Here is a 144179-nt window from a genome sequence, read left to right as displayed (position 1 = left end):
TCAGAGAGCAGCGTGAGTTAGGAGGGCAGCGGGAGGTCGGAGGACAGCGAGAGGTCCAGGAGCGGCACAGCGTGGGCCAACAGCAAGTTCGTGAGGCCGCCATTGTGTCCTATGAAACCCAGGAAGAGAGGCGCTGTTGGAAACATAGAAACATAGAAAATAGGAGCAGTAGTATGCCATTCGGCCCTTCGAGCCTGCACCGCCATTCAATATTAATATGTCCTTACTATACAGTATAAATGCACATGAGGCCCATACTTGAGAGAAGGTCACTCTGTGACCAGTAACCTTTATTCGCCAGCATTCAAGTGATGAAGGTGGGTGGAGCTTCCCCTTTTATACCTGAAAGTCCAGGTTAGGAGTGTCTCCCACAAGTTCACCGCCTAGTAGTCAATGTTCTCACGGTGTACAACTTAGGTCAGTTTATACATGGGTTACAATGACAGTTGAATACATGACATCACCTCCCCCCCAAAGTCTTATTGGGATCACAGGTTAAGTCTCTCTGGTGGTTTACGCTCCCTTGTAGAGCGCCTGAGTTGGGGCTCCGGTTGTTGGGCACTGGCCTGAGTGTCTGCTGTTTGCGGTGCCTCAGGCCTGTCCAGACTGCCCACGGTGACTGGGCTCTCCTCCGCTTGGTTCCAGTGTTCGGTCACCAGTGGAGGAGTGAACTCTACATCGTGTTCTTCGTCTGCTTCTTCAATGGGGTTGCTGAACCTCCTTTTTGTTTGATCCACGTGTTTGCGGCAGATTTATCCATTGGTAAGTTTAACTACCAGAATCCTATTCCCCTCTTTGGCAATCACAGTCCCTGCGAGCCATTTAGGCCCTGCAGCGTAGTTGAGGACAAAGACAGGGTCATTGACATCAATATATCGCGCCCTTGCATTCCGGTTATGGTCCTCACATTGTGACTGGTGCCTGCTCTCAACAATTTCTTTCATAGTAGGGTGTATAAGGGATAAGCTGGTTTTAAGCGTCCTTTTCATTAGCAGCTCTGCGGGTGGAACCCCTGTGAGCGAGTGTGGTCAGGATCTGTAGGCCAACAGGAAGCGTGATAAACGGCTTTGAAGGGAACCCCCTTGCATTCTGAGCATCCCCTGTTTGATTATCTGTACTGCTCGTTCCACCTGACCGTTTGAGGCCGGCTTGAACGGCGCCGTTCTGACATGGTTGATTCCATTGCCTGCCATGAAGTCCTGGAATTCAATGCTTGTAAAGCACGGGCCATTGTCACTGACCAAGACGTCCAATAGACCATGGGCGGCGAACATTTCCAGTAGACTTTCTACCGTGGCAGAGGATGTGCCTGAATTGAGAATGTTAAACTCGATCCATTTGGAGTAGGCGTCTACTACAACCAAAAACACTTATCCCATGAAAGGACCTGCGTAGTCCACATGGATGCGTGACCATGGCTTGGCGGGCCAGGACCAGTGGCTTAGAGGGGCTTCCCTGGGCGCATTGTCCAGCTGGGCACACGTGTTGCACCTGCGAACACAAAGTTCCAGGTCTGCATCTATCCCTAGCCACCAAATGTGTGACCTGGCAATTGCCTTCATCATGACAATGCCCGGGTACTCATTGTGGAGTTCTCTGATGAACATCTCGCTGCCCATCTGGGGCATGACTACTCAGTTTCCCCATAGTAGGCAATCGGCCTGAATCGAGAGTTCATCCTTGCGCCTGTGAAATGGTTTGAATTCCTCAGGGCATGCCCCTTACATGGCTGCCCAGTCCCCATTCAGGACACATTTCTTGACTAAAGACAGTAGCAGATCTCTATTTGTTCAGACTTTGATCTGACGGGCTATCACGGGTGAGCCTTCGCTTTCGAAAGCTTCAACAGCCATGACCATCTCAACAGCATGCTCGGTTGCCCTCTCGGTGGTGGCTCGCGGGAGCCTGCTGAGTGCATCGGCGTAGTTTTCAGTGCCTGGTCTGTGCCAAATTGTGTAGTCATAGGCGGCTAACGTGAGTGCCCACCTCTGTATGCGGGCCAATGCATTTGCATTTATGGCCTTGTTGTCGGCCAAAAGGGACGTTAGGGGTTTGTGATCTGTCTCCAGCTCCAATTTCCTGCCAAACAGGTACTGGTGCATTTTTTTTACTGCATATACATATGCTAGTGCTTCCTTTTCTCCCATCCCGTAGCCCCTTTCTGCCTGGGACAGACTTCTGGAGGCATAAGCTACTGGCTGTAACTGACCCTTGGCATTAATATGCTGCAACACACACCCGACCCATAGGACGATGCATCGCACGTTAAAACAAGTTTCTTACATGGGTCATATAGCGTTAACAGATTGTTGGGGCATAACAAATTTCGTGCTCTATCAAAAGCCCTTTCCTGGCTGTCCCCCCAGACTGATTCGCGACCTTTGCATAGGAGCACATGTAGCAGCTCTAACAGCATGCTCAATTTGGGAAGAAAGTTACCAAAATAGTTCAGGAGCCCCAGGAATGAACGCAGCTCTGTCATGTTGCGGGGTCTGGGTGCTCTCTGGATTGCTTCCGTTTTGGGTGCAGTAGATCTGATCCCATCTGCTGCTACCCTCATCCCCAGGAATTCTACCTCTGGAGCTAGGAAGTCGCACTTCGCCTTTTTTAGTCGCAGCCCTACCCGGTCCAGTCTGCGTCGCACCTCCTCCAGGTTGTGGAGGTGTTCTTCAGTATCGCATCCCGTGATGAGGATTTCATCTTGAAAAACTACCGCCCTTGGAATCGATTTGAGGAGGCTTTCCATATTTCGTTGAAAGATCGCGGCGGCCAAGCGAATCCCAAACGGACATCTGTTGTACTCAAACAATCCCTTGTGTGTCATGATGGTGGTCAGCTTCTTCGACTCACTCGCCAGCTCCTGGGTCATGTAAGCTGAGGTCAGGTCCAATTTTGGAAAAAGTTTGCCACCTGATAGCGTCGCAAAGAGGTCCTCCGCTCTCGGTAGCGGGTACTGATCTTGGAATGACACCCGATTGATGGTGGCCTTGTAATCACCACATATCCTGACCGACCCATCCGCCTTGAGCAACGGCACAATCGGGCTCGCCCAGTCACTGAATTCGACTGGCGAGATAATGCATTACCTCAGCAGGCGGTCCAATTCGCCTTCTATCTTTTCCCGCATCACGTACGGCACCGCTCTGGCCTTGTGGTACACTGGCCTGGCGTCCGGGTTTATGTGAATCGCTACCTTGGTCCCCATGAAAGTGCCAATGCCGGGTTGAAATAATGAGTCAAATTTGTCCTGGACCTGTGAGCATGATACTCGCTCCACAGAAGAAGTTGCATTGACATCGCCCCATTTCCAGTTCATGACAGCAAGCCAACTCCTCCCCAGGGACAATCCCCCGGGATAATCCAGATGGCAATCTGTTCTCCGAATCTTTGTGGGTCACGACTACCGTGGCGCTGCCTAGCACCGGAATGATCTACTTTGTATATGTCCGTAGTTGTGCGTCAATCGGCAATAATTTTGGCCTCCTGGCCTTGGACGCCCACCACTTGTTGAACTGTTTGATACTCATCAGGGACTGGCTGGCCCCCGTGTCTAGCTCCATTGATACTGGGATGCCATTGAGGAGCACTTTCATCATTATCGGTGGCGTCCTGCTGTATGAACTGTATATGTGCTCCACATCTACTCGCGAACTTCAGCTTCCAGTGATTTCCCCCAGTGTTCATTTGGCCTCGTAGAGCTTACATCGGGCCCGTCCTCCTCGTACGTCAACCTGGCTGCAGGCTTCCTGCACATACGCGCCAAGTGACCGCTTACGTTGCAATTTCTGTAGGTATATTGCTGATACCTGCAAGCTCTGGCTGGGTGTTTGCCTCCACACCTCCAACATGAGCCATTGTTGGAAACAAAAGCTCCATTACCAGTCCATCGTCTCTGACTGTCTCTGTATCTGCTCTTAAGCGCATCATTGACAGTTGTTAATGGCCCCATTACTGGCCGCATTGTCGCTTGCGATGGCATGAATCGCCGTTCAGCTTGCCATTGTCTCTGTTGAATTCCCCCTTTGGGTTCGACTAAATGCTCGGGCATATCCGATTGCCCCTGGCTGCCTGGAGAACTGTGTGCCGCGTTAACAATGTTGACTCCCTGTCCATTTGCTGCATTTAAACCAAGATTTTTGTCAAACATCATTCTGGTCTCTTCCTCCCCTGAGATAAATGTCTGGGCCATCAAAGCCGCCGTTTCCAGGGTCAAGTCTTTGGTCTCAATCAGTTTCCTGAAAACCCCAGCATGCCCGATGCCCTCAATAAAAAAGTCTCGCAGCATCTCCAATCTGCATGCATCTGGGAACTTACATAGGTTCGCCAGTCGCCGGAGGTCTTCCACGAAGTCTGGAATGCTTTGCCCTTCTCGCCGCTGGTGCATGCTGTCTCGCTATGTGCCTGCTGCTCGCTGGTTTAAAGTGTTCCCCGATCAACTTATTGAGCTCTTCAAAAGTCTTGTCTGCCGGCTTTTCTGGCGCTAGCAGGTCCTTCATCAGGGAGTACGTCCTGGATCCACAAACTGTCAGGAGATGAGCCCTGCGTTTGTCGGCCGAATCCTTTCCCAACCATTCCTTAGTGACGAAACGTTGCTGTCGTCTCTCAATAAAATCGTCCCAATCATCACCAACACAGTACCTCTCATCCGTGCTGCTAGTGGCCATGCTCGTGTTGTTTAAATCCCAGTTTCTCGTCGCCAATAATATGTCCTTACTATACAGTATAAATGCACACGGAGCCCATACCTCTGTGACCAGTAAGCTTTATTCGCCAGCAACCAAGTGATGAAGGTGGGTGAAGCTTCCCCTTTTATACCTGAAAGTCCAGCTTAGGAGTGTCTCCCACAAGTTCACCACCTAGTGGTCAATGTTCTCATGGTGTACAACTTAGGTCAGTTTATACATGGGTTACAATGACAGTTGAATACATGACAAATATGATCATGGCTGATCCTCTATCTCAACACCATATTCCTGTTTTTTCCCCATACCCCTTGATGCCTTTTATTTCTAGAAATCTATCTATCTCCCTCTTAAATATATTCAGCGGCTTGGCCTCCACAGCCTTCTGTGGTAGAGAATTCCACAGGTTCACCACCCTCTGAGTGAAAACATTTCTCTTCATCTCGGTCCTAAATTTCCTACCCCGTACCCAGAGACTGTGACCCCTTGTTCTAGATTTCCCAGCTAGGTGAAATATCCTCCCCGCATCCTGTCTATCCCACCAGTCAGAATTTGATACGTTTCAATGAGATCCCCTCTCATTCTTCTAAACTCTAGTGAATACATGCCTAGTTGACCCAATCTCTCCTCATATGACAGTCCTGCCATCCCAGGATTCAATCTGGTGAACCTTCACTGCACTCCCTCTATGGCAAGTATATCCTTTCTTAGGTAAGGAGACCAAAACTGCACACAATACTCCAGGTGCGGTCTCACCAAGGCCCTATATAACTGTAGTAAGACATCCTTGCTCCTGTGCTCAAATCCTCTTGCAATGAAGGCCAACATACCATTTGCCTTTCTAACTGTTTGCTGCATTTGCATGTTTGCTTTCAATAACTGGTGTACAAGGACACCCAGGTCCCTCTGTACATTGACACTTCCCAAGCCATCACCATTTAAATCATTCTTTGTCCTTATGTTATTCACGTTTATCCACATTATAATGCATCTGCCATGTATTTGCCCACTCACTCAAACTATCTAAATCGCCTTGCAGCGTCTTTGCATCCTCCTCACAACTCACAATCCCACCTAGTTTTGTGTCGTCAGCAAACTTGGAAATATTACATTTGGTTCCCTCATCCAAATCAGTTATATATATTGTGAACAGCTGGGGCCCCAAAGCAGAGGGGACAGCAGAAGCAGTTCCGCAAAAAAAGTTAATGCCGAGACACTTAGAGACCCAGCTAAAAGAGTCCTATACAGCCAGCGACTCACAACCAATCTGGCGTGCCTTGATGACCCTGAGATGCTGAACCCCATAGTGCTTGGTCTGCCCTCCAGGCCTCTATAACCAGTGCCTGTGAAGAGACACTTGGTCACTCAAACAGAAAACATCAGGACTGATTTGATGAAAATGATCAGGAGATTGAAGAACTAATACTTCGCAAGCGCAAAGCATTTCTGAGCCTCAAGCAACAGCCCAACTCGGGAGCTGCAAAGCAACATTACAGACGGCTCAAGGCTCAGGTCCAATAAAAAACTCGGGACCTAAAGAATAGGTGGTGGATGGAGAAAGCACAGGAGATACAACAACTGGCTGACAGCCACGGTATGTGAGGATTCTTCACTACAGTCAAGGCCACCTATGGTCCAAACTCCCAAGGCCCCACCCCACTCCTGGCCAAGAACGGGGAAACACTCATCAAGGACACCGAGGCTGTCAGATCCCGATGGAAGGAGCACTTTGAAGATCTCCTCAATCAAGACTCTGCCTTTAACTCGAGTGTTCTCGATTCCATCCCGCAGCATGCGACCCGCCACCAACTCAGCGAAACTCCAATGTTGCACGAGGTAGGCAAAGCCATAAAACAGCTGAAGAACAACAAGGCTACGGGTGCGGATGGAATCCCTGCTGAGGCGCTTAAATATGGCGGAGAGGCGCTGTTGGCGCAGATACATGACCTCATCTCTCTCATCTGGAAGATCTCAGAGATGCAGTGATTGTGACCATTTTTAAAAAGGGGAACAAGTCCGTCTGCGGCAACTACAGGGGAATCTCCCTGCTTTCAGCCACTGGGAAAGTTGTCGCTTGAGTTACATAGAAACATAGAAACATAGAAAATAGGTGCAGGAGTAGGCCATTCAGCCCTTCTAGCCTGCACCGCCATTCAATGAGTTCATGGCTGAACATACACTTCAGTACCCCCTTCCTGCTTTCTCGCCATACCCCTTGATCCCCCGAGTAGTAAGGACTTCATCTAACTCCCTTTTGAATATATTTAGTGAATTGGCCTCAACTACATTCTGTAGTAGAGAATTCCACAGGTTCACCACTCTCTGGGTGAAGGAGTTTCTCCTCATCTCGGTCCTAAATGGCTTACCCCTTATCCTTAGACTGTGACCCCTGGTTCTGGACTTCCCCAACATTGGGAACATTCTTCCTGCATCTAACTTGTCTAAACCCGTCAGAATTTTAAACGTTTCTATGAGGTCCCCTCTCATTCTTCTGAACTCCAGTGAATACAAGCCCAGTTGATCCAGTCTTTCTTGATAGGTCAGTCCCACCATCCCGGGAATCAGTCTGGTGAATCTTCGCTGCACTCCCTCAATAGCAAGAATGTCCTTCCTCAAGTTAGGAGACCAAAACTGCACACAATACTCCAGGTGTGGCCTCACCAAGGCCCTGTACAACTGTAGCAACACCTCCCTGCCCCTGTACTCAAATCCCCTCGCTATGAAGGCCAACATGCCATTTGCTTTCTTAACCGCCTGCTGTACCTGCATGCCAACCTTCAATGACTGATGTACCATGACACCCAGGTCTTGTTGCAACTTCCCTTTTCCTAATCTGTCACCATTCAGATAATAGTCTGTCTCTCTGTTTTTACCACCAAAGTGGATAACCTCACATTTATCCACATTATACTTCATCTGCCATGCATTTGCCCACTCACCTAACCTATCCAAGTCACTCTGCAGCCTCATAGCATCCTCCTCGCAGCTCACACTGCCACCCAACTTAGTGTCATCCGCAAATTTGGAGATACTACATTTAATCCCCTCGTCTAAATCATTAATGTACAATGTAAACAGCTGGGGCCCCAGCACAGAACCTTGCGGTACCCCACTAATCACTGCCTGCCATTCTGAAAAGTACCCATTTACTCCTACTCTTTGCTTCCTGTCTGACAACCAGTTCTCAATCCTCGTCAGCACACTACCCCCAATCCCATGTGCTTTAACTTTGCACATTAATCTCTTGTGTGGGACCTTGCCGAAAGCCTTCTGAAAGTCCAAATATACCACATCAACTGGTTCTCCCTTGTCCACTTTACTGGAAACATCCTCAAAAAATTCCAGAAGGTTTGTCAAGCATGATTTCCCTTTCACAAATCCATGCTGACTTGGACCTATCATGTCACCATTTTCCAAATGCACTGCTATGACATCCTTAATAATTGATTCCATCATTTTACCCACTACTGAGGTCAGGCTGACCGGTCTATAATTCCCTGTTTTCTCTCCCTCCTTTTTTAAAAAGTGGGGTTACATTGGCTACCCTCCACTCGCTAGGAACTGATCCAGAGTTCTCCTCAATCGTCTTCTCCCTGTGGCCGAGGAGCTCCTCCTGGAATCACAATGCGGATTTCGTCCCCTACGGGGCACAACGGACATGATCTTTGCAGCGCATCAGTTGCAGGGAAAATGCAGAGAGCAGCGCCAGGCTTTTTTACATGGCCTTTTTCGATCTTACAAAGGCCTTTGACACTGTCAACCGTGAGGTTCTATGGAACATCCTCCTCCGTTTCGGATGCCCCCAAAAGTTTGTCAACATCCTTCGCCTGCTTCATGATGACATGCAGGCCGTGATCCTTACCAACGGATCCATTACAGACCCAATCCACGTCCGGACCGGGGTCAAACAGGGTTGCATTATTGCTCCAACCCTCTTCTCAATCTTCCTCGCCGCCATGCTCCACCTCACAATCAACAAGCTCCCCACTAGAGTGGTATTAAACTACAGAACCAGTGGGAAGCTGTTTAACCTACGCCACCACCAGGCCAGGTCCAAGATCACCCCAACCTCTGTCATTGAGCTGCAGTATGCGGACAATGCCTGGCATCTGTGCACATTCAGAGGCTGAACTCCAGGATATAATCAATGTATTCACTGAGGCATATGAAAGCATGGGCCTTACGCTTAACATCTGTAAGACAAAGGTCCTTCACCAGCCTGTCATCGCCGCACAGCACTGCCCTCCAATCATCAAGATCTATGGTGCGGCCCTGGACAACGTGGACCATTTCCCATATCTCGGGAGCCTCTTATCAACAAAGGCAGACATTGATGCGGAGATTCAACATCGCCTCCAGTGCACCAACACAGCCTTCGGCCGCCTGCGGAAAAGAGCGTTTGAAGACCAGGCCCTCAAATCTACCACCAAGCTCATGGTCTACAGGGCTGTAGCAATAGCCGCCCTCCTGTATGGGTCTGAGGCATGGACGATGTACAGAAGGCACCTCGAGTCGCTGGAGATATATCACCAACGATGTCTCCGCAAGATCCTGCAAATCTCTTGGGAGGACAGGTGCACCAACATCAGTGTCCTCGACCAGGCTAACACCCCCAGTATTGAAGCACTGACCACACTCGATCAGCTTCGCTGGGCAGGCCACATAGTTCGCATGCCAGATACAAGACTCCTTAAGCGAATACTTTATGCGGAGCTCCTTCATGATAAATGAGCCAAAGGAGGACAGCGGAAACATTATAAGGACACCCTCAAAGCCTCCCTGGTAAAGTGCGACATCACCACTGACACATGGGAGACCCTGGCCGCAGACTGCCCGAGGTGGAGAAAGTCCATCCGGGAGGGCATTGAGCTCTGAGTCTCGACACAAGGAGCATGAAGAGGCCAGGCATAGGCAGAGGAAGGAGCGCACGGCAAACCAGCCCTACTGACCCCGTCCCTCGACAAATGTCTGTCCCACCTGTAACAGGGTCTGTGGCTCTTGTATCGGACTGTTCAGCCATCAAAGAACTTACTTTGGGAGTGGAAGCAAGTCCTCCTCGATTCCTAGGGACTGCCTATGATGATGATGATAATGAGCTGGGGCTCAAGCACTGATCCCTGTGATACCTCACTAGTCACTGCCCGCCACCCCAAAAAAGACTCATTTATTCCTAATCTCTGTTTCCTGTCAGTTAACCAATTTTCAATCCATGCCAATACATTACTCTCAATCCTTTGTGCTTTAATTTTGCACACTAACCTCTTATGTGGGACGTTATCAAAGGCCTTCTGAAAATCCAAATACATTACTTTCAAGGAGGAAGGAGGACAGTAGGAGTATGCATGTGTGTATGAACTAAGCCTATACAGCAGAGCCTGGTCTCCAGTCATCTTGGATCCCCTTCCCACTGGACCAAGATCTTGCTCTGTCAAGCCCGTGTGGTAGCTGGTGTGCAATGGCTCCCCCATGCTAAATGAATTCATGCACAGGCATCTTCCACACTTTAAGATAAAGTTCAGGACCTAGAACGTCAGGACCCTCATGGACAACCCCAACAGCAACAGACCGGAACGCCGCACCGTTATCATTGCTCAGGAACTCAGGCGCTTCGACATAGACATCGCCGCCCTAAGTAAGACCCAGCAGAAGGCCAGCTCAAAGAACAAGATGGCAGCTACACTTTCATCCGGAAAGGCAAACCAGAAGCAGAACGCTGCCTCCATGGGGTAGCTTTCACCGTAAAAAATGAGCTAGCGGGCCATCTCAGGGACTCCCCATGTTGGATAAACGAATGCCTCATTACTCTTCGGATCACCCTCATCTGGAACCAGTGCACTATGGTCTTCAGCGCATATGCCCTAACACTGGAAGCTGCAAACGAGACCAAAGAGGAATTCAATTCCAACCTTGAACAATCCCTGTCCCGAGTCCCAATGAGCAACAAGCTGATCCTCCTTGGTGACTTCAATGCCAGAGTTGGAAAGGACACTGACCTCTGGGGAGGTGTGATCAGCAGAGAGGTGGTTGGGAAAGCCAACTCCAATGGCACCCTCCTCCTGACGAAATGCTTAGAACACAGCCTCGTCAGAACCAATACCATGTTCCGTCAGAAGGACAAATATAAAGCCTCATGGCAACACCCTCGCTCCAAACACTGGCATCTGCTAGACTATGTCATCGTCCGAGCGAGGGACCGCAAAGACATGCGCATCACCCATGCCATGACAGGAGCTGATGACTGCTGGACGGACCACTGCCTAATTCTCTATGTCATCACCATCAACATTGCCCCAAAACAGCAACAGCAACAGAAACAATGCCGCAGCAAAATCAACAGCGGAACATTCAAAGACCCTGCTAAGAAAGCTCTATTCAGCCAGTACCTCGCTACCAGCCTGACGACTCCCAGCAACCCAGAGATGCCGAGTGTCCACAGTGCCTGGTCTGCCCTCAAGGCTTCCATAATTAGCACCTGCAAAAGACGCTCGGTCACTCGACCAGGAAACACCAAGACTGATTCGATGAGAATGACCAGGAGATCCAGGAGCTAATATGCCGCAAGCACAAGGCATTCTTGGACTGGAAACAGCATCACAACTCGAGGGCAAGAAAGCAGCTCTACACACGTCTGAAGGCTGAGGTCCAACAGAAAACCCGCGACCTAAGGAACAGATGGTGGGTGGAAAAAGCACAAGAAATCCAACACTTTGATTGGCACCCCATCCACCACCTTCAACATTCACTCCCTCCATCACTGGCACACTGTGGCTGCAGTGTACACCATCTATAAGATTCACTGCAGCAACTTGCCACGGCTTCTTCAGCAGCACCTCTCAAACCCACGACCCCTACCAGCTAGAAGGACAAGATCAGCAGGTGCATGGGAGCACCATCACCTGCAAGTTCCCCTCCAAGTTACACACCATTCTGACTTGGAAATATATCGCTGTTCCTTCATCGTCGCTGGATCAAAATCTTGGAACTACCTCCTTAACAGCACTGTGGGAGCTGTAGCGATTAAAGAAGGCGGCTCACCACCATCTTCTCAAAGAAAATTAGGGATAGGCAATAAATGCTGGCCTTGCCAGCGATGCCCACATCACGGATCGAATTTTTAAAAATTTCCAATGTGATAACAGAAATGACTTTTCTCAACTCAAAATAAAAATGGAGCAGGGACTTCTGGCCTTCGCCATTCTCAAACATAGTGAAAGGTTGAACAAACATTTTTTCATATAGACTCAGGAGCTAAAATTTCTGGGAAGGGGGAAGAATGTAACTCAGACAATTGGCTGCAGTGAAGATGGGGTATGAATTTTGGATGGAAACTGGATCTACCAGGTTTGTGCCCCATTTAAATTGTACCAAAAATTCTGATCAGGGGGAGTGAGCAAATCTTCTGCCATAGGTCCTCCCCCCAACATGCACATTCAACTTTGGGTCATGAATGGGGGCAGTCCCAGGCTACTCCAGAAATACCACTCCTTAGGCTCAGCAGAAGCCATTCCTGTTAACAGTAGGCTTGGCTTCTGTACTGGGTCCGGTGAAGACCCCAAACATCATAAGGAGCAAAAGTAATTGATCGCAGAAGACTTGGTTTCCCTGTAAAGAAGTAAAAGATTTTTATCTTTAAACATTGGCCCATTAAGGGCTCTGGCTTTTCCCATCAATCTGGCAGGTGCCACTCTGAGTTTCTGGCATTTCTTCAGATCAGGCACCTCTGTTGTACTTCTACAGATGTGGCTTGCCTGCCCCAATTATTAAAATTCTCCCCCCACGCTCTGGAATTTCAGGCCTCGCACTTATTAACATTTAATTTTCTTTTGGTTGGTCTCATGGGCACATTAGAGTCTCCAACTAAAAAGGGGGTTGGGCAACACCCTCTGAGACTTCTGCCATTTAGTTGAACTATACCCTGAGGTCCTTCACATCATTTGTCCTTCCATCCCTAAGGACCGGCTCCAAATGATTTGTTCAGTAACTCACTGTTCCATAAATTCATATTCTAATCAATGCCAATATGATGCGTTAGAGATCTAATATACTGTGCCACACTCTGATTGCTGTTTGGGGTTTATAATTTTTTTCCCACATCAATACTGCAGGTATTAGTTATTTATAAATAGAGATGATGAACAGGGATACTGAGGTAGTATCAACTCCTTGAACTCCAGGACTTGAGTGCAGGAAGAAGTTTAATGACCAAATCAGAATAGTTAAGGTAAGCTCACTTATCCTCCACTCACTTATCCTTTCTTGCAATATCATTACCCTCCTTAAGCAGACCTCATCTGAGACATCATCCAGGGCTCAGTGTGGTCTGTGGACTATGGAGGAGGGATACCTCCTAGTTGGTCTGTTCCATTGGTGTAGCCTTACCCTGCTTGCCTACAATAGTTCCTCTTCTCTCTGCTCTACAAACATTGTAAATACCATGCTATAGGCGCTGTGATAGATGGAAGAAAAACATTTCTTGTCTGAAACTGTAGAAAGGCTTTCCTAACAGCAAGCATTGCTGTGGAAAGATTTTTCTAATTCTGCCAGTCAAAACTGATGTTTCAGACAAAGTTTGTGGACACTTAACTGTATCCTGGTTTGATACCCATGCCGATAACCTGCCTTCTTTTCTTCAAGCTTAATTTAGGCTAGGTGCAATTCTAATGCAATTAGCAGAATTTGAGGCACATCTTACTAGCAGCCACTTCTACTGAAATTTAGAGCACGTGTAACTCAAGCATATCGGACTGGCACTCCAAATTACCATTCTCTACACCAGAACTACATCACTTTTGCCCCCCAAAGTATCGGAATTTTGGGACTGGGGTGTCCAGGTTCTTGCATGAAAGATTAGTCATTTGGATAAAGTACTCGAGGCCTTCTACTATCCTGGAACTGTACCCAACCAATCACTGCTTTAAGAAAAGGAGAGAAAATAGGACAATAAAGAATGAAACACACTGGACAAGTATACTATCAGAAAAAAGATGAGCGCATGTATAAACTATGCATTCACTCGCACCCTCTCCAAAACCTTGAGTCTTATATAGCGGGAAAATTGCTGGCATGGTTTGCATAAACTTGATTTTTATAACGGAATTAACCAGATTCCACATGTTAGGACAATACAATTAAAATGTCATTGGAAGTGATCCGAGGAAACTGATAGTCACCAAGTGGGGAGGTACCACACATTTCAAAGGGGCGGGGAGAAACAGGACAGATATTCCCCAATCCTATTTAAAAAGTGAAATGGAACCGTAACAGACTGAATCGTGCTGCAACTAGATACAAGGGGATCAGTCCAGCTGATCAACTGGCATCAGTATTTTTAATTATTTTATCTTAAATCATTTTGATCTAGAGTAAGCAAAACGTAAAATTCTGAAATATTGGAAAATGGTCCAGGAGATGGATTGTTGTAAATACTTGCTGCTTTGTTTGCTGCTCAGCTCGGACTGGGTGTCCGAGGGAAATCCTTTAAATAGAAATTCCATCAGAAAGGCAGAAAGTGAAGGGATTCCACTGGTGCAAGTCAACACCTCGAGAGACATTCAGCAGGGAGCCAACAGCAACAAGGCTGCTGACATCCAGGTACATCACACTGTGGAGATTTGCTTTAAAAGGTCATTTGGATATTTTGTTCCTACCAGTTTATTGACCAGTCGACGCTTCTTTATTCACATCCAAATCTGGTCTGATTTGGGGAGCGCACCACTAAAACACCAGATTAAATTACACCAAATAATCTTTGTATATATCATTTTCAAAATGGATAACTCGAACTGAGTCGTGTTTCAATTTTTATTTTGTCTACCATTTGAGTGACATAATCAATGTAGGATTTTCCTTGATGGAACAGTTTGTAATTCAGTTTTAAATCTAAAGTCCTACAAACATTGTGTAATATCACCGTGTGGGGTTGAGTCTGCAAGAACTATCGCTAAATAACTTATTTTATAAACTGTAGGAGAATTCCAGGTTTCTTATCATCGCAACTATTGTTACTTTAAGCGGATTTCGATTGATACCTGGTGATTATCGGAAGGGAGAGCGTTATCATTCCTGTGTTTTAAAATAATGAAATGTATGATTTTTCTTCTAAACAGAAACAGATTTGATCACTTTTTTTCGCAAAAATGGTGCCTGCACACAAAATTATTTTAATCCAAGTTTAAACTTTTATTAGGATAGAAAATTCATATGTTTTTTGATCTACCATCGATAGATTATTGTTTATTACCTAACATATTGAATTCTTTTATTCAGAAGCTATACTTAAAGAGAGAAAGTAAATCAGTCACAAAAATATAAATAACATTAACGTCAACTTATCTAAAGTTTTTGTTTCCATGTTTTTGCCTGAACAACAAGTGCCCGTGTCCTGGTTAACACTACTGGCTGAACAAGTTACTGAGCCCGCACTACAGCAGAGATAATTGACAAACAACATGCAGCTGAGCGGCCCCTGAGTTTGTGACTATCTTTACTGTAGATAATTTAACTTTGTAACACTTAACTTCAGTTATGTCTTACATAAGAACATAAACACATAAGAAATAGGAGCAGGAGTAGGCCATTTGACCCCTTGCGCCTGCTCCGTCATTTAATATCATGGCTGATCTGATCATGGACTCATCTCCACTTATCTGCCCGCTCCCCATAACCCTTTATTCCCTTATCGCTCAAAAATCTGTATCTCCGCCTTAAATATATTCAATAACCCAGCCTCCACACCTCTCTGGAGCAGAGAATTCCACAGATTTACAACCCTCTGAGAGAAGAAATTCCTACTCATCTCAGTTTTAAATGTGCAGCCCCTTATTCTGAGACTATCGGCTAGATTTTACACTTTTGTGTATATTGCCCAAAAATGGGCGTGGGCGGTAAAAATGGATTTTCAAATCGCCGGCTTCTCGCCCGTTCTCAAAGCACCTAGTCTCCATTTTTTAAATTGGGCGTTACCGCGAACGATATGAAATGGGCGGTAGCATTAAATCTCTCTGACCTTCTGCTGTAAAGTGTCGCTGTCCTTAGCAATGGCATGGCAACGCTCAATTCCCGCGATTCAGGAGATCAAGGGTCATAATGACATGGGCAGAAGAGGAGACAAAGAGAGAGGGAGCTGAGAGGGACTGTGTGGGTGTGGTGTGGCTGCTTTGGGAGGAAGGAGGGAGAGTTTAGAGCTTTAGAGCAAATAGAGAAACAAAAATTAGCTGTTACCAGCCACATATTGGCCCGAATTTGGCCGATAATGGAGGGAGAGGAGGAGGCATCACAGCACGCTGTAGAGACTGATGCTGGTGAGAGCAGTGAGATGGAGAGTGCAAAAGAGCGAGGAGGTTCTCGGACAAGGCAAATGTCTCCCTCCTGTAGGAGGTCGAGTTACACTGGGGTGATTTAACTCAGGAAGGCCACCCCAAAGGCCGACCAGAAGATATGGACTGAGATAGTAGAGGTGGTCTCGTCGGCGACCAACAAGGTGCGTGAGGGCAACCAATGCTGCAAACGATGGAACGACCTTGTGGGATTTGCAAGAGTAAGTATTACATTTATTTACATGTACTTATGTATTTATATAATTTGATTTGCAATAGTCATGAGTGACTATCAGCAGATATGAGATCTTTCACTTTTATCGGGAATGTTTTCCTCAAAGCCTGCAGTCATGGTGTACGTCTTTAGGTAAAGAATGATAATTATCATAATAATCATGATTACATCTGTCGGTTATGTGTTGTATCAGTCTCTGTGACAGTACCTAGCAATGATATCACACAATGATCTCATGCCATGCCTTCCTGTCACCTTTTACAGAAGAAGCTATTGACGATGAGGTCCGTGCAGAGACGAATGGGTGGGGGGCCACCAATCCCCAGTGACATCACTGAGATGGAAGAGCGGGTGCTCGCACATGTAGGGAAGCACACCCGGGCAGCCACGAAGCATCTGCAGACCCTGAAGTGATGCCACATGAGTAAAGTTTACACCATTGCATGATGTAAAGTCAATAGATGCCACACCCACTCATATCCGAACAATCATATATGATAAATGATTTCCAAAATGGCCGTAGAAATAATGCTGGTCTAATGAAAATCATTGCAATGCAAATGCGTTGATGGTCATGAAATGTGATGTCTGTGATGATTTTGATAGCGGTGGTGCTTTTGTCGTGCATATGCTGTGTGTAGCACTGGACTCACCTTGTGACCCAAGCACCCCCTTCTTCTCTAATAACCTCATTTGTGTTTTGCAGCTCAGCCAGCACTGCGGCCCTAGGCAAAACCACAGAGGCCAGAAGGTGGAGGCGCGGGGCCCGACTCTCCGGACGATCTTACATCTGGTGCTGAGGAGCTCCGATTCTCGCCCGTCAATCCACTGGGTCTGTTCTCTGCGGATGAGAGCGCGGATGAGAGGAACCTGCATCGCCATGCTCCAGAAGCCATTCCACTCCAAGACCATCCAATGCTCCTCCGGTCATTCCCGCCTCCACTCTGGAGGTACTGGCCCCAAGCACCTTGCCACAGGGAACCCCATTTGTCCCCAGGACGGCGCCAATCCCGCGGAGGCTTCGTGGACGCGGCAGGTCTGGTCCACGAGCGCCACATAACAGCGGAGAGATGGTACAGTTGTCCAGGAGAACTGTAGATATTGGTGACCAGCTCATCGAAGCATTGGGGGGCATATCCCGACAGCTGGCCACCATGACTGAGTACGTTCTGCGGATGGCAGAGGCCCTGGATGCGATAGCCAGGAACACTGCTGGCACAGGCCTCCCAGTGGTCCCAGAGCGCGGCATTCCACCGCTAGGTTCTGCACCACCACTGCGAATGACAGATGATAGGAAGGACCAAGATCCTGCTTCTGCATCAGAGAATGTTGTCCCCTTGGCACCCCCCCCACTCCCATACCCATGAAACCACCACCTCTGCCTTCACCTTGCAGCTATGTAGCCACCACGGGCCCTTGCCTGCGGTCTAGAGGGTTTAGTGGGCATGGTTGCATAGCCAGCCTGATTGTCTGGCCTTAGGTCAGCATCCAGCCCCTTGTCATCCTCTTCCTCTCTCTCCTGAGGTGGAGCATCAGTCCCTTCTGGCAATTCTTGGCCCCTCTTGATAGGTTGTGCAGCATAGAGCACACAACCACAAATTTACCTACTTGCTCAGAGTTGTATTGTAGCTCCCCTCCTGAGTGGTCCAGACATCTGAAGCGCTGCTTAAGCACAGTTATTGTTTTGTGAACCACATTGCGTGTGTCTCTGTGGCTCTGATTGTATCGCTTCTCGGCCTCGGTGTGGGTGTAACGCGGGGGGGTGGGGGGATCATCAGCCCGCTGCCTAGGCCATCGGTTATCACCAAGCATCCAGCATTGTCCTTGTGGCTGACTCTAAAAGATGTCAGAGACAGCGCTCTCATGCAGGATGTGAGTCTCATCGAAGCTGCCCGGACATTTGGCATTCACTGCCATTATGATCTGGTTGTGTTCGACAACTAGTTGGACCTTCAGAGAGTGAAATCCTTTTCTGTTACGAAAAAGCTCCAGGTCCTGAGAAGGTGGCCGCATGGAGATGTGAGTGCACTGTATTGCTCCCTGAACCCTGGGGAACTTAGCAATGCAGTAGAATGCTCCAGTCCCATCAGTCTGAGCCTCTGTGGTCATGGGGAAGCTGATAAAGTCCATCCTTCGCGTGTACAGGGCCTCCGTGACCTGTCTAATGCAGCGATGGGTGGCATGGTGAGACAGAGGGCAAATCTTGACCGCGGAGGCCCGATAGGAACCGGCCGCATAGAAAGACAGTGCCGTGGTGACCTTGACCTCAACTGACACTGATGTCCTGATGGCACATGGGGAAAGTAACGCTCGCCAATAAGTTTCCGAAAAATGCCCATCGGTTTCCATTTTATGGCGGTTTTCCGATCCGCAGGGACCTCTCCAGAATCCATTTAATTTTGATCAATTACAACCAATGTATCCACTTTCTCTGCAGCCACTTCTTTTAAAACCCTAGGATGTAAACCATCAGGTCCAGAGGACTTGTCCGTCTTTAGTCCCATTATTTTACTAAGTACTATACTATTACTCCCTGGTGCAAGGGTCAAGGATGTCTCGGAGCAGCTGCAGGGCATTCTGGAGGGGGAGGGTGAACAGCCAATTGTCGTGGTGCTTATAGGTACCAACGATATAGGTAAAAAGCGGGATGAGGTCCTACAAGCTGAATTTAGCTAAATTAAAAAGTAGGACCTCAAAGGTAGTAATCTCAGGATTGCTACCAGTGCCACGTGCTAGTCAGAGTAGAAATAGCAGGATAGCTCAGATGAATACGTGGCTTGAGGAGTGGTGCAAGAGGGAGGGATTCAAATTCCTGGGCCATTGGAAACGGTTCTGGGGGAGGTGGGACCAGCACAAACCGGATGGTCTGCACCTCGGCTGGACTGGAACCAATGTCCTAGGGGGAGTGTTTGCTAGTGCTGTTGGGGAGGGGTTAAACTAATATGGGAGGGGGATGGGAACCAATGGAGGGAGACAGAGGGAAATAAAATGGGGGCAGAAGCAAAAGATAGAAAGGAGAATAATAAAAGTGGAGGGCAGAGAAACCCAAGGCAAAAATCAAAAAGGGCCACATTACAGCAAAATTCTAAAGGGACAAAGAATGTTAAAAAGACAAGCCTGAAGGCTCTGTGCCTCAATGCGAGGAGTATTCATAACAAGGTGGATGAATTAACTACGCAGGCAGCTATTAACGATTATGATATAATTGGGATTACGCAGACATGGCTCCAGGGTGACCAAGGCTGGCAACTCAATATCCAGGGGTATTCAATATTCAGGAAGGATAGACAGAAAGGAAAAAGAGGTGGGGTAGCGTTCCTGATTAAAGAGGAAATTAACACAATAGTAAGAAAGGACATTAGCTTGGATGATGTGGAATCTGTATGGGTAGAGCTGCGGAATACCAAAGGGCAGAAAAAGCTAGTGGGAGTTGTGTACAGACCACCAAACAGTAGTAGTGAGGTTGAGGATGGCATCAAACAAGAAATTAGGGATGCATGCAATAAAGGTACAGCAGTTATCATGGGCGACTTTAATCTACATATAGATTGGGCTAACCAAGCTGGTAGCAATGCGGTGGAGGAGGATTTCCTGGAGTGTATTAGAGATGGCTTTCTAGACCAGTATGTCGAGGAACCAACAAGAGAGCTGGCCATCCTTGACTGGGTGTTATGTAATGAGAGAGGACTAATTAGCAATCTTGTTGTGCGAGGCCCCCTGGAGAAGAGTGACCATAATAAGGTAGAATTCTTTATTAAGATGGAGAGTGACAGTGTTAATTCAGAGACTAGGGTCCTGAACTTAAGGAAAGGTAACTTCGATGGCATAAGACGTGAATTGGCTAGGATAGACTGGCAAATGATACTTAAAGGGTTGACAGTGGATAGGCAATGGCAGACATTTATAGATTACATGGATGAACTTCAATAATTGTACATCCCTGTCTGGAGTAAAAAATAAAAAGGGGAAGGTAGCTCAACCGTGGCTAACAAGGGAAATTAGGGATAGTGTTAAATCCAAGGAAGAGGTATATAAATTGGCCAGAAAAAGCAGCAAACCTGAGGACTGGGTGAAATTTAGAATTCAGCAGAGGAGGACAAAGGGTCTAATTAGGAGGGGGAAAATAAAGTATGAGAGGAAGCTTGCAGGGAACATAAAAGCTGACTGCAAAAGCTTCTATAGATATGTGAAGAGAAAAAGATTAGTGAAGACCAATGTAGGTCCTTTGCAGTCAGAATCAGGTGAATTTATAATGGGGAACAAAGAAATGGCAGACCAATTGAAAAAATACTTTGGAACTGTCTTCACTGAGAAAGACTCAAATAATCTTCCGGAAATACTAGGGGTTCGAGGGTCTAGCGAAAAGGAGGAACTGAAGGAAATCCTTATTAGTCAGGAAATTGTGTTAGGGAAATTGATCGGGATGAAGGCTGATAAATCCCCAGGGCCTGATAGTCTGCATCCCACAGTACTTAAGGAAGTGGCCCCAGAAATAGTGGATGCATTGGTGATCATTTTCCAACATTCTATTGACTCTGGATCAGTTCCTAGAGGGTAGCTAATATAACCCCACTTTTTAAAAAAGGAGGGAGAGAGAAAACATGGAATTATAGGCCAGTTAGCCTGATATCGGTGGTGGGGAAAATATTGCAATCAATTATTAAAGATGAAATAGCAGCGCATTTGGAAAGCAGTGACAGGATTGGTCTTAGTCATCATGGATTTATGAAAGGGAAATCATGCTTGACAGATCTTCCAAAATATTTTGAGAATGTAACTAGTAGACTGGACAAGGGAGAACCAGTGGATGTGGACTTTCAAAAGGCTGTTGACAAGGTCCCATACAAGAGATTGGTGTGTAAAGTTAAAGCACATGGTATTGGCGGTAATGTACTGACATGGATAGAGAACTGGTTGGCAGACAGGAAGCAGAGAGTCGGGATAAACGGGTCCTTTTCAGAATGGCAGGCAGTGACTAGTGGCATACCGCAGGGCTCAGTGCTGGGACCCCAGCTCTTTACAAGAAACATTAAAGATTTAGATGAAGGAATTGAGTGTAATATCTCCAAGTTTGCTGATGACACTAAACTGGGTGGCGGTGTGAGCTGTGAGGAGCACGCTAAGAGGCTGCAGGGTGACTTGGACAGGTTTCGGTGAATGGGCAAATGCATGGCAGATGCAGTATAATGTGGATAAATGTGAGGTTATCCACTTTGGGGGCAAAAACATGAAGGCAGAATATTATCTGAATGGCGGCAGATTAGGAAAAGGGGAGGTGCAACGAGACCTGGGTGTCATGGTACATCAGTCATTGAAAGTTGGCATGCAAGTTCAGCAGGCGGTGAAGAACGCAAATTGTATGTTGGCCTTCATAGCTCGGGGATTTGAGTATAGGACCAGGGAGGTCTTACTGCAGTTGTACAGGGCCTTGGTGAGGCCTCACCTGGAATATTGTGTTCAGTTTTGGTCTCCTAAGCTGAGGAAGGTCGTTCTTGCTATTGAAGGAGTGCAGCGAAGGTTCACCAGACTTATTCAGGACTGACATATGAGGAGAGATTGGATCGACTGGGCCTGTATTCACTGGAGTTTAGAAGGATGAGAGGGGATCTCATAGAAACATATAAAATTCTGACGGGACTGGACAGGGTAGATGCAGGAAGAATGTTCCCGATGTTGGGAAAGTCCAGAACCAGGGGACACATTCTAAGGATAAGGGGTAAGCCATTTAGGCCTGAGATGAGGAGAAACTTCTTCATTCAGAGAGTTGCTAACCTGTGGGATTCCTTACCACAGTGAGTTGTTGATGCAAATTCATTGGATATATTCAAGAGGGAGTTAGATATGGCCCTTACGGCTAAAGGGATCAAGGGGTATGGAGAAAAAGCAAGAAAGGGGTTCTGAGATGAATGATCAGCCATGATCTTATTGAATGGTGGTGCAGGCTCGAAGGGCCGAATGGCCTACTCCTGCACCTATTTTCTTTGTTTCTATGTTTCTATATTTCTATGTTTAGTGATAGCGATTGTATTAAGTTCCTTCCTCCCTATAGCCCCTTGATTATCCCCTATTGGGATGTTTTTAGTGTCTTCTACCGTGAAGACCAATACAAAATATTTGTTCAAAGTCTCTGCCATTTCCCTGTTCCCCATTATTAATTCCCCTGTCTCATCCTCCAGGGGACCAACATTTACTTTGGCCACATTTTTCCCTTTTATGTACCTGTAAAAACTCTTACTATCTGATTTTATATTTCGTGCTAGTTTACTTTCATAATCTATCTTCCCTCTCTTTATTATTTTTTTAGTCGTTCTTTGCTGGCTTTTCAAAGTTTCCCAATCCTCTGGCCTCCCACTAGTCTTGGCCACATTGTATGCCCTTGTTTTCAATTTGATACCATCCCTTATTTCCTTAGTTAGCCACAGATGGTTACCCCTTCTCTTACAGTCTTTCCTTCTCACTGGGATATATTTATGTTGCAAGTTATGAAATAACTCCTTAAATATCTGCCACTGTTCATCACACTTTCATCTATTTTCCCAGTTTAGTCAACTCTGCCTTTGAGTAGCTTACCCCATAATTAATTAGTACATACTGTTTAAAGTAAAAATGTTCAAAAAGTTGATGGAACAGAACAAAATGTTAATTATAATTCTTTATAACTGATCATTTTAAATTATGTGGAGTAAGTGAGACTCCCTCTTTAAAGGTGAAGATTGCCATGGAGATACTTTAATGCGATTTTCACCCCATATATAATCACTGAAGAACTTTCAGAGCAGGATCTTCATTACGGACCCAGAAAGTTGCCAGAGGTGTTTGCAGTGCACAGCTTCAGTACTGAACAAGTCCACATCAGTCTGGACAGTAATGAACTTTGGATCTGCATCAAGGTCTGAGAAAATGCCAATCCATGCTCTTGCTGCAGAGGCAGACACTGAAGCTAACGTGTGTACATCTCCAGGAGGCTGTCAGATCGAGGATTAGAGACAAGGAATTCTCCAAACAGAGGTGGAAACTTTAATATTTTCCCTCTAAATATGGGAGAATCATTACTTTCAAACATCCCTTGCTCACAGTAATGCTCTGCTATAAGGAGCTGAGTCATACTTCCAAACCAAATCCTTGAGCTACCAATAGGCTTTTAAAATGTGGACAATTAGGAACAGGACTCGGCTATTGAGTCCCTTGAGCCTGCACTGCCATTCAATTAAACATGGCTGATAGGCACCTCAACTCCATTTACTCGTCTGTGCTAATAATCACTTGTGTGAAACTTATCAAATGCTTTCTGGAAGTCCATGTAGACAACATCTATAGACACTTCCCTATGCAGTATGTAACTCCTCCAATAATTTAACTAGATTAGTCCAACATGACCTATCTTTCACAAATCCTTGCTCACTCTCTTTGATCAGCTCATACTTGTCCAAGTGTTCCAGTAACTTCTCCACAATTGATGTTAAATGGATGGGTCAACACTTACCTACAACACAACACTTTCTCTCCTTCCTCCATTTTTTAAATAATGGAGTGACATTTGCAATTTTCCAATCCAGAGGCACAATTACTGAATCTGGAGAGCTTTGGAGAGCTTTGGAAAACTATGACTAACACAGCTGAAATTTCCTTATCAATTTATTTTAATATTCTGGGGTGGATACCATCAGATCCTGGAGATTTGTCAATCTTAAGTTCAATTATTTGCTCCATTACAATTTTTTAAACATATTAAATCCACTAGGTTCCTCCACTTGTCTTATTTGTAGGGTACCTTTCACCGCTGTTATTTTGTCATCTTCCTCCACTGTGAAAATGGATCTAGTTTACTTATTGAACAAGATTGCATTTCTTTATTAGCAATTATAGTCCTTGCTGCATCTGTCTTTAATGGGCTCAAATTTATACTGCCTCCTCCTTTACAAATAACCTGCTCTACTGGATGATGTCTTGAGCAGAACGAGGAGTGTAACTGGGGTTCGGCCCCTAATCCAGAGTCTGATAGTCTGTTAAAATAGGGCTATGAATGTAAATGCAGAAGCACAATTGAAGATACGTACTTAAAATTTTAAACTTTATAACATCATAGTTTTACCATTCCTCATTGCTAAAAATAAATGGATTTTGGCTAAAGATTTTAGACTGGTAGAGTATTGTAAGTAGAAAAGCAAAGAAAAACTGATAATTCACTCCTGTAAAAATAAATAGTCAGGAACTAATTTAGTTCTTCAGTTAGAGATAGAAATGCTAACCTATTATAAGGCTAACTGAATGTTACAATCAAATTGCAGTTCATGCGTTTGAGAATCCAGTGATTCCTAACAATGCTAGAGTAGCTGGGAGCAACCAGGATTCTGTATTCCCTTAGTTCCATTGTCCAGAATAGCTGTCAAAATTAAATGAATTCTCAATTTTTTTGAATGGTTTTTACTTTGAGTAATGAAGAGTCAGGCAGAGAATGAATGCAGAAAGAATCGCATAAAAACGTTGGACATTTGAAACTTTGGTTTTTAAGGTTAGGATTTAAAGGATTAATGTTACAAAGACATTTTGAAATAATCAAAGTTATCTGGACTTCTTTGTTTGAGCCCCTAGAGCAATAAAAAAAAGATAACCACAGTTCTTTATTTTGCTTGTACCTGTAATACAAGTACAGGCAATTTGTAAGATGACATTTGCTGCAAAGTAAGAAGGAGATACCTGTGTGAAAACGATTTCAGACAATATAAGCTTTGAAAATAAATGCTTTAGAGGGATGGAATAATCCTGAAACCTGGGAAGGATGTAAAAAGCTGATAATCTTTTTCTTTAGGGCATTGCCTGCGGAAGTGTTATAGTACCTGTACTTTGAGTATGAGCCACTGTGACAGAAGAGATAACCCTCGTTTCATTCCTATTTAGGTGTGCTCGGCAGATGAAGATTGCGGGTCCAAGACATATTGCTCCATATCTCATCAGAGAAGACAAATATGTCTTTCATGCAAAAAGCTAAAGAAACGTTGCCACAAAGATGGGATGTGCTGTCTGGGAAATCACTGCTTTAACGGTAGGAATTAAACCCAAAGGAGGAGATTTCCTCTGTGTGCTATGTATCTAAAGACTATAAATACATTATTTATAAAAGTGTTTGTGATCATAGTTCACAGAGAAAACCTTCGAGATCTTTGGGTATCATGTCCTGTTGCAAAATGTAGAAAAATTTGTGAGTGGAAGGGCGGGGACAAAGCAGATTTTTGATTTATCGTATGTTTCTTTTGGCCAGTCCTAACTCTCTCTGTCATTATTATAAGCTTGAATTAATAATTATTTAATCAAACGAGTAATGTTATATTTCATTACAGGTTTACATCTATTATTTAATTACACTACAAGGAGTAACATTACTATTACATAATACATATCGTGATTATTTTTCACTAATCCACCATAGATGAAATTCTCATAATCTTGCAGAGATTACAAAACAAATTTGATCCTTCAGTAAGGTCATCATTATACATTACCTGAATGGAGTATACTATTCATTGCTGCTTGCCTTGATACCCATTGTGGGGGAAAAAAATCTTCCATTGGGCAACAATAGGTCAGGCTTAATTTTATAATCCAAAATAAAACTGCTCCATATATCATAATGATAGTGACCAGGTGTGAGTGACTGCGGTGAACATGTTCTGACTGAGGGATTTAGACAACATCATAAACTGAGAAAATGAAGATCATGTGGTTTATTGTTATTTGAATCTCTGAATGAAATTGCTTTTTATAAGCATTTCCATTCATAATTTTCTATATGACTCCATCTTCCATTTGTCATCCTTTTGTACAACATTATCATCATCATGGGCAGTCCCTCAGAATAGAGAAAGACGTGCTTCCACTCCTGAAGTGAGTTCTTTGATGGCTGAACAGTCCAACACGAGAGCCACAGACTCTGTCACAGGTGGGACAGATATTCGTCGTGGGAAGGGGGAGGGTGGCACTGATTTGACGCATGCTCCTTCCGCTGCCTGCGTCTGACCTCTTCACACTGGCAGCGTTGAGATTGAAGAGCTCAACGCCCTCCCGTATGCATTTTCTCTACCTAGGGCGGTCTTCGGCCAGGGTCTCCCAGGTGTCAGTGGTGATGTCGCACTTCACCAGGGAGGCTTTGAGGGTGTCCTTATAATGTTTCCGCTGTCCACCTTTGGCTCGTTGGCCATGAAGGAGCTCCGCGTAGAGCAATTGCTTCGAGAGTCTCACGTCTGGCATGCGGACTAAGTGGCCTGCCCAACGAAGCTGATCGAGTGTGGTTAGTGCTTCAATGCTGGGGATGTTAGCCTGGGCGAGGACTCTGATGTTGGTGCGTCTGTCCTCCCAAGCAATTTGCAGGATCTTGCGGAGACATCGTTGGTGATATATCTTCAGCGACTTGATGTGTCTTCTGTACATCGTCCATGTCTCTGAGCCACACAGGAGGGCGGGTATTACTACAGCCCTGTAGACCATGAGCTTGGTGGTAGGTTTGAGGGCCTGGTCTTCGAACACTCTTTTCCTTAGGCGGCCGAAGGCTGCACTGGCGCACTGAAGGCGATGTTGAATCTCCGCATCAATGTCTGCCTTTGTTGACAAGAGGCCCCCGAGGTATAGGAAATGGTCCATGTTGTCGAGGGTACAACAAGGGTTGTAACAACAAGTTAATAATAATTTCACCCAGTATGCCTACTATTACATCTGTGAGGGAACATAGCAGTGCTATTTCAGTATTGTAAAACTCCCAATAAATGCTTGAGTTTATATCATTTTTGCTGCCAGCCTTCACATACCCATTCTTCCCACTGTCGGCAAAACTATTTTTAACACTGCCAGCGATACCAATCTTACCATTTCTAAAGGTAGAATAATCCCACTGAGAGGGGAACAGTTCTTCTGACAGTAAAATAATTTGTCCACTGCTGCTGCAAATATTCTTCTCAATGCTGCTAAAACTATTCTTCCCACTTCTGGTTTCCAAATGCCACAACTATACCTAAGAGGTTAGACCTACTTAAAGGCATCCATCAAATGTTGATCAGAATTGGCCACTATAGGGTATACAGGTGCAGGTATACATTGACACTTCTCCAATTTTTGGTTCTCTTTATGAGGGAGATGCCCAGCCTTCTCGGCATCTCATGGCGAACAGATTCTATACCCCATTATTCCATAGCACCACATGTTTGGATTCTAATATATTGTGCCATCACCTCACGTGTAAGTGTAATTTTTACATTAAACTATTTAGTTTATTTATTCAGCTTTTCTTTAAAAGAAATAAATGGTGAGGCCTGGGCAAAAGCATATGAATCAGAAGAACCTAACTTAATTCTTTCAAATCAATCATTGGTGCAGAGATCTGGGGCTCATTTGCATTTCCCAAGAAGTTATAGATCAAATGATAGACAGCTACTCCTCGTCTTACATCAGCAAAGAAAAACATTAAGACAGTCTCTAATAAGACATGTACATTTTTCACATTTGTTACATCATGTTTCAAACTGCAGCTCATTCTTAAAGAGGTACCATCGTTATGTCTGGGAAAATAGGTAAGTCAAACAGCCATTCATTATTATTGACAAATATCATGACAATGAGCACACCTGAAATTGGGCCTGGGGCCTCATTTATATGAGGTCAGCGAGCTGCAGCTACCTCTGACCATCGTTTCTCAGAAATTTGTCAGCAGCTTGTAAATTCCTGGCTTCTCCCCAAGATAAAAGAAACAAAAGGAAATGATGGACCTTCTTTCTTTTTTATATAACATGTCAGCCTTGGCTAAGTAGTAGCAATCTTGACTCTGAGTCAGAAAGGTAGGGGTAAAACCTCAGTCCAAACACTTGAGCACATAATCTAGGCTGACACTTCTGTGTAATACTGATAAATCAAAGATTCAGACTTTTGAAAGACATACAATCAAAGAAAGCCCTGTTTGCCATCTCAGGTGGATGTAAAAGATCCCATTGCACTAATTGAAGAAAAGCAGGGGAACTTTCCATGTTCTTACTAACATTTATCTCATTGATATTTGTGTGTGAAAGTTGGCTGCCACGTTTGCCTACATTGCAACAATGATTACCCTTCAAAAGCACTTTACTGGTTGTGAAATGCAGGGTATTCTGTGGCAAGTGACTCACCTCCTGACTCCCCAAAGCCCCTCTGCCACCTACAAGGTACAAGTTAGGAGTATGATGGAATGCTCCCAGGTTGCCTGGTGATCGCAGCTGCAACAATACTCAAGAAGTGACTTTAATGCAAGTTGACACACACTATATCTACTAACATAGTAGCAGATCCTAGGGGAGTAACAATAGAAGCCTCTTGTGACCTGCGAGCTGCCTTTGGCCTAAGGGCCAGATCCTGGACATCACTGATCCAGAGGAACTGTTCAAAAGAAAAGGCTGGGAGAGGAGGATCTACCATGCACAATTTTGACAACATTTAAGTTCACTTCTGGATTTTAAAGGATTTATAGCAGTGATTTTCATACTTTCCTGTGTGGAGACACTCTTGCAGCACTCTTGCAAATGTGTAACACTCTCAGGAGGCTCCTGGAAATAATGACACAAGCTTGAAAACCCTTGCTGTAATTTCTGAAAGATAATGTCAATTGCCCAAAGGGAAACAATATTAGCAATGCAGCTAATTTTTTAAACAATGATACAACAACAGAAATAATAAGCTGGTAAGTCAACAAATACAGAGAAATATAGGAAACTGGTGACGGGCAGACAGTATTCTCTGTACCTCACAGACGCAGTGTAGATCCTCAGGGGCCAAAGACGACACTTTGAAAATCTGCAATTTAATATAGGCATCAAAGCTAACGTCTGTGTGTCTACAAAAATCACTGAAATAATAGCCCATAACATTTCCCAGAATAAAGCAATTTTTTTGCATTGATATAACAGTTTAAAAAAAAATCTGGATTGTTATTATATCTCTCAAGCGCAACTCATTTAATTCATATTCCCAGTGGGAATTTAACCTGCACCTCCCACGACATATTGGCACTGAATGATGCACAAACCATATTCTTTACTTGGCAATGAAATCTAGGAAAAACATGATGTTTTATTTCCACACATAAGAACATAAGAACATAAGAAATAGGAGGAGTACAGCCCCTCGAGCCTGCTCTGCCATTTAATATGATCATGGCTGATCTGATCATGGACTCAAGTCCACTTCCCTGCCCGCTCCCCATAACCCCTTATTCCATTATCGGTTAAGAAACTATCTATCTCTGTCTTAAATTTATTCAATGACCCAGCTTCCACAGCTCTCTGAAGCAACAAATTCCACAGATTTACAACCCTCTGAGAGAAGAAATTCCTCCCCATCTCAGTTTTAAATGGGCGGCCCGTTATTCTAAAATAATGCCCCCTAGTTCTAGTCTTCCCTATCAGTGGAAACATCCTCTCTGCATCCACCTTGTCAAGCCCCCTCATAATATTTTGATAAGATCACCTCTCATTCTTCTGAATTCCAATGAGTAGAGTCCTAACCTACTCAACATTTCCTCTAAGGTCAACCCCCTCATTTTCACATATTAGCCTCACAATTAATTGTTCATTAATTTACATATAATTTCAAACAAGAAATGTCAGATGATAGACCTTGAGTTCTACATTGGCTCTTTAAGAGATTAATAGATATTACTTTCAGTGCCACACCAAATGCTTGCAGGAAAAACCTAGCTGTTTGTGGAGTTAAGGTTCCAAAATGACAGATTCTGTAAATGTTATAAAAAGATAAATAATAAAACATCAATTAGTTAAAAGTTATTTTAAAAAGTCATATAGGTTCTAGATATCAAAAAGCTATAGGTATAGTGATTTTAATTCTGCTGTAGAGATTATTTAATGAAAGGACACTTTGTGATGCTGGATTAATGGACCATTGAGGGTTAAGTAGTAAAGTTTATGATGATATTGCCATTGTGTGAAGACCCAAATATGTATTTGATAACACAGTCTTTGATTGCTTCCAGACAAAGCTGCAACCACAGTTATGTTGGACTGAAGTATAACCAATAATAACTGGTAATAATGGCCCTGAAATTCCGGCCTTCCCAGATCCGTACGGAGTGTGTACGGACCCGGGAAGGCATCGCAAAAGCCGGTTTTCGATGCGCAATGCGTATGCGTTAAAAAACAGCTTTTTTGATCTGTCAAGTTTCTGGCTTGACAGATCGCACGCATCTCAGGGAGAAGGATCTTCCCTCGGCAGAGATTGTGCTATTTGCCCATCTTTTGCCCTGCAAATGTCCTTAAAACTCTTGCGCCTGGTAAAAGCAGGCACATAGCACTACTTTATCCAGCGTAAGATTTTTAAAACATATCAAAAATATATAAAAATAAAATTTAAAAATACATATTTATGTTAAAAACCCTGCCCACTCAGGTAATTTTATTTTAAACCATAATTAAAACTTTTTTAAAAAATCAGCAATCTTTTTTTTCAAAAACATTTCTATCAACTTTAATTTCTATAATGTATTTATGTGCGGTGTTTTAACATTTTTTTTATATAGTATTTGGGTGTTTGGGGGTGTTTCTCATTCATAGTAATAGGAGTTTCAGACATACGAAACTCCTATTACTATGATGGAGAAAATACTTTGCCGTGATTGGGTATCCAGGCCCACGTGACTCCTACGGATGTCCCAACATTAACGCGCTCCGTTGCGCCAGAAGAGGAGGCCTCGAGTCCGGAATTTCTGGTAAGCATTCGACCAAAAGGTAAGCTTCCACCTTTTCACCTATTTTTAGTCGAACACATGCGGAAAGAAGAAGCCAGGATTTCAGGGCCAATGATAGAAGTCAGCAACTGCAAAAGAAATAAACACTTCACTTTCTGTCTCTCTGACCATTTGTCCTTGTCTACCTATCGCTCCATAGAATCTTCTGGGTTTTGCCTTATATACCCAACTTCTTCCTTTCCTTCTCTAGGGGTGTGAGAAGTCACTTCCCCTTCCCATAGTCTAGCCCCTCAGGATTGTTACATTCTCCCTCTGCTCAGTGTCTGACATACTACCAGTACATAACACATCAGATAACCACCTAACAATGCCTGTCAAACAAATGAACAGATTTCCCCTCAAAAAAATAAATTCCGACAAACACTGCCAGAAAGTATTCAGAAAATCTAGGCTCTGATTCAACCAGTCACTCGGAGACTTATACAATCCCATACTTGTATCTGAGAGAACAGTGACTACTGCAGCAGCAACTGTCGCTTCTGATGATGGGTTTTTATCACAAGTGTGACTAGTTTCAGGTGTTAAATTTCGCCTCTCTACTGATAGGACCTTCCCATTTGGGTACTCATCACAAAGCTCCCTTTCGGCATCGAGAGCTGCGAGATCTTGATGCTCAAGGGTTGGATATTATTTCTTGGGTGTAGTGTTGTGTTCTAACCCTCTCCCAGCTACTATTCTGTACAATGTATTTCCCTTTCCTGCCATATCAAACACCAGGTTAACAGTAACATGAACAGAGGTGAAATATCTCTACTACGCTTAAGCTTGCATTGAGATCAAACAATAAAAAAATGCCCAGTTTTTGGCTGTGTGCTGAAGCCACAGACACAATGACTGTTGAAAGTTAATCCAAACAACTTTGATTTGAACATCCTATCAGTGGGATGTTTATACTAACCACCCCCTCCCCCCACTCCAGGTAGCTTGTACAAGGTGTAACATTTTATCCCTCAAATGCTACAATGTCTGATTAACCAGCTGCCACTTTAATATGAACCATGGGGGAATGTTCACAGGAAAAAAACGGGTAGGTTGGAGACGGGGGAGGTGAAAGTTGGAAAAATCTAAAACCTGACCCCAACCTACCCACTTTCACTTTTTACTCAGGCAGGACAGGGCTGGACAGCCAACCTGCTGCCAGGATGCAGATTGGCCATTTAGATATTAGAATGCGGATCTGAAGCCTCTACTTTAACCTGCTGTGCAGGTTTTACTGTAGGCGGCCGGGGATCCTGCGGATTGGGACTCCCGGTGACTGCAACGAGGCGGCCTCAGCCTCAGGGAGCAATCCTTGTGGGCTTGGAGGAGCAGGAGTGCTTCCTCCCGCTCCCCCACCAGCAGCCCTCACCCCCAGATTAGACCCCCGGGTTGGGGATTGGACCCCCTGGGGATCGATCTCACCCCCACTGGTCACAGATCGGACCTCCAGGGACAGGGACCGGACCGGACCCAGGATCGATCTCACCCCCATGGGTCGGGGATCAGACCCCCCTGGGATTGCCCCCCCCCCCCAAGGGCTTGGACTCCCCCCAAGCCTGGACAACGCCACCACCTCAACTGGACCCAGCACTTGCCTGTTGCGGCGGTGTCCAATCTGCCTTCCCCACCCGCCTGGAAGCCAGCCTGCCAATCAGGCTGAATTCCGGGCAGAGAATCTGCCCATTACATCACACGGATGCTGTGGTTAAAACGCCACGGTGTGCGGGTTTTAAACTCCACAGCTTGCGGGGTAACCAGGAACTCCAGGTATCCCGTCATCTACCGGGTCTCCCCACACTGTGCGGGTGGGAAACGGGGAAAATCCCAGCCCATCTGTTTCATAAAGCAGGTTTTATAAATTCAATAGAAATTGATTCTTTCTCTAAAAGGGTAAAAACAATCTGCCACCATCTTTAACATGCAGGGGATCGGAAGCATAGGGGTAATGTTACCGGACTAGTAATTCAGAGACCTGGACTAATCTGGTGTTAAGAATTCAAATCTCACCATGGACAGCTGAGGAATTTAAATTCAGTTAATTAAATAAATCTGGAACAAAAAGGCTAGTATCAGTAATGGTGACCATGAAACAACCGGATTGTCGTAAAAACCCAACTGGTTCAGTAATGTCCTTTAGGGAAGGAAATCTGTTGTCCTTACCTGGTCTGGCCTATATGTGACTTCAGACTCACAGCAATGTGGTTGACTCTTAACTGCCCTCTGAAATGACCTAACAAGCCATTCAAGGGCAATAAACGCTAGCTTTGCCAGTGATGCCCACATCCCGTGAACAAATTTTTTTTTAAACTGTCACTAGAGAGTTAACACTTCAAATATACAAAGATAAATTTAAGAAAATAGCCTTTCTCCCTTGATTCTAATGAGATGATTTTTTGACTGCTGTTTTTTGAGAGTGAAAAGGTAACTTATCTAGTAAACTGCTGGACTCTCCATCTCTCTTCACTGACTAAAAATATTTTTGTTCTGGTGCCAATTGTGAAGACCCACTTCTACATCAGTTAATAGGATCTTCAGCTCCTTACAGACAATGCTCCAAACATGGTTATGTATATGACAATAACCAGTAACAATGATACAAGCCAGCAACTGCAATATCACTTCACCTTCTGTCAGTCCATCTGTTTGTCTCTCTCTATCTCCACAGAATATTCTGTTTTTTGCATCTATACCCAACTTCCCCCTCCTCTTCCTAGGATGAGAGGAACAATGGTCCCCCTCCACCCCACTATAGTCCAGTCCTGCAGGACCCTTGCAAATGTTTACATCTAACGTTATGTATATATAATTGAGAGCACATCTGTACATAAAAATTAGAGCTATTTGATGTATGTGTTGCAGGTATTTGCACAGTGAATCTTCAAGTAAGCAAAATGATCAGAACCATTCCAGTGCCACAAGCATATGAAACTGACAGCCATTCAGCCCTACCGGTGGGGAGTAAGAACGACCCCAGTCTGCATGTAGCCACCTCAGCCACTAGAGGTAACTGACCAGCTGATCTTGTAAAGAATGATTATCATGATATATTATATAGAAGTGCTGGTAACAGCCAGAAAAACAAATTTGGATATTGTCCTTGGCCTAATTATGTGATAAACATGCAGGAACCAATCATCTGCTGCTGCTTGGCATTATACAGCTACTGGTATAACAAATTGAAAAGGAAAACTGTACATCAAGATGGGAGAAGGTAGATTCTTCTATAAAACAAACTCTAAAAGTTATTCAAAGGCAGTAACTCTTCTTAGCTTGAAGTGATGTTGAGGAATCAGACAATCTTGCATCTTATGGTTTACATTGCCATCTTAAACTCTCAGCGAATGGTCTTCTAACATTAATTTTAGCCCAAGATGTGTTACTGCTTTGTTAACATACTCCAGACAATGCATTATCTGTATGCAATATAAACGGACCTGTTTTTTCTGTTGCCCATCCATTGCTGATTATCACTCAATAAATTTGCAGTAGATTATCTCACGATGGCTTACCATTCAGTGTGAATATTATCATGCCTCAATCACAAGGAACACACTAGATATTGGCATCCATCATAATAGCTGCTGTTGACCAAAAAAAATGCCTCTTTTCTCATGAAATAAATATATAAATCCTGCGATGATTACAAGTCTGTAGAATGGATTTTCCACTCAGGTTTGCTTAATTTTCAGTTGTACATGGATGAACCTGAGCAGAAAAATTATGTGCAGATTTATTTTATCGGTCCTCCACCCTTTGTGTGCAACTTGCATGGAAAACGGGTTCAGGAAGTAGTTGCCGGAAACAGATAGGAACTACATTAAAATATTTAAATTAGACTAGTAATATCCTGCTTGCAATTTCCTCATGATCTTTTGTGTAGGTTGCTCAACAATATTTCAGCCCATGGACTTCCGGGGTTGCTAGGGAATCGGAACTATACCGATGTTTATTTAAGGGTTACAAATAATAATATTGTTGCAAGTGGTTTCAGTCTATTTCTGCACCATTTTTCTTCATTTGCTTTTGCTGTTGTCGCACAGATTTTGAGGAATCTTTGTGGCAATTGCTCTGTTGCTTTTTGTCCCTTCAACTCTATTACTGGCAGCAACGGATTTTCCAATGGGTACCACCAAGCCCCAGCTTTCAGGAGGAAGAAATGGATGTGTAGCACAGCGATATTATGCAGGTTAGACTGCACCAGGTATACCCTCAAATGCATATCTACAGATGGAGGTATAGATAACTTGCTTTATAACTCAGTTAGTGTGTGCAGAGACACCACATCACAAAGCAGGCTGTGACAGCAGATCCCAGTGGGACAAGTATGATAAATGAATGCCTGTACAGCTTGATAGTTCATTCAAAACAGCCCAATCACTGTATTTAAGCTTTCAGTGATAAAAAAGCATTCTAAGATGATCAGAAACCATCATGGCCTGATCAAGTGCACCCACCAAGGTTCCACCAAATATGCCTGCAGGCATTGCTGTATTTACGTGGAAAAAACAGCAAGGGACTGTATTCAGAGTCCAGATTGCAGAGCTATGCCATCTGCCATAAGGGCACCGGTAGATAATGTTTTTTAATAAGGTAACAGAGGGTTGATGAGGGCAATGCGGTTGACGTGGTGTACATGGACTTCCAAAAGGCGTTTGATAAAGTGCCACATAATAGGCTTGCCAGCAAAGTTGAAGCCCATGGAATAAAAGGGACAGTGGCAGCATGGATACGAAATTGGCTAAGGGACAGGAAGCAGAGAGTAGTGATGAACGGTTGTTTTTCGGACTGGAGGAAGGTATACAGTGGTGTTCCCCAGGGGTCGGTACTAGGACCACTGCTTTTCTTGATGTATATTAATGACTTGGACTTTGGCGTACAGGGCACAATTTCAAATTTGCAGATGACACAAAACTTGAAAGTATAGTGAATTGTGGGGAGGATAGCGATAGACTCCAAGAAGACACAGACAGGCTGGTGAACACATGGCAGATGAAATTTAACACAGAAAAGTGCGAAGTGATACATTTTGGTCGGAAGAACAAGGAGAGGCTATATAAACTAAAGGCTACAATCCTAAAGGGAATGCATGAACAGAGAGACCTGGGGGTTTATGTGCACAAATCATTGAAGGTGACAGGGCAGGTTGAGAAAGTGGTTAAAAAAGCTTACAGGATACTGGGCTTCATCAATAGAGACATAAAGTACAAAAGCAAGGAAGTTATGATGAACCTTTATGAAATACTGGTTCAGCCTCAACTGGTGTATTGTGTCCAATTCAGGGCACCGCACTTTAGGAAGGATTTGAAAGCCTTAAGAGAAGGTTCAGAAAAGATTTACAAGAATGAGTCCAGGGATGAAGGACTTCAGTTACATGGATAGACTAGAGAAGCTGGGGTTGTTCTCAGAGGAGAAGGTTGACAGGAGATTTATTGAGGTATTCAAAATCATGAGGGGTCTGGACAGAGTAGATAGAGGGAAACTGTTCCCATTGGCAGAAGGGTTGAAAACCAGAGGACACAAATTTAAGGTGATTGGCAAAAAAACCAAAGGCGACATGAGGAAAAACCTTTTCATGCAGTGAGTGGTTAGGATCTGGAATGCGCTGCCTGAAAGGGTGGTGGAGGCAGACTCAATCATAGTTTTCAAAAGGGAATTGGATAAGTACCTAAAGGAAAAACATTTGCAGGGCTACGGGGAAAGGGTGGGTGAGTGGGACTAGCTGAAGTCCACTTTCAGAGAGCCGTCATGTGCTCGAAGGGCTAAATGGCCTCCTTCTGTACTGTCACCTTTCTTTGATTCTGTGATTCTGTCAACATAGCCAGTGGCAATACCAGACAACTATGGCTACAAAACTGCCTCCATTTCCAATTATGCTGCATTGTGAACCATTGGGGATGATGCACTGGAGTGGCAAACAGGTCCACCCTCATCACACTTACCTTGTGCACCTTCACTTCAGCAACTATCTGAAAGGCGGGGTGGGTGCTGGACTTATTTTTCACTTGCCTGCAAATTCATTTCTGCGCAATGGCTTTCCTTTCACTTCTTTTGTGCCGGTCATTTGTTAGCCCGCCCCTTACTTCAACCTTTGGCAAAGGCAGCCAATGGATTGAAATACCTGGGAGGGGTTTGGAACAAAACCTGACATTCATTCCCACCACTAGTGTGATCCCTACACACACCCAAGTCTGCACCTGGAGTTATATATAATTATGATAAAGAGATGACCACAATAATTTGCATACAAACAGCAACATTTTCTTTGGGTAAGCTTTGGACCTATTTTGTACCTATATTGAAAACTCTACCCTTGTATGCTTTCCTGGAGTTCAACTGACATTTATAAATTATTCAAAATTTGTTTTCATGGTTGCTGACATCACCTGGACATGTCCTCTTCAAGATTACTGGCTTGTAACATTTCTGGGAATGTATTACTCTATATTATTGCCCAAATATTTATTATTCTGTATGTAGTCATACCCAGGTATCCATTCGAATATAAAAAAATACTGCTGTATAGACATTATTCTTTCAGCAATCACTTTTTACTATGTACAGTCCGGAAACATTGTTTGTTTTTGCTGTGTTCACTGCCATGTATCAATTATTCTCTCTGGTCTCATGTAGGTATTGGCATTCAAGTGCTTAACATGTTCATTTGCAATTCTTTTGCACACTATTTAATAGGGCGTTAGGGTTATCATCTCCATTGAAATAATGGACAAAAGAACTGCATGTTTACATTACTATTCACTACATATTTTCAACTTCCATGTAATTCTTGGGTATCCATTATTCTTTGTGTAATATTTGGTGAGATTACAATGTTAGGAAATATAGCTACTATATCACCCAAATCTGGGTGAAGATGGTGCAGACAATGAATTTGGCAGATGAAGTATAATGTTGGAAAGTGTGAGGTCATCACTTTGGCAGAAAACATCAAAGAGCAAGTTATTATTTAAATGGAGAAAGATTGCAAAGTGCTGCAGTACAACAGAACCTGGGGGTACTTGAGTTAGATGTAGTCCTTACTACTAGGGGGATCAAGGGGTATGGCGAGAAAGCAGGAATGGGGTACTGAAGTTGCATGTTCAGCCATGAACTCATTGAATGGTGGTGCAGGCTCAAAGGGCCGAATGGCCTACTCCTGCACCTATTTTCTATGTTTCTATGAAACACAAAAGGATAGTGTGCAGATATAGCAAGTGATCAGGAAGGCCAATGGAATCTTGGCCTTTATTGCAATGGGGATGGAATATAAAAGCAGGGAAGTCTTGCTACAGCTATACAGGGTATTGGTGAGGCCACACCTGGAATACCACATATAGTTTTGGTTTCCATATTTACGAAAGGATATACTTTCTTTGGAGGCAGTTCAGAGAAGGTTCACAAGGTTGATTCCGGAGATGAGGATTTGACTTATGAGGAAAGGTTGAGTAGGTTGGGCCTCTACTCATTGGAATTTAGAAGAATGAGAGATGATCTTATTGAAAGATTATGAGGGGGATGCAGAGAGGATGTTTCCACTGATGAGGGAGACTCGAACTAGATGGCATGATCTTAGAATGAGGGGCCGACCATTTAAAACTGAGCTGAGGAGAACTGTCTTCTCTCAGAGGATTGTAAATCTGTGGAATGTTCTGCCTCAGAGAGCTGTGGAAGCTGGGACATTGAATAACTTTAAGACAGAAATAGACAGTTTCTTAAATGATAAGGGGATAAGGGGTTATGGGGAGCGGGTAGGGAAGTGGAGCTGAGTCCATGATCAGATCAGCCATGATCTTATTGAATGGTGGAGCAGGCTCGAGGGGCTGTATGGCCTACTCCTGTTCCTATTTCTTATGTTTTTATGTTCTTATGAATAGTGGATGAAAGAAACCAGGTGAAGGAAACCAGTAAAGTAAATAGAAAAGGATATTCACTAGCTACTTAATACGATGGGTTTGTTGGACACACAAATAGAATAATAATAATGTTCTTTCTCTTGAGGTGACTATAAAATGGTGGGAAATGGGTTTGTGTCCCCCACAAGCAGAGTTGCCTATCTCAGTGTGGCATACGCCAGGTACTTTCACAGAGCGAGGGATAAACCAAAGGGAAAGTCACCCTCCTGGACTGTTCCATGCACTGTGGAGTCAGCTGCAGATTAATATTAATAGTTTGTCTTAAGCCTGTGCTCTTGGCTCTGTAAAGTTGAGGAGACAGCTGTGTGGGTAAAAAAGAAGAAAGAAAAATATTACAAAAAATGCAATTCCTCTCATGGTTAACGATCCCAAATAAAATGTATTAATATTATATAGTCAGCCCATGAGGATAAATGATGCGAGAGGTGACACTGCAACATTGCTGAGGTCATGGTCCTCTTCTAAGTTGGGCTTAAGCAAGGGTGCTGCTGCTGTGAGGCAGAAAAATCTGAAACTCAAAGTTTCACTTTCTGCACTCTGTTTTGAAGCAGGACTTGAAGGAGATTCTTGTCTCCGGTCATCAGACTGCGCTGAAGGATTCTGCTGCAGCCGACACCTCTGGTCCAAAATATGTAAACCGCTGCTCCAAAAGGACGGAGTCTGCACAAAACGCAGGAGAAAGGGCACTCGTGGTGCTGAGATCTACGAGCGATGCAACTGTGAAAAGGGATTAATTTGTCGGACTCTGAGACACCCAGGAGCAGCCAAAAAAACACGACTCAGTACCTGTCAGAAAGAGTAGTCTCTGTTGATCGTATTATCCCTTCTCAAGACTGCATTGCATGAGTTAGATCGTTTTCAATCAACATAACCGTAGTTACAGACAAATAGCAAGTAGTTGAATTACTGTTTTCAAATCTGAGATAAATCTGCAAAATGTGTAGTTGATCTGTTGGTAGCTATATGTTTACTGCAGGGAACTTATTCGCTGAATAAATATTTTTTATTACAGGTTTTTGTTTTATTATATGTATTTTTTTTTTCCTTGGTGATGTGATAACTTCTTGCAGTGATGGTCGTAACAAAAGCATTGCAATGTTCCAGCTGATTATTTTGGAGCAGGGACAACATCGCATTACATAACTTCATTTTAATCTGTTGAAAATCTTTTATGAATACGATAAACTGAATATGTTATGACCAAATAAAATTCTCTACCTGTCGGGTCATTATAGCCATTCTTTTTGACTTTGTCACTTGCCAGTTTTCCAGCATACTTCTGGAGATAAGAATAGGCTAACATTTCGAGTGGGATCTTGATTCATTTAAGTTTTCTCAGACCGGGCTGGAGCCACGTGCTCAGTAGGGCTTGGGCTGCATGTTTACAAGAGCAGATTATTCATGCATTCTCCTGTCTTTCGTTGACCTTTACATTTGACTATTTAAGTAATAGGCATTATCGATGAAGAACAAAACACTTGAAAGGGGAAGGACAGTAACTATTTTTTGACAGTGGTACGCCCAGAACACCTTGTCAAGAGCAACATCCCACCCAATGCATTATTGGTGACAAATGAAAAACATTTGTGATATCGTAAACTTTTTTAACCTAATTGTGAATCAAAGCTGGTCAAACTTTTCATTTATCAATAGCTGATCAGTAATGATTAGGGTTGCCAACTATGGCTGGAAGTATCCCTGGAGGTTTGATCAGGTGATCTGATCACGTGACGTTTGCCCGCAGTTAGCAAATGTTATTGCACTTTTCTTATAAAGGCTGGGTCCCCTGCAGTTGAGTATCTTTGGTCACAGTTTTGGTCTAGCAGCTGTTGTGTGAGAAGTTCCAAGAACCAAAGGGTCATCCGCAAGTAGGCGCAGAAAGTACGAGAGAGAAAGGGAACATCAACAAGGGTTACGGCTCCTGATCATTATCTAGTGACCTCTGTTGGAAACCATCAGTGGATGGCAGGCGAGGATAGGATTAGGGTCAACTTACAAGGTAAATAGCTTGATTAGGCTCACACATGGATAATGAGAAACTCGCTAAGATACATAGAGGGTGGGGGCAAAGAGCCAGGTGGGATGGGGTAGAGGAGAAACACAGGCCGCGATTTTAGTTACCTCAGCGGGTCCGTGGCGGGAAACTATGGATGGCGGGTTGCGGCCCCACTGCTGGCTCCTTCCCGCTCTTGTGAAATGACTTTCCATTCATAGCTTGTTAATCCTGCCCAGCGTGTTTCACGGGCCATTTAGAGGAAGCTGGTCTGGTGACGTCATTCATGATGCGTCATCAGCTGGTTTCCTTAAAGGGACCATGTCCAAATTTATCTTGACATTTGTGCTGTCAGTGTTCCATAGCATTGAGGTGCTGCAAACACTGACAATGACTGCACAGATGCACATGGCTGCACCCAGGTTCTCCCATGACTCCCTCCATTATGGAGGGAGTCGCAGCACACAGGGAGATCCTCTTCCCTTCTGATGGGCAGAAGAGATCTCCCCAGGAGACCTAAACAGTTTGGTTTCACATTGCAGTTTAAAAAGACCCCCAAGAGCAGGTGAAAACGGACCTGTGAAAAGGAAAAAAACAAATCAAATTGTGACATCACAAGAAAGCAGGTAAGTGATTTGGTTGGTAAGTATTTCTCACTTTTTCTCTAAACGAGGGCATTAGTTTAAATTAAGAGCCTTGATTTTAGATTAAAAACTATACATAGATAATTAAGTGATATTTCAAAACTTGAAAATCAAATTAGCTAAATAAAGAACAATAGAGATGGCAGGGCAGATGTGTTACAGCTGTAACATGTGGGAGCTGGTGATTACCAGTGTGATCCACGGCGACCAAATCTGCAGTAAATGTTTGCAGCTCAAGAAACTTCAGCTCAGAATTGATGAGCTGGAGTCCGAGCTTCGAACAATGTGATGCATCAGGGAGGGAGAAAGTTACCTGGACACTTTGTTCCAGGTGGCAGTCACACCCCTTAGGTTAAATAATTCAAATTTGGTCCATGGTCAGGGACAGGAGGGTGTGACTACGAGTGAGGCAGGTATGGGGACCCAGGATGCAGTGATGGAGGAGCCTCAAACCATTCTCTTGTCCAACAGGTACGAGGTACTTGCAGCATGTGTGGACAAGAGCAGGGACTGCAGGGAGGATGAGTAGTATCGTGGTTTAGGGGCCCATTCAAGTTTGGGGGATTAGAAATAAACGTAGTAGTGGTAGGGGACAGTATAGGGGGGATAGATGCTGTTCTCTGCAGCCGAGAGTGTGAGTCCCGAAGAGTTTTGCTTGCCTGGTGCCAGCATTAAGGACATCTCCTCTGGCCTAAAGAGGAACTTGGAGTGGGAGGGGAAAGATCCAGTTGTCGTGGTCCATGTAAGTACCAATGTCATAGGTAGTACTAAGAAAGAGGTTCTACTGAGGGAGTATGAGTAGTTAGGGGCTAAATTAAAAAGCAGAACCACAAAAGTAAAAGGGCTAGACTTTCCATCAGTTTCACCTTGCTACTGCCCACTTACATAGAAACATAGAAACATAGAAAATAGGTGCAGGAGCAGGCCATTCAGCCCTTCTAGCCTGCACCGCCATTCAATGAGTTCATGGCTGAACATGAAACTTCAGTACCCCCTTCCTGCTTTCTCGCCATACCCCTTGATCCCTCGAGTAGTAAGGACTTCATCTAACTCCCTTTTGAATATATTTAGTGAATTGGCCTCAACTACTTTCTGTGGTAGAGAATTCCACAGGTTCACCACTCTCTGGGTGAAGAAGTTTCTCCTCATCTCGGTCCTAAATGGCTTACCCCTTATCCTTAGACTGTGACCCCTGGTTCTGGACCTCCCCAACATTGGGAACATTCTTCCTGCATCCAACCTGTCCAAACCCGTCAGAATTTTAAACGTTTCTATGAGGTCCCCTCTCACTCTTCTGAACTCCAGTGAATACAAGCCCAGTTGATCCAGTCTTTCTTGATAGGTCAGTCCCACCATCCCGGGAATCAGTCTGGTGAATCTTCGCTGCACTCCCTCAATAGCAAGAACGTCCTTCCTCAAGTTAGGAGACCAAAACTGTACACAATACTCCAGGTGTGGCCTCACCAAGGCCCTATACAACTGTAGCAACACCGCCCTGCCCCTGTACTCAAATCCCCTCGCTATGAAGGCCAACATGCCATTTGCTTTCTTAACCGCCTGTTGTACCTGCATGCCAACCTTCAATGACTGATGTACCATGACACCCAGGTCTCGCTGCACCTTCCCCCTTCCTAATCTGTCACCATTCAGATAATAGTCTGTCTCTCTGTTTTTACCATCAAAGTGGATAATCTCACATTTATCCACATTATACTTCATCTGCCACGCATTTGCCCACTCACCTAACCTATCCAAGTCACTCTGCAGCCTCATAGCATCCTCCTCACAGCTCACACTGCCACCCAACTTAGTGTCATCCGCAAATTTGGAGATACTACATTTAATCCCCTCGTCTAAATCATTAATGTACAGTGTAAACAGCTGGGGCCCCAGCACAGAACCTTGCGGTACCCCACTAGTCACTGCCTGCCATTCTGAAAAGTACCCATTTACTCCTACTCTTTGCTTCCTGTCTGACAACCAGTTCTCTATCCACGTCAGCACACTACCCCCAATCCCATGTGCTTTAACTTTGCACATTAATCTCCTGTGTGGGACCTTGTCGAAAGCCTTCTGAAAGTCCAAATATACCACATCAACTGGTTCTCCTTTGTCCACTTTACTGGAAATATCCTCAAAAAATTCCAGAAGATTTGTCAAGCATGATTTCCCTTTCACAAATCCATGCTGACTTGGACCTATCATGTCACCATTTTCCAAATGCGCTGCTATGACATCCTTAATAATTGATTCCATCATTTTACCCACTACTGAGGTCAGGCTGACCGGTCTATAATTCCCTGCTTTCTCTCTCCCTCCTTTTTTACCGCCCATTTAAACGCTGAGATGAAGTATAACGCACATTTATCGCCCATTTTCCCAAAAAATGGAAACTAACATCCATTTATCGCCCATTTATCGCCAGCGTTAGTTTCGGCATCAAGTTTCGGCCAAGAATTAATTAGACCACCTGCCCATATTTTTATGACATCAACAAAATAGTGCACCACCCAGAATACAGTTTTTAAAGGAAACTAATGCCCAGAAACTGCCCAGAATATCGGCAAATGTTACTTTCGGCATCTCACCCATATATTACTGAAAAGATCGATCGCCCAAAAAAACACAGAAAAAAAGCTGCACTCACCTGACCTTAACCCAGTGTTATGGAATCCATTTTGTAAATCGAAGGACTTTTCATATAAAAGGCTGCTTCAAGTTCTGGGGAGTTAATCTGTGAGTTATTTTAAGGTGAATATAAAATCTGAAGAAACATCTTATATTGCGGACGAATTGACTTACTTTTATGAGTTTTCGGATGAAAATGTATTATTTCTGAAGAATACGTATAATATTAATTGTAATGGGGCCTGTAATTTCTCAGCCAGTATTGATGACTACTCACATGCTGCAGACTAGTGATAGGAGAAGGTATATTGAAGAGCATTATGTGCCCAATCGAGAAGGTGGCAGACTGAGGAGGAGGAGAACTTACATCCTATGCACTTACAGAGAGAAGCGGTCTTGTCCGAGAACACGTGCCTTAGCAGACTGTGCTTCCGAAAGGAGGTCATCAGTGAGATATGCCAGCTCATTAGAGGAGATCTGCAGCCTAACAGCACCATCAGGATCTCACTGTCCGTTGAGGGGAGACGGAAGAGGAAGAAGAGGAGGTGGACAATGACCTCGGGGAGGACAATCAGGCTGACGTTGAAACCATACCACCACTCCCCCTCTAGACCGCAGGAAAGGGCCCATGGTGATTACGCAGCTGCAAGACTGTTGCGTCAGCAGCTCATAAATGAACGGTTTGCATTATGTTGGTGATAGTTACAGTTACAGTTGATTTACGTTACGTTTAATGTTCACCTTTCATGGTATGGACTCGCCAGTGTTTAACATTACACCTATCTGAAGACAATGCACAACAATGTTAAGTTAAATAAAACATTTTTAATGTTAATAAAGAAAAACATTTTTTTTTCAGAAAAAGACATAACACAACACAACCCCCCTCCCCCACCCCCAACCCAAACTTTGAACATTTTAACATTTTAACAACACAGTAAATAACAACAAATACAACAAGTATTTTAATAAAAACGCATGCACCCCCTTCCCCCAAACCATCCCAACTGTGAAAAATTTAAAAACAACAAACAATTTAAACAACTAACCTAATAACCCACCCACACACCCACTCCACAGGCAACAATTAAAAAAAAAATTAAACTCGCAACTAATAAAAAATAAGACTCACGCCCTCCCTCCCTCCATCCCTGCAGCCACGCCCCTCCTTTCCTTTCTCCCCCCCGGGTCTTTACCTCACCTCTTCCCCTTCTCCTACCAACTCCAAGCCGCTTTGCCACAGTGCTCCTCAAGCGCTGGTTCAGTCCGGGGGGGTGGGGGGTGCATGGGCAGGGGGGGGGGGGGAGGGGCGGGGGGGCGGTGACGGCAGATCTATTGTTTGGCCCGATGATGGAGAGGATGTTTCTGAGGAAACGTCGTCCGAGCCAGAAGCAAGAGCTTCCTCCTGGCTCGAATGTGTCTCGGGCAAGGAGGGTGCGGCACCTTGGGGTGCAGTGCAGGATTCCGGGACCACTGATAGCCCTCTGGCATCAGTGTTGCTGGCTATTATCTCCAAGGCCACCGCTATCCGCGTCATCTTCTCATTCATGTTCGCGGATAGAGTGTCAACCTGCTCAGATAAACTTCCCATTGCCTGGAGGAGTTCCTGACCATTTTCAACGCACCTCCTCGACAAATTGACCATGTCCACGCTCAAATCCACTGCTCTTGGAGCAGTCCTACTGCGCCGAACCAACCTCCGCAGGCTCATCGCTGGCATGGATTCACTTGAGGTGCCCTGCAGCAAAGCGCTTGGCCCCGCTACCTCCTCGATCGAGGAGGACTTGGCCGCAGGAACACTGGAAACTAGTGCTGCAGGCTCCTCCTCCACCTCTTCATTGTCGTCAGTGGAGAGGAGGACCTGCAGCTGGAGGGGCAAGATGCGGGGTTCCTCGCCTCCAGAAAGAAGTACAACCGCTGCCGGATCCATATCTTGCTGCTGTTCCAATTGGAGGGCCTGCACTGTTGGCTGAGCTAGAAAACATAAGTGAGGTAATTAGAGGAGAAGGGGGTGCTAGGGTCACATGGGAATCCAAATGCTACTCAAGCATATGCATGAGAGTAACACTACTGCTATAAAAATAATTAAAGACATCACATTTAATGAACATCATATAGTACAAAATCTGCATTACTTTGATTTTCATGATCCCATCATTAATTACATAACATTACATAACATTGCATCAATAAAATACATAATCTCATCAATCATCAATCATATTATACAGATATGAGTGGCATTAATTTACTTTAGAAACATAGAAACCAGGTGCAGGAGTAGGTCATTACTTGAAGGTAAATCTGTGTCAGAGCAGTGGGAGGCATTCAAGGAGGAAATTCTGAGGGTTCAGAGCAAGTATGTTCGAGGGACTGCCTATGATGATGATGATGATGTTCCCTTAAAGAAAAAGGGTGGGACTAACAAATCTAGAGTCCTCTGGATGTCAAGGGACATACAGGATAGGATAAAGAAAAAAAAATGAAGGCTTATGACAGATAAGAGCTCAATACTGCAGAAACGCTAGAGTATAGAAAGTTCAGGGGTGTACTTGAAAAGGAAATTAGGAAAGCAAAGAGAGAGCGTGAAGAATTTTGGCAGTAAAATCAAGGAATGTTTTATAAATACATAAAGAGCAAGAGGATAACTAAAGAAAGAGTAGGGCCTATTAGAGACCATAAAGGTAATCTGTGTGTGGAGGTGTTTTCACAAAAGAGAGGGGCGATGCAGACATTGCAATCAGGGAGGAGGAGTGTGAAATATTAGATGAAATCAACATAGTGAGAGAGGAAGTACTATGGGGCTTAGCAGCTTTGAAAGTGGATAAATCCCAGGCTGTTAAGAGAAGCAAAGGAGGAAATAGCAGAGGTGCCAGAGGACTGGAGGACTGCTAATGTGGTACCTTTGTTTAAAAAGGGAGAAAGGGATAGACTGAGTAATTACAGGCCAGTCAGCCTAAACTCGGTGGTGGGAAAATTATTGGTAAAAATTCTGAGTGACAGGATAAATCTTCATTTAGAAAGACACAGATTAATCAAGGACAGTCATCATGGATTTGTTAAGGGAAGGTTGCGTCTGACTAACTTGATTGAATTTTTTGAGGTGGTAACAAGGAGGGTCGATGAGGATAGTGCCTTTGATGTAGTGTATATGGATTTTAGCAAGGCTTTTGATAAGGTCGCACATAGCAGACTGGTCACGAAAGTAAAAGCCCATGGGATCCAAGGCAAATTGGCAAGTTTGTCCCAAAATTGGCTCAGAGGCAGGAAGCAAAGGGTAATGGTTGATGGGTGTTTTTGTGACTGGAAGGCTGTTTCCAGTTGGGTTCCACAAGGCTCAGTACTAGATCCCTTGCTTTTTGTGGTATATATCACTGATTTGGACTTGAATGTAGGGTGCATGGTTAAAAAGGTGATACTAAAGTCGGTTGTGCGGTTGATAATGAAGAAGAAAGCTGTAGACTGCATGAAGATATCAATGAACTGGTCAGGTGGGCAGAACAGTGGCAAATTGGATTCAATCTGGAGAAGTGTGAGGTAATGCATTTGGGTAGGGCTAACAAGACAAGGGCACACACATTAAATGGTAGGACATTGAGAAGTTTAGAGGAACATAGGGACTTTGGAGTGTATGTCCACAGATCCCTGAAGGTAGCAGGCCACGTAGATAAGGTAGTGAAGAAGGCATATGGAATGCTTGCCTTTATTAGCCAAGGAATAGAATACAAGAGCAGGGAGGTTATGCTTAAACTGCATAAAACACTAGTTAGGCCACAGCTACAGTACTGTATGCAGTTCTGGTCACCACATTACAGGAAAGATGTGCTTGCACTAGGGAGGGTATAGAGGAGATTTACGAGGATGTTGCCTGGACTGGAGAATGTTAGCTATGAGGAAAGATTGGATAGGCTGGGTTTGTTTTCTTTGGAACAGAGGAGACTGAGGGGAGACCTTATTGAAGTGTATAAAATTATTAGGGGCCGAGATACAGTGGATAGGAAGGATCTATTTCCCTTAGCAGAGGGGTCAACAACCAGGGGGCATAGATTTAAAGTAATTGGTAGGAGGTTTAGAGGGGATTTGAGGGGAAATGTCTTCACCAGAGGGTAGTGGGGTCTGGAACTCACTGCCTGAAAGGAAGGTAGAGGCAATGTTAATGTGCTGTCAAACATTGAAGCCTTTATTTTCAACACTTTCCATTCTTGGACACTTTGTGTGGACCTTTGGAAGTGGCTTAGTGAATTGCAGTGACTGGTGAGATAAAGGGTACCCGCTCCCCCCCTCTCCTCACTCCCCCGCCCCCCACCCCCCCACACACACACATACACACCCTCCCTGCAATGGTGGTGAGTGTGAAAGGAATGGCTTTGACATTGCAGGGATGCTTTATGGTGTTGGTGTAGGATAATGTCAATCTGGTACATCATGTGACAGCCAGGGTGTACAGCGTCCCGGGCAGCAATGTGGTTGGGTGCTGATGCCCTCTGTCACTGCGGAAAACATAGGTGTTGTTGGTGCTGCTGGTGTTCCTGGTGTGCCTGGTGCTGTTGGTGTTGGGCTGATCGTGGTCGGGTTCTGAGGACCAAGGTGAGACAGTATAACGGGCACCCATGTTGATGGAATAAATGGCAGGTGAAGTAAAAATGACAGAAGCATTCTATCAATGGTGAGAGAGTTCTTCCAATGAGATGATACTGAATGGAGAGTGGAAGTGGAAAGGCTGCAGAATCTGTGCTGGAAATGGACTAAGAAATAGCTTGTGGCTGTGGAAAGTGATCTCTTTCAGGTGGGAGCTTTTACTGTACATTTGAATCTGTCAAGTAATCAGCTGGATCAATGGCCACTGAACTCCCACCTGAGGTTGACAGCCATTGTCCCTGAACAATATGGTTCCCGTGGCCATGAAGTTAAAGTGAAAAGGTAAGTTCAAAAAGCTTGTTAATGATATGTCAAGTAGATGTTAAGGAATTTAATTGGGTCCCCCGCCGCTGTCTGTTGGGTCAGTGCTGACAGACCTGACATTGGGCAAGGTGCATGGCAGAGGGTTGGTGGCGGGTTGACAGCGGGGTCCTGATCCCCTGTGAAAAAAAATCACTTTCCCACCCGACATATCACCAATCTTGCCCGCTGACCTCCCGGAAAATTCCGGCCAAAGAGGGATAGAAAGAAATGAAGAGAAAATGTTGGGGCAGAAGATGAGAGAGGAGAAAGCGAAGGAGTGGAAGATACAAGGGGAATAAAAGACACCAATGGAGGAGGGTAAAGTCCTAATCATAAAGGATGTGGCATTTGCCTGCTGGAGAGACTGGTGACACTGAATCTGAGAGAACATCTAGTGCAGACCTGAAATTTGCAACACAGTGCTATATTGGACTCCCGATTGAGATTTTGACATAAGATTCCTGTATGGATTTAAATACCTTTCCACGTACCATCAAATACTAACCACACTAAAATTTATCGAAGCATAGATTTCTATCTCAATTTTGCTAATTATAATTATTGTCGAAAATAAGAACAGAAAAAGCAGGTCAGGCAGCATCTGTGGGAGAGAGAAACAGATTTAACGTTCCAGGTTAATGAACTTTCATTAGAACTGGATTGTCTGTTTCATAGAAAATAGGTGCAGGAGTAGGCCATTCGGCCCTTCGAGCCTGCACCGCCATTCAATGAGTTCATGGCTGAACATGCAACTTCAGTACCCCATTCCTGCTTTCTCGCCATACCCCTAGATCCCCCTAGTAGAAAGGACTACATCTAACTCCTTTTTGAATATATTTAGTGAATTGGCCTCAACAACTTTCTGTGGTAGAGAATTCCACAGGTTCACCACCCTCTGGGTGAAGAAGTTTCTCCTCATCTCGGTCCTAAATGGCTTACCCCTTATCCTTAGACTGTGACCCCTGGTTCTGGACTTCCCCAACATTGGGAACATTCTTCCTGCATCTAACCTGTCTAAACAGAATTTTAAACGTTTCTATGAGATCCCCTCTTATTCTTCTGAACTCCAGTGAATACAAGCCCAGTTGATCCAGTCTTTCTTGATATGTCAGTCCCGCCATCCCAGGAATCAGTCTGGTGAACCTTCGCTGCACTCCCTCAATAGCAAGAGTGTCCTTCCTCAAGTTAGGAGACCAAAACTGTACACAATACTCCAGGTGTGGCCTCACCAAGGCCCTGTACAACTGTAGCAACACCTCCCTGTCCCTGTACTCAAATCCCCTCGCTATGAAGGCCAACATGTCATTTGCTTTCTTAACCGCCTGCTGTACCTGCATGCCAACCTTCACTGACTGATGTACCATGACACCCAGGTCTCGTTGCACCTCCCCTTTTCCTAATCTGTCACCATTCAGATAATAGTCTGTCTCTCTGTTTTTACCACCAAAGTGGATAACCTCACATTTATCCACATTATACTTCATCTGCCATGCATTTGCCCACTCACCTAACCTATCCAAGTCACTCTGCAGCCTCATAGCATCCTCCTCGCAGCTCACACTGCCACCCAACTTAGTGTCATCCACAAATTTGGAGATACTACATTTAATCCCCTCGTCTAAATCATTAATGTACAATGTAAACAGCTGGGGCCCCAGCACAGAACCTTGCGGTACCCCACTAGTCACTGCCTGCCATTCTGAAAAGTACCCATGTACTCCTACTCTTTGCTTTCTGTCTGACAACCAGTTCTCAATCCACGTCAGCACACTACCCCCAATCCCATGTGCTTTAACGTTGCACATGAATCTCTTGTGTGGGACCTTGTCGAAAGCCTACTAAAAGTCCAAAATACACCACATCAACTGGTTCTCCCTTGTCCACTCTACTGGAAACATCCTCAAAAAATTCCAGAAAATTTGTCAAGCATGATTTCCCTTTCACAAATCTATGCTGACTTGGATCTATCATGTCACCTCTTTCCAAATGCGCTGCTATCCTTAATAATTGATTCTAACATTTTACCCACTACCGATGTCAGGCTGACCAGTCTATAATTCCCTGTTTTCTCTCTCCCACCTTTTTTAAAAAGTGGGGTTACATTGGCTACCCTCCACTCCATAGGAACTGATCCAGAGTCTATGGAATGTTGGAAAATGACTGTCAATGCATCCGCTATTTCTAAGGCCACCTCCTTAAGTAGTCTGGGATGCAGACCATCAGGCCCTGGGGATTTATCGGCCTTCAATCCCATCAATTTCCCCAACACAGTTTCCCGACTAATAAGGATTTCCTTCAGTTCCTCCTTCTTACTAGACCCTCTGACCCCTTTTATATCCGGAAGGTTGTTTGTGTCCTCCTTAGTGAATACCGAACCAAGGTACTTGTTCAATTGGTTTGCCATTTCTTTGTTCCCCGTTATGACTTCCCCTGATTCTGACTGCAGGGGACCTACGTTTGTCTTTACTAATCTTTTTCTCTTTACATATCTATAGAAGCTTTTGCAGTCTATTTTAATGTTCCCTGCAAGCTTTCTCCCGTACTCTATTTTCCCTGCCCTAATCAAACGCTTTGTCCTCCTCTGCTGAGTTCTAAATTTCTCCCAGTCCCTGTGTTTGTTGCTATTTCTAGCCAATTTGTATGCCACTTCCTTGGCTTTAATACTATCCCTGATTTCCCTTGATAGCCACGGTTGAGCCACCTTCCCTTTTTTATTTTTACGCCAGACAGGGATGTACAATTGTTGTAGTTCATCCATGCGGTCTTTAAATGTCTGCCATTGCCCATCCACTATAAACCCCTTAAGTATCATTCGCCAATCTATCCTAGCCAATTCATGCCTCATACCTTCAAAGTTACCCTTCTTTAAGTTCTGGACCATGGTCTCTGAATTAACTGTTTCATTCTCCATCCTAATGTAGAATTCCACCATATTATGGTCACTCTTCCCCAAGGGGTCTCACACAATGAGATTGCTAATTAATCTTCTCTCATTACACAACACCCAGTCTAAGATGGCCTCCCCCCTAGTTGGTTCTTCGACATATTGGTCTACAAAACCATCCCTTATGCACTCCAGGAAATCCTCCTCCACCGTATTGCTTCCAGTTTGGTTAGCCCAATCTATATGCATATTAACCATGATAACTGCTGCACCTTTATTGCATGCACCCCTAATTTCCTGTTTGATGCCCTCCCCAACATCACTACTACTGTTTGGAGATCTGTACACAGCTCCCACTTACATTTTTTGCCCTTTGGTGTTCTGCAGCTCTACCCATATAGATTCCACATCATCCAAGCTAATGTCCTTCCTAACTATTGCATTAATCTCCTCTTTAACCAGCAATGTTATCCCACCTCCTTTTCCTTTTATTCTATCCTTCCTGAATGTTGAATACCCTTGGATGTTGAGTTCCCAGCCCTGATCATCCTGGAGCCACATCTCTGTAATCCCAATCACATCATATCTATTAACATCTATTTGCACAGTTAATTCATCCACCTTATTACGGATACTCCTTGCATTAAGACACAAAGTCTTCAGGCTTGTTTTTTAACACCCTTTGTTCTTTTAGAATTATGATGTAGTGTGGCCCTTTTTGTTTCTTGTTTTTGTTTACTCGGCCTTCCACTGTTGCTTTTTACCTTTCTACCATCTGTTTCTGACTCCATGTTACTTCACCCGGTCTCGCTGCATAGGTTCCCATCCCTCTGCCATATTAGTTTAAACACTCCCGAACTGCATTAGCAAATGTTACCCCCAGGACATCAGTTCCAGTCCTGCCCAAGTGTAGACCGTCCCTTTTGTACAGGTCCCACTTCCCCCAGAACTGATTCAAATGTCCCAGGAATTTGAATCCCTCCCTCTTGCACCACTGCTCAAGCCACGTATTTATTCTAACTATCCTGCTCCCTCTACTCTGATTAGCACGTGGCACTGGTAGCAATCCAGAGATTACTACCTTTGAGGTCCTACTTTTTAATTTAACTCCTAGCTCCCTAAATTCAGCTTGTAGGATCTATTCCCGCTTCTTACCTATATCGTTGGTACCTACATGTACCATGACAACTGGCTGTTCACCTTCCCTCTCCAGAATGCTCTGCAACCACTCCGAGGCATCCTTGACCCTTGCACCAGGGAGGCAACATACCATCCTGGAGTCTCGGTTGCGGCCGCAGAAACTCCTATCTATTCCCCTTACAATAGAGTCCCCTATCACTATAGCTCTCCCACTCTTTTTCCCGCCCTTCTGTGCAGCAGAGCTACCCATGGTGCCATGAACCTGGCTGCTGGTGCCTTCCCCTGGTAAGTCATCTCCCCCAACAGTATCCAAAACGGTATATCTGTTTTGGAGCGGGATGACCGCAGGGGACTCCTGCACTACCTTCCTGCTCTTGCCTTGACTCTTGGTCACCCATTCACTATCTGTCCTAACCCTTACCTGCAGCATGACCAACTCACTAAATGTGCTATCCACAATATTCTCAGCATCGCCCATGCTCCAGAATGAGTCCATCCGCAGCTCCAGTGCCATCATGCGGTCTATCAGGAGCTGCAGCTGGACGCACTTCCCGCACACATAGTAGCTGACTTCCCACATAGCACAGGAGGAGCATGACACGGGTCCGAGCTCTCCTGCCATGACTTAACCCTTAAATTAATTTACTTACTAAACACCATACAGCTACTTAGTAGTTCGCTGCCAATTAAACCAATCTAACAGTCAGTCTAAAAGAGAGTTATACTTACCAGTCGAACAGCCAACCACTTACCAGCTTGACTGTGACGTCACTTCTTGATTTCGCATCCCTCTATCTTTGTCTGCAGCTGGTAGGGCTGGTCTCTAGGCCTCCATCTCTTACTCTCGCACTCCTTATCAACTGCTCTAGTTTCAGCACTGATAAGAAAAACAAGACAAAACAGCACCTACCACCCATGCTTGCCTGAACTCACCCACTTACCAAACTCACGAATGCCACTCTTTGCTGCTGCACTCCGTGCTCTGCACGAGCTGCCTCGTTTTAAACTGTATCTAGGTCAGATGACTCACCACTGGTCAGTTGTTTACAGAACTGGTTTTAACTAGCTTCTAATTGCCTCCTACTGGAGAGTTACCTTGTTTTTCTCTGCCTAAACCTGAAAGATTCCCAACTATTTAACTTTTCCCCTTTAAATTAAACTGCTACTTTCTTAGAAGCTGCTGGCAATTGCCACTAACAATTTATTCCAGCCTCCAGATAGTTTCCAGAGAATAACCCTTAAAACTCACCCACTTACCAAACTCATGAATGCCACTCTTTGCTGCTGCACTCCGTGCTCTGCACGAGCTGCCTCTTTTTAAACTGTATCTAGGTCAGATGACTCATCACTGGTCAGTTGTTTACAGAACTGGTTTTAACTAGCTGTTTATTGCCTCCTACTGGAGAGTTACCTTGTTTATCTCTGCCTAAACCTGAAAGATTCCCAACTATTTAACTTTTCCCCTTTAAATTAAACTGCTACTTACTTAGAAGCTACTGGCAATTGCTAGTTCACTGAATAAACATTATCCTTCCAGACCATACACAGCCTATTGGTCCTGTGTTTCATTGCTAGCATCCAGCTAGTTCTGGAAGGATATACCTTTCTGACTGACTGAGACCGCTGGTCTAAATAACTTGTTTGAAGGCAATGGAAAAAGTATCATGTGCTGTACCTTTCTCTCATTTTTCATTCTTCTCAAGAATGCAACTAAAATGCATGACAACGCAAGGAAGAATGCTTTTGATCCGCAATAAATTAACTATCTCAAGGGAACATATATAAACACAAGCAGCCTGCCCCGCTTCCTTTTAAACATCAAAGCTCCTTCAGTGTCTAAAGGGTGTCATCCCTTTGGGCTTTGCTTTTACCTTATTTTACTCAAACTGTCTCAATTTCCTGGGCTGCCAATTCACTTGTCAGTTCTCTTCCAGCTTGTTAAGAAATACTTCTCATTTTCCATTGGTATTGGTATATGAGGATGTACGAGATAGCCAGCAGGAAACAGCATTTGTATTCCATGAGCGAGGCTGACACCATAACCTTTTATGATCAATTTCATAAGCAAACAATTAATTATATATTGAGCACAAGCAATGCTAATTGTTTTTGATGCAGTTTTTTGAATTTAATTATATTATTTGTGCTTTAAAAAAATATAATTAACAGGACTGCTGTGAAGATGGAGGGATATTTAATAATTCCAATTAGGTTAAACAAAAGAAACCAGTTAGGTCAGGTCCAGAAACAAAAAGGGATGACAGCAAGAGCTGGACAGGCTAAAGAGAAAATGTGGTTCTTAAATTCTTCTACTCTTATGGATGCAGCAATTAGCCTGAAAGGGAATGACCCCTTTAACATCAGATCGGTTTGCAGCCTTGCTTTCCCCATGCTTTAAGCATAGTGTAGCTGTAATCGAGTAACAGTGTCAGTGTCACCTATTGTAAATGGCACATTAAAATAACTACAACAGCAAAAATTACCATCTTTTTCACTATAAGTTGATTTTTAGAGCCAATTGGAAGCACAAATCAAATCTTGCTCTGAATTTGTTTAACATTTTTGGTCCTGAAAGGTATTTTCAGCTTTCACAATGCAAATTTTTGATTTCAAATTACATTAGTAAACATTATTTACTACAAATGCTAAAAATCAGAATTAATATATGTTCAGATCCTTTCATGATTGATGATGTTCTTGTGACAAACTGAGCACTTGCAAAAGATCACAAGATAAAAGCAGACAAAAAGCAGGAAACTTTAGACCAGTTAGCCTAACATCTGTGGTTGGGAAAATATTGGAGTCCATTATTAAAGAAGTAGTAGCAAGACATTTGGAAAAGCAAAATTCGGTCAGGCAGAATCAACATGGATTTATGAAGGGGAAGTCATGTTTGACAAATTTGCTGGAGTTCTTTGAGGATGTAACGAACAGAGTGGATAAAGGGCAACCAGTGGATGTGGTGTATTTGGACTTCCAGAAGGCATTTGCCACATAAAAGGTTACTGCACAAGATAAAAGTTCACAGGGTTGGGGGTAATATATTAGCATGGATAGATGATTGGCTAACTAACAGAGAACAGAGAGTCGGGATAAATGGTTCATTCTCTGGTTGGAAACCAGTAACTGGTGGGATGCCGCAGGGATCAGTGTTGGGACCCCAACTATTTATAATCTATATTAACGACGTGGAAGAAGGGACTGAGTGTAACATAGCCAAGTTTACTGACGATACAAAGATGGGAGGAAAAGCAATGTGTGAGGAGGACACAAAAAATTTGCAAAAGGACATAGACAGGCTAAGTGAGTGGGCAAAAATTTGGCAGATGGAGTATAATGTTGGAAAGTGTGAGGTCATGCACTTTGGCAGAAAAACTCAAAGAGCAAGTTATTATTTAAATGGAGAAAGATTGCAAAGTGTTGCAGTACAGCAGGACCTGAGGGTACTTGTGCATGAAACGCAAAAAGATAGTATGCAGGTACAGAAAGTGATCAAGAAGGTCAATGGTATCTTGGTTTATTGCAAAGGGGATGGAGTATAAAAGCAGGGAACATAAGAACATAAGAACATATGAATTAGGAACTGGAGTAGGCCATCTAGCCCCTCGAGCCTGCTCCGCCATTCAACAAGATCATGGCTGATCTGGCCGTGGACTCAACTCCACTTACCTGCCCGCTCCCCGTAACCCTTAATTCCCTTATTGGTTAAAAATCTATCTATCTGTGATTTGAATACATTCAATGAGCTAGCCTCAACTGCTTCCTTGGGCAGAGAATTCCACAGATTCACAACCCTCTGGGAGAAGAAATTCCTTCTCAACTCAGTTTTAAATTGGCTCCCCCGTATTTTGAGGCTGTGCCCCCTAGTTCTAGTCTCCCTGACCAGTGGAAACAACCTCTCTGCCTCTATCTTGTCTATCCCTTTTATTATTTTAAATGTTTCTGTAAGATCACCCCTCATCCTTCTGAACTCCAACGAGTAAAGACCCAGTCTACTCAATCTCTCATCATAAGGTAACCCCCTCATCTCCGGAATCAGCCTAGTGAATCATCTCTGTACCCCCTCCAAGGCTAGTATATCCTTCCTTAAGTAAGGTGACCAAAACTGCACGCAGTACTCCAGGTGCAGCCTCACCAATACCCTATACAGTTGCAGCAGGTCCTCCCTGCTTTTGTACTCCATCCCTCTCACAATGAAGGCCAACATTCCATTCGCCTTCCTGATTACCTGCTGCACCTGCAAACTAACTTTTTGGGATTAATGCACAAGGACCCCCAGGTCCCTCTGCACTGCAGCATGTTGTAATTTCTCCCCATTCAAATAATATTCCCTTTTACTGTTTTTTTCCCAAAGTGGATGACCTCACATTTTCCGACATTGTATTCCATCTGCCAAACCTTAGCCCATTCGCATAACCTATCTAAATCTCTTTGCAGCCTCTCTGTGTCCTCTACACAACCCGCTTTCCCACTAATCTTTGTGTCATCTGCAAATTTTGTTACACTACACTCTGTCCCCTCTTCCACGTCATCTATGTCTTACTACAACTATATAAGGTATTGGTGAAGCCACACTTGGAATACTGGGTGCAGTTTTGGTTTCCATATTTACAAAAGGATATACTTGCTTTGGAGGCAGTTCAGAGAAGGTTCATTAGATTGATTCCGGGATGAGGGGGTTGACTTATGAGGAAAGGTTGAGTAGGTTGGGCCTCTACTCTTTGGAATTCAGAAGAATGAGAGATGATTTTATCGAAACGTATAAGATTAGGAGGGGGCTTGACAAGGTGGATGCAGAGAGGATGTTTCCACTGATGGGGGAGAATAGAACTAGAGAGCATGATCTTAGAATAAGGGGCCGCCCATTTAAAACAGAGATGAGAAGAAATTTCTTCACTCAGAGGGTTGTAAATCTGTGGAGTTCGCTGCCTCAGAGAACTGTGGAAGCTGGGACATTGAATAAATTTAATACAGAAATAGACAGTTTCTTAAATGATGAGGGGATAAAGGGTTATGGGGAGCGGACAGGTAAGTGGAGCTGAGTCCATGATCAAATCAGCAATGATCTTATTGAATGGCGGAGTAGGCTCGAGGGGCTGTATGGCCTACTCCTGTTCCTATTTCTTATGTTCTTATGTTCTTATAATTACAATTACAAATGAGGCTGTCTGTTCAATAGATCTTTATTCATTCATCCTAGATTACAACAGTGACTACACTTCAGAAAGTACAATATTTCATTAGCTGTAAATTGCTTAGGGACAGCTGGTGGTTGTTAAAGGTACTATATAAATCCAAGCTTTTCTTTCATCCAGCCAGATCTTGACATCCACTCATTGTAGCATCTAATTGAATATTAAATGATTCTTAGGTTTTTGCCTCCATGACTTTATCTAGAAATCTAATCCACAGACTGATCACTATTTGTGTGAAGAAGAATTTCTTGATACCAGTCCTAAAATGACCTTTTATTATTTTGAATTTGTTTCTGCTTAGTTTACTCCCACAGTTTAATTTAAAGTAATATTCCAGGTTATTGTTTTCTATCCCCTTAACAATCGTATATACCTTTATATGATCACCTCTCAGATGCCTCAATTCAAGGCTGAAAATCCCAAATTTTCTTGGGTTTTTCCTCATGACTCAGCCCTCTGATATTAAAGAAAGACGTGGTTTTATTTAGCCCCTTTCATGACCACCAGGCGTGTTGAAGCATTTACAACCAATGAAGTACTTTTGGAGTGTAGTCACTGTTATAATGTAGGAAAATTAAGGATCATCCTTGTGACTTTTCTCTGCACTGTCTCCAGTGCTTGAATGTCTCTCTAGTTTATTGGTTACCAGAGCTGCACATATTATTCAAGGCACATTTTGACCAAATCACTAAGAATATGATGGTTTAGAAAGCTACAGTTTGCCAATGACACAAAGATAGACAGCATTGTAGGCAGTGGAGAGGAAAGCATAAAATTATAAAGGGACATTGATAGATTAAGTGAAATGCAAGACAGTGGCAAATGGATTTCAATGTAGGCAATTATGAGGTCATCCACTTTGAACCTAAAAAGGATAAAGCGGGGTACTTTCTCAATGGCGAAAAGCTAAAAATAGTGGATGATCAAAAAGACTGGTGAGTCGAGGTATATAGATCATTAAAATGTCATGAACAATTGGAAAAGCAAAATTCGGTCAGGCAGAGTCAGCATGGATTTATGAAGGAGAAGTCATGTTTGACAAATTTGCTGGAATTCTTTGAGGATGTAACGAATAAGGTGGATAAAGGGGAACCAGTGGATGTGGTGTATTTGGACATCCAGAAGGCATTTGACAAGGTGCCACATAAAAGGTTACTACACAAGATAAAAGTTCACGAGATTGGGGGTAATATATTAGCATGGATAGAGGATTGTCTAACTAACAGAAAATAGAGAGTCAGGATAAATGGTTCTTTCTCTGGTTGGAAACCAGTAACTAGTGGGGAGCTGCAGGGATCAGTGCTGGGACCCCAACTATTTACAATTTATATTAACGCCTTGGAAGAGGGGACTGAGTGTAACGTAGCCAAGTTTGCTGATGATACAAAGATGGGAGGAAAAGCAATGTCTGAGGAGGACACAAAAATTCTGCAAAAGGACATAGACAGGCTAAGTGAGTGGGCAAAAATTTGGCAGATGGAGTATAATGTTGGAAAGTGTGAGGTCATGCACTTTGGCAGAAAAAAATCAAAGAGCAAGTTATTATTTAAATCGAGAAAGATTGCAAAGTGTTGCAGTACAGTGGGACCTGGGGGTACTTGTGCATGAAACACAAAAGGATAGTATGCAGGTACAGCAAGTGATCAGGAAGGCCAATGGTATCTTGGCCTTTATTGCAAAGGGGATGGAGTATAAAAGCAGGGAAGTCTTACTACAGCCATATAAGGTATTGGTGAGGCCACACCAGGAATACTGCGTACAGTTTTGATTTCCATATATACGAAAGGATATACTTGCTATGGAGGCAGTTCAGAGAAGTTCACTAGGTTGATTCCGGAGATGAGGGGGTTGACTTATGAGGAAAGGTCAAGTAGGTTGAGCTTCTACTCATTGGAATTCAGAAAAATTAGAAATGATCTTATAGAAACATATAAGATTATGAGGGGGCGTGACAAGGTGGATGCAGAGAGGATGTTTCCACTGATGGAGGAGACTAGAACTAGAGAGCATGATCTTAGAATAAGGGGCCGTCCATTTAAAACAGAGACGAGGGGAAATTTCTTCTCCCAGAGGGTTGTAAATCTGTGGAATTCACTGCGTCAGAGAGCTGTGGAAGGTGGACATTGAATAAAAATTAGAGCCAGACCTTTCAGGAGTGAAATTAGAAAACACTGCTACACACAGAGGGTGGCAGAAGTTTGGTACTCTCTTCCGCAAATGGCAATTGATGCTAGATCAATTGTTCATTTTAAAGCTGAGATTGATAGATTTTTGTTAACCAAAGGTATTAAGGGATATGGGTCAAAGGCGGGTATGTAGAGTTAAGGCGCAGATCAGCCACGATCTCACTGAATGGTGAAACAGGCTCGAGGAGCTAAATTGCCTACTCCTGTTCCTATGTTCCCTATGTTCCTAAGTTTGATCATTATGACTTATATTCTACTGTTTTGGCTATGTAATTCAACATCCTATTGGCTTTGTTGATTGCTGCTCTGCATTGGTTGGACATGTTTAGCATCAAGTCTACTAAGACTCCTCGACCTCATTCAGTCTCATCCTGAACTATTTCAACACCATTTATGAAGTACTGTACACATCTCATCTATTTTTCCTTCCTTTGTGTAACATTTTACATGTGTCTGCATTAAATTTCATCCCTGCACAACTACATACCTTGTCCAGCTAACTCAGAGCCCTGGGACACACCACTTATTAATTATCCCAAATCTAATGAGTACTTATTATGTTTCCTTTCCTTCAACCAGTTTCTTATCCATTCACAGGATTTATCCTGAACCCTTACAGTTTTTAATTTAATTAATAGTCTTTCATGTGGGAGTTAATCAAAAGCCTTTGAAAGTCTTGGTACACCACATCATCATCATAGGCAGTCCGTTGAAATCGAGGAATAAAAGTGAGTTCTTAGGTGACTGCACAGTCCAATGCGGGAATTACAGGCTCTGTTATAAGTGGGACAGACAGTCGTTGAAGAAAAGAAGGGTGGGACTGGTTTGCCACATGCGCCTTCTGCTGCCTGCGCTTGTTTTCTGCATGCTATCGGTGACGAGACTCGAGGTGCTCAGCGCCACATCATAGGACTTTCCACGGTCTACTTGGGATGGACTAGAGCATTGAAGGGAGAACCAAGGGAGCTGCTGAAAATGCCAACAGCAGTATCAATGTCATGTAAAGATGGCTGGAGGGTCCAAAGAAAGAGAAATAGGAGTTAAAGAATATGGTGGAGAGGGGGTTGGAAGGATTTTTTTAAGCTTCAGATAGATAGAACTGTCGGCTTGGAGGTGGGTGGGAAGATGTGGAGATGAGCAAGTGATCAGAGATAACCTTGAGTTCATAAGGCCTTGTGTAATGGCAAATTGAAGGGGATCATTGTGGTTGTGGATGGGGAAGTAGATGGGAGGTTGAGTGAGATCAGCGGAGCCAACAATTTAGAGAAAGTGAGAAATGGGAATTAAGGTGTAGGTGAGAATGAGAAGTTGCTTGGTGTAGAAGCCAAGAGGAGAGAAGAAAGGCGATCTTGGCGGAAAAATAACCAGGAATGGAAATAGGTGAAAAATGGGGTAAATTTAACCTAATTCGCCAGGAGGAAAACCCACGGGATTGGTTGGAACGCTGGTTTTACATCCCTCCCAATATCACTCTCCATTGACTGCAATGTGGAGTTAAAGATATTAAGGGATCTGGGCCAAAAGAGGAGTGTAAAAACAGTGACCCAGAAATTACGGTTGGAAGCTTCACGCAGGCGGATGCCTCCGAATGCAAATAAATTACAAAAATACCCGGTGGTCCTGGAGGAACAAACACTCTGAGGCCTAGATGCGCAGCGGAGCATAGAGGCCCATGCATCCCAGGAATGTATGCGCATCCTGGGATCGCATAGGCCGGACCATCAATCAAAATGAAATATTTTCTCTTTGATAGTAATGGGAGCTCCGTTTGTACGGAGCTCCCATTACTATGAATGGAAATACCTCCAAAACAAAGAAAACACCATATATACATTTTAAAAATCACCTCACTAATTTCAAATGAATAGAAATTGAATTTAATTAAATGTTTTAGAAACATTTTTATTTTTTGAATTTTTTTTAATATGTTTCAATCGTGTTAAAAATAAATTTACCATAATGGACATGTTTTTTAACATAAAAATTAGTCTTAAAATTTATTTTTTCCATCTTTTTAAAACACTTACACTGGTAAAGGCAGGCCTTACGCCTGCTTTTACCGGGTTTAAGAGTTTTAAGGACATTCGCTGGGCAGGAGTTGGGCAAATAGCATAACTCTCCACCCGCAGAGGCCCTTCACCCTGGAAGGCACGTGATCTGTCATAATAATAAATTAATAAAAACATTTTGACAGATTGCAAGTGCCGGGTTTAGGCGCATACGTAGTGCATGTCTAAATCCAGAACTTGCGGGGCCTCTTTAGGCACGTGCACACATCGTACGCACCTGGAGAGACTGCAATTTACGACGCAGTGTTGTATGCAATCTCATCAGTTTCCAGACAGACGAGTTAGGTTAAAATGTCACCATAATTTTTTTCTATTGCATTCAGGGTCATAAATCTGCTGTTATTGATCTTCACACCTACAAATGAAAATATTCTAAGTCCTTTGTAAATCCCATAAAAAGGGGATGATATGTCACCCAACAAGAAATTTAAAACATTGAATATTTATAATTTGAGAAAGTTCAACAAGCCAAAACCTAATGTATTGACTATTGCTCTCAGAATTGCACTAATCTTGTATCTGACCTAATTGATGAGCTGTTACAGGTGAAAGGATGATTAAATGGTTGTCTTGACCTGCAGCTTGAAAAATCTACTTGAGTTACAACCCATCTTACCCCTTGCGTGATACGCGGAGGAAAAAATATAAACATGATCAAAATGCAAATCCTTTGGCCATTCTTTGCTGTGATAGCTATCTGAGTATCAGTTAAGCTGTCATCAGTATACCTTTCACCTGTGTCATAGACTAAGCTTACCCTGCCTCTGGGACTGGAAGTCAAGAATGAGTGTTTCTTTTGTAGTGTGTGTAACACCAGTGAATGAAAGCATGATGTGCCTGAAGCAGATATTTTAATTGTGGAAGTTTGTTAAGAGCCTGCAGAACTGAAGGAAACAATAGAGCCTGCAGGGTTCAGAAAATACAATTAATAACCACAAAGGTTCATGGCTTTCATTTTAAAATGGCATCTTTCTTAGTTTGGTGACATGTAGCATCTGTATTGTGACATGCACTATGTAAGGCTTTGTGGCACACAGTAATATACAGCATTGGAGCCTATACAGTGCCACACAGTGATATACAGCATGTGAGACTATACAGTGATACACAATGTGATATTGGCCAATGACGCACAGCATGGGAGACTGTAGTGTGACCCGCAATGACACATTGACATACAAGCCGTGATTTTGCCTACCGAGGTGGGCCTAGTGCGGCCGGGGTCAGTGGCTGTCGACCCGCTGTCAATCTTTTATATTTGGACAGCGGACCTGCCCCTGAGCCCGCCTCTGAACGTTGGCTGAATTCCGGCCACAGTATAGGGTAATGTACAGTGAAAAGTTGTAACATTTAACTTGCAAGAACTGCAGTGACTAACATTGTGTGAGGAGAATGCCACTCTTAACCAATAAGGGATTAAGGGGTTATGGGGAGTGGGCAGTGAAGTGGACCTGAGTTCATGATCAGATCAGCCATGATTGTATTAAATGGCGGAGCAGGCTTGAGGGGCCATATGGCCTACTCTTGCTCCTATTTCTTATGTTTTTATGTTCTTAGGAGTAACACAAATGGTTTCAAATTTCCCTTTAGAGTAGGCTAAATTAAAACAACAAAAAAAGATATGTAATTAAGCAATGACACAGTGGCATAGAAATTACACCAAATTCAGGCGTCATTTGGGTGCAATGGCTGCTTCACGTTCTTAATGAAGCTGGTGGCAGAACCACAGGAAATTGGTCCACTGGTGTTATTGGTATATTACTAGTGTGTTACAGGTGTCAGTCATGGCTTCAGAGGCAGCTTGTCAGTTATGGGGGGGGAGAGAGAACAGATGGCTGGGTGCCCACTGAGTGAAACCTCTTGTCCTTTGTCATATCATGAAAATGTAAATTGTAAGCTCCAGTGATGGGCCACTTGGTAATAATAGTGTGTAACTGAGCCAACACAACTGACTAGTTTCATGCATGAAGAATTGGGCTGCAAATATTCATAGAACTGTCCACTGTCAAGTGCCAATGGGATAATTGTGACTTTGTGCAATAGTATTTTTTTTATTCATACATGGGATGTGGGCATCACTGGCAAAGCCAACATTTATTGCCTACCCCTAATTGCCCTTGAGAAGTGCTGGTGAGCCGCCTTCTTAAATTGCTGCAGTCCTTGTGGTGAAGGTACTCCCACAGTGCTGTCAGGGAGGGAGTTCCTGGATTTTGATCCAGGGTTAGAAATTAAGGATGGCCGCTCAGCGGCTTTTAAATGAAACAACAGCACATGCGTGGAAATTTGAATGGGCCGCGCAGCCCGTTAAAGGGGCTGCGCACCCAAAAATAATTTGTGGGAACATTGGTCAGGAGGTGAGTCACTCGCCATAGAATACCCAGCCTCTGACCCGCTGTTATAGCCACAGTATTTATGTAGCTGGTACAGTTAACAAGGTGGCTCACCACCACCTTCTCAAGTGCAATTAGGGATAGATAATAAATGCTGGCCTTGCCAGCGATGTCCGCATTCCATAAACGAATTTTAAAAAAGTTTCTGGTCAATGGTGACCTCCAGGATATTGATGGTGAGAGATTCAATGATGGTAATGCAGTTGAATGTCAAGAGGTGGTGATTAGATTTTCTGTTGGAGGAGATGGTCATTGCGTGGCACTTGTATGGCGCGAATGTTACTTGCTGTGTATCGGCCAGTAATATATTTGCTTCAAGAGTTCTTTGCTTAAGAATTCATAGCAACACATTGCTATTTAGAACTAGTTAATTTATTAGCAACAGATTTAACAATCACACTACACATTACTAGTTCATCCACCAGGCTCACAACCACCTGCCCCATCATGGATCCCCTGAACCCAACTAGCAGGGGTTTTATTGAGTCTTGTGAACATCATATGACTGGCTAAGCCACTCCTAACTCAGCAGCTCTACAACTATTTTAAATTAACTTTAAATCAAGTGCCCTTTTTTTTGTTTTACTGCTTGTGGTTGTTGCTGTTGTTGTCATTAATGTTGTTAATGTTTGGTTTGTTATAGTTTTAAATAAGAAAACAAAATTATGTATCAGATTTAATTGAAAAATAATTATTTATTATTTTATTTATTTTAAATCTTACAAACTTGTTATAAATTTCAAATTTCAAAATTTATAAAAAATTATTATTCAATTGAACCATTCTTGTGCAGTGTCTCAATCACTTTTTGAAAATGAGGGGTAACAATCATTGTAAGGGTTACATACAATGTACAGGCAAGGGTGAAACGTAACTCTCACCGTTCAAGCAAAGCATTCATTTATGAACTGCTGTAATATCAGTTTTGCAGTTGCTAAAGCACCACGAGGCTTCCCCTGTGGTTTTGGGGGGAGGCGGGGTGGGCGGGGTGGGGGGTGGGGGGTGATGTTGGTGGTGGCATGGGTTCATCACCAGGCTCCTCGTCCTTATCCTTCTCAATGTCCCTGTCTTCCTTCTCCTCCACTTTCTTTCTCCACCTATCTCTCCTGAGGTGGTCCGGCAGTCCCATCTGGCAATTCCTGTCCCCTCTTGACGGCTAAGTTGTGCAACATGCAACACACCACAATGAACTCAGCGACCTGCTCAGGATGGTATTGCAGGCTGCCTCCAGAGTGGTCCAGACATCGATAGCATTGCTTCAGCACTCCCATTGTCTTTTTGACGATATTGCGTGTGACTATTTGGCTTTCGTTGTAGCGCTTCTCGGATTCTGTCTGAGTCTTCCACAGGGGCGGTCATGCGCCAGCTGGCAAGATCGTATGCTTTATCCCCCAGCATCCAACAGCGACCTTGTGGCTGACTCTTAAACAGGTCCGAGATAGTGCTCTCACACAAGATGTATGCGTCATGGATGCTCCCTGAAAAATTGACATTCACTGCCATGATACGTTGTGTGTGGTCGACGATGAGTTACACGTTTAGGGAGTGGAATCCCTTTCGATTTCAGTAAACCTCTGCCTCTTTTAAATGTGCTCGCAGGGTGATGTGCGTACAGTCTATGACACCCTGGACCTTGGGGAAGTTTGCTACTTTTGAAAAACCCAAAGCCCTCTCACTCTGTGCATCCCTGGTCATTGGAAAGTTAATAAAGTCCATCCTATGTGCGTAAAGCGCTTCAGTTACCTGGCGAATGCAACAATGTGTGGCATGCTGAGAGATGCCGCATATGTCACCAGCTGATGTCTGAAATGAGCCAGATGCATAGAAAGAAAGTGCCGCAGTCACCTTCACCTCGACAGGCAGTGCAGCCCTGATGGTGCTGGTAGGTTGCACGTCGGCCTTAATGAGCTGGCATATCTCAGTGATGACCACTTTTTGGAAGCGCAGCCTTCTAACGCATTGCATGTCGGACAGGTGAAGGTACGAGTGGTGCTCCCTGTAATTTAGTTGAAAATAAGGCCTCCTCCCCCTCAAGAGTCTGCGTCCTATTTGATTGGGCACATAATGCTCTTCAACGAACCTTCTTCCAGCTCATGTAAGTAGTTAGCAATATTGGCACTGAAAGTACAGGCCCCATTTCTTTTTAAGTTGTCAAAAGTTTTCAGACATCCACAAATTTTCTTTGAATTGAAGTCAATGTTCTTATAATCAATATATTCAAAATCCCTTATAAACTACTTCAGAAATCACTCACAAATCAATTTTAGGCTGCTGGCAACTTCACACAGCCTTTTCTTAAAGAATGAACGACTTTTTTAAATGGCGTCATAACATTGAGGTAAGGTCAGGTAAGTCATGTGTAATTTGGGCTGTACATTTCTCCAGCAGTAACGGGTGGTAAAAATGGACGTTTTGCTTAATTTCCCGCTGGAGTGAATTTTGGCTGTTATTTGGGAGGTACATGTGGGCGGGTGGTTTTGTTCAACGCCAGCTATAATTGATTGCTGAAATTACCGCTGGCGATATTTGGGCAGCAGACGGGCGGTAAATGAGTGGTAGTTTCCACATTTGGCCTTTGCAGTGGTAAACGGACGGTAACGGACGTAAAATGGGCGGAAAGGAATGGAAATTCCAGACAAATTGACTTCAATGAAAATAACAATCGTGATAGATTGTGCTGCCGATTTGCTTTCACCCATTTTATACCAGTGCATGAAGTCAAAATTACCCACTATGTCTCAAAGAAATCTGAACACAGGCTGTGTTACAAACGATGCCCTAGAAATCCCGGTCGGCTGCTTCCCGCGAGCGATCAAGTAAAAATCTTTTTAAAAATGCGCACTTATCTTATCCTGCTGCACGCACACGAGTTCCCGGTCCTGATGCCTCCTCTGATTGCGTGTCACAGCGCGTGCACGTCAGGACAAGCGCAGGGCCGGAGCTAGAGTCACATGGCTCTGGGAAGCCAATCAGGTAAATTAAGTTGGAGTTCCTGTTATTATGAATGAGAAACAGCCCCAAAACACACAAAACCAATAATAAAAATTAGAAAAAATACAGCACGTAGTTTTATTAATTTAAATTAAAGTTATTTATATATTTTAAAAATATAAATTTTTCCAATTTTTAAAAAAGTTTTTTAATTATGGTTTGAAATAAACTTACCGTTGTGGGGAGGGTTTTAACAATAAAATGTGTTTTTATAATTTTATTTTAGAATGTTTTTGTATATTTTAAAACTCTTACGGCTGTAAAAGGGTATGCACCTGCTTTTATCAGGCGCAAGAGTTTTGAGGACATTTGTTGGGTAAATCCCTCAATCTTGCCCTGGCAAATGTCCTCGCTCCCATGATATGGAAGATCTGTCAAGCTCCAGCTTGACAGATCAGAAAAGCCGGTTTTCAGCCCATGCGCATTGTGTGCTGAAAACCGGCTTTTGCAATGCCTTCCCGGATCCGTAGACACTCAGTACGGACCCAGGAGGCCGGAATTTCTGCCCCATTATTTCCCTGTGAGAATTAAATGAAAACGTGTTGTTAATGTGTCTGAAAAGCCCTTACGAACCAAGGGAATGTTTGACATAAGGTTTTTGTCCTTGTGCAATGTCCTCCCAAATTTGCATGAATGAAATATGCTGACTGCACATCACAAGCTGGTCAAGGTCATTGCACTGAGATCCAAATCCCCTTTGCAGGAAGGGCTTGCTCTCTTAATTGCATTGTTTATAGAAAGCTTGCAGGCCTGGTCTCTGAACAATGAAAAGGGTATAAGAAATAATAGCTTACCGAACTGTAGTGTCAGTTCAAAGATAAATATTTCATCTACTCGACTGGGAATTAATTAATTTAACTTCATTGTACTAATTCATTTAGCTTTTCAACAACAACAATGTAGCTCTTTAACATAGTGAAATATCCCTTACCTATAGAAACCTGTATTTAATTTCTGAACACGTTGTCCTTCCAATTGCTATCTTTATTCATGGTGGTAACTGCTGTTTGCACGATATAATTTCAGTCACTGAGCTACAGCTTATGAATATAGCGATGTGGAAATTCCTTTAGCCCCATTTTCGGGCCCTAAAGAGGCACCTCACATTTAGCGTGCACCCCAAGTTGGAGGCCCAAGGCTGGCCTAGAAATTACCTTTGTTGCACCCATTTTATGTCTGTAAAGCAAGCGCAGTGACGTCCAATTTCGACCCCGAAGTGCCTAATCTCCCAAGTTGTAAAAAGGATAAATGCATCGTCTTGTCTGATACTGATCTACACTGACCAGAAAGGCACCTGTTACAATCACTCATCAATATAGACTTAACTGGATCAGCAGTGAGTATAGTACAAATGTATAGAAGAAAAAAAATAATCTGGGGGAACCTAATTAAGTAACGTTAAAACCATAAGCAAGGCTGAAGGAAAAAAAAAGAAAGATACGTGCTACGGAACACAGGGAAAATGCTAAACTAGAACTCTCAGGAAGATAAATCACTTTATCACAGAAAAAAACAGACGGTTGGGAAAAATACTCTCCAAGGCTAGGTCACATGGGGTGGTAAGAGATTACGGGAAACAATGGATGTTAGAGAACCCGCAGCTGGTTGAGGGCAGATCGGCCAGGAGGGCAAGAGTTCACAGGCATGAAAATGATGTAGCACATAACTAATCAGATAAAGGGCGCACAGGGGAGCTAACGAAGCTTGCTGTCAGTATAATTGTATTAACCAATGTAATCATAGTAGTTCGGCGAAACTTTGTGAAACGGCAGGGAAACAACAAATGGAAAGCTTCTGCGTGGAACTTCATGGTTTTGTATGTATTTTGACTGTATAAAGACAGTAACCCGATGATTTGTTCAGAGAGCGCGGTGGGGGTGTACTCAGTGCGAGACTGGTATGAGCCGTCTCTCCTTTGATCGATCGAGTGGAAATAAACAACTCTTTTCTCCATATACAGACTTGTGTTGAGTGTTATATTTAAATACTCCACAACAAAATGGACCGAACCTACCTGGGAGGGAAAATTCTGGGAGCATTCCCATTAGCTGAACCCCTCTCTCCGTGCCCCCCTCCCACGGCCTCCCTTCTTGCCCCTCTCTGGTTGCCTCCACCAGAATGTAAACATGTGCAGATGGCAGCAAAGAATAGAACTAGTTTTGGATATATTGTTTTTACAAACAACCTAATTGACACTCACTGTCAAGGGCCACAGTTGAAGGATGACAATTTGAGCAATGTACAGAAAGTTGCATTGTCCATGGAACCACATGGGCTCAATTTTCCCCAGCATTTGCACCGTTTTTTTTTGGAACAGCTGCTTTTTCTGGCCTAACTTAAAATCCCTAGTTTCCCCAATCAATTTGCACCAGCGTAACTCAGTTAGTTACGAATTTTTAAAGTCAGTTTTTATTTCAGCCAAAGGAGGTGTTACCAGCCGCCTATGCCACTTCTGGCCATTTAGGGAAATTTGGCCAGCAGAGAATTATTCCAGTTCTGATTAGGCCAGTGTATGTGGCCTGTCCTGAAAAACCTTCCCTAGAGTTAAGGAAATCGGCGCAAGTAAGGAAAGTGGAGCAGCACATGCCCGACATACTGAAAGAATTGAAAAACACATAGCAGCAACTTACCTCCAACCCCACAGAGAGGAAGGCTGTCCGATTCCATTCTAAGTTCCCGGTTCACACACACACAGTCCGGTCCTGAGAGAGAGAGAGAGAGAGACAATCCCTGGTTTACACGCACAGGAAGGCTGTCCGGTTATTTGGAGTTCTTTGAGGATGTAACGAACAGGGTGGATAAAGGGGAACCAGTGGATGTGATGTATTTGGACTTCCAGAAGGCATTTGACAAGGTGCCACATAAAAGGTTACTGCACAAGATAAAAGTTCACGGGGTTGGGGGTAGAGGATAGAGGATTGGCTAACTAACAGGGAACAGAGAGTCGGGATAAATGAGTCATTCTCTGGTTGGAAACCAGTAACTAGTGGGGTGCCGCAGGGATCAGTGCTGGGACCCCAGCTATTTACAATCTATATTAACGACTTGGAAGAAGGGACTGAGTGTAACGTAGCCAAGTTTTCTGACAATACAAAGATGGGAGGAAAAGCAATGTGTGAGGAGGACACAAAAATCGGCAAAAGGACATAGACAGGCTAAATGAGTGGGCAAAAATGTGGCAGATGGAGTATAATGTTGGAAAATGTGAGGTCATGCACTTTGGCAGAAAAAAATCAAAGAGCAAGTTATTATTTAAATGGAGAAAGATTGCAAAGTGCTGCAGTACAGCGGGACCTGGGGGTACTTGTGCATGAAATGCAAAAGGATAGTATGCAGGTACAGCAAGTGATCAGGAAGGTCAATGGTATCTTGGCCTTTATTGCAAAGGGGATGGCGTATAAAAGCTGGGAAATCTTGCTACAGCTCTCTAAGGTATTGGTGAGGCCATACCTGGAATACTGCGTGCAGTTTTGGTTTCCATATTTACGAAAGGATATACTTGCTTTGGAGGCAGTTCAGAGAAGGTTCACTAGGTTGATTCCGGGGATGAGGAAAGGTTGAATAGGTTGGGCCTCTACTCATTGGAGTTCAGAAGAATGAGAGGTGATCTTATCAAAACGTATAAGATTATGAGGGGGCTTGACCAGATGGGTGCAGAGAGGATATTTCCACTAACGGGGGAGACTAGAACTAGAGGGCATGATCTTAGAATAAGGGGCCGCCCATTTAAAACATAGATGAGGAGACATTTCTTCTCTCAGAGGGTTGTAAATCTGTGGAATTCGCTGCCTCAGAGTGCTGTGGAAGCTGGGACATTAAATAAATTTAAGACAGAAATAGACAGTTTCTTAAACGATAAGGGGATTAAGCGATTATGGGGAACGGGCAATGAAGTGGAGCTGAGTCTATGATCAGATCAGCCATGATCTTATTAAATGGTGGAGCAGGCTCGAGGGCCCGAGCAGGCCTACTCCTGTTCCTATTTCTTATGTTCTTATGTTATTATGTTCTTTTGTTATCCAATATCTAGTCAATATTTGAGTCCCCAGTTCACATAGTCCAGGTGTGTGTGTGTGTGTGTACAGAGAGAGAAAGAGAGAGAGAGAATGTCCTCGCATCTGATATGGCACTGCTGGGTGTGGCTCACCTCAGGTGTGGAGAGAGTATGTAGGTTGGCTGCACTGGCTAGAATTTAAAAAAATTTTTAATAGAAAATCTTGACACGTGATAAAAGCGGCAGAGAACCAGGATACCTGGTCGCACTCCAATTTCCACCTCTGTTCACTCAGAGAATTGTTATTATGTCCATTTTGGTAAGAAAATGCATGGGCTTATAGTGGCTGCCATGGCTTCCAATTATTCTTAAAATGATTGTCGGATTTTCACCAACAATGCTTTACTTGGAAGTATATTCTATATGCTTTGTGTGAATACGAATTTCATGACATCAGTCCTAAATTTACCTTTTACTACTTTGTACCTGCACCTCCCTATCTGACTCTCACTTAGTTTGAAATAATTTTCTGAATGAAACTTTCTAATCTACTTACAACTTTCAGCTGCCTCCTTTCAAAACTGAAATGTTTCTCCAATCTTTCTTCATACCTCAGTCCTCTAATGCTAGGAATTAGCCTTTATTCAGCCTTTTCTGAACTGATTTTCTCCCTTGTGTCTCGGTGACCAGATTTGGACATGGTATTCAAAGTGTAGCTTGACCATTATACAGTCTGACTTTCTTTGACTTGTGCATTATTGTTTAGCTATATAGCTCAGATTGTATTTGCTTCATTAATTATTGCTCTGTTGTGGTCTAAGGGAATTCGAATCTGACACCAAATATGGTTTCCAACTTAAAGCTTTAATTGTGTTCGACCAAGTCTTGATACACTCACTGCCCGAGATTTTGCTCATCTCGGTGGGTTCGGTGCAGCCGGTGGTGGGTTGCAACCCCACTGCCTAATATGAACTTACCTCAAAGGAGCTTGTTAAGCCCGCCCAGCGCATTCCCCGGCCCAATAAGATGGAGCATGCCTGGTGACATCATTTATGATACGTTTTGAGCCGTTTCCTTGAAGGAACCATGGCCACCTTATTTTTGACATTTGTGCTGTCAGTGTTCTACAGCATTGAAGTGTTGCAATGACTGCACAGAGGTGCAGGGCTGCACCCAGGTTCTCCCATGACTCCCTCCATATGGTTATAGAGGGAATCACAGCAAACAGGGAGGTCCTCTTCCCTTCCGATGGGCGGAAGAGATCTCCCCAGGAGACCAAGGCAGCCTGGTTGCACATTGCAGAGGAAGTCACAAGCAGGGATGTCATCAGGAGGAACTGGCTACAGTGGGGCAAACTTTTCAATGATCTCATTAGATCATGAAATGTGAATACAAAGCCATACTCACCTTCATCCTGCTGTGCCTCTCATCACATCCCCATCACTCTACCTTCCTTACCCTACTCCTGCACATCCTCGTAAATACCAACTTATCTTGCACCTCTACTCATTCCACTCTCTATCTACATTATCACAATCCCCCATCTCACTAGCCACCACTCACCCTCATCCCAGTGCAATCACATCAACTAACAACAACAACAAGAACTTTTATTTATATAGTGCCTTTAATGTAGTAAAATGTCCCAAGGTGTTTCACAGCAGTGTTATAAGACATAACAAATAAATTTGCCAACTAACAACACACAAGGATAGCTACTTGGCTATTTTATATAATATTCATGTAAAGTTTCTGTTAATGTGCTGTTAAACATTGAAACCTTTATTTTCAACACTTTGCGTTCTTGGACAGATTTGTGTGAACCTTTGGAAGTGGCTTAATGAGTTGCAATGAATGATGAGACGTAACGGTATGCCCCGCAATGGTGTGAGTGTGAAAGGAATGGCTTGGACATTGTTGGGATGCTTTATGGTATTGGTGTGGGGTGGTGCCAACCTGGCGCATCATGTGGCAGCCAGGGTGTACAGCATCAAGTGAAGTAAATCTGGCCATGGTGAGGCCAACCCTCACCAGAGCAATGTGCTCTGGTGCTGATGTCCTCTGTCCTGTGCAGCATCAGATGTTTGCGGAGAAGGTTGGTGTTGTTGGTGGTGCTGCAGATTTGCCTGGTGCTTCTGGTCGTAGTCAGATTCTGAGGACCAAGGTGCAACGGTATAAACAGTACCCATGCTGATGGAATAGATAGCAGGTAAAGTTGAGCTGACAGAAGCAATCTGTTGATCATGAGGTTGCTTCAATGAGGTGACACTGGATGGAGAGTTTGCTCAAAACACTTGCAGCCTGCATAAAGCTCAATCTGTGTTCCAAATGCAGTAAGCAACAGCTTCTGCACTTGGAAAGTGAACAGCTGTGAGGTGGGAGCTTTTACAGTACATTTCAAACTGTGACCTAATCAGCTGATTCAATGGCCAGGCAACTCGCACCTCAGGTTAACAAACATGGTCCACAAGCAGCATTGATCCCGTGGGCAAGCAGTTAAAGTTAAAAGATAAGGCTAAAACCATTATTAAGTGTCTGTCAATAAGCCAATAATTGCATTAATTGGAACTCCTGCCTCTGCGGGTCGGGTCCGATCCGAGATCACAGACCTGCCATTGGGATGTCAAAAAAAAATCAAATTTCCCACCCGACCCACCACCGATCCTGCCCGCTGACCCCCAGAACATTCCGGCCAATGTCTCTAAGCAATCGTCATACAGAAAAATAAACACAATTACCCCATTTTCCCCTGGGTAGAGATATAAACCTTCATCGAACCTTTCATTTTTTTCCCTCTCTGTAAACAACACAGTCAGCTAAATTGTACACTGATACATTAAACCCTAAAGTATCCTGGGAATGAACAATTTAACCATTTCATTATTTCTAGCCAAAGTACAAATCCACAAGCCATTTATAAGTCAAAAGAAAACAAAAACCTTAATCATATGAGATTAAACCAATTCGTAATCCGACATACATATGCAATAACGAGTGGATTATCATACATTGGACGTTTGTTCACCAATCCTATTAAGACGCCTACAAAGATGGGTGGGAGAGCAAATTGTGAGGAGGACACAAGAAATCTGCAAAGGGATATGGGCCCAAGTTTCCTCAGGAGTTGCTCCATTTTTTTTGGAGCAACTAGATTTTTTTGGAGTAACATAAAAATCGCAATTCTCCCCATTTAAGTTGCTCCAGTGTAAGTGAGTTAGTTAGTTTTTTTTTTAAAGGGGCGTTACCAACCACTTACGCCTGTTTTGGCCATGTAAGCAAGTTTAGCCAGCTAAAACTTACTCCAAACTAACTTAGACCAGCGTAAGTGTACATTCTGAAAAACCCTGCGGTGAATTAAGAAATCAGCACAGGCAGCCAGAGATGGGGGGTGGGGAAGGGGACCTTGCAAAGCACTAAACATCTTCACAACAACATTAAAGAAGCAGAAATACATTTAAAGCACCAAGCACTAAACAAAGTAGTACATTTGTACCAAGCACTAAACAAAGCACAAAAAGTAATAAGCAATTAATCAACAAATAAAAAATAGAAGGAACCTTGCACCTAAAGCACCAAGACCAAAGTAATAAGCAATCAATCAATCAATAAATAACAAATAAAAAATAGAAGTCCTACCTTAGGGAATGCAGTGGGCCACCGGTGAGAGAGCCCATTCGGCCAGGGCTAGGGACGTTGTGTGCATCGGGCCCCTCCCACACAGCCTGCAGAGCGTCGCACAGATTTGGGCTGCCAGGAGCTACTGCACATGCGCACGCACTCTAGCGTGCATGTGCAGAGGTCCCGGCATTGTTTTCATCACTGGGACCTGGCTCCACCCCCAATCCACTGGCCACGCTACGCCAACACCGAGGAGAGGCTGGGGAGTGGCCAGAATCGTGAGGAAGATTTTTGGCGCGCTTGGAGGTGGACAAAAGCGGTGCACCTCGGGTGAGTGCGCCACAAAAAGGCGTTGGGGAAGTTTGGGCCCACAGACAGGCTAAGTGAGTGGACACAAATTGGGCAGATGGAGTATAATGTGAAAAAATGTGAGGTTATCCACTTTGGCAGAATAAATAGAAAAGCAAATTATAATTTAAATGGAGAAAAATTGCAAAGTGCTGCAGTGCAGAGGGACCTGGGGGTCCTTGTGCATGAAACATAAAAAGTTAGTATGCAGGTACAGCAAGTAATCAGGAAGGCAAATGGAATTTTGGCCTTTATTGCAAGGGGGTTAGAGTATAAAAGAAGAGAGGTCCTGCTACAATTGTGCAGGGTATTGGTAAGGCCACACCCAGAGTATTGCATGCAGTTTTGATCTCCATAATTTAAGGAAGGATATACTTGCATTGCAGACTGTTCAGAGAAGGTTCACGAGGTTGATTCCAGAGATGAGGGGATTGACTTATGAAGATAGGTTGAGTAGGTTGGGCCTATGCTCAATGGAGTTCAGAAGAATGAGAGGTGATCTTATCGAAACAAATAAGATAATGAGGGGCTTGACAAGGTGGATGCAGAGAGGATATTTCCACTCATCGGGGAAACTAAGGGGCCGATTTTCAGCAACCCACCGCCTGCTGCCGCTGACTGCCGCCCACTCCTGCCAACACTCCTCCTGCAAATCCGCCCACTGCCACTTTCGACATGGCCTGGAGCGGGCAGGAGGGGAGAGCCACCGGGAAACGCGCACTGACGTCAGCGGACAGCCGAATGGCGCAACTGACCTCCCACCTGCCAAGCTCCCAGATTCCTGTGGGCGGGAGTTGGCGGGAGTTGGCGGGACTCAGCGGCAGAACAGGGGTGGACCGCTGGCAGCAGGCTGGTCTGTCCCCAATGGTAAGTCTGAAGAACCTGAAAAAAAGGTAAGTGAACATATTTTTTTAAATTTTCAATAGTGACTTACCTGCATGGGGGTTCCCTGAAGGTCTTCGGATAGTTTTTTTATTTTTTATTTGTGATGTTTTTTTTCTGCTGCCGAGAATGCGACCTCCACCTGCCGCCGCCCAGATTGGCAGCGTACATCTTCCATTTGTCGCCCGCCGACCTTCGAAGGACCTTCTTTATGAATATCCTGCCCAAAGTATCGTCTGGTACCTTGGTGGCCATCAGCGGCACTTGGGTGGGTGGAGGTCTTGCTGAAAATTGGCCCCTAAAACTATTGGGCATAGTCTCAGAATAAGGGGCCACCCATTTAAAACTGAAATGAGGAAGAATTTCCTCTCTCAGAGGGTTGTAAATCTGTGGAATTCTCTGCCCAGAGAGCTGCGGAAGCTGGGTCATTGAATATATTTAAGGCGGTGATAGACAAACTTTTGAATGATAAGGGAATAAAGGGTTATGGGGAGTGGGCAGGGAAGTGGAGATGAGTCCATGATCAGATCAGCCATGATCTTATTAAATGGTGGAGCAGGCTTGAGGGGCCACATGGTCTACTCCTGCTCCTATTTCTTATGTTCTTTCAACATCATTCTTAGCTTTTTCAATGCTATTCAACAAGTAGTTATGTTGCCCATTTTTCTTCCTAGGGATAGTACTTTACATTTGTCTGTACAGAATTTAATCTGTCACTGTTTCATCTAATTACATATTTTGTGCAACTTATTTTGTAGTTTTCGAGCTACCTTTCAAGTTGCCCCTCCTAATTTGGCATCACTTGACCAATTTACATTAAATTTCTGAATCCAAACCATTGATTAGAAATAGTAGGGTTGCCAATACTGAGCTTTGAAATGTCCCATTCAGCACCTTACCCAACATAACCTCCCTATTAGTATCTGCAGTGTTCTACTCTTCAGCCAATTTCTCATTTTTCCCCCAAATTTACCCTGAGTCCCCACTGCTTTCAGTTTAATTGATAACCTTGCATGCACAATTTTATCAAATGTTTTTGGGAAGTCTAAGTATATCGAGTTACATTGAGTCTACAACACAGAAATGGCTAGTCTGCCCAATTGGTCTATGCTGCCACCACTCGAGCATCCTCCCACCACTCTTCATCTAACCCTATCCGCAAATCCGTTTATTTCTTTCTCCCTAATGTGCTTATCTAGTTCCCCTTAAATGCATCTATTCTATTCGGCTCAACTATTCCTTGTGGTAGCAAGTTCCACATTCTTAGCACGCTTGGGGTAAAGAAGTTTCTCCTAAATTCCCTATTGGATTTATTGATGACTATCTTCTATTTATGAGCTCTAGTTTTGGACACCCCCACAAGTGGGAACATTTTCTCTATGTCTACTCTATGAAACTCTTTCATTAAGTTAAAGACCTCCATCAGGTCACCCCTCAGCCTTCTCTTTTCCAGAGGAAAGAGCCTCAGCCTGTTCAGCCTTTCCTGATACTCTCTCAATTCTGATATCATCCTTGTGAATCTTTTTTGCACCTTCTCCAATGCTTTTATGTCCTTTTTATAATATGAAGCACAGAACTGTGCTCAGTACTCCAAGTGTGGTCTAACCAAGGTCGACAGAAGCTTAACATAACTTCTCTGCTTTTCAATTCTATCACTATAAATGAACTCCCGTGCTTGCTTTGCCTTTTTTATGACCTTATTAATCACTACTTTTAGTGATTTTAAATGTGTACCCCTAGATCCCTTTGCTCATTTCTCCCATTTAGACTCTTATTATCCAAGCAGTATGTGGCCTCTTTATTCTTCTGACCAAAATTCACCATCTCACATTTAACGTTATTGAAATTCACTTGCCACTTACATGCCCTTTCTGCAAGTTTATTAATGTCCTCTTGTATTTTGTCACATTCTTCCTTTGCATAAACTATACCCTTCAATTTGGTGCTGTCTTCAAATTTTAACCCCAACTCTCTGTTTTCTGTTTTGTAGCCAGCCTGCAATCCATTCTGCTACCTGTCTCCTGACTCCACATGTTATGACCTTAATCATGAGTCTACTATCATCGAAGGCCTTTTGAAAATCCAAATAAATTACATCTACTGCATTACTCTTGTCTATTCTTCCTGTTACTTCTTCAAAGAATTCAATCAGATTGATCAAGCATGACTTCCACCTTTTAAAAACTTTGCTGACTACTCTTTATTATATTTTGGATTTCTAGATGTCTTTCAATTACATCTTTGAGTAAAGATTTCATTATCTTTCCTACTACTGATATTAAGCTAACTGGTCTAATTTTCTGGACTTGTTCTATCTCCCTTTTTAAATATAGGAATCACATTAGCTCTCTGGCAGTCCTCTGGCACTATTCCCATTTCTAATGAATTTATTTATATATATATATTTATATATATATGTAATAGTGCCTCCGCTATCACATGAGGCATAGACTTAAAATAATTGTCGAAGGTTTAGAGGGGATTTGAGGGGAAATTTCTTCACCCAGAGGGTAGCGGGGATCTGGAACTCATTGCCTGAAAGGGTGGTAGAGGCAGAAACCCTCACCACATTTCAAAAGTACTTGGATGTGCACTTGAAGTGCCAGAGCATACAGGGCTACGGACCAAGTGCTGAAAAGTGAGATTAGGCCAGATAGCTCTTTGTCGGCCGGCATGGATATGATAGGCCGAAATGGCCTTCTTCCGTGCTATAAATTTCTATGACTCTATGATTGTGAGGCTTTCTACAGTCCATTTTGGATATGATTTCCTCAAAAAAGTCAAGGAGGGTTGGGCAGTCAGGGGTTTCTTCTGAATTCATGTTAGCTGCTGCTAATTAGTTATAATCCTTACTTTACCCCTGATAATTGGTTCCAATATTTTACCCGGTATTGAAGAAAGACTAACGTATATAGTTGACTGCATCTGCTTTGTCATTTTTATTTTAAATAGGCACTACTTTAGTCCATTTCCAATCTACCCAGTGTTTATTGACTCCCTTATAATGACTGTCAATGTCTCACAAATTTCCCCCCTTCTCTCTCTTAGTACTTTGAAATAAATACCATGTATTCCATATATCCGCAGCATAACTAAGACCGCCTATTTCCACCTCCATAACATTGCCCTTGCCTCAGCTCATCTGCTGCTGAAGCCCTCATCCATGACCTTGTTATCTCTAGACTTGACTATTCCAATGCACTCCTGGCTGGCCTCCCACATTCTACCCTATGTAAATTAGAGGTGATCCAAAACTCGGCTACCCATGTCCTAATTCGCACCAAGTACTGCTCACCCATCACCCTGTGCTCGCTGACCTACATTGGCTCACGGTTAAGCAATGCCTTGATTTCAAAATTCTCATCCTTGTTTTCAAATGGCCTCGCCCCTTCCTATCTCTGTGAACACCTCCAGCCCCACAACCCCCAAGATGTCTGCGCTCCTCTAATTCTGCCCTCTTGAGCATCGCTGATTATAATCACTTAACCATTGGTGGCCGAACCTTCTGCTGCCTAGGCCCTATGCTCTGGAACTCCCTCCCTCAACCTCTCCACCTCTCTACCTCTCTTTCCTCCTTCAAGATGCTCCTTAAAACCTACCTCTTTGACCAAGCTTTTGGTCACCTGCCCTAATTTCTCCTTATGTGGCTCGATGTAAAGCACCTTGGGACATTTCAATGTGTTAAAGGCGCGATATAAATGCAAGTTGTTGTTGTGAATATATTCAAAACTTATCAATGACTTTACAGAATCTAATGATAAATTTTAGATGTTCCTGATGTAAACCTTAATTGATTGGATGTAGGGTGGAAAGTAAGATTATAACTAGCTGACCTTTCAAAGGTTAGCAATAACTTTGAAAATGGTAGTATGAAGACAGAAGTGAGAGAATGCATCAGATGATACTTAAAGTCAATCTGCTTAGGAAGAGCTTGCTTTTGATACAGCTACCAATAAGAACGTAAGGTGTCACAGGACAAGAAAAGTTAATTCAGCTCTTCAAACCTGCTCTTTCCAGACCAGATATCAGCAATTTGATTGCCTAATAGAAAATTCTGCATAAATACTTGCTGAACCAAAAAGCTAATCAAACCAACCTGTAAAATATTTATCTAATATTTGCTCACACCTCATTTATTCAGCCTTGTCTGACTGCTTTTCACAGACAACACCCATCCACCCCACTCCAGACAGGAATCATCATATTCCATTAAGCAATATTTGATCATCACAGTGCATGCTTATATGAACATACGAACAGGAGCATGCCATTCAGTCCCTTGAGCCTATTCCACTTCTAAAATCTTCAGTCCCAAACCCAACAAATTATTTATCCATTTCCTTTCTGAAGATAATAATCAAAACAGTGCAAATTATCTTTTCTGGCAGTATGTTCCACATATCCACTCTTTATGTAAAGAAAATTCTTATAATAAAGATCTCATGGCACAATTTAATAAAAGGAAGAAGTTCTTCCAATGTCCTAACTGATATTCCTTTCTCAATCACCACCACTAAAAAACCTTTAGATTGACTGGTAATTCTTTGCTGTCTGTGTGACATTGCTGACACAGAATGACTGCTGTGTTTGCCTGTATAACAATCACTGCACTCCAAAAGAAAGTCAAGGCAGTAGATGGAATGGAAATATAAATCAGGAGAAATGTAAAATGGGCAGCTGACTTGCTATCACCAATTTTACTCTATCATACAAAGCCAAGATCTACCCAAGTGTGTGAGAGTAATGGGATGTTCCAATATAATATTATCACTATGTAACTACATGTACCTTCATTTAGGGTTACCATTTATCTTCTTTTGGACAAACAGTTCATTTATTTTAATGGGCTACATTTAAACTGAACAAGAAAAGTCCATTTTCGAGAATCTAATATTTGTCCTGTTTCCTGAGCCACATGTAATCTCTAAGACCCCAAGTTGCATTCGCTATGGAGACTCTGAATTTAATTTTCCAGCTTCGGACCTTTTGTTTAAATGGTTGGAAATTCATGTGCAGACTCTACCCAAATTTATGATATGTGTTGCTGCCAGGTGAATCTCACCGTTGGGAGTTGAAAGCTGGAAAATGATCCTTTCTGAGTTTTCTAGGAACTTTGCCCGTTTGAAATCCAGCACAGTCATGTAACTTCCTGTTAGATTCTCAATCAGCCTTTGAGATCTGAGGACAAGCTAGAAGTGGTAGCTGACCTGATTGTAGGCTATAGTTAATATTTGATGGGGAATTTCTATCCCCAGTTATCAACATTTCTAACTTGGAATCTATCCCTGTTCTCCGAATTCTTATTTCTGTAATTCCAACTAGTTGAATTTCTGCCATGGACATCTTCCTGGTTGATCACTGGGAATCTAACTACCTAACTAAGTGTTATGTATTGATGCTTGGGATCACCAGATACTAGGGGGCGCCACTGTCAGAGATCATCAGGCTGTACGCGCGTGTGCGCGGTCATTGGTATATAAGTGCGGGTACTATGTCATGCGGATACTTTGAGCGTGAATAAAGTTGGATCAGGTTTACACCTGAGGCCGTTTACAGTAACACGACTCTTGAGTCATTACATTTGGCGACAAAGTAACTTAAGAACCTTTGCATGTACAATGGGCACTATAAATATTTACGGAGGGCGAGGATTGGGCGGACTTTATCGACCACCTGGATCAGTATTTTGTGGCCAACGAAATGGAGGGAGAGGCTGGTGCAATTAGGCGTAAGGCGGTTTTCCTCACCGTTTGTGGTCCGAAAATTTATGGCCTTATGAAGAACCTTCTCTCGCCTTTACGTCCAACGGACAAAGAGTATGAGGATTTGTGTGCTTTGGTGCGTGATCATCTTAAGCCAAAAGAGGGGATCATCATCTCATGCTATCACTTCTATACACATGTTCATGCTGAGGGCCAGGATGTGTCGGGATTCGTCGTTGACCTACGACGTCTTGCTGAGCCGTGTTGGAAGACATGTTGCGAGATTTCTTTGTGATAGGCATCAACCATAATGCGATTCTTTTGAAGTTATGGCTGAAGAGAAGCTGGATATGAGAAAGGCCATCGCGACTGCCCAGGCATGCATGACGATTGATGATAATTTGAGGCAGATATCGTCGAAGAGTCGGAGGTCCATGGCAGGTACTGTAAACAAGATTGTGCTGTCTTCTGGCAGAGCTGCTTATGGCAGGGCCTACTCGACTGCTTATGTGAAACCTGTAGCCGTTCAGAGTCCGCCAACTGGTATGAATCTGATTTCACCCTGTTGGCATTGTAGTGGTAATCATCGGCCTCAACAGTGTTGGTTTAAACAATACGCCTGTAATGGTTGTTCGAAAGTAGGGCATCTTCAGAGAATGTGCCCACAACTGAGCAAACGTGCTGCCACTCATCACATTGTTGATGATGACCAGTCCAGTGCTGGCCCAGATACACAACCCGGGGAGGAAGTGTCTGGTCTGTATTCGTTCTTGGGAAAGAGCCAGCTGATAATCATTCATATGAAGCTGAATGGCGTGCCTGTATCAATGGAGCTGGACACAGGTGCGAGTCAGTCGATAATGAGCCAAAGGACATTCGACAAGCTGTGGGACACTGAGGCTGTGAAGCCTAAGCTGAGTCCAGTGAATACCAAGTTGCGTACTTACATTAAGGAACTCATACCGGTGATTGGCAGTGCAGTAGTCAAGGTGTCATATGATGGTGTGGTTCATGATCTACCATTATGGATCATCCCAAGTAATGGTCCAATGCTGTTGGCAGGAATTAGCTCGAGAAAATCAAATGGAACTGGAATGATGTCAAAGCGTTGTCCTCGGTGGATGACACTTCGTTTGCTCAAGTGTTGAAGAAGTTTCCTTCTTTATTTGAACCGGGCATTGGTAATTTTACTGGAGCCAAGGTGCAGATTCGCTTGGATTCTGATGCAATGCCTGTCTGTCATAAAGCTCAGTCAGTTGAAATTGAGCTTGACAGACTGCAACGTGAAGGGATCATATCACCGGTCGAGTTTAACGAGTGGGCCAGTTCCATTGTTCCTGTATTGAAGAGTGATGGCACTATCAGGATTTGTGGAGACTACAAGGTTTCGATTAACCGATTTTTGAAGCAGGATCAATATCCGTTACCGAAGACTGATGACCTGTTCGCCATGCTAGCTGGTGGAAAGTTGTTCACGAAACTAGATCTGACATCAGCCTATGCGACACAGGAGCTTGTCGGCAATTCGAAGAAACTCACCTGCATCAACACCATAAAGGACTGTTTGTCTACAACAGGTATCCTTTTGGAATTCGTTCGGCTGCAGCCATATTTCAGAGGAATATGGAGAGTTTACTGAAGTCTGTTCCTTGAACTGTCATGTTTCAAGATGACATTCTGGTCACAGGTTGCGACACTGCTGAACATCTGAACAATCTTGAAGAAGTCGAACATCGTCTGGACAAAGTGGGACTCAGGCTGAAACGTTCAAAGTGTGTCTTCATGGCACCTGAAATTGAATTCCTGGGGAGGAAGATTGCTGCTGATGGCATCAGGCCTACTGATTTAAAAATGCACCCAGGCCTCAGAATGTGACAGAGCTGCGTTCATTCCTTGGGCTACTCAAATACTTCAGTAATTTCTTACCCAGATTGAGCACTTTATTACAGCCACTACACATGCTACTCAGAAAAGGTGACAACTGGGTCTGGGGTGTGTCTCAAGATAGAGTCTTTGAGAAAGCTTAGAATCTGCTCTGTTCAAACAAGTTGCTTGTTCATTATGATCCATGTCGGCATCTTATATTGGCCTGTGATGCTTCATCATATGGGGTTGGCTACGCCAACAAGCAAATGAGTCAGGTAAGCTACAACCTGTTGCGTATGCTTCGAGAAGTTTGTCAAAGGCGGAAAGAGCTTATAGCATGGTAGAAAAAGAAGCTTTGGCTGTGTGTATGGGGTCAAAAAGATGCATGTACCTGTTTGGTCTTCATTTTGAGCTCAAAACAGATCACAAGCCACTCATTTCATTGTTTTCGGAAAACAAAGGTATTAATACCAATGCATCGTCCCGTATCCAGAGGTGGGCGTTGACATTGTCTGTCTACGATTATGTTATTCGTCATAGACCGGGCACTGATAATTATGCCGATGCATTGAGTCGTCTGCCTTTTTCCACATCTGATATGGAGACGCCTCAACCTGCAAATCTACTATTAGTAATGGATGCTTTTGAGAGTGAAGGAACTCCTGTCATTGCTCAACAAGTTAGGATCTTGACCAGCCATGACCCTATTTTATCGGTTGTGAAACATTGTGTCCTCAGTGATGATTGGTCTGCAATACCTATGGAGATGAGACCAAACCTTACAACCGTCGCAAAGATGAGCTGTCCATTTAGTCAGATTGTTTACTGTGGGGTAATCGTGTCATTATGCCTAAAAAAGGTAGAGAAAAATTTGTACATGAACTACATAGCAATCATCCCGGTATTGTCAAGATAAAAGCCATTGCTAGGTCTCATGTATGGTGGCCTGGAATTGACTCTGATCTGAAATCATGTGTGCATCAGTGCAATACTTGCATGCAGCTAAGTAAAGTACCAGCGGAATCTCCGCTGAGTCTGTGGTCGTGGCCATCTAAACCATGGTCGAGGATCCACATCGATTTTGTGGGCCCTTTCATGGGAAAGATGTTTTTTGTTGTGGTGGATGCATATTCAAAGTGGATAGAGTTTATTATCATGTCATCCAGTACATCTACAGCTACTATTGAGAGCCTTCGTATCATGTTTGCTACTCATGTTTTGCCTGACATTGTTATGAGCGACAATTTTGCTTCACAAGTCTTGAGTTAATGAAACTCAATGGTATTAGGCATGTGAGGTCAGCTCCATTCAAACCTGCTTTTAATGGTCAAGCAGAGCGTGCTGTTCAAACAATCAAGTATGAATCGTGTAACTCAGGGTTCACTGCAGACTCGTTTGTCATGTATATTGCTCAGTTACAGGACAAGACCTCATACGCTTACTGGGGTTTCCCCTGCTGAACTACTGATGAAGAGAAATCTCAAGACCAAGCTTTCTCTTGTTCATCCTGATCTGAATGATCATGTTGAAAACAGATGTCAAATTCAGCAATGGTATCATGATCGTGCTACTGTGTCACGTGACATCTCTGTCAACGATCCGGTTTTTGTACTGAACTATAGTCAAGGTTCAAAGTGGATTGCCGGTACTGTTACAGCCAAGGAGGGTAACAGAGTATTTATTGTCGTGCTCAAGAATGGGCAAGCATGCAGGAAACATGTTGATCAGGTAAAATTGCGGCACACAGATGAACTAGAACCATTTGAGGAAGATGCAGTCAGTGACCAACCGACCAATGTTCATTCATCAGAGGACTTTGCTGTTATTACTGAACCTGGACCGTCAGTCTCTGATGTGGTCATTACCACTCCCATCAGATCGGTTACTCAGCCTTCAGTCACAACTGACTCAGAACGCTTGCCTAGAGCTAAAGTTGAACTGAGACGATCAACTCGTGAGAGGAAAGTCCCAGACCGTCTTAATTTGCAAAGAGACTGATATTAAGATCTTGATAGGGGATGTTGTTATGTATTGATGCTTGGGGTCACCAGACACCAGGGGGCGCCACTGTCTGAGGTCATCGGGCTGTACGCGCGTTTGCACGGTCAGTGGTATATAAGCGCGGGTACTATGTCACGCGGGTACTTTGAGCGCGAATAAAGTTGGATCAGGTTTACACCTGAGGCCGATTACAGTAACAAGACTCTTGAGTCATTACACTAAGCCACTCCTTTTTTTATGATTTATGCCTAATACTGGTAATAACTTTAATATTTTTCATCTATCTATCTGTAAATAAGCAAGTGTGATGGTAACTGTGCATACATCCATAGGTGGACTTAGTTTTTTCTCACCTGAACTAGTTCCTGCTCAACTAACAGGATTTGTTAGCCTTTTTCCAAAATAGTATAGCCAGAGGAATCAACACCTATTTAGAACATAAATCTTATCTGAATCTCAGGAAGCACGTTACTGCGAAGCATTCTGGGAAACTCTTTTCTGACTATGTTCCTTCCTGAAAAAAATATGCATTGAGTTGTTGGCGAACCCAGATTTGACAGGGAGTAATTCTGGGTTTCTAGGAGCAGGACAGCGCACATGGAAATGTTGACATTCTCAAATCAGAGGGGTTAATGTAGCAACACCAAAATACCTGGCAAGTATCTGCGCTGCTGGAAACACAACAGGGCAGGATATCCCGCTCTCCTGTCTGACCCATCCCAAATTCCAGGAATGGAGCTATTTACATAAATGGAATGGGCACCTGCACCATTTATGGTGCTCCGTGAGTGCCCATTCCATGGAACGGCCAGGACTTTTAGATCGGCACTTTGCTATTCCAATGTGAAGTGTAGAATTTAACAAATATATTTTAGATTTGGTAGTAAGTATACTTGACAGTTTCAAGCCACTCAGATAAACAAGAAGGGCCCAACAATAAAGCCAATGGAATGTTGAATTACATAGCCAAAACAGTGGAATATAAATCAGAGAATTCATGATCAAACTGTATCATGCTACAACATCCTATGTGACAGTGGTAAACTATCCCTCCTCATCCTTCTCGACCTGTCTGCAGCCTTTGACCACACCATCCTCCTTCAAGCCTCTCCTCCATCGTCAAGCTGGGTGGGACTGCCCTCGCCCATTCTTATCTATCCAGTCATAGCCAGAGAATCACCTGTGATGACTTCTCTTCTCACTCCCGCACTGTTAACTCTATCCTTGGCCCCCTCCTATTTTTCATTTACATGCTACACCTTGGCAACGTCATCCAAAAACAAAGCATCATTTTCCATACGTACACTGACCTCACCATCAGCTCTCTCAACCCCGCCACCATCTTTGATTTGTCATACTGCTTATCCGATATCCATTCATGGATGAGCAGAAATTTCCTCCAAGCCATTGTCTTTGCTCCTTGCCACGAAATCCGTTACCTAGCCACCAACTCCACCCTTCTCCCTGGTGACTGCCTGAGGCTGAACCAGACTGTTCACAACTTTGGCATCCTATTTGACCCTGAGATGAGCTACTGACCACATATCCATTCCATCACCAAGACCTCCTACTTTCACCTCCTTAACATCATGTGTCTCCGCCCCTGCCTCAACTCATCTACTACTGAAACTCAATGCCATGTCTTTGTTACCTCTAGACATGACTATTCCAATGCTCTGCTGGCCGGCCTCGCATCTTCCACCCTTCATAAACTTGAACTCATCTAAAACTCTGCTACCATGACCTAATTCGAACCAAATCCCATTCACCCATCACCCCTGTTCTCTGTGACCTATAATCATAGAATCATAGAAGTTTACAGCATGGAAGGAGGCCATTTCGGCCCATCATGTCCGCGCTGGACAAGAGGCTATCTAACCTAGTGCCACTTTCCAGCTCTAGGTCCGTAACCCTGTAGGTTACGGCACTTCAGGTGCACATCCAAGTGGTGAGGGTTTCTGCCTCTACCACCCTTTCAGGCAGTGAGTTCCAGACCCCCACAACCCCTAGCGTGAAGAAATTTCCCCTCAAATCCCCTCTAAACCTTCTACCAATTACTTTAAATTTATGCCCCCTGGTTGTTGACCCCTCTGCTAAAGGAAATAGGCCCTTTCTATCCACTATATCTAGGCTCCTCATAATTTTATACACCTCAATGTGGTCTCCCCTCAGCCAAGGAAAACAAACCCAGCCTATTCAATCTGTCCTCATAACTAAGATTCTCCACTCCTGGCAACATCTTCGTAAATCTCCTCTGTACCCTCTCCAGTCCTTCCTGTAATGCGATGACCAGAACTGCACGCAGTACTCCAGCTGTGGCCTAACCAGTGTTTTATACAGTTCAAGCATAACCCACCTGCTCTTATATTCTATGCCTCAGCTAATAAAGGCAAGCATTCCATATGTCTCCTTATCCACCTGGCCTGCTACTTTCAGGGAATCTGTGGACCAATGGTGGAGCTTTGGAGACGTGGCCTGATCATTTGGAGCCTGGAGCAGTGAGAGAAGGAGCTTGCTGCTGTTGCTCCTGCCTGGAAAGCCTGTTGTGAGACCTGTGAAACAGCCCAGGAAGAGGAGGAAGGGGCTTTCTACATTCCAATCCATCCAGAGGGAGAGGAGGAGAGCAGAAAATTCAACAACCTTTAATACTGCTGCAGAGAGTTGGAGAGAGGGGGAAAAAAGAACAACTATCCAGTGTGGAAGGGGGGAGAAATTTCATCAACCAAAGGTGGGTGTGTTTTGGTGCATTCCCCTAAAGACTTTGTTGTATCGATGGGGGGAGGAAAGAAGACCATTCGAGGGCCGGAACATCGCGGAGGGTGTGTGTGTGTGGAAGTGTGTGTGGGGATCTTGCTTACAGCTAGGCCCCACACATCACTGAAGCACCCCTCCCCCATTGCCTAGCCTGGGAGAGCTGGAGCTACCTGGCTGAAGAACTATTAATCACCTATTTAACATCGTTGGGAGTGTGTGCCTGGGTGGCTCCAGCTGTCCCAGGTGAAGACATCTTCTCCCCCCACCCGAAGACCATCTACAAAGACTTTGTTTGTTTTTCCATCATCTGTGGAGTGCACCCCAAGAAAAACACCCACCCATCGCTGTGAGGGGAGACCTGCCCTCACAGCTTCCCTCTTTCCCACCCCCTCTCCCTTTCTCTCTCTCTCTGTCTCTCCCCTCTCTCTCTGAGAGCCCCTTTCCTCCTAATTGAAAAACCAATTAAGACAACTGAGCAGAGGGAGCAAGGCCCCTCCCCAATTGTCAACTAGGGGAGAGGTGTGCCTCTTTTAGAGCTCCCTCTGTTCAAACACCAACGAGGCCATTGAAGACCATTAAGGCCTGTGACTTTGGGGTGGGTGTGGCCCTTAAAGGGACCCCGTGATGGCGACCCCATCCACGCCAGTGGCAGGGCCAGCAAAGACGTATGCGCAGGCGGCGTCCACATCCACGGCGCCTCCTGCGCCTCCTGCTGCCCTGCCACCTTTCAGACTAATAACAAAGAAACACGGGGTCAAGAGCTACACTCACCCCACAATGAGCATCGAGGAGTGCGTGCAGGCGATGGCTGGGGTAGTCGGCCCCTCGGCCATTGTCGCAGCCTCCAAGATGTCTGGGAAGGCTGTATTCTTCCTGGGGTCGGAGCGGGCGGTGTCCCTGGCCCTTGAAAAGGGGCTCACGGTAGGCGGGACGTTCCTGCCGGTGGACCCTCTCGAGGCCACCGCGCAGAGGGTCATCCTTTCAAACGTCCCGCCCTTTGTTCCCGCTGAGCTCCTCCTCCCTCACCTACACCAACTGGGGGAGGTAAGGTCGGGGATCAACCCCATACCGCTCGGCCTCAGGGAGAACAGCCTACGCCACGTGTTCTCCTTCCGCCGCCAGTTCTTTGTCCGGCTGGCACGGGAGGAGACGACGGAGGGATCATTTAATGTGGTGCACGAGGGGACTGCCTACCGCGTCTTCTGGACGTCGGACGGCGTGCGGTGCCATGCCTGTAGGGAGGTGGGGCATGTTCGTAAGAACTGCCCCGCCTTCAAGGCCGCCAAACCACCGAGGGCGGCCAAGGCTGGCGCCACCGCCACCCCTCCCCCTAGTAGTGTCCGCGTGCCGGGAGCTGTGGGTGCGCGGGCATCGTCGGGGGCCATTGTTTTCACGGCCTCCGGCGGGGGGAGGGAGAGCGTCCGATCGGAAAGAAGGCACGGAGGAAGGCGAAACATCTCGAGGTGGGTCCCCTCGGTGCGCCAGACAATTTGATCACCGCGCTCAGCCCAACCCTGTCACCGGCGAGCGTGGGGTGCCCTGAGCCCGTGCCCGAGCCCTTGACCAATATCACAGAGGGGCTCAGGCGCGGGCAAGATAAGAAAAAGGGGGGAGTGGAGCGGGAGGCCTCAGCAGACATGGAGGTCTCCCTGCCTCCGCGCCCCCCCAGGAACAAAAGGAGGCGTCGCTCCAATGAGGCGGAGGGAGAACAACATCCCTCCGCGAAGGAGTCGGTGCCCGCCGCGTGTCCCGCGTCCCCCACCAGCGCCCCCAAACTGCGCCGTAGGCGAGAGGAGTCTGTCCCCGGGGAGGGTGAGACAGTCGAGGCTGCCCAGCCTCTGCCTCCCGGGGATGGCGTGGAAGATCTGCCTGCCATGGGGGGCGTGGGGCCAGCGGAGGAATGCGTAGCCACCGGGTCGAGCGTCCCGGGGACTGAGGCGGGCGGGGCCGAAAAGGCCGAACCTGAGCCCGCCCAGCTATTAACCAACTTCCCCCGGGAGTCGCTCGACCCGGAAGAAACAAAAAATGTTAACAATTTTAATGATCCTGTACACACTGGACCGGGGGGTGGCGGCGGGGAGGTGGAAGAACAACAACCCTCGCCCCCTACTTTGGAGCTGGGGTATTTGGAGGACCTGGAACATTTCTTTGACCAGGTCTCTCCGCGTTCCCCGGCTACTGGGGCGGAGGAGGAATCCCTTCCGCTGTCGCTTCCTGACCCAGCAACGCTTTTAAAAGAGCCCAGTGGGGACTCCTCTGCCGACGATCCTGGGAGTGGGATTGGGGCAGAGCCAGGTTCGGATGGAGCGGCCGGGCCGTTTGCCGTACCTTGTGTGGTCGACGGGCCGGCTGCTGGTGGCGACCTCCCGGAGGGGGACGGGGACTCGGTGGGGGACGAGGGAGAAGATCTCGAGTCCATCGCCAGTGAGGCGGTGGTTCTCCTCGTGCCCGCCGCTGAGTCCCCCCTCATTCCTGCAAATGAACTCCGGGACTTTTTGGTCCAGAGCCAGGGTCGCCGCAACCGAGCCCATCTGGCCCTGGAAAGATGGTCCGAGCCGGGGCTGCTCGTCGCGTCCGTCCGCGCCGCCGCTAAAACCATGGCCGCGGGCGGGCCCTTATCAAAGGCGCAAGGCCTTGAGCTGTGCCGGCTCAAAAGGTTCCTCGCTGGGCTGCTGAAGGAGTGGAGGTCAACAAACGACTCCACTCCACCCCCCACAATAGGTTAGGTAGAGGTTGCACTATGCTTTTGTCATGAAGATAACCATAGCTAGCCTCAACATCAACGGCGGCAGAGAGGCACACCGTAGATTTAACAATTTTTCGCTCCTGCGGGAGGGGAAATATGCGGTGTGCTTCCTGCAAGAAACCCACACCGTTCCGGAAGATGAAGAAATGTGGCTCCTGGAATGGCAAGGAGAGGTCCGCATGAGCCACCTCACTACCACTTCTTGTGGGGTGGCCATCTTGTTGGCCCCGCATTTTCAGCCGGAGATCTTGGGGGTCGAGGAGCCCGTGCCAGGCCGCTTGCTGCACGTCACGGTTTGCCTGGGGGACGTGCCGCTCCATCTCGTGAGCGTGTACGCCCCTCAGCCCGGCCCGCAGCAAACGCGCTTCTTCGAAGAAGTGTCTGCTCTTCTTGGCTCCGTCGACATCGGTGACTGCATTGTCCTCGGGGGGGATTTTAACTGCACCCTCAAGGCGAGGGACTGCTCCGCTGCCCCGCAGAGCATGACGGCGATGGAGAAGTTGAGGGACCTGGTCGGGTCCTTCGACTTGGTGGACGTCTGGCGAAATCTCCATCCCGACTCCAGCGCCTTTACTTGGGTGAGGCCTGGAGTAGGATGATCCAGAGTCGACCACCTTGACGTGTCTCGGGCGTACGTTTCCTGCGTCCCGGCAGCCTCCATGCGACCGGTGCCATGTTCGGACCACCACCTGGTGTGGGCGGAGCTCGCTTCGCTCCGCGCGAGGACGGGGTCCGCGTACTGGCATTTTAACAACCAGCTGCTGGAGGACGTGCGGTTCCAGGACTCGTTCCGTCGTTTCTGGTCCGACTGGAGAAGGAAGCAGTGTGGCCTCCCCTCCTTGAGGCTATGGTGGGACGTGGGCAAGGCTCACGTCCGCGTCTTCTGTCAAGAGTATGCGAGGGGGTCGACCAAGAGGCGGGCGGCCAGGATCGGGCGCCTAGAAAAAGAGGTGCTCGACCTGGAGTCCCGTCTCGGTCAAGTCGTCGAGGACCCGGCCCTGCGGACGGTGTACGAAGCGAAGAAGGCCGCGCTGAAGGACCTGCAGCTCGTCGGGTCCCGAGACGCGTTCGTGAGGTCGCGGATCCGGTTCCTGCGGGATCTGGACTGCGGCTCCCCCTTCTTCTACTCGCTGGAAAAAAGACAGAGTGTCCGTAAGCAGCTCTTGACGCTGCTGGCCGACGACGGCTCTCTCGTCTCGGATCCGGAGGGCCTCAACAACAGGGCCCGTGAATATTACGGGGCTCTGTTCTCTCCGGAGCCGTCCAGCGAGGAAGCGCGTAGAGTTTTGTGGGAGGACCTGCCGAAGGTCAGCCCGGAGGGCGCCGAAAATCTGGGAGCTCCGCTAAGCCTGGCGGAGCTGACCGGCGCCCTCAACCGGCTCTCGAGGGGAAAAGCCCCGGGGCTGGACGGGCTGACCGTGGAGTTCCACAGGGCGTTCTGGGACGTCTTGGGGGGCGACTACGCGCGGGTCCTGGGGGAAAGTCTGGCGACCGGGGAGATGCCCCTCTCTTGGCGCAGGGCAGTCATCGTCCTGCTGCCTAAGAAGGGCGATCTCCGCCTCCTTAAGAACTGGCGCCCGGTCTCCCTCCTCAGCACGGACTATAAAATCTTCACCAGGGCGATGTCTACTCGCCTTGGCACCGTGCTGGACCACATGATCCACCCCGACCAGTCCTGCACGGTCCCGGGCCGGACAATCCACGATAACATCCATCTGGTCCGGGACCTCATCCATCATTCCCAGGAGGCTGGTCTGTCGGTCGCCTTCCTATCTCTCGACCAAGAGAAGGCGTTCGACAGGGTGGATCACGACTATCTTTTCGGGACTCTGTGCGCTTTCGGGTTCGGGACGCATTTCGTCACCCGGATCCGACTTTTGTACGCCGCCGCGGAGTGTCTGATTACGGTTAACGGGTCCTTGAAGGCGCCCCTTCGCTTTGGGAGAGGGGTGTGCCAGGGATGCCCCATGTCCGGCCAGTTATATGCCATCTGCGTGGAGCCTTTCCTGCGTCTCCTGCGGACGAGGTTGACGGGACTGGCTCTGCAAGGGCCGGGCGTGGAGGTCGTCCTCTCGGCTTACGCCGATGATGTGCTCCTCGCGGTAGAGGATCCCGCTGACCTGTGGAAGATGCGTGAGTGCCAGGAGATTTACTCGGCCGCATCCTCCGCCAGGATCAACTGGGAGAAATGTTCCGGACTCCTGGTGGGTCAGTGGCGGGTGGACTCCCTGCCGGAGGAGCTCAGGCCTTTTGCCTGGAGCACGACCCATCTCCTCTATCTGGGAGTCTACCTTAGCCCTGACGAGGAAGCCTGGCCGGCGAACTGGCAAGAGCTGGAGGCCAAGGTCGCCGCTCGCCTAGTGCGCTGGACAGGACTGCTCCGAGTGCTGTCCTACAGGGGTCGAGCGCTAGTCATAAACCAGCTGGTGGCCGCCATGCTGTGGTAACGGCTGGTCACTTTGACCCCTCCCCCTGCGTTTGTCACCAAGATACAGAAGAAGCTGGTGGTCTTCTTCTGGAACAACAGGAAGCACTGGGTCTCTGCCGCAGTCTTGAGTCTCCTGCTTGAGGAGGGCGGTCAGTCGTTGGTGTGTGTCAGCACCCAGCTCGCGACTTTCCGTCTTCAGACCCTGCAGAGATACCTTTACGTCGAGCCCCCTCCTAGGTGGCGTGCTCTGGCGACGTATTTCTTCCGCCAGCAGCACGGCCTCAACTACGACACGCAGCTCCTGTTTGTGAGCATGGGGGGCGTCAGGACCGCCGTCCAGGAGCTGCCTGTCTTTTACAAGGAACTCACCAGGGTCTGGAACAAAGTCTCCACCAAGCACAGCTCTCCACCGGCTGGAGTGGCGGCTGTCCTGCAGGAGCCGCTGCTCGGGAATCCGTACCTCCACGACCGAGGTTTTAGGTGGCAGTCAGACGAGAAGGCTGTGGCTGGTGAGGTGACCAGGGTCAGGGACCTGCTCGATGGTGGAGGAGCGGGCTGGATGGCGCCAGACACGCTAGCGCGGCGCCTAAATTCGGCCGATGTCCGCCGCGCGGCCGATGCCATCGAGTCGCTAAAAACAGCTCTGGGCCCTGACTCCGTTAGGTGCATCGAGGAGGCTCAAGCACGTGAAGAGATCCCGTCCGAACTGACCCCCGTCCGGACGGAATTCCTCATCGGCGCCAAACCCCGGAATCTCCCTTGGGAGCCGGCGCCTCACAACTTGAGCCGCCTCGGGGAAATCCCCTCCGTGCCTTTCAGTTCCGCGCGGAGGGGTTTCCTGTACGGGCTGCTCCTGCACACTCTCAACTTTGCCATCCTCGCCTGCTGTCCGGACATGCCATGGTGTACCATCTTGCCGTCCGGAGGAGGCGGGGGTCCCCGATGGAGGGCACTCTACGCGGGAGTCCTCCCACTGTTTATCGGGGACTTGGCCTGGAGGGTGGTGCACGGAGCAGTGCCGTGCAATAAACTTTTAAGCCGGTTCACGGGCTCCCAGGCCGCCTGCAATTTCTGCGGTCTGGAAGAGTCCGTGTTCCATGTTTTTATCGAATGCACGAGGTTGCAGCCCCTGTTTTATTATTTACAGGGGCTGCTCCTGAAATTCTGGCTGCCCTTCAGTCCCACACTCCTGATCTTTGGGCACCCTGTGCGGAGGGGAGCGGGTTGGTCCGAGGGCCTCCTCGTAGGACTGCTCCTGGGCACGGCCAAGGGTGCCATCAGCCGGTCCAGGCAGCGGGCGGTCGAGGGGGTCGTTCAGCCTGACTGCCTGCCTCTATTCCGCGCGTACATCCGCGCCAGGGTGTCCTTGGAGATGGAGCACGCGGTGTCCACCGGTACGCTCGCGGCCTTCCGCGAGAGGTGGGCACCAGAGGGACTGGAGTGCATCATCACGCCCGGCAACCAAATTTTAATTTGATTTTATGTTTTAAAAGTTAATTTGTTTTAATTGCCGGTGTTTTTAGTGTCCCCCTCCCCTTTTATAGGGAGCACTTGGAGAAAAAAATATGATTTTAGTGCCCAAAAAAAAACCTAATAAAAACAAAAACACAAAAAACCCCCCAAAAAAACACAAAAAAAAGGGCCTTGAAAATATTTGGTGTGTCCCCCAGATCGGGGGGACACGATTTAATGTTTTAGTTTCCTCCCAAAAAGAGTTCTGTGGACAAGCACTCCCAGGTCCCTTTGTTCCTCTACACTTCTCAGTGACCTACCATTTAATGTGTATTCCCTTTCCTTGTTAGCCCTCCCCAAATGCATTAACTCACACTTCTCTGGATTAAATGCCATTTGCCACTGTTCTGCCCATCTGACCAGTTGATTGATATCTTCCTGCAGTCCGCAGCTTTCTTCTTCATTATCAACCACACAGCCTATTGGTTCCTTGTCTGGCAATATCTCAATTTTAAAATTCTCATCCTTGTTTTCAAATCTCTACATGGCCTTGCCTCTTCACAGAAACATTGAAAATAGGAGCAGTAGTAGGTCATTCGGCCCTTCGATCCTGCACCGCCATTCAATATGATCATGGCTGATCTTCCATCTCAACACCATATTCCCGCTTTCTCCCCTTACCCCTTGATGCCCTTTGTGCCTAGATCTTCCTAGCTCTGTAACCTCTTCCTTCCTTGACAGATGGAGTATGATGTTGGAAAGTGTGAGATCATGCACTTTGGCAGAAAAAATCAAAGAGCAAGTTATTATTTAAATGGAGAAAGATTGCAAAGTGCCACAGTACAGCGGGACCTGGGGGTACTTGTGCATGAAACACAAAAGGATAGTGTGCAGGGACAGCAAGTGATCAGGAAGGCCAATGGTATCTTGGCCTTTATTGCAAAGGGGATGGAGTATAAAAGCAGGGAAGCCTTGCTACAGCTATATAAGGTATTGCTGAGGAATACTGCGTACAGTTTTGGTTTCCATATTTACGAAAGGATACACTTGCTTTGGAGGCAGTTCAGAGAAGGTTCACTAGGTTGATTTTGGGGATGAGGGGGTTGATTTATGAGGAAAGGTTGAGGAGGTTGGGCCTCTACTCATTGGAATTCAGAAGAATGAGTGGTGATCTTATTGAAACGTATAAGATTATGAGGGAGCTTGACAAGGTGGATGCAGAGAGGATGTTTCCACTGATGGGGGAGACTAGAACTCGAGGGCATGATCTTAGAATAAGGGGCTGCCCATTTAAAACAGAGACGAGGAGAAGTTTTTTCTCTCAGAGGGTTGTAAATCTGTGGAATTTGCTGCCTCAGAGAGCTGTGGAAGCTGGGACATCGAATAAATTTAAGACAGAAATAGACAGTTTCTTAAATGATAAGGCGATAAGGGGTTATGGGGAGCGGGCGGGGAAGTGGAGCTGAGTCCATGATCAGATCAGCCATGATCTTATTGAATGGCGGAGCAGGCTCGAGGAGCTGTATGGCCTTCTCCTGTTCCTATTTCTTAAGTTCTTATCTCTGTAACCTCCTCCAGCTCTACAATCCTGAGATTACTGTGTTCCTCCACAAACAGAAATGTGATAATCAGCAGATAATGTTTTAGCGATGTTGAGGGCTAAATTTTGGTTAGGACACCTGGGTTAACTCCCCTCCTCTTTGAAATAGTGCCATGGGTCCTTTACGTCCACCTGACAGGGCAGAAGGTAAAGAAAATACTAGAACCGTTTAACAATTATATACAGCAATGGAGGGACTATGGGTGAATAGGTCGATTGTGCTGGATCTTCCTTAGTCGTAAATATCGTCATCCAAAGTTGCTCTGCGTTGTGACAACCACAGGGAGTGGTTGAAGCGAATAGCGTGGGTGCATTTAAGAGGCTGGAAAAGAATAATGAGGGAGAGAAGGGTTATGCTGATAGAGTTAGCTGAGGGAGGAGGCTCTGAGGGCAGCATAAAGGCTGGCATGGTCTGTTTCTGTGTAACAGTGAACATTCCAACACTCCAGAGCAGTGGCTGGAGCTTCTCCTGCTGCAAGTGCCGCCTCTCCCTGTCTGCGCTTGCGCTGCTCGATGACCTCCTTAGCTATCCCACGCATGGGCAGTCGTGCTCCCTCGCTCGCTCTCTCTGGGCCAGTGTGTGCTGTCGGTCGGTCGGAGATTGCCGTCTGCTGGATCCCCTTCAGCGGTACGTATGGGCCTTTGTGCAGCCTATACACCGGAGAAAGGCCGAAACAATATATATATATATATATATATACACACACACCCACATATATATATTTATATTCAGGGATAGTGGGAGGAGCCCGTGTTCCTCTGAAGGTTGCTGAGTAGATTTTTTTTTAAAAGGCCGTGACCATGAGTAAGGAGAAGGCATCGTGCCTGTCCGTCTTCCCCGGCATTACCTGAACCTTTCCCTCGGCCTCGAGCTTCCAGCCATGGCGGAGCAGAGCTGGTTAAAGGTGGCCGCTGTATATTTTTGCAAGAGGGTCAATGTGTGCAGCTCCCGGGGTAGGGGGGCGGGGGTTTATTGCAAGGCGGCTGGCGTGTGACCTTTAAGAGCAGGAAAGGTTGGGACGCTGACAGCTATTGCATATCTCTTGGCCAAAAGGCTTTGTAACATTGTAAATGTTAAGTATCGCCGTGTTTGTAAGTACTAGGTCTTTCCTGCTGTATTCGTAAAAGTTACCCTCGAGTTTAGCGATTTACAATTTATTTTACTTTTGTTACAAGTTCTACTCTAAATATACTCTATCCCGTTCGGTTACCCAGTGTGTTGAGCCTTGCAGATCATTTTGCTACACGTAAACGAAAAATAATTCCAACTTTGGAACGGGCAACTAACTTCCCAGCTGTAGCAGTGTTAGGGTGACATTTGCAAATATCCATGTCTGAATCTCAGATTGAAACTTTAACATTAAGTCACTACAGAAACTAAAAACATAACATCTTCTGCCCTGCATTGCGATACAGGTCTCCAATTGCTCTCACCTAAACATTTCAGTTAGAACTTGTTCCTGGTGAGAAATATTCAGAATGCTGCTAAGAGGCCAGTATTCATAATGTCACCAGAAAGGAAGTTTAAAAGAACCTTCATGGTTTTGAATTGAGGGTGGGTAAGGGTCCCCCCAAATGTCTACCTTTAACCTACAATTTTGAATATTGACAAAGGGAGGAAATAGCAAGCATCAATACCTATATGCATGTCCTTTTTAATGTTTAGGCTTGTTTAACAAATCAGTAGATTATATATTTTTTATTTAGGAAGTGCAGCATGCTCTATGGTTATTTGCAGTGTTGGGATGTTCCATCATTCCATGTTTTTTTTTCTAAAAAATGAGATAAGTAATGATGTTTAAGTTGGGCAGAGATACTAGGCCTTAATTCAGCAAACCATTGTAACATTTTTATTCATGAATATATTCAAATATTGTTAGTTTTCTGTACCTGTGTTCTCCATTGCATCTGCTCCCTTGCAGTAAAACTACATAGTTAAGACACCGCGGTGCTATTTGACATTTTTAGAATTTTGAATGGAGGTGCTCCATAGGCTGCCCCCTCAAGATTGATTTTTCATGCGAGCAGAGGGATTTAAGTAATAATATCACTGAGCTGGCATTATGAGCCACATCTAAATCAGTAGATGATGCTTGTGATTATCAGGTGTATTTCATGTTGTGACTAACCAAGTTGCATCATTAGTTTTATGCCATTCTCTGGTATGAATGGCAAAGCTGGCATTTATTGCTCATCCCTAATTGTCTTTGAGAAGGGGTTGGTCGGCCTTCTCTTTGAACCACTGCCACAAGATGTTAGATACAGTGTAATAATGGACATGGAGATTAAAGGAGCTGGTCAAACTTGTGCAAGAAAGGAAAATAATCTGAGGTTACAGATTGCGATGGAATACAATGCTGCTATTGATGGCCCACAGCACTTCATGGATGCTCAATTTTGAGCTGCTTGATCTGTTCTGAATCAATCCAATTAGCACGGTGGCAGTGAGACACAACACGGTGGAGGGTGTCCTCCGTATGAAGACGGTGCTTCGTCTCCACAATGACTGTGCGATGGTCACTGTTACCAATGCTGTCCTGGACAGATGCATCTGTGACAGATGGATTGATGAGGACTGTAATATTTGTAGCTCCACACTGTGGATGTGGACGTATTGTGTACTGCAACTGCAGAGTTAATAATAAACAGAACCAGGCAGATTCCGGAGACTTCCAAGAGGGAACTGCCTGCCATGTTAGGAGCTGTGTGTGCTGTGCTCTGTGAATATATCACAAGGACGAGGTTAAGTAGGTTTTGCTCTTGTGTTGGTTCACCACCTGCCTTAGGCCCAGTCTAGCAGTTATGCCCTTCAGAGCTCGGTCAGTAGTGGTGCTACTGAGCCACTCTTGGTGATGAATTGAAGTCTCCCACCCGTAATACATTCTTGCTACCCTCAGTGCTTCTTCCAAGTGATGTTCAACATGGAGGAGTACTGATTCATCCATTGTGGGAGGTTGGTAAGTGGTAAGCAGCAGGAGGTTTCCTTGCCCATGCTTGATCTGAAACCATGAGAATTTTTCTAGATTTTTTATTTTTCGACATTTTCTTTAGGCACCTCCGAATTTAGCTGAAATTGCGCTTTTCCACCCAGATTGGGGGTGCAAGACCTATATTTTTGGCTGGGCTGATTTTTTTATTTTTTGGACGGGAAGCTTTCGTCAGCGGTGATAATCCCAGCCTTAACGGTTTTTTGGGCAGCAATCGGGCACTGGGGAAATTCTAGCCCCAGATGTTAGTGAGGAGGACTTTGCAGTGTCGACTGGGCTGGGTGTGTCGTTGTCTTGTACGAAGTCGATGCCAGGTGGTCCGTCCGGTTTTATTTTCTGTAGCGGTCTATCACAACTGAATGGCTTGCTATGCCATTTGAGGACAACCGCATTGCTGTGGGTCTGGAGCACATATAGCCCAGACCAGGTAAGGAGGGCAAATTTCCTTCCCTACACGACAGTTTTTACAACAATCCAATAGTTTCATGATCACCATTACTGATGCTAGCGTTTTATTCCAGATTTATTTAATTAACTGAATTGAAATTCCCCAGCTGCCATGGTGGGATTTGAACTTGTGTTTCTGGATCATTAGTTCACGCCTCTGGATTACTAGTAATATAACCACCATGCTACCGTTCCAGGTAAATGGTTAGGCATTGATTAGGACATGTTTCTTAGTCTTTCAGACGAATTCAGAGGTACGAGACATGAGATTGTATAAGGGTATAAAACGATTACATGAAGGGAGAAAGCATGAATCAACCCGGGTGTTTTTATGTACCTAATGGCCACTTAGAGTGGGAGAGTACAAAGTAAAAGATCACCAACCTGTCATTCTGGCCGCAAATAGTAAAATGAGAATTTGGAGATCGAAACAAATGGTAAATAGCTTGTTGCAGAACCCACTAATGCAAATCTCCTGACTGACAACTTAATTTAACAGCCCCAAAAAGATTAAAGCCAGTTTGCTATTTGTATTTCATTTGTCGTCTCAGGTATTGATTGAGCATCTATGAGAACAAAATTAGGGAACTCTTGATTTTCTAACGATTTCCATTATCTACTGGGGAGGTTCCCTCTATTATGTTAGATAATGGAGTTTACACTGTCACATTGCGATAAATCTAGTTGATGCTGCTCGTTTGCCACTGAGCCAATCTGCACTTGTAGCAGTAAGTTTCAAATGCTGGCTACTCGGGTAGTTTATTTTATAGTGTGCTTGTAGCATTTTAGTCAAATATTTCAACATAAAAACCTTTTCTTGAGTGTTTCCCCTGAAGAGCACAGAGGTTCATTAGTCCAGCATGGAAAGCGCTCAGCTTTTGTTAATGGTGCTTTCATACAGTTCTATTATGCTAATCCTACAATGTACATGCTCTTCACAATAACCGTTCATATTTCTATAGCCTCCTTTCAGAGATGTCTGTGTTTTACAGAGTAGATAGCAAGCTGGAGAGGAAGCGAGGCTGGGGACATGAATAAATTGGTGAAGAGAGTGCTTTGTGGGAGACTTTTGATGGCAAGGTCAAACATGACTGGAAATGCTGGAGGAGAGAGTTCCAGATGATGGGGGCACAATGGCTAAAGGGATTGCCACTGTTGCGGTTCAGAGGGGGTTGGGAAAAGGGAGTTAGTTGATGTCAGATGAGTGGCAAATCTCTGCAGAGATGTACAGCTGGAAGAGATAGCTAAGGTTGGATGGGGCAAAGCCATGGATAGAATTGACAGCAAGAATGAAAATCTTGGTCAATTGGATGGAGCACAAGGAACCAGTGGAGCTTGGATGAGAATGTGAGCTGTGTCATTTTGGATGAGTTGTAGTTTGTGGAGATGGAGACTAGAAAGAGAATGTTGGAGAACTTGAGCCTTGAGCTGATAAAGGTGTGAATAATGGTTTCTACAGTAGGGGAAAGGTAGGGGCAGATGCGAGTTATATGGAGGCAAAAGAAAGTGGTTTTGATGGATCGAACATGGGGAAGGAAGGTGAATTCAGTGTTGAGCAGTACACTGAGGTTCAGCACTTCGGGATGTCAATTCAACAGTACTTCATTGAATGAAGCACTTTGGCAAGTCCTGAGGTTGTGAAAAGTGCTATATAAAGTTCTTCGTTAATGAAGCCAAATACACAATACATAGAATAATGGATAGCAGAGGTTGATTAAAATGTTGTAGTCGAGAAGTTCAGGTGGTTTTATAAACCGTGAATGTCACGCTTCACCCAACTACAGCAGCTTTTAATACTGTGTTAAGTTTAAATTCCAGGAGCAAGCACTCAGCATTGGCCATAGCCAGTGACTGACTCAAAACTAGTTTTAACTCGATCTACGTGTCTGCCACTGGCTAATAGCATCAATACAGTGAGCTGGCTCTGGGAATACAAATTAAAAGGATAGTACAGTATAATGGCTATGAATGGCAACTAAAAATGTGAAGTTGCAGCATTGACCTTTTCTTAATGCTCATCTGCAGCATACAATCCTAAAGTTCATTAGTTTTGCTGTTTGGCCTTTGGCTCATCAATGATTTAGATGAAGGAATTGAGTGTAATATCTCCAAGTTTGCAGATGACACTAAGCTGGGTGGCAGTGTGAGCTGTGAGGAGGATGCTAAGAGGCTGCAGGGTGACTTGGACAGGTTAGGTGAGTGGGCAAATGCATGGCAGATGCAGTATAGAAACATAGAAAATAGGTGCAGGAGTAGGCCATTCGGCCCTTCTAGCCTGCACCGCCATTCAATGAGTTCATGGCTGAACATGCAACTTCAGTACCCCATTCCTGCTTTCTCACCATACCCCTTGATTCCCCTAGTAGTAAGAACTTCATCTAACTCCTTTTTGAATATATTTAGTGAATTGGCCTCAACAACTTTCTGTGGTAGAGAATTCCACAGGTTCACCGCTCTCTGGGTGAAGAAATTCCTCCTCATCTTGGTCCTAAATGGCTTCCCCCTTATCCTTAGACTGTGTCCCCTGGTTCTGGACTTCCCCAACATTGGGAACATTCTTCCTGCATCTAACCTGTCTAACCCCGTCAGAATTTTAAACGTTTCTATGAGGTCCCCTCTCACTCTTCTGAACTCCAGTGAATACAAGCCCAGTTGATCCAGTCTTTCTTGATAGGTCAGTCCCGCCATCCCGGGAATCAGTCTGCTGAACCTTCGCTGCACTCCCTCAATAGCAAGAATGTCCTTCCTCAGGTTAGGAGACCAAAACTGTACACAATACTCCAGGTGTGGCCTCACCAAGGCCCTGTACAATTGTAGCAACACCTCCCTGCCCCTGTACTCAAATCCCCTCGCTATGAAGGCCAACATGCCATTTGCTTTCTTAACCGCCTGCTGTACCTGCATGCCAACCTTCAATGACTGATGTACCATGACACCCAGGTCTCTTTGCACCTCCCCTTTTCCTAATCTGTCACCATTCAGATAATAGTCTGTCTCTCTGTTTTTACCACCAAAGTGGATAACCTCACATTTATCCACATTATACTTCATCTGCCATGCATTTGCCCACTCACCTAACCTATCCAAGTCGCTCTGCAGCCTCATAGCATCCTCCTCGCAGCTCACACTGCCACCCAACTTAGTGTCATCTGCAAATTTGGAGATACTACATTTAATCCCCTTGTCTAAATCATTAATGCACAATGTAAACAGCTGGGGCCCCAGCACAGAACCTTGCGGTACCCCACTAGTCACTGCCTGCCATTCTGAAAAGTCCCCATTTACTCCTACTCTTTGCTTCCTGTCTGACAACCAGTTCTCAATCCATGTCAGCACACTACCCCCAATCCCATGTGCTTTAACTTTGCACATTAATCTCTTGTGTGGGACCTTGTCGAAAGCCTTCTGAAAGTCCAAATATACCACATCAACTGGTTCTCCCTTGTCCACTCTACTGGAAACATCCTCAAAAAATTCCAGAAGATTTGTCAAGCATGATTTCCCTTTCACAAATCCATGCTGACTTGGACCTATCATATTACCTCTTTCCAAATGCACTGCTATGACATCCTTAATAATTGATTCCATCATTTTACCCACTACTGATGTCAGGCTGACCGGTCTATAATTCCCTGTTTTCTCTCTCCCTCCTTTTTTAAAAAGTGGGGTTACATTGGCTACCCTCCACTCGATAGGAACTGATCCAGAGTCAATGGAATGTTGGAAAATGACTGTCAATGCATCCACTATTTCCAAGGCCACCTCCTTAAGTACTCTGGGATGCAGTCCATCAGGCCCTGGGGATTTATCGGCCTTCAATCCCATCAATTTCCCCAACACAATTTCCCGACTAATAAGGATTTCCCTCAGTTCCTCCTCCTTACTCGACCCTCCGAACCCTTTTATATCCGGAAGGTTGTTTGTGTCCTCCTCAGTGAATACCGAACCAAAGTACTTGTTCAATTGGTCTGCCATTTCTTTGTTCCCCGTTATGACTTCCCCTGATTCTGACTGCAGGGGACCTACGTTTGTCTTTACTAACCTTTTTCTCTTTACATATCTATAGAAACTTTTGCAATCCGTCTTAATGTTCCCTGCAAGCTTCTTCTCGTACTCCATTTTCCCTGCCCTAATCAAACCCTTTGTCCTCCTCTGCTGAGTTCTAAATTTCTCCCAGTCCCCAGGTTCGCTGCTATTTCTGGCCAATTTGTATGCCACTTCCTTGGCTTTAATGCTATCCCTGATTTCGCTTGATAGCCACGGTTGAGCCACCTTATAATGTAGATAAGTGTGAGGTTATCCACTTTGGTGGCAAAAACAGGAAGGCAAAATATTATCTGAATGGTGACCGATCAGGAAAAAGGGAGGTGCAACGAGATCTGGGTGTCATGGTACATCAGTCATTGAAAGTTGACATGCAAGTACAGCAGGCAGTGAAGAAGGCAAATGGCATGTTGGCCTTCATAGCGAGAGAAATTGAGTATAGGCGCAGGGAGGTCTTACTGCTGTTGTACAGGGCCTTGGTGAGGCCACACCTTGAATATTGTGTACAGTTTGGTCGTCTAATCTGAGGAAGGACATTCTTGCTTGAGGGAGTGCAGCGAAGATCATCAGACTGATTCCCGGGATGGCAGGACTGACGTGAAGAAAGACTGCATCGACTAGGCTTATATTCACTGGAATTTAGAAGAATGAGAGGGGATCTCATTGAAACATATAAAATTCTGACGGGATTGGACAGGTTAGATGCAGGAAGAATGTTCCCGATGTTTGGGAAGTCCAGAACCAGGGGTCACAGTCTAAGGATAAGGGGTAAGCCATTTAGGACCGAGATAAGGAAAAACTTCTTCACTCAGAATTGTGAACCTGTGGGATTCTCTACCACAGAAAGTTGTTGAGGCCAGTTTGTTAGATATGTTCAAAAGGGAGTTAGATGTGACCCTTACGGCTAAAGGGATCAAAGGGTATGGAGAGAAAGTAGGAATGTGGTACTGAAACTGCATGATCAGCCATGATCATATTGAATGGTAGTGCAGGCTCGAAGAGCCGAATGGCCTAGTCCTGCACCTATTTTCTATGTTTCTAAATATTGCAAATTTTCATGGATTAAAATCCTTATTACCAGTTTCATTTCCTGTTTGGATATAAACAGTGTATACTGGCTTAATTTGGAATTTTGTTCCAATTTGCTGAAGAATGTTATCCTTCTAAATGCTGCAATTTCCAAGTGCTACAAATTGCCTGATTTCTACAGTGTTTGCCGCGATCTAAATATTAGTCTTCATTCCCGGCTCAACTGATATTGACGCATAGAACTTGGCTTTTTTTTGCTGGGTTGGGCTGTCTTGCTGCTTTGTTGAAGCAGGCAATTTGGCAGTTCAACTAAGAAATAGAATTCACTATCTGTGGAAACATGTGCAGGGGCAGAATAGTGGAATACTATGAAAGAAATAACTTGAGCAATGTGGCATTACTGAGCTGTGGTACATTTGGCGATTTGGATGATTTAATTACATGGTGATTCACACTTTTGCAATGTATTTCTTCTGATGTAATCTGAGTTTTAGAGCTGCAATGAAACTTTATGGTTCAGAGACCATGCATTGCACCAGTGGTGCAAGATTATTATTTATTCTGCTGTGCTGGATGCTTCTGTTTTAAGATGAATAGTTATACTCTTAAAATCTCTGTCTCCACTGCTGTGATAGAAATGGGAGGTGCCGAGCTTCTTTGGTGGCTCTGAGTAAATGCAGTGCTCAGTGTGGCACTGGGCTCCATAAACCAGGGCCCACTACCACACCAGTACCAGTATGTTCAGTTAGCTGATTTGAACTAAGGTGGCAGCAGGGATGCTATAGTTCACCTCTGGGCTAACTAGGAAAACCATCAGCTAGGCTGCCCTTTTGTAATCTTTATCCACTGACTCTCTGTTGAAAATGCAGATATGTTGATGGTGAATGAGGACAAGATTGGGCTCAGCTGTGATGCTCCCTTAGGCCCCAAGTTTCCACATGATTTGCTCCTGATTTTTAGGAGCAACTGGTGTAGAACGGAGTGTCTTTAGAAATCGGAATTCTCCACATTTAGTTTGCTCCAGTTCTAGTCAGGTAGAACAGTTTCACTTTGGAACAGAATTTTTTTTTTCAAAAGGGGGCCACTTACGCCTGATTTCAAAGTTTCGTGAGTGAAAACTTACTCCAAACTAACTTAGAATGGAGTAAGTGAAGATTTTTGTACACTGGAAAAAACCTTGTCTATACTTTAGAAAATCAGGCGTAGGTTACAAATTAGGCGTAGGGAACGAGGTGGGGGGAGGGAAGGGAAGTCATTAAATTCTACAATCAATCCTTAGTTATACTTATACAAATATTATACAAATAAATCCAACCTGAATAAAAATGTATAAGCAAAGAAAAGATTAAATAAACCATGTTCCTACCTGTGTGAAAGTGCTTCAGGCAGGCCTTTCATGTTGGAGACAGGCAGCGGTGTGGCGTCAGTGTCTCGACGGCAGCGGCAACAAGCTTTGAGCTGAGCTGCAGTGCTTGAGGCAGGCCTTCATTCTCTTCGTGGCTGGCCGCGAAGAAGCAGCACTGGACGGACCCGAGGCCATTCGGCCATGAGATGTCAGTGGCTGGCCGGCAGCCAAAGAATCAGCAGCGGACGGATGTGAGGCCATTCGGCCATAGGATATCAGCGGCGTCAGTGGCTGGCCGGCAGCCGAAGATACAGCAGCAGCCTTCGAGCTGTGAGGGGGACTGAGGCCATTTGGACAGGGAGAGGCAGCCACATCGACAGTTTTATATTTAAATTTGCAGAATGGGTGCTGCATTGTCAACACCACGTATTATTGCAAAGTTGAATTGGCACTCTTATTTCTCCGAACACAGTCCTTACTTTGCATGCATCAATGCAGCACCGGTTCTGCAAGTTTAGCAGTGAAAAGCTGAACTCACTGATTTCAGCAGGTGATTTATTCAGCAGTGCTGCTAAAAGCACTCCCTCACACACAGAAATATCAAAAAAAATTAAATTACAAGCCTTTGCACGGGTCCAAGAAACAAATCTTCACTTTTTCTGCAGTATTTTTAAAAATGGCCGAGTGCCAATGTTTGTGTGAGACTGCGTGCATGCGCAGGGTTGCCGGCACCACGAAGGCTGAAGGCTAATTTAAATTGTACCCGCCCCCTACTACTTAGAAAATCGGCGCGAGTGTTAGGCTCTGCCCCCTGCTGCGATGAGCGTGCCGCGCCAAGCAGACAGAATATCGGACTTTTTTTTTTGCGCAGTTTTCGGCGCGAAAAACAGGCGCCCAGCTCGGAGGTGCGCCGTTTTCGCCGCGGCACGAAACTTGGGGGCAAAACTTCTGAAGTTAACACATGAATGCTCACTAAAGTAGAGTGCCAAAGAACTGCTGGCAACTGTACTCCACTATAAATAATTGCTTAAGGAGTCGAAGGAAAAATTGAGTTTTTTTAAAAAAGACTTGCGGTTTAAAAATGCTGTTCTAGTATTATGCAGTCTCGCATCAGATCAGCAACATGCTTGATGGGTGTATGTGTTGGATGTCAGTTGAAAGCAAGGTCAGTTAGGGGTATGGTGCCTCTATAGTCGAATAGTGTGTTAGTACTTGTCCAGGCTCACTCAAGAAAATGGCCACTTGAGTGAGGTACTAGAGGGCAGCTACTGCCTGTGGGTCTCAAAAGCAAGTTGCCACTGCTCTCGGGTAAGGAGTAAAGGGAGAGAATAATGCAGATCTGTTGGAAATTCCTCTTACTTTGAAATTTTGGCGACAATTTTGTTAATTCTATGTATGCTGTGGCTGAAGGAGTCTGTATCTGTCTTGGGACGGTTACCTAGAAAATAATTGCTTATTTATTTAAGTTTACCCAAACCTGACCCAACTGCAAAAGTAAGGATGCCAATGTATAATCATCATAGGCAGTCCCTCAAATCATAGAAACATAGACATAGAAACATAGAAAATAGGTGCAGGATGAGGCCATTTGGCCCTTCGAGCCTGCACCGCCATTCAATGAGTTCATGGTTGAACATGCAACTTCAGTACCCCATTCCTGCTTTCTCGCCATACCCCTTGATCCCGCTAGTAGTAAGAAATACATAACTCCTTTTTGAATATATTTATTGAATTGGCCTCAACTTTCTGTGGTAGAGAATTCCACAGGTTCACCACTCTCTGGGTGAAGAAGTTTCTCCTCATCTCGGTCCTAAATGGCTTACCCCTTATCCTTAGAATTGAGGATGACTTGCTTCCATGTCAAAAAGTTCACAAGTGTTTCAATGAAGGACCTAAAATTCCAGGTCCGAACTAAATCTTGAAGGGTGGAAGATGCCTGTGCTTGGATTTTTTTTAATGTGTGGTGACCATTGCACACCAGCCACCACATGGGCTTGACAGAGCTAGGTCTTGGTCCAGTAGCAAGAGTTAACCAAGACGACTGGAGACCAGCTCTGCTGCACGGACCTAGTGCGCACACACATCGCAGTGTGGGCTGGCCCGTGCTGCCCCTGGGCCCTCGCCTCTTCTGGGCCCCGATCACGTCCCTCTACAATCTCTCGCTGCTCCTTCGCCCCGACCTCGCCCTCCTTCAGTACTTGCCCATGCTCCAATCACTGACCTGGACCTTGATGATCTTTTTTACTGCCGGAGCAGGAGAGCTTCCCTGAATAATGGAATGCTGTCTCGCCCAAGGACAATGGGCTGACGTTGCACAACGTACTCTCGCTCGAGCATCCTTGAACAATGGCCCCGGGTTGGAAGGGTGAGAAATTGCCATCAGCCCATCAAGCCTTCCCTTCCCCCCCGCCCCCATTCAGTTAACGGTGCAGCCTTACACACTGCACACTTCCACCTCCTAGTAATGCTTCCTACTGAGAGGTTTAAAAAAACTGTTTTAACAAAAATTTGAAACCAATTCAGATAAACCTTTGATAGTTCTTTTCCAATAAATAGTAAAAGGGTAGTAAGAGGGGCCAATTGGGACCAAAAAGGAGATGTATGCATGGAGGCAGAGGGGTATGGCTGAGGTTCTAAACGAGTGCTTTGCATCTGTCTTCACCAAGGCAGAGAATGCTGCCATGGACATAGTGAAGGAGGAGATAGGATAACAATTGATAAAGAGGAGATATTAGAAAGGCTGGCTGTGCTTAAAGTAGATAAATCACCAGGAGCGGATGGGATGCATCCTAAGATTCTGAGGAAATTGAGGACGGAAATCGCAGAGGTAGTGGTCATAATATTCCAATCCTCTATTGTAACGTGGGTGGTGCCAGAGGACTAGAAAATTATAAATGTTACACTATTTTTCAAAAAAGGGTACAAAGATAAACCCAGCAACTACAGGCCAGTCAGTTTAACCTCGGTAGTGGGGAAGCTTTTACAAATAGTAATCAGGGACAAAATTAAAAGTCACTTGGTGTGGATTAATTAAGGAAAGCCAGCACAGATGTGTTGCAGGCAAATAGTGTTCAATCGTCTTGATTGAGTATTTTGATGAGCTAACGGTTGATGAGGGTAATGTGGTTGACGTAGTGTACATGGATTTCCAAAAAGTGATCAACAAAATGCAACATAATAGGCTTGCCAGCAAAGTTGAAGCCCATGGAATAAAAGGGATTGTAGCAGCCTGGATCTGAAATTGGCTAAATGACTGGCAATAGAGAGTAGTGGTGAATGGTTGTTTTTTGGACTGGAGGAAGGTATACAGTGGTGTTCCCCAGGGATCGGTTCTAGGACCACTGCCTTTGAGATATATATATATATATATATATTAATGACTTGGTTGTGGGACACAATTTCAAAATTTGCATATGTCACAAAACTTGGAAGTATAGTGAACAGTGAGGAGGAGTGATGGACTTCAGGAAGGCAAGACAGGCTGGTGAAATGGGTGGACACACAGCCGATGAAATTCAATGCAGAAAAGTGTGAAGTGATGCATTTTGGTAGAAAGAATGAGGAGAAGACATATAAACCAAATAATACAATCCTAAAGGAGACGCATGAACAGAGAGACCTGGGGGCATTTGACAAGGTGCCATGTAAAAAGTTACTGCACAAGATAAAAGTTCACGGGGTTGGGGGTAATATATTAGCATGGATAGAGGATTGGCTAACCAACAAAGAACAAGAGTTTTGGGATAAATGGGTCATTCTCTGGTTGCCAACCAGTAACTAGTGAGGTGCCACAGGGATCAGTGCTGGGACCCCAACTATTTACAATCTATATTAACGACTTGGAAGGAGGGACTGAGTGTAACGTTTGTTGATGATACAAAGATGGGAGGAAAAGCAATGTGTGAGGAGGGGACCCAAAATCTGCAAAAGGACATCGACAGGCTAAGTGAGTGGGCAAAAATTTGGCAGATGGAGTATAATGTCGGAAAGTGAGGTCGTGCACTTTGACAGAAAAAAAATCAAAGAGCAAGTTATTATTTAAATGGAGAAAGATTGCAAAGTGTCGCAGTACAGTGGGACCTGGGGGTACTTGTGCATGAAACACAAAAGGATAGTATGCAGCTACAGCAAGTGATCAGGAAGGCCAATGTCATCTTGGCCTTTATTGCAAAGGGGATGGAGTATAAAAGCAGGGAAGTCTTGCTACAGTTATATAAGGTATTGGTGAGGTAACACCTGGAATACTACGTGCAGTTTTGGTTTCCATATTTATGAAAGGATATACTTGCTTTGGAGGCAATTCAGAGAAGGTTCACTAGGTTGATTCTGGGAATGAGGGGGTTGACTTATGAGGAAAGGTTGAGTATATTGGGCCTCTACTCATTGGAATTCAGAAGAATGAGTGGTGATCTTATCGAAATGTATAAGATTATGAGGGGGCTTGACCAGGTGGATGCAGAGAGGATGTTTCCACTGATGGGCGGAACTAGAACTCGAGGTCACGATCTTAGAATAAGGGGCCGTCCATTTAAAACCGAGATGAGGAGAAATTTCTTCTCCGGAGGGTTGTAAATCTGTGGAATTTGCTGCCTCAGAGCTGTGGAAGCTAGGACATCGAATAAATTTAAGACAGAAATAGACAGTTTCTTAAATAATAAGGGGATAAGGGGTAATGGAGAGTGGGCGGGGAAGTGGAGCTGAGTCCATGATCAGATCAGCCATGATCTTATTGAATGGCGGAGCAAGCTCGAGGGGCCGTATGGCCTACTCCTGTTCCTATTTCTTATGTTCTTACGTGTGCACTAATCGTCAAAAGTGGCAGAGCAGGTTGAGAAAGCAATTAAAAAGACTTATGGGATCCCGAGCTTCATAAATAGAGGTATAGAGTACAAAAGTGTGGCAATTATGATGAGCCTGTATAAAACACTGGTTCAGCCCCAACTGGAGTACTGTGTCCAATTCTGGGCACCACACTTCAGAAAGGATGTAAAGGCCTTGGAGAAGGTGCAGAAAAGATTTAAGAGGATGATTCCAGGAATGAGGGACTTCAGTTGCGTTTATAGACTGGAGAAGCAGGGAACTATAGACCAGTTAGCCTAACACCTGTGGTTGGGAAAATGTTGCAATCCATTATTAAAGAAGCAGTAACAGGACATTTGGAAAAGCAAAATTTAGTCAGGCAAAGTCAACATGGATTTATGAAGAGGAAGTCATGTTTGATAAATTTACTGGAATTCTTTGAGGATGTAACAGACAGGGTGGATAAAGGGGAACCAGTGGATGTGGTGTATTTGGACTTCCAGAAGGTATTTGACAAGGTGCCACATAAGGTTACTGCACAAGATAAAAGTAGGGGGGTAATATATTAGCATGGATAGAAGATTGGCTGACAAACAGAAAACTGAGTCAGGATAAATGGTTCATTCTCTGGTTGGCAATCAGTAACGAGTGGGGTGCCGCAGGGATCAGTGCTGGGACCCTAACTATTTACAATCTATATTAACGACTTGGAAGAGGTGACTGAGTGTAATGTAGCCAAGTTTGTCGACGATACAAAGATGAGAGGAAGGGTAATGTGTGAGGAGGACATGGACAGGCTAAGTGAATGGGCAAGAATTTGGCAGATGGCGTATAATGTTGGAAAATGAGAGGTCATGCACTTTGGCAGAAAAAAATCAAAGAGCAAGTTATTATTTAAATGGAGAAAGATTGCAAAGTGCTGCAGTACAATGGGACCTGGGGGTACTTGTGCATGAAACACAAAATGATAGAATGCAGGTACAGCAAGTGATCAGGAAGGCCAATGGCATCTTGGCCTTTATTGCAAAGGGGATGGAGAATAAAAGCAGGGAAGTCTTGTTACAGGTGTACACGATATTGGTGAGGCCACATCTGGAATACTGTGTGCAGTTTTGGTTTGCATATTTACGAAAGGATATACTTGCTTTGGAGCCAGTTCAGAGAAGATTCACTAGGTTGATCTCGGGGATGAGTGGGTTCACTTATGAGGAAAGGTTGAGTAGGTTGGGCCTCTACTCATGGGAATTCAGAAGAATGAGAGGTGATCTTATCGAAACATATAAGATTATGAGGAGGCTTGACAAGGTGGATGCAGAGATGATGTTTCCACTGGTGGGGGAGACTAGAACTAGAGGGCATGATCTTGGGATAAAGGACTGCCCATTTAGAACTGTGATGAGGAGAAATTTCTTCGGGGGTTGTGAATCTGTGGAATTCGCTGCCTCAGGGAGCTGTGGCAGCTGGGACATTAAATAAATTTAAGACAGAAATAGATAGTTTCTTAAACGATAAGGGGATAAGGGGTTATGGGGAGCGGGTGGGGAAGTGGACCTGAGTCCATGATAGGATCAGCCATGATATTGAATGGCGTAGCATGCTCGAGGGGCCTTATGGCTTACTCGGGCTCCTATTTCTTATGTTATGTTCTCCTGTAAGCTGGGGTTGTTCTCCTTGGAGCAGAGAAGATTGAGAGGAGATTTGATAGAGCTGCTCAAAATCATGAGGGGTCTGGACAGAGTAGATAGAGAGAAACTGTTCCCATTGGCAGAAGTGTCGCGAACCAGAGGAGACAGATTTAGGCAAAAGAACCAAAGGCGACGTAAGAAAAAACATTTTTACAGAGCGAGTGGTTGGGATTTGGAATGCACTGCTTGAAATGGTGATGGAGGCAGACTCAATCTTATCTTTCAAAAGGAAGTTGGATAAGTATCTGAAGGAAAAAAAATGGCAGGGGAAAGGTCAGGGGAGTGGGACTAGCTGAGAGTTGGCATGGGCTCGATGGGCCGAATGGCTGCCTTCCATGCTGTAACCGTTCTATGATTCTATAGTGAGGCAATCAAGAAAGCCCTAGGTAATTGCAGTTGTCTATAATTCATTGCAATTACAACTGACGAGCAACTTTCCCATGATAATTGGAACTGTATTCTTCTTTGATATTTGCCCCTTTTAAGGAACTGCAATGACTCTATACTCAGTACATCTCTCAGCAGTGTACAAAGTTATTAACCTTTGGCTGCTATCTAACCTAAATTTTCCGTATCATTTTATAGATGTCACTTCCAGTCTTATCATCCCATTCGAACAATCAATCTAATCCCTCATAATTTTAGAAATTATACTCCCATCCCCTCTAAGTAGGATTACCAACTCTGGTTGGAGGTATTCCTAAAAGGTCTGATGACAGCTGACCGCAAGACATCTGCAAATGTTACTGTATTTATGCTCTAAAGGTTGAGCCCTCTGTGGTTGAGTATCTTTGCTTGCAGTTTCACGCCAGAAGATGTTGTGCGAGAAGTTTAGAGACCAGGTGGCCACCTACGACCAGGCGAAGAACGAAAGCTGAATGTGGCGAAGAGGGAAAGCAGACGATGGAGGATGGATTTGCAGGGGGAAACCAGAGGTTGTAGGAATTTTGATTCCACCAGTAACTAACAGTAATTCACTGAAATTGCATCGATAACTACTAGTAATACAGGGAACACTCTGATTCCCCTCACAACCAACAGTAATACAATAACTCATTGATCTATATATAGCTGGTAATAATGGGTGTAATGCCCCAATATCCTATGTAACTAGTAATCATATAATCCACTGATCCTCATCCTGTAATTATAGCCAGAATTCCCCTGCACAATACAAGGTGTGGTCAGGCTTCCCAGTCCGTGCTACTTTTAACAGGCTCCATCTCTCTCCCCTCATAGTGTCTCCCACTCACCACATTGCTGAATATTCCTCCACTGCAGGAAATGCTGGGCCACAAGCCTATCTCATTCCTCAGTTTCTCCCCCTCTCTCCTAATTTCCACCTCCCCCCTCCCCCAATCACCATTCCCCTGTCACTCTATCTCCTGACCCCCTTTCCCCGGAGCCCCGTTCCCGACTCCCATTTCCCTCTCCACGAGCTCTATTCCTAAGTCTTCCACTGCGCCCTAATTCCCTGCCCCTTAGTCCCTGTGCACCCTAGTCTTGCATCTCTCCCTGCTTCGTCTAGGTCTCCTGCCCAGATTCCTGGCAATCAGCCTGTTCCATTTCCCGTTACCCCAAGGTAAGGGGGTGGCTCTCTCTGGCAGAGGGGTTGTGATGTCACCTGAGCTGGAAGCTCCTCCTGCGGCAGCAGCCAGTGATGCAACTGTCCAGAGAAGGCGGTTACTGCGATGGAAAATTTAAAGTGGAAAGTTCTCCCAGGCTGTTGGCAGCAGTGCCCGGAGATTCATTCCCTATTCCTGGTAATTCCCAGGTTTGCAATCCTACCTCTTAGTCGTTTGCTTCTCCAACATAAGTAACTAAGTTTCGAATTTTAACACAAAAGATCAGTATTTCGTGTTACCTTGGTTGCTGTACTCTGCACCCTTTTCCAGAGCCTTGCTATCCTTCATTTATGGGAGCCAAAACTGGACATGCTGCTTGTACATTAGTTGAATTGTTGCTTCCTTCCCAAATGAAAAGATGTCTGTTATACTGGTCTAATCAAGGGGGTTCGGATGATACACAAATAGTTTATAACTTTTTTATATAGTTTATATAAATAGTTTATAACTGCAAATCCATTGGGAGGATGGACGCGCCAATGTCAGCGTTCTCGCTCAGGCCATCATCGAAGCACTGACCACGCTCGACCAGCTCTGCTGGGCGGGCCACATCGTCCTCATGCCTGACACGAGACTCCCAAAGCAAGCGCTTTACTTGGAACTCCTACACGGCAAGCGAGCCCCAGGTGGGCAGAGGAACGTTTCAAGGACACCCTCAAAGCCTCCTTGATAACATCCCCACCGGCACCTGGGAATCCCTGGCCTAGGACCGCTCGAAATGGAGGAAGAGCATCCGGGAGGGCGCCGAACACCTCGAGTCTCATCGCTGAGAACATGTAGAAAACAAGCGCAGATAGCGGAAGGAGCGTGCGGCAAACCAGGCTCCCCACCCTTTCCTTTAACCACAGTCTGTCCCATCTGTTAGAGACTGTAATTCCTGCATTGGACTGTACAGTCACCTGAGAACTCACTTTGAGTGGAAGCAAGTCATCCTCTATTTCGAGGGACTGCCTATGATGATAACTTATCTAAACCTTGATATAAACGTGAAATCGATATGGAGAGCTTATTTTTTTTAAATGTACAATGTGGTATTTAGTTTTGTGCTTCTCTCCAGTGATGGTCAGAGCAGGTGTTGATATACCAATATTCTCTGGATTGGTGATGACCTGTATTTATGATTCACATTGAAGGAGGTAATATGCAGTGATTCTGTAACAATTATTCAGGTGAAAACTTGCAGTTTACCAAAATATGTATATATATATATATATATATATATATATATATAAAAAATTAATATATATAGTGTGTGTATGTGTGTATATATATATATATATACATTTCTTTATATATATATATAATTATATAATGTACTAGTTAACCAACCTTAGGGAAATGCTAAAACTGCACTTTGTCAGTTGCAAATCAAAATGCATTATGCTCCTGGGAATGATCTCTAGGATTCTTGTATTACCACCTGCTTTTACTGGTTAATGTTCTAATATTTTTGCCACCAGGATTAGGTAGCAAGGGCTGTGTGTGGTTTAATGATAGTACTTTGGTCATAATCAATGGCAAGCTTCAAATGACAATTGTCAGTAGATTAAAAACAGCAAGTTGAGATTGTGGTTATAACTGACAAAGACATCTGATTGTTAGACAGTGGTCACTGAGATGAGCATCACTGTTGTGTGTTTCTTTTCCAGATAAAATGGCAGTTCCACCAACTTACGCAGATCTTGGAAAATCTGCCAAAGATGTTTTCACCAAAGGCTATGGTAAGGGAGACAATATTAAAAAGTATGGTACAGGCCCTGTCTGCAGCAGCTGTTTGTTTCTAAAGTTTGTGTGGATCATTACACAAAGTCTGGTGTTTACCCGTGCACTTCGCTATATGCCATTGCTCACTTTTGGTGGCATAATGAAACACAGTTTAGTTTGGCATCACCCCTGAGATTTTGTTTGAGGGGGGATGGGAATGGTTGTCGGGTCACTTTCAATGTGATGAACAGCTTTGTGTACTGAAATCCAGTTTCCTTAGTTGAGTCAACTGGGCCAAAAGACGTGTGTACAAGTTTTGATGCAGCTGTGTTGCAAACTGATAGCCATTGTGATGAGCCATTGTTTAAAGATAATGGCCCTGAAATTGTGGTCTCAGTGATGGCAAATACGGCATTGTAATCCATTTGAAAGGCTCCAGAAGTTCGCTTGCTCATGCACGTAATCCGGAACTTGTGATCTGTCATGGTACGCTTTGACAGGTTATCCGAACTGCCTGAAAATTGAGTATTTCTGGTGCAGTGTTGGGCTATTTGCCAACAACTGCCCAGCAACTCTTACTGCTGGTAAAAGCAGGTGAAGGGCATGCTTGCATCAGTGTAAGGGTATATATAACGCTTAAATAAAACATTTAAAAATCCAAAATTATGCACATACACTTTACATGAGTTTATGCAAATATTGGCCCGGATTAAATTTACTAAGGTTGGTGCGATGAAGGACCTTACGAATAAAATTGCATTCAGTACATTGTATAATTTTAGATTTCTGTACATTGTATAATTATTTAGGGATTCCATTGCATATCATTAGGGGTTTCCCATCATAAACGATTGCAATGGAATCCTCTCGTCATTGGAGGACCGGATCCATGTGATCCCAAGGACGCTTCCGAACTGCCTGCATCCCTGGGATTCGTGGGCCTTTACACTGCCCTCCGCCTGTAGGCCCGAGATTGCAACTCTCTGCAGCCTGGCCACCAGCAGGTAATTTCGGAATTGTTTCGCAGGCTGGTGGCGTACTTCGGAGGCACGCTCCGACCGCAATTTCTAGGCCAATGTGGTTGTTATGCTTAATTACATATATAGCTATAATTTGTTGCAGTTTTGATTTTGTTTAATTAGTAAATGTACTGCATATAATGTGGCTGACCAATTAAAACATTCTGAAAACTGAAAATCTTAAATCTATCTTTGATCTCTTACAGGATTTGGTTTAATAAAGCTTGACTTGAAAACTAAGTCAGAAAATGGACTGGTAAGTACCATAGTAAGAAAAGTAACTGATAACCTCATTTCATTTAATTCCATTCTGTTGAATCTGCTTGTTTTATAATGTCGTACTGGTAACCATTAATCTTTCAGGTCTGTGTCTAGTCTCAGAATAATGTATTCTCAAGAATTGTGCATTGCAGTTTTGATTTGTACGATGCAATACATCTGGTTGTTAGACATATTGACCATTAAGGAGAGTAAGAGGAAAATATTCCACAGTGGCTGATTCACTTACTTGCTTTAATGTTCTCTGTTGTAACTAAAGGCAATTGCAAAGAGTGGTGGAAGTATGCTACAGATCTATAACATTCTGGTTAAACTGCAGCTGGAGTACTATGTTCAGTTCTGGGCACCACACCTAAGGAAGGATACATTGGTTTGGAGGGGGTACAACACAGATTCACCAGAATAATATTGGAGCTATAAGGATTCAATTATGAGGATAGATTGCATAAACTGGGCTTGTATTCCCTTGAGTATAGAAGATTACGATAGATTAAGAGGTGATCTAATTGAGGTGTTTAAAGTGATTGAAGGATTTGCCAGGGAGAAACTATTTCATCTGGTGAAGGAGTCCAGTACAAAGAGGCATAGCCTTATAATTCGAGTCGGGCCATTCAGGGGTGATGCCAGGAAGCAGTTGTTCACAGAGAAGTTAGTGGAAATCTGAATCTCCCTCACAAAGCTGTTGGGCTAGGTCAATTGAAAATTTCAAAACTGAGATTGGTAGATTTTTGTTAGGTAAGGATATTGAGGGATTAACACAAGAACATAAGAATTAGGAGCAGGAGTAGGCATTCGACTCCTCGAGCCTGCTCTGCCATTCGATGAGATCATGGCTGATCTTCTACCTCAACTCCACTTTCCTGCACTATCCCCATATCTCTTGATTCCCTTAATATCCCAAAATCTATCGATTTCTGTCTTGATTATATTCAAAGACTAAGCCTCCACAGCACACTGGAGTAGAGATTCCAAAAAATCACCACCCTCGGAGTGAAGAAGTTTCTCCTCATCTCAGTCCTAAATGGCCGACCCCTTATTCTGAGACTGTGACCCCTGTTTCTTCAGACAGAGGAAACATCATCCCTGCAATTACCCTGTCAAGCCCTGTAAGAATTTTGTATGTTTCAATGATGTCACACCTCATTCTTCTGAACTCGAGAATATTGGCCTCGTCTACTGAATCTCTCCTCATAGGACAATCCCCCATCCCCGGAATCAGTCCGGTGAACCTTCATTTCACTCCCTCTATGGCAAGTAGGTAAGGAGACCAAAATTGTACACAATACTCCAGGTGCGGTCTCACCAGGACCCTATATAATTGCAGTACGATGTCTTTACTCTTATACTCAAATCCTCTTGTAATAAAGACCAACATACCATTTTCTTAATTGCTTGCTGTACCTGCATGTTAACTTTCAGTGATTCGTGTACAAGGACACACTCCGGTCCCGCTGAACAACAACATTTCCCAATCTTTCGCCATTTAAAAAATGCTCTGCTTTTCTATTTTTCCTAACAAAGTGGATAACTTCACATTTCTCCACATTATGGGCCCAAGTTTCCACAGGATAAAAAAACGTGCGCCCCTCTGAGCTGGGCGCCCGTTTTTCGCGCCTAAAAAGGTGCCAGAAAAAAAACACGCTATTCTCGAGCGCTTTGTAGCTCCTGGTCTGTTTGGCGCGGCGCCCAGGGGGGCGGAGCCTACACTCGCGCCGATTTTGTAAGTGGGAGGGGGCGGGTACTATTTAAATTAGTTTTTTTCCTGCCGGCAACGCTGCGCGTGTGCGTTGGAGCATTCGCGCATGCTCAGTGTGAAAAAAAACATTGGCACTCGGCCATTTTTGTAGTTCTTTGTAGCTGTTTAATTTTTGAAAATTTTTAAATAAAATCACATTGCCATCAGCACTGAGGCTACCCTTCTCACTGTCTCCTTCCCCTCCCTCCCCTCCGCGGCAACAAACAGCTGTCTCCTTCCCCTCCCTTCCCTCCACGGCAACAAACCGCTGTCTCCCTCCCCTCCGCAGCAACAAACTGCTGTCTCCTTCCCCTCCCTTCCCTCCACGGCAACAAACCGCTGTCTCCCTCCCCTCCGCAGCAACAAACTGCTGTCTCCTTCCCCTCCCTCCCCTCCACAACAACAACCCGCTTTCTCCTCCCCCCCCCCCCCCCTCCCGCTCAGCGGCATGAACTGCTTTCTCTCCCTCCCGCTCAGGCATGAACGGCTTTCTCCCCCCCCCCCCCCCCCCCCCCCCCCCCCCCCCCCCCCGCTTAGCGGCAACGAACGGCTGCAGAATTCTCCCTGGCTGAAGCACTTTCACACAGGTAGGAAGATGGTTTATTTAATCTTTTCTTTGCTTATAAATGTTTATTCAGGTTGGATTTATTTGTATAATATTTGTAGAAGTATAAGTAAGGATTTATTGTAGAATTTAATGAGTTCCCTTCCCCCCCCCCCCCCCCTCCTCGTTCTGAACGCCTAATTTGTACTTTAGTTTGGAGTACGTTTTCACTGTGGAAACTTTCAAATCAGGCATCAGTGGCCGGACATGCCCCCTTTTGAAGAAAAAATTCTGTTCCAAAGTAGAACTGTTCTACCTGACTAGAACTGCAGAAAAAAAATGTGGAGAATTGCGATTTCTAAGATAGTCCGTTCTCCACCAGTTGCTCCTAAAAATCAGGCGCAAATCATGTGGAAACTTGGGCCCTATATTCCATTTGCCATGTTCTTGCCCACTCACTTAGCCTGTCTATATCCCAAGTCCCTTTGCATCCTCCTCACAACTTTCATTCCCGCGTAGCTTTGTATCATCAGCAAACTTGGATATATTCCAATTGGTCCCCTCCTCCAATTCATTGATAGAGATTGTGAATAGCTGAGGCCCAAGCACCGATCCTTGCGGCACCCCACTAGTTTACAGCCTGTCAACTTGAAAATGACCCGTTTATTCCTACTCTCTGTTTTCTGTACGTTAACCAATCCATGCTAGTATATTACCTCCAATCCAATGAGTCCTAATTTTGTTCAATAACTTCCTATGGCACCTTATCGAATGCCTTCTGAAAATGCAAATACAGGTGCAATGTCCAAAATCCGGAGTTCCGGAATGTTCTGTGGCAGGGTCATCTGGAATCCAGACCTGCCAACCTCGGGGCCCTGCCGCTGCTTGACCTTGGGCCTCACCTTGTTACTGCTGCCCTTACCTCGCCACTGCTGCCCTTGCCTCGGGGGGCCTCTTCACCGGCATGCCCCAACACAACATCTGCAGCGGGGCCCCGCGGTCCGAACACCACCGCTGTGGTGGTGAGACCCTGTGGTCCAAACACCTCCTCAGCGGGGACCCCCCCCTTCCTGATCTGAAATCCAGAAATACACTAACCTGGTTCTGGTGTTTTGGGATTCGTGACGTCAGAAAGGCGATCCAAAGTCCATAAAAATGCAGAATCCAGAACGGCCTCAGTTCCGGGTGTTCCGGATTCTGGACGTTGCATCTGTACACCACTTTTAATCCATGTTAGTATATTACCCCCAATCCCATAAGCCCGAATTTTGTTCAATAACCGCTTGTGTGGCACCTTATTGAATGCCTTCTGAAAATCCAAATGCACCACATCCACTGGTCCTCTATTCTGCTAGTTACAACCTCAAAAACTCTTCCTTTGATCGAATATTATCTTTAACTTCTCTTGTTAGCCATGGGTGGACCACTTTTCCTGTGGGATTTTTGTTTGTTAAATTACAACATACATGCATTCCTTTATGTATTAATTTTTTAAATGCTAGCCATTGCTTGTCTATCATCATACCTTTTAATGTAGTTTCCCAATCTACCTTAGCCAACTCTCCCCTCATAGCTACGTAGTTTCTTTTGTTTAGATTTAAGACCCTTTTTTCTGAGCTAAGATCCTTTCTCTCTACTGTCTTTATCCCATTTTTTATTATCCGGGCTACCCCTCCTCCTTTTCCGTTTTGCCTATCTCTTCGAAAAGTTACGTATCCTGGAATATTTAATTCCCAACAGTGGTCACTTTTCAAATACGTCTCTGTAATGGCTATTAGATCAAACCTATTAATTTCTACCTGCATTATTAAATCATCTATTTTGTTAGGAGTGCTTTTAGTTTTGACTTTTTTCTATTTTTTGCCCTGATGTCTCCTTAGTCAGTGATGCCCCATTACCTTTATTACTCTCTGTCCCTTCCTGACCCACTTTGCTTATTTTTACCCAAAACTCTGCTCTGCTCTAGAGCCTTGACGTTTCTCTTGCTGCTTTAAAATTTACTCTCACCTGAATTCCCCCCACCCCCCTCCATTAGGGATATGAACCAAAAGTGGATAGGTGCAGTTGAGGGTACAGATCAACCATGATCTAATTGAATGGCAGAACAGGCTCGAGGGGCTGAATGACTTACCCAATAAGTAGTTGAGCCATACAAATCAAGAGGTTTTGGGTTTGATCTTCAGTCTGTGCTGAGACTTTAGGGAAAGCCTCAAAATCCTTTTCTTTTCTTATAACTACTTGTTTTCTAAAGTGTATGGATAACAGCTGGAGTTGTGGCAAGCACACTGCAATTGGTTTTGGTTCTCCTGGTTCGGGAGGGAAAAATCAGCCAGGGTTCCTGCTCCTCAGTCAGGAAGGATAGACAGAAAGAAAAAGGAGGTGGGGTAGCGTTGTTGGTTGAAGAGGAAATTAGCTTGGATGATGTGGAATCTGTGTGGGTGGAGCTGCGGAATACCAAAGGGCAGAAAACGCTAGTGAGAGTTGTGCACAGACCACCAAACAGTAGTAGTGAGGTTGGGGACAGCATCAAACAAGAAGTTAGGGCTGTATGCAATAAAGGTACAGCAGTTATCATGGGCGACTTTAATCTACATATAGATTGGGCTAACCAAGCTGGTAGCAATACGGTGGAGGAGGATTTCCTGGAGTGTATTAGGGATGGTTTTCTAGACCAATATGTCGAGGAACCAACTAGAGGGCTGGCCATCCTAGACTGGGTGATGTATAATGAGAAAAGACTAATTAGCAATCTTGTTGTGCGAGGCCCCTTGGGGAGGAGTGACCATAATATGGCAGAATTCTTTATAAAATGGAGAGTGACGCAGTTAATTCAGAGACTAGGGTCCTGAACTTAAGGAAAGGTAACTTCGATGGAATGAGGCATGAATTGGCTAGAATAGACTGGCAAATTATACTTAAAGGGTTGACGGTGGATAGGCAATGGCAAACAATTAAAGATCACATGGATGAACTTCAACAATTGTACATCCCTGTCTGGTGTAAAAATAAAACTGGGAACGTGGCTCAACCGTGGCTAACAAGGGAAATTAAGGATGGTGATAAATCCAAGGAAGAGGCATATAAATTGGCCAGAAACAGCAGCAAACCTGAGGACTGGGAGAAATTTTAGAATTCAGCAGAGGAGGACAAAGGGTTTAATTAGGAGGGGGAAAATAGTAGGGAAGCTTGCCGATAACATAAAAACTGACAGCAAAAGCTTCTATAGATGTGAAGAGAAAAAGATTAGTGAAGACAAACGTAGGTCCCTTCCAGTCAGATTCAGATGAATTTATAATGGGGAACAAAGACTAGTTGAACAAATACTTTGGTTCTGTCTTCACGAAGGAAGACACAAATGATCTTCTGGAAGTACAAGGAGACCGAGGGTCTAGTGAGAAGGAGGAACTGAAGGGTAACCTTATTGGGCGGTAAATTGCGTTATGGAAATTGATGGGATTGAAAGCCAATAAATCCCCGGGGCCTGATAGTCTGCATCCCAGAGAACTTAAGGAAGTGGCCATAGAAGTAGTGGATGCATTGGTGATCCTTTTCCAACAGTCTCTCGACTTGGGATCAGTTCCTATGGACTGGAGGGTAACTAATGTAACACCACTTTTTAAAAAAGGAGGGAGAGAGAAAATGGGTAATTATAGACCGGTTAGCCTGACATCAGTAGTGGGGAAAATGTTGGAATTAATTATTAAAGGTGAAATAGCAGCGTATTTGGAAAGCAGTGACCGGATCGGTCCAAGTCAGCATGGATTATGAAAGGGAAATCATGCTTGACAAATCGTCTGGAATTTTTTGAGGATGTAACTCGTAGAGTGGACAAGGGAGAACCAGTGGATGTGGTGTATTTGGACTTTGAAAAGGCTTTTGACAAGGTCCCACACAAGATTGGCGTGCAAAATCAAAGCACATGGTATTGGGGGTAATGTACTGATGTGGATAGAAAACTGGTTGGCAGACAGGAAGCAGAGAATCGGGATAACTGGGTCCTTTTCAGAATGTCAGGCAGTGAATAGTGGGGTGCCGCAGGGCTCAGTGCTGGGACCCCAGCTCTTTACAATATACATTAATGATTTAGATGAAGGAATTGAGTGTAATATCTCCAAGTTTGCGGATGACACTAAACTGGGTGGCGGTGTGAGCTGTGAGGAGGATGCTAAGAGGCTGCAGGGTGACTTGGATAGGTTAGGTGAGTGGGTAACTGCATGGCAGATGCAGTATAATGTGGATAAATATGAGGTTATCCACTTTTGGGGCAAAAACACGCAGGCAGAATGTTATCTGAATGGCGGCAGATTAGGAAAAGTGGAGGTGCAACGAGACCTGGGTGTCATGGTTCATCAGTCATTGCAAGTTGGCATGCAGGTACAGCAGGCAGTGCAGAAGGCAAATGGTATGTTGGTCTTCATATCTAGGGAATTTGGGTATAGGAGCAGGGAGGTCTTACTGCAGCTGTACAGGGCCTTGGTGAGGCCTCACCTGAAATATTGTGTTCAGTTTTGGTCTCCTAATCTGAGGAAGGACATTCTTGCTATTGAGGGAGTGCAGCGAAGGTTCACCAGACTGATTCCCGGGATGGCTGGACTGACAACTGAGGAGAGACTGGATCGACTGGGCCTTTATACACTGGAGTTTAGAAGGATGAGAGGGGATCTCATAGAAACATACAAGATTCTGATGGGACTGGACAGGTTAGATGTGAGAAGAATGTTCCTGATGTTGGGGAAGTCCAGAACCAAGGGACACAGTCTAAGGATAAGGGGTAGGCCATTTAGGAATGAGATGAGGAGAAACTCCTTCACTGAGAGTTGTTAACCTGTGGAATTCCCTACCGCAGAGACTTGTTGATGCTAGTTCATTGGATATGGCCCTTAAGGCTAAAGGGATCAAGGGACATGGAAAGAAAGCAGGAAAAGGATACTGAGGGAATGATCAGCCATGATATTGAATGGTGGTGCAGGCTCGAAGGGCCGAATGGCCTATTCCTGCAACTATTTTCTATGTTTCACTCCTGTCCAAAAACCCTTGTTGGAATACTTGCATGGAGTGAAGATAGGATCAAGCATAGCTGTATTTCCACCTGTCGTTGAATAGGTTGCTATTGCTCAATGTCTTGGTTCATACATAGTTGATCTTTAATCAGAAATGATAGTTGTTTTAAGGTATTAAAATACTGATGACAATGCTATAAATGGAGCTCTTCGCTACCTTCCAAGTAATTTTTTCCTATTGTAGGAATTCACAAGTTCTGGGTCAGCCAACATAGATACTGGCAAAGTCACTGGCAGTCTGGAAACAAAATTCAAGTGGGTGGATTATGGACTGACGTTCACAGAAAAATGGAATACCGATAATACTTTGGGAACTGAAGTTACTATTGAAGATCAGGTAACTAAGCAAAAATGGCAAATATTGAGCTTATTTTGCCTTTTGAGCCAAAATGCAAACTGCACTTTTTTTCTGTCTAGCTTCTAAAAGGTTTGAAGATTGGATTTGACTCTTCGTTTTCACCTAATACTGGGTGAGTAAAAAAGAAAGTAAAAACAAATTACTTTTTCTAAATTTCTATCAATAGCTTTATTTCTTTCAACATAATATAATGTTCATGAATCTGGCGCATTCAGTACTTTTTAAAAACTATTTCCATCTTGCTTTTCCTAAGCACCCACTGTCCTGGTTGAGATAGTATCTTCCCAGGCTGTGCCAATGATGCTGTATAACCAGCAAATCAGAGGTACATGAGCAACCTGAGATGAGTCTTCAATTTCTCTCTCTCTCTCTCTCACACACACATTTTGTAGTATACTATGAGGTTTTGAATGCTGTGCGCTGCTAAGTATTTTATGTATATAAAATTATTGACTTAATGGAAACAAAAACAAACTTGACCATTTTAAAAGAAAAACATTTGCAGTAATTTTTTTGTTTATTATGTACTTCTGAAACTGGAAAAATAATAGAGTAAGCTGTACTTGAGAAAGTAATAAGAATAGAATAAGTTTGCATTTTTTTTTTATTCTTTTCCTAATACAGAAAGAAAAGTGGAAAAATCAAGACTGGTTACAAGAGGGAACACATCAACTTGGGAATTGATGTCGACTTTGACATTGCTGGTCCTGCTATACGTGGAGCCTTTGTGCTTGGTTTTGACGGATGGCTAGCAGGGTATCAAATGACCTTTGAAACTGCAAAATCTAGGGTCTCCCAGAGTAACTTTGCTGTTGGTTACAAGACAGAGGAGTTCCAGCTCCATACAAATGTGTGAGTATACACCCAGTACATTTCTAAAGATCGGAAATACATGCTGAAACCTTGTTATAATGAACTGCCTTGGAAGAAAATGCATCTTAGGTTTCCAAAGTCACATCACAGTTCTACTGATTCTTGCGCTCTTGATGTATTAAAATGCTTATAATACAATGTTGACCTGACAAATTGAGAAGCAGTTTTGTTGTCCACCTCTTACATCGTTCACTTTGCCTACATCAGTCCCCAAGAAAAGGGAGGAGGACTACAAATGTTTCTCAACTTGCAGCTTTTTTGTGTGCAGAAGAGTAGTTGGGTAAAGAAAGAACCTTTTTTTAATTCATTCTGGGATGTGGATGTCGTTGGCAAGGCCAGCATTTATTGCCTATCCCTAATTGCCCTTGAGAAGATGGTGGTGAGCCGCTGCTTTGAACCATGCAGTCTTTGTGGTGAAGGGAACTCCCACAGTGCTGTTAGGGAGGGAGTTCCAGGATTTGGACCCTGCAACGATGAAGGAATGGCGATATACTTCCAAGTCTGGATGGTATGTAACTTGGAGGGGAACTTGCAGGTGATGGTGCTCCCATGCACCTGCTGCCTTGTCCTTCCAGATGGTAGAGGTTGCAGGTTTGGGAAGTGCTGTCGAAGAAGCCTTGGCAAGTTGCTGCAGTGCATCTTGTAGATGGTACACACTGCCGCCACGGTGTGCCGGTGGTGGAGGGAATGAATGTAGCAGGTGGTGGATGGGGTGCCAATCAAGCAGGCTGCTTTGTCCTGGATGGTGCCATGCTTCTTGAGTGTTGTTGGAGCTGCACTCATCCAGGCAAGTGGAGGGTATTCCATTGCACTCCTGACTTGTGCCTTGTAGACAGTGGAAAGGCTTTGGGGAGTCGGGAGGTGAGACACTCGCTGCAAGTTTAGTCACTTGTAGACAGTGGGAAGGCTTTAGTAATGTAGGAAACATGGCAGCCAATTTGTGCACAAAAAGGTCCCATAAAAACAATGAGACAATGACTAGATGTTGATTGAGAGATAAATTTTGACCAGGACATCAGAGAGAATACCTCTAAATAATGCCATGGGATCTTTTAAGTCTATCAAAAAGTCAAGCGGGGTATCCATTTACTGTCTCATCCGAAAGCTGACGTCTCCGACAGTGCAGCACTCCCTCAGTACTACACTTGAGTGTCAGCCTAGATTTTGTGCTCCAGTCTCTGGAGTGGGAGTGAGTGGTACCACTGATCCATGGCTGACACCTTGGTGTTGACTTGTTTGCCTTTAGCCCAAGTGATGGGCTAAATAGAAGCATAAATGTTTATTAAGGAAAAACTGAAAGAGTTTGTACAAATAAATATAGATTAGTGAAACATGATCCTTAAAGAGGGAGTCTTGCCTTCAATATTTCTTTCAAAAATGTAATTACAATGGATTTTGTCAACTTTTATTTTTGTCAATCTATTTCTGTAGAATTTGTTTAAAGGGAGAATGTCCTTCTGGGAATTCGTTTGTCTTGTTTGGTCAGGCAAAATAGCCATGTTTTGCTTTCATTAAAATGATATGATTTTTGTGCATAAACATGAGATATAGCTTACCACTGTTTGTGAAGAGGACGCCCCTTTCAGTAGCACTAGCACATGTTGATGCAATAACGCAGAAAATGATTTTGGAGGTGCATACTGCATTGAATAGCATGCAGGAGCTGAATTTACATTCGGCTCATTTGTGATTTTCATGGAAAAAAGGACAGAATCACAGACCACAATCCCTAAAATACTGACTTTAAAAACTCAAGAATTCAATTTAATAAACATAGAATTTGACGTGGTCAGTCACCAGGAAGAAGATTGTCATTTTACTAACTACATTTCAATAAGTACTTTATTGGCTCTAAAATGCTTTGTGACATCCTGAGGTTGTGAAAGGCACTATATAAATGTAAGTTCTTTTTCTTCACTATGGATGTTTGCTTGACTCTAGGCATTTTCTAAATCAGTTGCCAATCATAAAGCTGTTGTCCCTCCTGCTAAAATAAACACTCGAACTCTCCTGATGGCCAGGTTGGTAAGCAAAAAAAAATCGAGACTCCAGGATGGTATGTTGCCTCTCTGGTGCAAGGGTCAAGGATGTCTCAGAGCGGCTGCAGGGCACCCTGGAGCGGGAGGGTGAACAGCCAGTTGTCGTGGTGCATACAGGTACCAACGATACAGATAAAAAACTGGATGAGGTGCTACAGGCTGAATTTAGGAAGCTAGGAGATAAATTTAAAAAGTAGTACCTCAAAGGTAGTAATCTCAGGATTGCTACCAGTACCATGTGCTAGTCAGAGTAGAAATAGCAGGATAGTTAAGATGAATGCGTGGCTTGAGAATGCAAGAGGGAGGGATTAAAATTCCTGGGACATTGGAACCAGTTCTGGGGGAGGTGGGACCAGTACAAACCGGACAGTCTGCACCTGGGCAGGACCGAAACCGATGTCCTAGGGGGAGTATTTGCTAGTGCTGTTGGGGAAGGTTTAAACTAATATATGGCAGGGGGATGGGAATCTATGCAGGGAGATGGAAGTAAAATGGGGGCAGAAGCAAAAGGTAGAAAGGAGATAAGTAAAAGTGGAGGGCAGAGAAATCAAAGGCAAAAATCAAAAAGGGCCAGATTACAACATAATTCTGAAAGGACAAAGAGTGTTAAAAAAACAAGCCTGAAGGCTGTGTGTCTCAATGCAAGGAGCATTTGTAATAAGGTGGATGAATTAACTGCGCAGACAGCTGTTAACGGATATGATGTAAGTGGGATTACGGAGACATGGCTACAGGGTGATCAAGGCTGGGAACTCAACATCCAGGGGTATGACTTTAATCTACATATAGATCAGGCTAACCAAATTGGTAGCAATACCGTGGAAGAAGATTTCCTGCAGTATATAAGGGATGATTTTCTAGACCAATATGTCGAGGAATCAACTAGAGATCTGGTTATCCTAGACTGGGTGTTGTGTAATGAGGGGATTAATTAGCAATCTTGTTGTGCGGGGCCCCTTGGGGAAGAGTGACCATAATATGGTAGAACTCTTCATTAAGATGGAGAGTGACACAGTTAATTCAGAGACTAGGGTCCTGAACTTAAGGAAAGGTAACTATGAAGGTATGAGACGTGAATTGGCTAGGATAGACTGGCGAATGATACTTAAAGGGTTGACGGTGGATAGACAATGGCGGACATTTAAAGATCACATGGATGAACTTCAACAATTGTACATCCCTGTCTCGCGTAAAAATAAAACTGGGAAGGTAGCTCAACCGTGACTAAGAAGGGAAATTAGGGATAGCGTTAAATCCAAGGAAGAGGCGCATAAATTGGCCAGAAAAGCAGCAAACCTGAGGACTGGGAGAAATTTAGAATTCAGCAGAGGACGACAAAGGGTTTAATTAGGAGGGGGAAAATAAGAGTGTGAGAGTAAGCTTGCAGGGAGCATTAAAAACTGACTGCAAAAGCTTCTATAGATATGTGAAGAGAAAAAGATTAGTAAAGACAAATGTAGGTCCCTTGCAGTCATGAATTTATAATGGGGAACAAAGAAATGGCAGACCAATTGAACAAATACTTTGGTTCTGTCTTCACTAAGGAAGACACAAATAACCTTCCGGAAATACTAGGGGACCGAGGGTCTAGCGAAAAGGAAGAACTGAAGGAAATCCTTTAGTCAGGAAATTGTGTTGGGAAATTGGGATTGAAGGCTGATAAATCCCCAGCGCCTGATGGTCTGCATGCCAGAGTACTTAAGGAAGTGGCCCTAGAAATAGTGGATGCATTGGTGGTCATTTTCCAACATTCTATAGACTCTGGATCAGTTCCTATGGCTTGGAGGGTAGCTTAATGTAACCCCACTTTTTTTAAAAAAGGAGGGAGAGAGAAAACGGAATTATAGACCGGTTATCCTGACATCGGTGGTGCGGAAAATGTTGGAATCAGTTATTAAAGATGAAATAGCAGCGCATTTGGAAAACAGTCCAAGTCAGCATGGATTTATAAAAGGGAAATCATGCTTGACAAATCTTCTAGAATTTTTTGAGGATGTAACTAGTAGAGTGGACAAGGGAGAACCAATGGATGTGGTGTATTTGGACTTTGGAAAGGCTTTTTGACGAGGTCTCATACAAGATTAGTGTGCAAAATTAAAGCACATGGTATTGGGGGTAATGCATTGACGTGGATAGCGAACTGGTTAGCAGACAGGAAGCAAAGTGTAGGAATAAACGGGTCCTTTTCAGAATGGCAGGCAGTGACTAGTGGGGTACTGCAAGGTTCAGTGCTGGGACCCCAGCTATTTACAATATACGTTAATGATTTAGATGAAGGAATTGAATGTAATATCTCCAAGTTTGCAGATGACACTAAGCTGGGTGGCAGTGTGAGCTGTGAGGAGGATGCTAAGAGGCTGCAGAGTGACTTGCATGGCAGATGCAGTATAATGTAGATAAATGTGAGGTTATCCACTTTGGTAGCAAAAACAGGAAGGCAGAATATTATCTGAATGGTGACCGATTAGAAAAAGGGGAGGTGCAACGAGACCGGGGTGTCATGGTACATCAGTCATTGAAAGTTGGCATGCAGTTACAGCAGGCGGTGAAGAAGGCAAATGGCTTGTTGGCCTTCATAGCGAGAGGAATTGAGTATAGGAGCAGGGAGGTCTTACTGCAGTTGTACAGGGCCTTGGTGAGGCCGCACCTTGAGTATTGTGCACAGTTTTTGTCTCCTAATCTGAGGAAGGACATTCTTGCTATTGAGGGAGTGCAGCGAAGGTTCACCAGGCTGATTCCCGGGATGGCAGGGCTGACATATGAAGAAAGACTGGATCGACTAGGCTTATATTCACTGGAATTAGAAGTATGAGAGGGGATCTCATAGAAACACACAAAACTCTGACGGGATTGAACAGTTTAGATGCAGAAAGAGTGTTCCCGATGCTGGGGAAGTCCAGAACCAGGGGTCACAGTCTAAGGATAAGGGGTAAGCCATTTAGGACCGAGATGAGGAGAAACTTCTTCACTCAGAATTGTGAACCTGTGGAATTCTCTACCACAAAGTTGTTGAGGCCAGTTCATTTGATATATTCAAAAGGGGGTTAGATGTGGCCCTTACGGCTAAAGGGATCAAGGGGTATGGAGAGAAAGCAGGAATGGGGTACTGAAGTTGCATGATCAGCCATGATAGTGAATGGTAGTGCAGCTCCAAGGGCTGAATGGCCTACTCCTGCACCTATTTTCTATGTTTCTATGTTTCTCTCGGTCTCGTGTGGAATCTTCATTATACTGACCAAGAAGTTGAGATATGTGATGTTTGATCTGTGCAGAATTAGCTGTGACCATTTGCATGCACATTTTGACTGCCACTCCAGACCTGAGGCCATTATTTCTACCTTTTTTTTTCCTCTTGGGACCCTTCCCTTCTTTCTGCTCCCCTTCATTTCTCTCCTCTTGGGTACTTTGCCCCATCTAATACTTACCCCTTCCCATTCCAGCCGCTGCTCCAGGCTTGAATCCACTTTTATAACCATATGGCTACCCTTAACATTTTGTATTGAAGCCTTTAAAAGAACACTGAATTTGGTGTTCTTTTATGTTCTACCTGGTAAACCCTGTAGGTTAAACTAAAATGTCATTGTGACACATGATTTGAACTGATTTTAATTTGCTTTGTCTGAGGAATCCTGTACCCTTTAGACTATAAAGTATTTCTACAAAGTTAGAAATATTGACTCAGCTTGAATCAGTAAAGGTCAAATCTCGGTTTAATATAATGAATAATATAATGTGAATTATGGTGGACTAGGGGAGGTAGTGAGTGGAATCATCCATCATAGGCAGTCCCTCGGAATCAAGGAAGACTTGCTTCCACTCTTAAAATGAGTCCTTAAGTGGCTGAACAGTCCAATACGAGAACCACAGTCCCTGTCGCAGGTGGGACAGATAGTCGTTGAGGGAAAGGCTGAGTGGGACAGGTTTGCTGCATGCTCTGTGCTTGATGTCTGCATGCTCTCAGCGATGAGACTCGAGGTGCTCAGCGCCCTCCCGGATGCACTTCCTCCACTTAGGGCAGTCTTTGGCCAGGGACTCCCAGTCAGTGGAATAAGCTGTGAGACACAACTGTAATCAGTAGCTAATTACACAGTTGGGTTGTTTCTACAAATGTGAGCGGGTTTGGGCAGTGGTGTTTGTTCTCGGAATTTTTCAGCCTCTGAGTTCGTGTATACTAGTGAACTAATCGGAGTAGATTATTAATTATTTTGGGCTTCTGTAAGACATCCACAATAAGTTGCTAAGAAACTGGGTATCTGACAATGCAATTATTTTTCTGCTTCACTTCATCTAAGCTTATGAGCCTATTATGTTTATCTAGAGTGAGGACTGTACTCTGAGAAAGGGGGTGACTGGGCTCCCAGGCTCTTCCATATTTTCAAGGGGCTGGATTGCTGAGTGACATTAGTAGAGGCCAGTAAATAATTACTGTGCTGGGTGACCTAAAGCGGGATATATAAACAATGGAGAAGCACATTTAAGTTTGTCCAGGTTATTAATCCTTTCATGCTTTTTTATTCTTTGTGAAAATGGTGAAATCAGTGAATCTCTCCTGAATGACATGCATGTTCCTCACTACAGGAATGATGGTACAGAATTTGGAGGCTCCATTTATCAAAAAGTCAGTGAAAATCTTGAAACTGGCATCAATCTAGCTTGGACAGCTGGGAATAGCAATACCCGATTTGGTATTGCAGCAAAGTACATGATTGATGATGATGCAACATGCTCGGTGAGTATATACTGAATCATGTTTTTTTTTGGAGTAGGTATTTATATAATGGGTGTGTGTGGAGAGGGGGGAACCGGGGTGCGCAATTCTAATGTATTTACATTCCAAAGCGCATATCACGCTGATAAAATATGAAGTTGACGCTACTTGTAATTTTTGGAGAACAGTTTTATAAACAATTTGTTATTTTTATTGTTCAACAGATTAAAGTGAACAATTCGAGTTTGATTGGACTTGGATACACTCAAATACTGAAACCAGGTGAGCCACATTTGGTCTTAAACTAATGTAGTCTTGTATAAAAATAACCTTCCAAGTATTCCAAAGCAATATTAGTGGTGGAAAAACAGGACTTTCCAGTATTTCCAGGGGAAGTGCTTTCCATTGTGGATTTTTTGGGGGGGATTTTTTTCCCCTTCTGAAGGCTATTGTACATGTAGGGCATTCCACACGTCCTGGCATCCCTTTGGTACCCCCAAATCTTCATGTGAGTCTGCACCTTAAGTGTTCATCCTTTGAGGCCCTACCCAAACTTATGCTTAGTTGGCATTCATCGACACTTTATATTAATAGTCACTTCCATGTAGTTTAGATGGTCAGTGGCACTGATGCCTCTTTATGTCCTCATTGCCACCCAACTTATTGTCCCCCACACTCAATAGGCCATGTACAATTAGCACCATCAAAAACATTCTCAAATTTGTTTAATCTTTCAAGCAAGGTGAATGAGCAAACTCTGGAATTTCTCCCTGAACACTGAAAGCGATTCTAAAAACTAAGTTCAGGATTCAAACGAACATTACAATCCACATTATTACAACTTATACTAGTTATATTTCGTTGATGGTTCAATGGCCGAAGAAGGATGAAAATTATAGTATTCCAGAGCATTTGATTATCTTGATGTATACTTGTCCTCAATAACTTTCAATTCTATTCTGAGCCTTTTCTTATTCAATTCAGTCTAATGTTCTTGTCTGCAAATTTCAAATTTAGCTCCAACTTTTGATTCCTTTACTCAATCCTCGATTAAAATAGTCACACGGTACATCTGTGGACATTTCCACTGATCAATGCTTATCCTTCTCAGCCTGCTGATAAGTATATTTGAATGGTGTGAGAAAACTGGTCAATTCTTACTCTAGGTGACTGATGAAATGTCTTTTAGAGCCCGAATGTGATTGTCTATTGAGACAGATTTCACCTGAAATCTCTGACATTTTAACAGGGCTTTACTGTGATCATTTTCTTAAAGGGGCAAATTTCAGTTTAATAATGGGGTAAGAACTAAGAGAAGGGGCAAATAAAATGTCCCCTCTCCAAAAACCTTACTTCTTTCTGCACAGCCCAAATACAACAGTGCAAATAGATACTTTTACTCCATACATAGTATTCCCTTTGTCTAATCCATGTTTGTGACGTGCAAACAGCAGAAATGTTTTACTTTGGGAGTGTTTTACCATTGGTAAGCTCCCTGCTGGAGTAGAATTAAACTACAGAACCAGTGGGAACCTGTTCAACCTTCGTCGTCTCCAGGCCAAGTCCAAGACCACCCCAACCTCTGTGGTCGAGCTACAGTACGCGGACAACGCCTGCTTCTGCGCACATACAGAGGCTGAACTCCAAGTCATAGTCAATGTATTTATTGAGGACTACGAAAGCATTGGCCTTACACTAAACATCTGTAAGACAAAGGTCCTCCACCAACCTGCCCCCGCCGCACAGCACTGCCCCCCCAGTCATCAAGATCCATGGTGCAGCCCTGGACAACATGGACCATTTCCCATACCTCGGGAGCCTCTCATCAATAAGAGCAGACATTGACGACGAGATTCAACGCAGCCTCCAGTGCGCCAGTGCAGCCTCTGGCTGCCTGAGGAAAAGTGTTCGAAGACCAGACCCTCAAATCTGCCACCATAGCTCATGGTCTACAGGGCTGTAGTAATACCCACCCTCCTGTATGGCTCAGAGACATGGGCCATGTACAGCAGACACCTCAAGGCTCTGGAGAAATACCACCAACGACGTCTCCGCAAGATCCTGAAAATCCTCTGGGAGGACAATCGCACCAATGTTAGCGTCCTCAACCAGGCCAGCATTGAAGCACTGACCACACTTGATCAACTCTGTTGGGCAGGCCATACTGTTCGCCTGCCAGACACAAGACTTCCAAAGCAAGCGCTCTACTCGGAACTCCTTCACGGCAAACAAGCCAAAGGTGGGCAGAGGAAACGTTACAAGGACACCCTCAAAGCCTCCCTGATAAAGTGCAACATCCCCACGACATCTGGGAGTCCCTGGCCAAAGACCGTCCTAAGTGAAGGAAGTGCATCCGGGAGGGTGCCAAGTCTCACCGTCGAGACCATGCAGAAATCAAACGTAGGCAGCGGAAAGAGCGTGCGGCAAACCAGTCCCACCCACTCTTTCCCTTAATGACTATTGGTCCCATCTGTGACGGGGACTGGTTCTCGTATTGGACTGCTCAACCATATAAGGACTCATTTTTAGAGTAGAAGCAAGTCTTCTTTAATTCCGAGGGACTGCCTATGATGGGGTGAAGATTACACTCTATATACATGAATGCAGGACCTGAGATATTGAACAAATGGGTCCAGCAAGAATACTGGAGTTTACCAGGGATTAAAGGAATTCTCAATTACAGAGGCAAAACCAATTGGTATCAAACTAATTCTTATTACCTATGGGATTTGTACTGATCAGTTTGTGAATATGTGTCTCTGGATAAAAATTCACTCACTACGTTGTATGTTGTATTGATGAGATCTGTATGCAATCAGTATTTACGTGGCTTATCATTTTCCTCCTTAGGTATAAAGTTAAACCTGTCAGCGCTGCTGGATGGCAAGAATATTAATGCTGGTGGTCATAAACTCGGCCTTGGATTCGAATTTGAAGCATAATCTTGGAAATGGGGAAAACCTACAATCAGTAAATCCCAAATATTTTCCAGTGTAGCGACCCGAAGAATCTGGTGGTCAATTTTTTGTTGAGCCATGTGTCCAAACAATGTTGTAAAATCGAATTGTGTTCTCCGGATATTATCCTTTGAAGAACAGAATGCATTATCAAAACATGTCATTATGACTATTTATTATATCCCTTAGACACTTGAAATTCACCTGTTCCTGTCTTTTTTTTTTTCCCCCTGGTGAAGACTGGTTGTATGTGGCGTAAGAACAAATTACACACTTTATTACTGTTGGTTGAAATTGTGGTCCCTAACCCCTGCTCCTTCTAAAATGGTTGATGCGACACACCCATATGGAGAGATTTGTATGTTTCCAGCTGGTATTTGTGATGATTGGGCTTAATAGAAAGTAAAAAAAAAACACACGCAAAAGAAATTTTAGTGTACCATCTTTTTGAAAATGTCCCTGTTGTGCAGTTCTTAGCTTGAAATAAATATTGTCTTCCATGTTCTGGGTCTGAAGTCAAGGGAAATTATGTAGTCTAATTTGACCAGTTTATCAGCCCTTAATCGAGGCATATTTAACATTACCTGTGAGTGGTGGTCTTACTGAAGTCTATAAAAAACACCACTTGACATTCAGTACGTAAGAAAATGGTGGAGGACCCATCTACAGTCATCAGCCATATTAATTTAACTTGAACATGCTTTTAATTTCCTGGATTTTTTAAAACACTGGATCCAAAGTTCCTCATTCCTGCACAAGTGCAGTGGACAGAGGACAGCAGTGACGTTCACTTCCCAGCCTACTCCAGGTACCCAGGGCCAGAGCCAAGTCAACGTGGGTGCATCTTGGGCACTCATCAGGGCGGGGGAGTGCGGAAGATGGGACAGGAAAAGCAATACTGGCAAGCCACTGACTGGTAGGGCAGAGCCACTGTCGCATCAACTTATTTCGGTATCAGACAACCTCTTTTATACGGGCCAATATTGATTACACTGTTGGCCTTCTGTGGTGGGGCTGGGGGGGGGGGGTCACTTCCAACCGATCAAAGAACCTGTCAGTTTTTTTTAAACAATAGCGGGGCTGAGACGGAGGAATTCCTGGCCCTGCCCTTTCTGATGTTAGAGGCCATGCTTGGTGTGGACGAAAGGTCCACCCGTCCAGAGCTTTTATAAATTTGATGCAAGAGGGGTTCTGCATGGAGATTCAGTTTGCATCACAAGAGTGTTGTTGAAGTAGAGGAATTTTGGTCCCTGCATATCTTTTGGGTAAATCTACTTTCTTGCTCCAGAAAACACAGGTCAGTGTAATCTGGGATTATCCTTATCTGCAGTTATCTGTTCCTTTATTTGTAGTGAAAATATTTACAATATTTGTAATCTGTGTGCAAAGATTTTTTTAAACAGACATGAAAATGTGAAAAGTAATGATTTCACATGCATGTGCGTCTGCATTGCATTTTAGCAGAAGCCGTTCTTTTAAAACTAGGTATTTTAAAACAAAGTCTTAATTTGTTGCCCATCTCATTGATGCCATGTATGTGCAGATCATTCCAATACACTACATTTCCCACCCCCACCAACCCCAAATGTACAATTTTACAATTTGCAAAAGTTTATTCTGTGATATATCAATGTGCTTAAATATTGATTATCTCTGAATTAATTACTGAGACTGGAAGAAGGTATTACATACGTCAAAATAGTTTTCACAGTGGCTGACACAAACTATTTAAGAACATTTCACTTATTACACAAGTTAAAACTGTCATGAAAGGTTCCAAAAGAGTTTTCTTTGGAATGGGTAAGTTAAATTCCAAAATTGCTTTGTTACACGTTAACTTAATTTCTTTTTTGCAGCACTGTTTGTTAAAAATAAACTGTCATAATTCTCATGTTAAAACCATTTAAAATGTCATGCAGTCTTTGTGTGGAAACCATTTGAGTTACTGTGTCATTCCCATTGTAATGTATAATCTAGAGATAATGAATAACTGGTTCTTTGCCTAAAGTCTTATCCTTTCCATTTTCTATTGGTATAATTGTGGTATTTTTTCAGGTTTTGAATTTCTGTGGTGATTTGCAGCCAAAAAATATACTAAAATTCAGCTAAATTAAAACCATGTATAGCAGGAAGTTGGAAGTGCTTTTGCACAAATAATGTGGTATTGAACATCCTTTCCCCACAATAAGTAGATACAATTCCCCATAAAGTACTCGATAAGATTAAATATTTCAATTATTGAATGATAATTCCCTCGAGTGAAGTAATAATCTATAACCGTATATTAATTTCACATACGTCTGTGTACGATCCTTTAGTAACTCCTTCCCACTCTACAACTGTTGAGAATTCCAAATAATGTAAAAAAGCAAAATAATGCAGATGCAGGAAATCTAAAATAAAATAGAAAATGCTGCAAACACTCAACAGTTCAGGTTGTAAAAAGAGTATGGCCAGGTTAATATTATGTTTGACCCTTCATCAGAACCGTTCAGATGCTGCCTGACCTGTTAAGTGTTTCCAGCATTTACTGTTTATATTCCAAATAACATATAGTTATCCTAAAGCTGTTTAAAATAACAGAATTTCATAAATCGGAATGATTGTCACTTTTGAACATTATTGGCTAGATTTCAGAAAGTTATAATGTGCACATTTATTCCTTTCAACAATTAGGCCTTCCGATTTTAGGGTTTGATCTGATAAACCTAATTGCCCCAAAAGTTGAATTGCTAAACCTTTCCTGTGTCTCAAATCTTATAATATAGGTTCAAGAATTTGTATTTTGTTATATTCCTGCTTGTTTACCTTAATTGAAGAGGGTGATTCATGGCATGTGATATATGCCCCTCCCCTTTGCAAAAGTACATTTTTCATTTGAATATGTTCAAAAATTCATTGCCCACAGTTTGGAGTAAACTGCCTTTTCACTTGATTTCCCAATTAAACCCAAAGTTTTCTCAAAATATATTGTTTTATTGTTTCAGCTAAAAAGCCCATTCTTGCTTGTAGTTTCTTTCTCATTTTTAAACCTGAAATTCAGGAAAAAAATAAAACCATAAAAATCAGATAGACAATTTCTTGAGAGCCTCCCAACAATGGTATTTTATTTTCTGTTCCTGTCTTCACATGTCTCTAAGTGAAGTCATATGACATTGTGCTTTGGCATTACCTTTTTGTTTCTGTACCTTACCTGTGCATTGTTAATTCTTGTTTCAAGTCATTCTAGTGACTCAGTATAGTTGCACCTCAGTGCCACAGGTCTAAACATGACTTGATCCACAAGTGAGTGAGGTTGTCGATTCACATTTACCTGGTTCTGACTTGCTTTGCTTTATTTCACATCAATTTTCCAAAGAAAAATATGGAGTGGTGAATTGTATATTACCATAGTGTGTCATACCCAATGCTGGTATGTGTATGCTTTCTGTGCGAGTTCTGCAGTGTTTGATTGCATTACCTCTGGAAGATGTTACACAAATATTGGCTCCTCTGTCAACACTGGTTGCTGACCACTCAAATATTTGTTTTTGTGGTCATACAATCAATTTTATAGAAACATGAGCCATACACTAAGATGTAGCTGAATTATCAGCTTTTATACAGCATGCATTTCATCCTTATGTCATTCTAGCAATTGCAGTATTTAAGTAAAGGTTTAAATCCTAATCTTAAAAATAGAACTAAAGGTTGTAATGGGAGTGTTATCTTTGTTACAATTTCTGATGCTCAACTGCTAACACATTGAAAATACAATAAACCTTCTTTTGTGTGCAATTGAACTGCTTCCTTTTCACCAAAAAATGTTTTTCTCTCCCTCATGAACCCATTGATTTGCTTGCCCTCTGCTTGTGTTAACCTTGATAGAGAGCACCAGCAAGCTATTTGATCATCATTTGATGCATTTTCTCACATGGGATTTTGGTCCCAATCATTTGGGAGCAAGAATTCAGATTTTTATTTTTCTCCTTGCTTGCCCAATGGCATTGATCCCAAATCGTTCTGCCCCTAATGCCACCCAAGGTTAGATCAACTGGTCTGTATGGCTCAGTATCACAAAACATGGACTGCATTCAAAGCCAGTAATTTTTAAATGGCGAGTCCTTTCGTTCTTATTTTTATAATTGTTTGTTTCACTACTTGTTTTCAAATCCTTCGACGGTTTCGCTCCTCCCGATCTCTGTAACCTCTAGCACTCTATAACCTGGCAAGATCTCTGCGTTCCGCCATTCTGGTATCTTGTGCATCCTTGATTTTAATCGCTCCACTGTTGGCGGCTGAGTCTTCTGTTACTTAGCCCCTAAGCTCTGGGATTCCCTCCCTAAATCTCTCCTCTACTTCTGCTTTAAAACGCTCCTTAGAACCTACCCTCCAACCTGTCCCATAATGTGGCTCGGTGTCAAATTTTGTTAATGCTCCTGTGAAGTACCTTTGGATGTTTTACTACATTTAAGGTGCTATATAAATGTAAGTTATTGCTGTTTTACTTTGTAGGTTTGGATGCAACTTGTGACAGAAAAGATGGGCATAGGGCTGAATTTCGGCCACCATTCTGTACCGTATTTTTTTGGCATACGCAGCTTTTTTTTTGAGCAATCTGCAAGTTCGGCCAAAGTTTCTGCGCCGTTCTAAAGTAGGTACATCCGATTTTTTTTTTAGCTCCTGATTTTTTTTTGACGTCACTGGGGGCGGAACCTGCCATGTGCGCCACTTCTGGCTATTTAAGCGAGTTTAACCAAGTACGATTTTTTTCTAAAACATCGCACTACACCCTTGTGAAAAACCTTCCCTACACTTAAAGAAATTGGCACAGAGAAAATCAGCGGGGAGAAGACACCATGGTTTCAGCGGAGCTGAAGACCGGGTGGGGGGGTGGGGGACGGTCCTTTTGGCCCGGGGTGGCAGCGGGCTGGTGCGGGTCCTTTTGGCTCGGGATAAGTGCGGACCGTCTCATTGCCATCCCGGGCCGAAAGGACTCCACATTAGCCCGCATTATCTCTGGTTGAGATTAACTATCTCACCTGGCCAAGGCACTGGAGCATGTATGGTGTCTGTGCATTCATATTAAGAACATAAGAATTAGGAACAGGAGTAGGCCATCTAACCCCTTGAGCCTGCTCCGCCATGCAACAAGATCATGGCTGATCTGGCCGTGGACTCCGTTCCACTTACCTGCCCGCTCCCCATAACCCTTAATTCCCTTATTGGTTAAAAATCTATCTATCTGTGACTTGAATACATTCAATGAGCTAGCCTCAACTGCTTCCTTGGGCAGAGAATTCCACAGATTCATAACCCTCTGGGAGAAGAAATTCCTTCTCAACTCGGTTTTAAATTGGCTCCCCCGTATTTTGAGGCTGTGCCCCCTAGTTCTAGTCTCCCCGACCAGTGGAAACAACCTCTCTGACCCTATCTTGTCTATCCCTTTCATTATTTTAAATGTTTCTATAGATCACCCCTCATCCTTCTGAACTCCCAACGAGTAAAGACCCAGTCTACTCAATCTATCATCATAAGGTAACCCCCTCATTTCTGGAATCAGCCTAGTGAATCGTCTCGGTATCCCCTCCAAAGCTAGTATATCCTTCCTTAAGTAAGGTAACCAAAACTGCACTCAGTACTCCAGGTGCGGCCTCACCAATACCCTGTACAGTTGCAGCAGGACCTCCCTGCTTTTGTACTCCATCCCCCTCGCAATGAAGGCCAACATTCCATTCGCCTTCCTGATTACCTGCTGCACCTGCAAATTAACTTTTTGGGATTCATGCACAAGGACCCCCAGGTCCCTCTGCACCGCAACATGTTGTAATTTCTCCCCATTCAAATAATATTCCCTTTTACCTTTTTTTTCCCCCAAGGTGGATGACCTCACATTTTCCAACATTGTATTCCATCTGCCAAACCTTAGCCCATTCGCTTAACCTATCTAAATCTCTTTACAGCCTCTGTGTCCTCCACATAACCCGCTTTCCCACTAATCTTTGTCATCTGCAAATTTTGTTACACTAAACTCTGTCCCCTCTTCCAGGTCACCTATGTATATTGTAAACAGTTGTGGTCTCAGCACTGATCCCTGTGGCACACCACTAACCACCAATTTCCAACCCGAAAAGGACCCATTTATCCCGACTTTCTGTTAGCCAGCCAATTCTCTATCCATGCTAATACATTTCCTCTGACTCCGCGTACCTTTATCTTCTGCAGTAACCTTTTGTGTGGCACCTTATCGAATGCCTTTTGGAAATCTAAATACACCACATCCATCGGTACACCTCTATCCACCATGCTCGTTATATCCTCAAAGAATTCTAGTAAATTAGTTAAACATGATTTCCCCTTCATGAATCCATGTTGCGTCTACTTGATTGCACTATTCCTATCTAGATGTCCCGCTATTTCTTAATGATAGCTTCAAGCATTTTCCCCAGTACAGATGTTAAACTAACCGGCCTATAGTTACCTGCCTTTTGTCTGCCCCCTTTTTTAAACAGAGGAGTTACATTAGCTGCTTTCCAATCCGCTGGTACCTCCCCAGAGTCCAGAGAATTTTGGTAGATTATAACGAATGCATCTGCTATAACTTCCGCCATCTCTTTTAATACCCTGGGATGCATTTCATCAGGACCAGGGGACTTGTCTACCTTGAGTCCCATTAGCCTGTCCAGCACTACCCCCCCTAGTGATGGTGATTGTCTCAAGGTCCTTCCTTCCCACATTCCCGTGACCAGCAATTTTTGGCATGGTTTTTGTGTCTTCCACTGTGAAGACCGAAGCAAAATAATTGTTTCAGGTCTCAGCCATTTCCATATTTCCCATTATTAAATCCCCCTTCGCATCTTCTAAGGGACCAACATTTACTTTAGTCACTCTTTTCCGTTTTATATATCGGTAAAAGCTTTTACTATCTGTGTTTATGTTTTGCGCAAGTTTACTTTCGTAATCTCTTTCCTTTCTTTATTGCTTTCTTGGTCATTCTTTGCTGTCGTTTAACATTTTCCCACTCTTCTAGTTTCCCACTAACCTTGGCCACCTTATACGCATTGATTTTTAATTTGATACTCTCCTTTATTTCCTTGTTTATCCATGGCTGATTATCCCTTCTCTTACCGCCCTTTTTCACTGGTATATATTTTTGTTGAGCACTATGAAAGAGCTCCTTAAAAGTTCTCCACTGTTCCTCAATTGTGTCACCGTTTAGTCTGTGTTCCCAGTCTACTTTAGCCAACTCTGCTCTCATCCCACTGTAGTCCCCTTTTGTTTAAGCATAGTACGCTCGTTTGAGACACTACTTCCTCACCCTCAATCTGTATTACAAATTCAACCATACTGTGATCACTCATTCCAAGAGGATCTTTTATTCGCAGATTGTTTGTTTATTATTCCTGTCTCATTACACAAGACCAGATCTAACATACTGTTTAAGTGAGTCAAAGCCTCCAGAAGAGGAGAGAAAATGAGGTGGGTGGCAGGGTGAAGGAGAAGCTTACATATTGCATATCCTGTGAGTTGCTCATGATGTCAGATAATACTCTGGCGGGCTGGTGCAGGGTCCTTTCGGCCCAGGGTGGCAGCGGCTTCAGTTTCCAGCCCATCAT

General features: G+C 44.3%; 1 protein-coding gene across 1 annotated transcript; it reads left to right on the top strand.

Moving 5' to 3' along the window:
• Positions 1-97865: 97865 nt before the first annotated feature.
• Positions 97866-140361, top strand: LOC139262907 (non-selective voltage-gated ion channel VDAC1). The gene is made up of 9 exons (XM_070878188.1): positions 97866-97974; positions 116958-117029; positions 118238-118287; positions 125834-125986; positions 126067-126119; positions 126632-126859; positions 133498-133648; positions 133852-133909; positions 136478-140361. The coding sequence occupies exons 1-9, from the start codon at positions 97884-97886 to the stop codon at positions 136567-136569; spliced, it is 948 nt and encodes a 315-aa protein (XP_070734289.1). The 5' UTR covers positions 97866-97883; the 3' UTR covers positions 136570-140361.
• Positions 140362-144179: the final 3818 nt, after the last annotated feature.

The sequence above is a fragment of the Pristiophorus japonicus genome, chromosome 4 (genome assembly GCF_044704955.1).
Source record: "Pristiophorus japonicus isolate sPriJap1 chromosome 4, sPriJap1.hap1, whole genome shotgun sequence".
Taxonomy (NCBI): Eukaryota; Metazoa; Chordata; class Chondrichthyes; family Pristiophoridae; genus Pristiophorus; species Pristiophorus japonicus.
Note: the sequence above shows the minus strand (reverse complement) of the source record. Positions and strands in the feature narration are given on the sequence as shown.

What these genes read in the sequence shown, in the direction of transcription:
- LOC139262907 (XM_070878188.1), top strand. Translation starts at nt 97,884, where the DNA reads ATGGGCAGTCGTGCTCCCTCGCTCGCTCTCTCTGGGCCAGTGTGTGCT. An exon ending in CTGCTGGATCCCCTTCAGCG is followed by an intron (nt 97,975 to 116,957) that starts GTACGTATGGGC and finishes TTTCTTTTCCAG; the next exon opens with ATAAAATGGCAGTTCCACCA. An exon ending in TCGTTTTCACCTAATACTGG is followed by an intron (nt 126,120 to 126,631) that starts GTGAGTAAAAAA and finishes TTCCTAATACAG; the next exon opens with AAAGAAAAGTGGAAAAATCA.